We start from the raw sequence: 144179 nt of genomic DNA, 5'->3' as shown, positions 1-144179 counted from the left end.
CACTACAAAACATGACTCTAAGTCATAACTGTCTTAAAATGGTTAAACTTGAAAGATTTCGGTCTCTTTCCCATTTGCAAAATAGCAACAGCTCAATATGTGCAGTAGCATAGATTTACTAATCATTATGTTATGAAAAAAGAATAGAGTCACCATCACATAACTTAATAACTACTCAAATCAAAATTAAGGGGATGGAAGTCACACTAAATCATTGCACCACTTCTCCACTCAAATTCTGAGCACTATTCTTAGTCAAACAGAAAATTAAACCATCATGAATCACAAAATATTACCAAGTAGTTGACCTTTCAAAATATTCACATCAGTCTAGCACCACAGTTATCAGTTAATCAGAAAAATTAGTTTTCTTTGTTCCAGTATTACCACTTTAAGCTCATAATTCCTCAAAACACAAATATAAGTTTTCAGATAACTTATAGATCCGATAATGCAGCATTATATGACTTGTACCTCACTAAAATATTGCCCTTTATGGTAAGCTCTCATTGCCAGCTGCAGTGTCATGAATTGCACAATATACACATACCCAATGTTACCTAGTTCAAAACTAGATCACCAATACAGTTACACAACATTTTTTGGTACACAGTTATCTTTTTCATTACTCAATCTTGTCTGTCAGCTCCATTATTTTACTTACCTTTCCTACCTCGTTAGCTAGTGGAGGGCATTCTCAAAAAATACTCATACTGCAAAGACAGTCTCCCTAACATTAAGACTCTAACATTATTCATTGTTTTATTATTCCATTATTGCTTTATTATGTAATAAAGAAACAACTTCCCTGCTTTTCTAATCAAAAACTGAATCTACTGAAAAACACTCCAAGTAACAAAAAAATGGTTCAAATGGCTCTGAGCACTATGGGACTCAACAGCTGAGGTCATAAGTCCCCTAGAATTTAGAACTACTTAAACCTAACTAACATAAGGACATCACCCACATCCATGCCTGAGGCAGGATTCGAACCTGCAACTGTAGTGGTCGCGCGGTTCCAGACTGTAGCGCCTAGAACCGCTCAACCACCCCGGCCGGCTCCAAGTAACAGATCCTTATGCTAAGGCAAACCCATGAGCTGATTACTTCAGATGTTAGTTACAGTTTCAGATAATCTGCACCTTCTCCTCCACATAATGCTGACACCTTTCACTTTCTGTTTACCTTACCTATATGTTTGACAGAAATTGTTTAACTATGGTACCAATTTACTTTCTTCCATCCTCCTATGATTACATTACTTACAACTAACACAACATAATATGTATATATACAACACTAGAGAAACTTTTTCTAACATATCCCTATACTAAAGTATCCTACTGTACAAAATCACATGAAAGTAGAAGATTGCTTCTGATTCACTTATAAACTACAGATAGCTGCAGGAGAAGAGTTTGACTGCTTCAGGAAACATGAAAATTGAGACAGACAGCTGGGGTAAGTATTATCGCTACATAATGAATACAACACAGAATGTTGAACACCCTATATGCTTGTAGGGTTTACTTCTGTTTCAATGCACATTGTAGTAAGTTTATCCTCTCCTTTTACGGGAAAAACATTGCTACCCACACCATCATTCAACATCTCACTAGAATTAGAAATTACATTTGTCTTACTACTATCATTTACATTACCCTTACTTGTAATTACAGTACACTTATATACACATGGCTCTTCATCACTACCTGCTCTAGTGTGAGCCAAAACTGGAGTGTTATCTAGTTTAAATGGTTTGATACAGAATTAAAATCATGTCTTCCATCTCTGTTACTTGAATTTCTCCTACCATTTCTGTGCCCAGGCTGACTATCCTCCACCCAACCATTCCTTGAACTTCTACTGTAATTAGTCCTGTTCATCCTATTTACCTGAAATTCTCTCCCAGATTGATTATTGTCATCAAAATTCCTCCTACAGTCTTCCACTGAGGGCTTCACCCTCTCCACTTTATCAACATAGTTCAAGGAATCACTAATATTACCCCTAGGGGCAGGTACAAGTAATTCTCTAACCAGGCAACTTTGCTTCTAAAACACAATTATTGATTCACTACCTAGCTCTTTCTCCAAAGTAGAGTCAAATCTGTTCTCCCCAAAATTCACTCAAAATTCTCTGCTGCTTCTCTTTGGATCAATATTCATCTAAAAATGCTTCCTCAAAGCTTTGTCACAAATTATGGCTATCAGCTACCAGAGCTTCCCACTCATAAGCATCCCCTTTCAAAAAGCCTCTCGCAAATGACATTTTCTCTTTGTCATTCCACATTTCAGGCAAATCATTAAATTCCCTAATGAAATCCAGTGTATGCACTTCCCCATATGGTTCAAAATTATTAAATTTCTTACAACTAACAAATGAAGGACTGTTTGGGACATTACACACTCTATGCTTTTGATTTTGAAACTCCTCCATTTTTTCTTTACACTGTTTTTTGGAAGCCTCCACCATCCTACTATAGTCTTCACAAAGCTTCTTTCTCTCTTCTACACATTTACTACTCATTAATGTTAATTTCTCATTTGTGTTATATACTACTTCCTTTATCTTTTCATCACAATCTTTAGCTACTTCTCCAAACTTGTTATTTAATTCTGAATGATTAGAGCTGACTTCCTGAATCCCCTTTTTAATTTCTTTCTTCAGTTCATCCTTTAAGCTAACCATGCCAGTTCTAATGCTATCAGTTTTCTTCTCCACCCTGTTAATGTCTCCTTTCATACTATTTTCGACCCTACTAATGTCTTGTTTCACTCTATTATCCACTCTACTAATGTCTTCTTTTGTACACATACTATTCATAATTTGCCTTAACATCACTTCCAATTTTCCGTCTGCCATAACCTGTTTCCCTTGCTGATATTCGCTACTAGATTCCTCCCCCTTAACCTTAATGATATCATCCACTTCAATATTGTTTTCATCCATTTTGCTCAAATCATCATACAAAGTAGATGACACTTTTATCATCTCATTTACAATAGGACTTTCATCCCCATAATTCAAAGTTACATTCATGTCTAATTTATAACCACTGTCATCAACTGAACCTGGCCCCTGTTGTGCCTTGTCGCCCAGCACACTGTCTTGTTCGTTAAGGCCACTCATTATGCATCACTTAATATGAAATGGCTTTTGCTATGAAATTACCTTATTCTTATTCACTTGTCTGCTGCTGCTGTGATTGTCATCTCGATTCATCGTCTGCACAGCTGCTCCGAGTTGTAATTTTCTCGGCAAGGCATCTTGTTCATCCCAGTTGGTTGTGCTGATTGGCTGCTCCTATATTCGATAGCTGCTTGCATAGAACTGGCTCGCTGATTGGCTGCTGTCCTACTGTAGCCATGAAACCCAAGCACTGATTGGTAGTTGCAACTCCTTTAAATGACTGCACTGTAAACTGCTCTTGAGTTCATTGTTCAAAGTTCATGAGTCCTAGTTTATTGTGTCCACATAAAATAGTCCTCACCCACAAAGGCACCATATGTGACATTCATCTGCTTTATTTCTTCGTTGATTGTCCTCGGTGTTGGTGTACTGCATTGCTACAATGGCTGAAAAATGGGGGTCGAAGTTCAACACTGACTACTTCAAATAATGTAGCCAACAGGTGCACAGCATGTGTGTCGGTAGATGCAGTTGACAGCAAGTAAGTTTGAAAGAAAATATTCTATGTGTCCCTTTACCATGTAAGGCCAGGCATCACAGCGTTTCTTATAGCATTTTTTGATAGTTTCAGAAAATATGGATGTTCATACTTTAACCTGATCCAATTTCAGTTTGTATTTTGAAGAAACATCCACAATAGTTCCACAAATCAAGCAATCAGTTGGGGCACAAAATAGTCTTTCAGCTAAATGGACACTTCTCTTTCAGATGCATGTATTGCTTGTTGATTGTTGTTTACTCCATATAGCAATGCTTTTCTTATCAGCATGTGTTTTTTGACATGATGCATGTACACTCTTTCCAACACTTATGATAACATCACTTCCCTGGAGTTTACTGGCAGCATGTATGGCCTTCTGTGCTAGAGTGAGTGCCTATTGACCATCTTCGAAATTTTTTTCAAATACTACAGTATCGTCCAGCAGCAAAAATGAAATGATATTTAAATATGACATCCATTAAAATGATGCATTATAAAACATTTAACGTTTTACTACAAATAAAACAATTCTGACAAATGACCACCATTTTTAATTTGATGTTCAGGTGCTTTTCCATGGTCCAATTTTGTCTGATTTTGGATTTTTAAATGGTAATATTTTTTGTGTTGAATACCATTATAATCACTTATGAATCAAATTTGCCCAGGTGAAATCAAAATTTGTCTGTACTATATGGGTTTTATCCTCTACAGACTCCTTAAGTGCCATGGAAGTTATGCCTTGATGTCTTAACACATATTCCATTATCCCACTCCTTGTTCTTGTCGATATTTCTTAAATTTTACTCTACTTGCAAAATCTGCAGAGAGTCTCAGCTTATTAGTCCACCTAATTTTCAACACCTTTCTGTAACACTACATCTCAAATGCTTTGACTCCTGTTTCCAATTTTCCGACAGTTCATGATTCCCTTTTATAGAAAGCTGTGCTCCAGACATACATTATCAAAAATTTCCTTCTCAAACTAAGGCCAATCTTTGATACTGGTAGACTTTGTTTGGCCAGGAATGCCCTCTCTGTCTGTGTTAGTTTGCTTTTTATGTTCTCCTTGCTTCATCCATAGTGTGTTTGCTGCCAAGGTAGCAAAATTCCTTCATCTTGTCTTCATTTTGGCTCCCAGTTTTAACATTAAGTTTGAAGCTAATCTCATTTGTGCTACTCATTGTTACTTTCCTCATCAGACAGCCATTCCTCACTTTCACTGAGAACAGAAATGTAATCAGTGAATCTTATCACTGACATCCTTGCACCCATAATTTCAACCCACTCTTGAAACTTTAATTCAATTTAATCATTGCTTCTTTGATGTATACACTGAACAATAGGGTGTTTTATCCTTTCTAATCTGAGAACTTTCCTCTTAATCTCCAGTTCATAATTTCTCTTCTCCATTCTTGTAGTACCAGTAAATATACCCATACATGCTTCTTTGGATATGAAACTTACCACACTTTAAAATTATGCTTTGAGGAAAAGGAATGTGTACATTTGAAAGATACCATACACTATGTATTGTGAGAGATAAGACACAAAAATAGGTAAAATGTAGAGCCTAAGGAGAGCAACAAAAGAAATATCTGTGAAACAAAAGGCACTGAGGCAACTGATGACTGCAAAGTGAGGCATCTTACAAAAAGAGAAACAAGAAATGGTATTGACAGGGCATTTGACACAAATATATTAGATGAATTACTTATGAGTATTCACAACGTACATCTTGATAAGTCAGGAAGCATTGATTAATGGAGTGATAATGCAGTGAGAGTAAGCAATATCCCATTGTCAGGTGGCAATATTTTTTGGTAAAAAGAATAAGATATATTCTCATAATATTGATTAAAAACATTACTGGAACTTGGTGAATTTAATCTAGAGAGAGGATCAAATTTCATTTATGAAAAACGTATAATATTGTAGACAGAAAAAGATGAATCTAATAAAGTCCGTATTTTCATGAGATTTGTAAAAGTGCAACATGTAGCTTGTGACACAGTCACGTCATTATGGTTTATCATGCATGACAGCAAATCCATTATAATATAAATGTACTGTATATATAAATAATGAAAAGGTAGTGGTTTTGGACTAAAAGTAACAAAACAGAGAAAAATAGCTTTTACATAAATAGAATCCACACAAAATGACCCACCAGAGCCTGAGGACATTCCAGACATATAAAATAATTAATAAGCTCTATAATGTCATATACAGTAGTAACCAGTTGTAATAATATCTAGTGGTTTAAAATATAAGTAGAAAGAGACCAGACAGAAAACTGTGTTGCCAGTATCATAACATGACATAATTGATGTGACTTGCCGATCATGTTGTCACTGGCTCCACCACTGACGAACATCTTCAAAATCTCTGCACACTTTTTCATGTCTTACAGACTGCCGGTCTTAAGTGTAATCTTCAGAAATCAAAATTTTTTCAGGCATCTATCACGTACTTGGCGTTTCAACTCTCTTGGGATGGTATTTGTCCGCTTCAGCAAACTGTCACTGCAATCGATGCCCTTCCTTGCCCTACATCTGTTAAGGAACTGCAGGCCTTCATGGGGAAAATAGCATACTATCATAAGTTTTTACCATCTGCTGCTTCGGTGGCTCAGCTGTTGAATCACCTGTTGCATAAAAACATGCCTTTTCACTGGTCCACATCATGCAATGCGGCTTTCCAGAAATTGAAGACTATGCTGAAACAGGCCCCGTGCCTGGCTCCTTATCAACCTGGCCAACATCTTGTTCTTGCCATGGACGCCTCTCAATACGGGGTTGGTGCAGTCCTTGCGCACTGTTTTTCTGACGGTTCTGAACAACCCATTGCTTATGCCTCCAAAATGCTCACAGATACCCAACAAAAGTATTCTCAAACTGAAAAAGAAGCTTTGGCCATTATTTATGCTCTTCATAACTTTGGTGTTTTTCTCTATGGATACAAATTTCATCTTGTTACAGATCACAAACCATTTGTTTCCTTGTTTCATCCATCAACGTCACTTCCCGACAAGGCTGAACACCGCCTACAGCGTTGGGCTATTTACTTGTCTCGTTTCAATTATGAGATTCATTTCCGGCCAACGGCTCAACATGCAAATGCTGATGCACTGTCTCGCCTTCCCATGGGTCCTGATCTGGCATTCGATAGGGATGAACTTTTGTGTTTCCACCTGGATGTTGCCGAGCAGCGGGTTGTGGACGGGTTCCCCATCACTGGAGACCGGCCGGCGGCTGCTACGGGTTCTGACCCTACCCTCTCCCGGGTTTTACCCTGTATTCAAAAGGGTTGGCCAGATCATCCATCCACTAAGACTTCTGATCCGTTGCAGAACTACTACGCTTTGTGTTACCGCCTCACGGTTAGGGATGGTGTTATCCTCTTTCCACCGAAAATGCTTCGCCGCGTGTTGTGGTACCTGCATCTTTGCATGCTTTGGTCTTGCACCTCCTTCACCAAGGGCACTGGGGTGTCTCTCGCACAAAATCTCTGGTGCGCCGTCATGTGTACCGGCCCGGCATTGACTCTGAAATTGCACACATGGTCGCTGCCTGCGGCCCTTGTGCGTCACAGGCCGCCGCCCTGAAGTCGTCTTTGTCACCGTGGCCTGTGCCTGAGAAGCCCTGGGAGCATATTCATGCTGACTTCGCGGAACCTTTTTTAGGTGCTTATTGGCTTCTTGTTATTGACGCCTACTCTAACTTTCCTTTCATTGTCCGTTGCACATCGCCTACCACCGCGGCAACCACCAATGCTCTAGCTTACATTTTCTCTTTGGAAGGCCTTCCCCCTACTCTTGTTACTGATAATAGTCCGCAATTTGCCTCTTCTGATTTTGCGGATTTTTGTGCCCGTCACTGCGTCATGCATGTCATGGCCCCTCTGTTCCATCCACAGTCAAATGATGAGGCTGAACGACTGGTCCACACATTTAAGGCTCAGATGAGGAAACAAACTCCTGACTTCTTCTGCTGCTGCTGATGCACTTCTCCAATTTCTGGCTTCTTACTGTTTCACCCCCATGGGCGACCACAGCCCAGCTGAGCTCTTACATGGCCGACAGCCCCGCATACTACTTCATCTTCTACGGCCTTCTACCTCACTGCCGCAGGTGCCTTCGCTTGGCCGGTTCACCGCCGATGACCTTGTATGGGTACGGGGATATGGCAGGTGGCCAAAATGGAGTCCTGGCCGCATCTTACAACACCGTGGCCAATGCCTGTATGAAATCCAGACGGACACGGGTGTCACAGTGCGTCATTCAGACCTGCTTCGGCCTCATGTGCCGGCAACGCCTGTTCAGGATGCCACTACACCACCTTTGGCTCTACCTCACGCTTGGGATACTGGAATCTCTCATTACTCACAACACAGTCCTCTCACCATCATATCGGTGCCAGCACAAGAACTGACGCCACCAGGAGACGTGCCCATGCAGGAACCAGATGACCATCATCTGTCGGAGCAACTCTACTCGCCTCCTTCTCCTACGGATGCAGACACACCGCCCATGTCTCCTGTTATAAAAACCGGACTTGCCACAATGGGCAGATTGGTGCATGGGGCCCCAGCAGATTCGACCCCCACGTCTCCTGTCATCTCGACCCATTATCATCGGCGACACTTCCGTCCATATGGGAAGCCTCCTCCTCGAGACTTTATGGCCAGTCAAACAACACCTATGGACGTTAGCAATCTACAGGCCACCTCCATCAAGATCTGTGCAAAAACTTCAAAGGGGGGAAAAGTGTTGTGACTCGCCGATCTTTCAAAGTGCCGCCGCGCAGTTGTGCGCATCCTCAACATGCGGTGCTGTCTGCCAGCCATGCAGCAGCAGCGCCACCTAAGCAGCCAGCCAGCCAGCGGCCGCTAGACTTGGACTCAATTATGATTTGACTGTTAAAGGTACACACATCTTACTCTGTTTACTTGATCTGTGACTTTCATGTATTGCGTCTTCCTTGAAATATATTTGTTCAACTTGAAGTTATAACAATAATCGAGACCATACTGTTGAATGTATCATTTACTCAACATTGAAGTGTCATCTCATAATTTCCTAATATATGAAAACTGTGTGCTAAATTAGAACTCCAACTGGCAACTGTGTCTTTCACGAACAACACTAAAATTGACAGATGAGTGTCAATGGCCTTGCATCATAACTACTATTCTACCAGTAGATGTCTCCTACTTTCCGTACATCACATAAGTTCTCCTCCGTGACTTACTGGACTGTCACTCTTAGAAACTGCCTATGTAGCCAAGGTCACTGGGCAGCAAAGAGATGTAATGGTGTAAGGTCCCTACCCATAGAATTTTTACAAATGTCTTGGATTAAATTTCAGACCACTCCAGAATGTCTCAAGGAGTGAGTGCATGTGAAACTACTGATGGTGATCTGTCCATCAAATAAAGACATTATGAATGTGGTAGCAGTAGTTGTACTGATTTAGAAGGGGAATCATACTGACACAACACTGTGGGATGTCACCCAGTTAAAGGGTGTGAGGTAGCAGCATGTATGTTGTGGTATATGGAATGAAGAATTATACGATGAACTATAAAACAGAAAAAGAAAACAAGTAGAGTAGATTTTATAGTGACAGAGTAGTCAGTTTTTGTGTCCATAATACTGTGAGATAGATGCTGCTGTGAGTGAAATCTACTCCTTTGGAGCACAGTAAGTAATAGTATGTAATGTTGCACTATGGAGGCCACATGTTGTAATGTAAGGTAGCCTAAGACATGTAGTGAATCCTATGATACCAATAGGTATCGATATCCTCATTTACATAGGGAGGAGTTCATATAAAAATTATGTCAACTTAAATTATTGTTTCATGCTTAGATATGTATATTCTATCTTTTAGAACAATGTTGCAGTTCTAACATAAAATTTTGTAAAGTCAACTCTATTAAGTTTTGCTAAATGTGTACCTGCAACTGTCTCTGACGAAATTGTAAACTGTTCTTTGTATGGTATCTTTGCACATCTTCATTATGTACAGACTTGGTGGGAAGCTGTGATGAATGGTGGTCTAGTCATTTTATGAGACTACAGAAAACAGACATATTGTTTGTGTTATTAGTCCAATTTGTGTCATTATAATGTGTGAAGAGTTTCAGAATACAGATTTTTAAAATTTCAGTTACTTTACTTCATTTCACTATTTGAGATTTAGCAGATTTTTCACAATTCTTACATCAGTCAATTTTCTATGTACTAGACCATCCTGCAGATATTATTATGGTTCTGAAGACGATAATGAAACCAACATCAAGGCAATAACCTGAGTAAAAACTTTACATCTTAAAAAGTGGAGATGTCTTGTAATGCATATGACTTCAAAATAATGGCTAATATCTGGACTGAGCACAAGTCATTGCATATGCAGCTTTGAAGAGATATATTACAATGTGATAATGTCCTGAAATGAACTTCAGATGTTTATAGTTATTATCTTAATAACACACATATTCTTTTCCAGATTTGTTAATGTTTTGACATATTATATGGGGCAGTCAAATGAAAATTGAACACTTGCCGCAGTGGGACCATGCAATCATTCCATTCAAAAATAATCACCATACATATTAAGATATTTATCTCACAGAGGAGAAGATAATCAGTTCCTGTTTCACAGAATGCAGTTGACCGCTTAAAGGTGCACAACTGCATCTTCTCTTTCTCTTCAGTAGACTGGAAGAAACGTCCACACATGTCTTTCTTCAGGCCATAAAAGATATGAAAAGTCACACAATTAAAGATTTGGGCTGTACAGAGGATGTCTCAGTGTTTCCCAACCAAATTGCTGAAGCATAGCTGATTGGCAGTTTTGGGGGTTGAGAATTACCGTACAACAATTTGCTTCCTCTGGTTGTTGAGTTCCTCAAGTGTGAAACCACAATTAATTTGCAGCACTATGAACACACTTTGCAGAAACATCTAGGAATGCCGCTGGACATGAATCATCCTGTTGCACCATATCACCCACCCCCCACACTGCCAATCAGGTGAAGGCTACACTTCAGAGATTTGTTTGGAAACACAGTAGCATCCTACACACAGCTTGGATCTATTATCATCTGATTTCCACATTTTTTATATAAATGTGGTGCCTGTTCTTTTGGACATGTCCAAAAGAACAGACCCCATTTCGATCCAGCAGCCACTATGAATTAAGACACAAAGAAATTACTGATATTGGCAGCAAGTAGGCATTGATTTAAATCACTGAGGAAAGTTTAAAATTTGTGCTGGACCAAGATTCAAACCTGAGTCTCCTGCTTACTAGGCATATGGTCTGACTACTAAGCCATCCAGATGCAGTCATCATTACAGCTCCACAGACTACCCTAGCACACCTGAATCAAACCCAAATTATCAACTTATCCACACACTTCTAATGCAGTGCCCCCTATCCATTATCCTCACTACTTACAACATTTTGCCAATTCCTGCAAGAGTTCGGGTCTGGTGTGCATCTACACTGAAGAGATCATTGGCTTCTTTGTCTCAATTATATATATGTGGTGTCTGTTCTTTTGGACATAACTTTGGTAGTTCATGTAGCTGTGATGACCACTGTGTCCAGATGGCTAAATGGTCAGAGCATCTGCCTTAGTAAGTAGGAGACCTGGGTTCAAATCCTGGTCTGGTACAAATTTTCAACTTTCACTGTTGACTTAAATAATGCCCACTCACAATTAATGTCTGTACTTCCATTGTGGCTTATTTTGCATCTTTGGAGACATGAAGAAAGACATGTGTGGATATCATTTTCAGTCGTACAAGGAAGTGCAAGAGTGGGTGCAGTTGTGGCTCTGTCAGTGGCCGATTGCATTCTATGAACAAGTAATTGATCATCTCATCTCTCAGTGAGATAAATATGTTAATGTATGTGTTGATTATGTTTCAACAGAACCATTCCATGGTCTCATTGTGGTGAATGTTTGGTTTTCATTTTACTGTCCCTCATAATAAGGTATGGATAAACTTACCTTTCACAAACATATATACATGTACATCTACATCTACATCTATATGCATACTCCACAAGCCACCATTTCGATTATGGCAAAGGGTACCATGTACCACTACTAGTTATTTCTTTTCCTATTCCACTCACAAATGGAGTGGGGGAAAATACTATCTATATGCCTCCACATGAGCCATAATTTCTGTTATCTTATCTTTTTGGTATTTAAGCAAAATGTATGTTGGTGGCAGTAGAACCATTCTGCTGTCAGCTGAAAATGCCTATTCTCTAAATTTGCCATAGTGGACCACTAATGAATGTTCTTGAAGAGTTAAAAATATATTCACACACACAAAATTACCCTCAAGAAATTAGATTTATTCAAAATTGATTATATAGAAAATTTTATTGACATTATCTGCCCAAACATGAAATGAGTAGAAAAACAAAATCTACAAACACATCAGAGATCATGTTACCATGAAATTAAAAATAATGAATGGGAAGCCTATGTCTAAGAATAAAACAACACTGCAAAATGGTCATATTTCTCATGTACTGCAACACTATCTGGTATAACCAATTTAAAAAAAACAACAACAGTGGGATTGAATTACATATGAGCATAGAACCACATAAACAGAAATCATATAAACAACATAATATAGCTGGTGAGGACAAAGATACAACCTACAGAATACCATAGAAGCAAACAGCCTGTGGCCATATAACATCAATGCCTCAACTGTCAGTACTGCTGTCAAGTAACATCATTATGAAATAAAGGTTCGTAACTTGTCAACTTCACTAATAATGGCTCCAGAAAAAGGTTAACACATACTGTAGCTCCACCAACATCAAAGGCCATATGATGTATGTAGCAAGGCATAGTTCTGTACTGTGTTAAATTATCTGTTTCAAAAATTGAAATATTGTACCAAACTATGAGCTTTCCGCAGGTAACTTGGAGATGGTAATCATGCCAAAATAGACGTATTATTATAAAAATATAATTGAACACAACAGCATCTTGGTCTAATATCATAATATATAATGTTCTTACATTACAGGATTGTTTCTCCTATGCACATGCATTACCCCTTGCAATACCATGAGGGGGGGGGGGGGGGTATTTTATGCCCACCTTCTTGAAGTATTGTAATGTAGTTGGTTACTTTATAGTTTTAAATTTTGAAACAATATTTATTGTTTCTAATTATTTTTTTACCAGATAGCACAAACATTTAAAATTTTTCAGTTAAACGTAACCCAAGAGTTCAAAAGTAAATGTCACTTTCTCCAATGATAATCATATTCCATATTTTGTGTTGGGATAGATTACATGGAATTCTCTTTCCAAAATTCGTTGTGAAGAGAGCCTACAGAACATACCGGGAAAAGAAGAATAAATATAATGAAAAAAAAAAGGAGAAATTATTGTATCGAATTGATGACCTGGAGGCCCCACCTGGGGAATTTCAGCCACCAAGCTGCAAGTCTTTTCAGTTGACGCCACATTGGGAGACTGGTGTGTCAATGAAGATGAAATGATGATGAGGACAACATAACACCCAGTCCCCAAGTGGAGAAAATCTCCAACCCAGCCAGACATCAAACCCAGGCCCCCTGAATGCCACTCAGATGTGCTGACCACTCAGCTAAGGAGGCTGAAAGAAATATTAAATGCAGGCCTATACAAAAGAACCGGTATGCTAATCTTTCTTCCAAAGTTCTTAAGTGAATTGACCTTTAAAGATTTGTCAAAAATTGTAAACAGGTTTTCACATAAAAATTAATTCCTTTACAAAGGGAAACCCAGAAGAATTATTCAAAATTAATTCTTGTACCACTGCAAAGATAAGTGAAATTGATATTACTTTCAGTGCCATTGATAAACAGCTGAAATCATTAAAATTGAACAAATCTGCAGGGCATGATGGAAACCCTGTTAGATTATATACTGAATTTGTAGCTGAGTTAGCCTCTCTTCTAACTACAATCTATGGTAATCCCTCAAACAAAACACCTTGTCCAGTAGTTGGAAGCAAGCACACACACTTACATGAAGGATGGTAGAAGTGGTCCACAAATCTGCCAGCAAGAGTCCTTGACATAGATTTGTTGTAAGAACTTAGAACATATCCCAAACTCAAACATAACAATGAATCTGGAACATAATGGTCTCCTCCATGCCAACCAGCATGGGAAATATCAATTACGTGGAACCCAACTCACACTTCTCTAAGATGCCACACTGAAAGCTTTGGATCAGGGCAGTCAGGTACACGCAGTATCTCTTGATTTACAAAAAGCATTTAGTGCAGTTCTGCATCTACACTTACTGTTAAAAGTACAATGGAATCAGGTAGCAAGCACAATTAGTTAACGGATTGATGATTTTTTTGGTAGGGAGGATGCAGCATGTGATCTTGGCTGTAGAGTCATTGAGAGACCTATAAATGACTTTGGGTGTGCCCCAGGGAAGTGTGTTGGGACCCTTGCTGTTCATATGTTATATTAATGACTTTGCAGACAATATTAACAGTAACCTCAGACTTTTTGCAGATAATGCAGTCATCTATAATGAACTACCATCTTAAAGAATCTGCGTAAATGTTCAGTCAGATCTTGATAAGATTTCAAAGTAGTCCAAAGATTAGCAACTTGCTTTCAATGATCAGAAATATAATATTGGGCACTTCACAAAACAAAACAAAAATGTAGTATCCTATGACTGTAGTATCCCTGAGCCACAGTTGGAAAGACCTCGAGGTAACACTTTGTAGGGAAAGGAAATGGAACAGGCTTATTTGTGGGTAAAGCAGGTGGTAGACTTCAGTTTATTGGTAAAATATGAGTGAGGCTACAAAGGAGATTACTTACAAGTCACTCCTTTGATGAATCCTAGAATATTGCTCATGTATGAGGGACCTATACCAAATAGGTGTGACAGGGGATATTGAACATATACTGAGAAGGGCAGCATGATTGGTCACATGTTTATTTGACACTTGGGAGAGTGTCACAGAGATGCTGAAGAAACTGAACTAGTAGAATCTTGAAGATAGACATACACTATCCTGACAAAGCCTACTGATTTCAACAACTGGCTTTAAATGATGACTCTAGTAATATACTACAAGCCACTGAATATTGTTCCTGTAAGGATCATGAGGACAAGGCTAGGTATAATTACACCACACATAGAGACATTTAAAAAATCATTCTTTCTGGGCTTCATACATGAATGGAATGGGAAGAAACCGTAATGACTGGTACAGTGGGACACATCTTCTGCCATACACTTCACAGTGGTTTGCAGAGTATAGATGTAGATGTGGTTCAGAAACCTGTCAGTGTAATACAAGTAATAGTCAACTAGTAAATTCTTTATATTTCTCATACTTGTTAATGCATTCTTTATTAACTTTCTATGGCTGCTTGCATGTTATTGAAATTGTGTGTTCCTGAGTAATGGACATCACACTGAACCAGAGTAAGAAATTTTGATTTTTATTTACATTATTCACATTAGTAGCTTTGTCATTATGGTATCCTATTAGGTCTTTTATAAACATAACAATTACAAGTCTGAGTTATGCTTCTATTACATGACTAATTTGAAGCATATAACAGATAATTAAGTTGGATAACAATAACATATAGTTAATATTTGCTATACTTAGCTCACATCTGTCAACAATTACATGGATATCCACAATGCTATAAAAGAACGTATCCTAAGTTTTAGCTGTGTAACAAATTATTTCTAAGACATTCTATGAAAAATATAGACTTTTGTTTAGCTGTTGACTGCATGTTATATTAACACCTAACAGTGTTTCAAAATACAAGGGCAAAACTGATGCATACAAAGTCACAACAGCAGTAACAACAACAACAACACCAACACCAACAGCTCACCATAACTGACTCACGGGCTCATGCATCCAAGCATTTATAACAGGTAGCGGTTTGGGTTGCTGACTGCCATGTAGTCATCCAAAGATAGCAAGATGGTCGCCACCTGGCCATCACAATGACAAGCATGGGTGACTTCAAGGAATGGGCAATGCTAGGTCTATGGAAACAATGGAGCCAGAGAATATGCTCAAACAATAGACAACTTTATTGGCAGCTCATTCTATACAGCAAAGTTGACAAGTGTCCATAGTCAGGAAATGATAGGCAATGGAATGTGATGTCAGCTGTGTTGGCAGCAGCCAGCTGGGGTGAACTTGCAGACTAGGCAGATGTCAGTACAGCCCACTGCAGAGAAGCAGCTAGTGCTACCAGCCATCCTGGAGACAGCAAGCTGAGCTCAGCATACTCCAAGACAAAACCAGTACCTCCAGAAGCAGCTGTGCTAAACACTGTTGTGTGCCGAATGTCTCCACCGAAGTGGACACAGTTCAGGGCTTAAGAGTATCACGCTAGCTCAGTGCTGAGGGCGGAGTCAAAGTCAAGGCCAAAGTAGAAATGCAGTACAACACATCAGAAGTCCAGTTTGATATTAGAACAGGGAAGGTCTAATGTCGGATGGTGAGAAACACATCCCCAGTGCAAGCACCAGTATAAGTGTCTTTTGTTGGTCTCAAGGCCCTGATGTTCTAGTTCAGGCAACATTGTTGTGACAAAAAGTGCAGCTTGTTGTCACATCCACTTGACAAGTGCTGCCACAGGTATTGTATGTGGGACAGTTCTGGCTTGTGTAAGGTACGTTACAGAGTGCAGGGTACTGAGAAAGCAGCATTACAGTGCCTGCCTCTTGATTTATGTAACTGGTGGCCCACCTGAACTAATGCTGCAACGATTCAACCCGCCCTTCCCCCCCTCCCATGAATAATTCATTCCTCCCAATTCCAGTCTGTTGCTAAACCTGTGAACTTGCAATGATTATATGAGTCTACTGTATCTAAATTTCTATTATCCCACGCCTATTATGTACAGTTTTCTTTTTAGTCTTCTTATTTACAATCACTGCTCATGGTTTAGTGTCTTTGGATGCACCACAATCACTTCCTACATAGTGGTTGATTCATTAGTTGGGCAAGTAATGTAGTGAAAATTCAGGAGGGTGGTTAGTTCTCTGGTGATAGTGGACATGACATAGTCAAATGGTGTCCAAGATTATGAATGTTGCTGAGGATGAGATTCCTGTGTCCATGCCTCAATGGGGTACTGTTGAATATTGTGGAACAATTATTCTCCATTAATGAAACCATTCTGTGCTTCTATTAATTTATCTAGAGAATTTATTATGGCAATGTCAAGGATTTTATTGAAGAAGGTTAGATTTTTTGCTGGTAAGACCCCAAGAGGACTGTTGGGCAGGTACAGCAGAGCATATGATGCAAATGTTGTAGTCCCTGATATTACTTTCAGGAAGCTGGAGAGTCAGTCCCTAAAATGTTGCATTGAGTCCCATTCAGGATTAACCCACTGTTCCATAATTATAACTGCTCTAACCCCTTTGGATACCCTTCCTGGTAGCAAGTAGGAACAGCTACAATCATGCAATCCCTCCACATCTCTTTCCCCTAGAAATAGTTCCATTTTGCATGTACCTATGTCAGACTGAACAGTGAAAACCTCTCTAATGCTACTCTACATGCCAACTACGAGTTACTTCCCCTCTCAATGTTTCAACTAAATCTACAGTCTTAAACTGCTCATAGCCATATTCCACTCATACTGTTTTCAAAAGAAATGAATATCATATCATTTAATATTCACTGAAAACAAAAACAACCACAAAATTACTAAATTAACAAGAAATCAGAATCAATTTAAAAGAAACAAACCTTATGATAACCCCCAATAACTGCTAACATACCACAAGAATGAAATTTGTTCACACATTGTAACCTTCACATTAACATTGTACCTGATTCTTCATTTTCTCCCGGCGTATTTGTTGCTCGAACAGTCCACGGGTATACTGCTGGTTCATAGTGTGCCTGTTGGACACTATGAACTGGCAGTATACCTGTGGACTGTTCGAGCAACATTGTACCTGTCATCTGTTAATATCATTTGACTGTCAACCAGCAACCATACAGGGGTGTAGCCACACCTATGTTCCATAACTCTGGTACATTCAAAAATATGTAGATGTATAAATAAAACTGTAAGTATATGAAAAACCTTTCATAAAAAATGCACCTAATAAACCCCCTCCCCTCCCCAAAATGTTAATAGACTATCTCTTTTTGCACATATAAGGTCTACGTCTTAATGTAAACAGCAAAGTATATGCAGACTGTGTATGAGTGGCTTTATCAATCTGTTGTACTATTTTATCTTTCTCCCCCCCCTCTCCTCTCCCTCCTCCCCCCCCCACCCCACCCCCCACCCCCCGGACTGATGCCAATAATGGAAGCAAATCTTCTGGTGTGCACCCAACATGGATGACTGTTATCCACATAGGTAGCTGTAATTTTGCATATACTGGTGAAATCATCTGTACTACTTGGTACAGATACTGATAACATGTGTAGACATTTTTAGTCTTCCTGTTCAGGGTATAAAAAATTGTCAACATAGCCCACAGTTCCACATGGTATTTGGGTTATTGGCATTTAATTGCCCCATTTGCTCTTGCCATTCTCAAGCCCTCATATTTACTTTCTGCACCTGGTACCATGCCTGCCATAATAACATTTTTGCAAACTCTTGCACTAATTCACCACCCCCACCCCCCTGGGTTTCAGTAAGCCAAGTTGTGAAGGCATCCTCTGACCATCAAAATTAATTCACTGCCTGTGAATTCCTTGGTACCAGCTGTATTAGGTACAGATAAACTACACAATTGTGAAGTATAGAAATTGTTGTATAGGTGTATGGGGCAGAATATATTGTTGCCTGTGCATCATGAAAGCTGAGTAAAGTGGAAAAAAAAGCCACTCTATAACTGAGAAGGAAATTCTCCATCTGATGGACAGTGTAACATACTTTTGATATTTTTATATGGGAGGAGATACAAAGTCATAACAAATAATGTAAAATTTTGTATTTGGGGGGTTCAAGCCAGCCAGTGTGGCCGAGTTGTTCTAGGCGCTTCAGTCTGGAACTGCGCGGCCGCTACTGTCGCAAGTTCGAATCCTGCCTCGGGCATGGATGTGTGTGATGTCCTTAGGTTAGGTAGGTTTAAGTTGTTCTAAGTTCTACAGGACTGATGATCTCAGATGTTAAGTCCCATAGTCCTCAGAGCCATTTGAATCATTTGATTTGGGAATCCACAGCCTCCAGATGCTTAATAAATGTAAACATGGTCCATAGTAGGCTATAATTTGATTTTTACTTAATAGAGTGATTAGCAAATTTTGACTACTTGTCATTGTCAAGCAGTTGTAAAACCAACATGGAAAAGCACTACATTGTTTGCAGGCATCACAGTGTAACTAATACTTTACACACCTCACAGTAAGATAAAAAATTACGGCACAAATTTCTTACAACCACATGGTTGACTTAGAAATCTTAATGTGAGGTGTGTATATACATACAATGCATGCATACAATGTAGTTCTTTTCCATTTGGGTTTTACAAATGCTTGACAATGACAAGTAATCGAAATCAGCTAATCACATGATTGAATAAAAATCACATTACAGCCTACTATGGACCATGTTTACATTTGTTAAGCATCTGGAGGCTGTGGATCCCCACAAATACAAAATTGTACAATATCTGTAATGACTTTGTGTCTCCTCCCATATAAAAAATGTCAAGAGTATGTTACACCACATATCAGATGGAGAATTTTCTTCTCAATAATAGTATTGGTTTTTTTCCACTTTAATCAGCTTTTGTGATGCACAGGCAACTAGATGTTTTGCCCCATACACATCTTGTCCTCACACACACCTGAGCACATAAATTCTTGCCTTGACTGGGAGTGCAAACTCTTTCTCATAGTTTGGGAAAACCAGTAGCAGTCCAGTTGTTAACAGCTCCTTCAGATTTCAATATAAATAATGGCAAAAGTGTGTTACACCACATATGGGACTCTGCATTTTCTTATCCGTTTCAGAATGATTATTTTCCACTTTACTCAGCTGTTGTGATGGATAATTGATTGAATTGCTGTCCTGTTCATATCTTGGTTCAATACACAACCGAGCACATAATTTCTTATGTTGCATGAGAGTGCATACTGCTTCTCATAGTTTGTAAATACGAAATTGGTCCAGTTCTTAACAGTTCTTTCATTCTACTAAACATTTCTCAATACTCTGCTACCCACTGCAATGTGTCCTTTCTTTAATAGAAGATTTACTGTCTGTGCAGCTTCCTCAAGCTTCCCTAGAGAAGACAGGCAGATAAGTTAGAACATTTACAAAGGGAAATGGATAGGTTAAAGTTAGATATAGTGGGAATTAGTGAAGTTTAGTAGCAAGAGGAACAAGACTTCTGGTCAGCTGAATACAGACTTATAAATACAAAATCAAATAGGGGTAATGTAGGAGAAGGTTTAATAATGTATAAAAAATAGGAGCGCAAATAAGGTACTATGAACAGCATAGTGAATGCATTATTGAAGCCAAGACAGATATGAAGCCCACACCTACCACAGAAGTACAAATTTATATGCCAACTAGCTCTGCAGGTGATGAAGAGATTGAAGAAATGTATGATGCAATGAAAGAAATTATTCATATATTTAAGGGAGACAAAAATTTATTAGTCATGGGGGACTGGAATTCAATAGTAGGGAAAGGAAGAGAAGGAAAAGTAGTAGGTGAATTTGGAATGGGGGTAAGGAATGAAAGAGGAAACCACCTGGTAGAATTTTGCACAGAGCATAACTTAATCATAGCTAAAATTTGGTTTAAGAATCATGAAAGAAGTTTGTTTATGTAGAAGAGGCCTGGAGACACTGGAATATTTCAAATAGATTATATAATGGTAAGACAAAGATTTAGGAAGCGGATTTTAAATTGTAAAATGTTTCCAGGGCCAGATGTGGACTCTGACCACAATTTTTTGAGTATGAACTGTAGACTAAAACTGAAGAAGCAGAAAAAAGGTAGTAATTTAAGGAGATGGGACCTGGATAAACTGAAAGAACCAGAGGTTGTAGACAGTTTCAGAGAGAGCATTAAGGAATGACTGAGAAATACAGGGGAAAGAAATACAGCAGAAGAAGAATGGGTAGCTTTGAGAGACAGAACAGTGAAGGCAGCAGAGGAACAAGTAGGCAAAAAGATGAGGGATAGTAGAAATCCTTGGGTAACAGAAGAGATATTGAATTTAGTTGATGAAAGGAGAAAATATAAAAATGCAGTAAATGATGCAGGCAAAAAGGAATACAAACATCTCAAAAATGAGATTGACATGAAATGAAAAATGCCTAACCGAGGATGGCTAGAGGACAGATGTAAGGATGTATAGGCATATGTCACTAGGGGTAAGGTAGATACTGCCTACAGGAAAATTAAAGAGAACTATCTGTATGAATATCAAGAGCTCAGATGGAAAATCAGTCCTAAGCAAAGAAGGGAAAGAAGAAAGGTGGAAGGAGTATATAGAGGGTCTATACAAGGGTGATGCACCTGAGGATAATATTATGGAACTGGAAGAGGACATAGATGAAGATGAAATGTGAGGTATGATACTGCATGAAGAATTTGACAGAGCACTGAAAGACCTGTCGAAACAAGGCCCTGGGAGTAGACAACATTCCATTAGAACTACTCATAACCTTGGGAGAGCCAGCCATGACAAAACTCTTCCATCTAGTGAGCAAGATGTATGAGACAGGCAAAATACCCTCAGACTTCAGGAAGAATATAATAATTCCAATCCCAAAGAAAGTATGTGTTGACAGGTGTGAAAATTACCAAACTGTCAGTTTAACAAGTCACAGTTGCAAAATCCTAACACAAATTCTTTACCAACAAATGGAAATACTGGCAGAAGCTGACCTCAGGAAAGATCAGTTTTGATTCTGTAGAAATGTTGGAACACATGAGGCAGTACTGACCCTATCTTAGAAGATAGATTAAGAAAAGGCAAACAAATGTTTCTAGCATTTGTAGGCTTTGAGAAAGCTTTTGACAATGTTGACTGGAATATTCTCTTTCAAATTCTGAAGGTGGCAGAGGTAAAATACAGACAGCAAAATGCTATTTACAATTTGTACAGAAACCAGATGGCAGTTGTAAGGGTTGAGGGGCATGTAAGGGAAGCAGTGGTTGAGAAGAGAGTAAGACAGGGTTGTAGCCTATCCCCAATGTTGTTCAGTCTGTACACTAAGTAAAAAAAAAAAAAAAAAAAAAAAAAAAAAATGGAGTAGAAGAAATAAAAACTTTGAGGTTTACTGATGACATTGTAATTCTGTCAGACAGCAAAGGATCTGGAAGAGCAGTTGAACAGAATGAACGGTGTCTTAATAGGGGGATATAAGATTAACATCAACAAAAGCAAAACTAGGGTAATGGAATGTAGTTGAATTAAATCAGGTGACACTGAGAGAATTAGATTATGAATTGAGACACTTAAAGTAGTAAATGAGTTTTGCTATTTGGGGAACAAAATAACTGATGATGGTCAAAGTAGAGGAGATATAAAATGTAGACTGGCTATGGCAAGGAAAGCATTTCTGAAGAAGAGAAATTTGTTAACAATGTGTTTTTAGTGTCAGGAAGTCTTTTCTGAAAGTATTTGAATGGGGTGTAGCCATGTATGGAAGTGAAACATGGACAATAAATTCGACAATAGCACAACACTCACATCATTACGAAATATCGTATTCATGATCCATGGAACTAGTATTAATCTAATCTAATCTAATCTAATCTAATCTTAGACAAGAAGAGAATGGAAGCTTTTGAGATGTGGTGCTACAGAAGAATGTTGAAGATTAGATGGGTAACTGATGTAACTGATGAGAAGGTACTGAATAGAATTGGGGAGAAGAGGAATTTGTGGCTCAACCTGTCTAAAAGAAGGGATCGATTGGTAGCACATGCTCTGAGGCATCAAGGGATCACCAATTTAGTATTGGAGGGAAGTGTGGAGGGTAAAAATTGTAGAGGGAGGTCAAGAGATGAGTATACTAAGCAGATTCAGAAGGATGTAGGTTGCAGTAGTTACTCGGAGATGAAGAAGCTTGCACAGGATAGAGTAGCATGGAGAACTGCATCAAACCAGTCTCTTGACTGAATACCACAACAACAACAACAACAACAACATAAAGAAGACTGCAAATTCTTTTCCATCTGTGTCATCAGCATATCCTGTATGGATTTGAATATTCTGGGGTCCATTCACACTCCCTTGCAATTAATTACATGTCATAAGTACCACCACTCTTACAGTACCTGCTCATCATCTAATTGCTGTACGTATAGCACACTCCTGTGTATGAATCATTGTGCCTTACCAAACTCCTCATTTTCCTTTAGTGGCTCTACCATCCCAGTTAATTACCACTCCCATCCATCATATTTTTTTCCATACTTTGTGGTGCACTATCAAGCTAACTGATCCTTAGTGACTGTGCACACAGTTTAAATGGTTCTCCTTGCACTAGGGATGAATTTTGTATTCCCATTTTCATCCATCACAGTTTCTCCATTCCTTTTGGTGCAGCATCATACAGATTCATGTTTAGTGCCTGCACACACAGTTTAATTGTTCTCCCAGCTTTAGGGATGTAACTTGCACGAGTGTAGTCCTCCTAGTGGTTTTGCCTGATGGAGTTAGGTCCCATCAAGTTCTACGATGTGCTGATCAAGGTCAATTTCAGTAAAATGTTTAATCAAGAAATCTAATCCTAACACTGCACAGTAACCATCACTTATATGAGGCAAAATTTTTTGTCCCAACCTAAAAATTCAACATCATTGTACCCAGAGGATGTATAGCACTTCAATCAATGCTGCTTAACCTACATCATGGTGGGTCCAACCTTCTTTACCCCCTGAGGTACATACTTGTCACAGACACCTGTGGACCCATGTCTAATTAAAACCTATGTTCTATTCAACCCACTATGTCATCTAAGCAAAATACCATTACTGATGATGTTTTAGTTGTGGTTCTATTTACTGGGAGCACTGCTTGCCAGCTCTGGAACCCCAACTACCATTTAACAGTGGGGCACTATTCCTATCCAATGTCCCACTATCTCATGTCCCTTACTTGGTTTTTGCCTACAGTCTCATGCCCTATTCACCCACATTTCTTACACTGTGGTTGATGGCATTCTTGTCATATGTGGCCTGATCACTCACAACAATAGCACTTGACTTCAACAGAAAGAATTCCTCTTTTATTTCCAGCTTGGGTCACTACGTTCATTTCTTTCAATGCTGTTGCAGCTACTACGGCTCCACTTAATTTCTTTGGGAGTTTTGCCTGTACTTTCCTTCATAGCTTGTAAGGTAACCCTCACAAAAATACATTCAGTACCATCTGTTCTTCCTCTTACAGAAGGACCCCATTGGTGTTGGCACTCTCTGTTAACTTAGACAAGTTGACATTTAATTTCTTAATCCTGTCCACAATGTTCACAATAGACTGACCCTGCTTCTGAAAAAATTGCTTAACTTTTCCCTAAAATTCCTACAGCTGTTCTTCCTTCCATATTCTTGTAACAACCCGCCTTTAGACTATCAAACATTAGTGCATTCCATAATTCCTACCAAATGCAGTTTGTAAAACGTCTTCCTCTGACCAACATCCCAGCTTAGTGAAAATGAACCTTTTACCCACAAATGACAATGCACCCTCCTCTGCATTACGAGAAAAGTGAGCGACTAAGCTAGTGGTAATAGCTTTTAGGACAGATGCTGACAAAACGGATGATAGCTGTTCCCTCCTATCTATCCCCAATACCTCTGATTGCTTGCATAATTCTTTATTGCCTCCTTGCATCTGTACCATTTGGTTTAATAAGGTCAGAATGGCCTTTACAGTTGTAACCTCCTCTACCCCTGTTTCTGTCACTGCAAAGCCTGAGCCTACAATACAAGGATAATATACATTAGAAAAGGAACCAACACCAAAACCACAAGTCTGCAAAATACTGAACTGAATTCATTGTGTAGAAGTGTTGTTGCAGATTTATGCCTCAGGATGTTGCTTGCTTGACTCTAATAACACTTATGACACCAAAATGTAGTGGCCTGGGCTATTGACTGCTATATAGTCATTCACAGGGAGTGGGATGGTCATTTGGTTGTCTGGATATCATGTATAGGGGAACCCAGGGAAAGAAGAATTATAAAGGGTTCATGGCAATGACAAAGCCAAAGAATGCTCTCAGATGTTAAATAACTTTACTGGGAACTCTTCCTAAACAGCAAAGTTGGCCAGTGCCAATAGCTGGCAAATACTGATGTGGTGGAATGTAATGTCAGCAGTGCTAATGGCATCTGGCAGGAACTGACTTACAGAGTAGGTGGCATCAGCACAGTCCTCCCCCCCCCCCCCCCCATGGAAGGTAGTGATATTGGCCAGCAGGGATATAGGAAGCCACTCTCTACATAGCCAATTTGACCCCAACATCTTTGGAGATGATGGAGTGCTAGGTCCGGGTGTGCACTGAACAGCTCCACCAGAGTGGACCAAGATTGATGCCATGGACTGTGAGGCTAGCTGGTGCTAGCTGACCTGTAACTGCATCTATTAGCTGTTGTGGAATGAGGAGGCAGTTGGAAGGCTTGGAGACTACATTTGTGCTGAGGCTGGTGTCAAACTCAGGACTAAAGTTGAAGAGAACATGGCACTGATGGTGGTAACATCAGAATCCCAGTCTGGAATCATAAAAGGGCAGGTCTAATGTCAGCTAATGAGAGGCACACCCCCAGTGCAATTAACAGCACATGTGATCTTTGGTTATTCTTGTCCAGTCACCGTTGTTGTGATAAATATAGCCACTTGTCATGCCCACCTGACAAGTGCTACCTGAGACGTTGTATGTGGAGCAGGCTAGTGGCCTGTTGTAAGGCAGGCTGTGGAGAGCAGGATGCTGAAGAAGCAGTATTCTAGTGCCTGCCACTGGATTTTTGTAACTAGCTGCCAGCTTGTGAACTTGTGGCCTGCTTGAACCAATGCCACAACAAACATCATAACAATTAAAATTTGCATCTTGAGTGAATTAATCAGCTACTTTGACATGACTATGACTTCCAAAATTCATTAAAATCATGCCCTGAAGTGAGGGCCATTATGCCCAATATTTTGTGCACCAAACCTAGAATAATTTTTCATTGTCTCCTCGCCACGCCCTCCTCCCTCCCAATCTCTGTCATATACTGGTCAGACCCTAAACTTCTTTTGCTGTAATTTCCCTGAGCTATGACTTCTACCCGTGTGACCATCCTCTCTGAAAGACTTGCCCTATGCACCTTCCTCCTCCATCTATACCACCCCTGTAACTGGCAGAATATATGCTATCAAAGGGAGGGCCACCTGCAAAATGAAATCTCATGTACCAGCTGTTAGGTAAACAATGTTCAGCCTTTTACATTGGTACAACTACCACCAACTTATCAGTCAGGTGAATGGACATGAACAGAGGGTGTAAACTGGTAATACACAATATCCTGTTGCAGAGCATGCTCTACAATATAACATTTATGACCTCAGTTCGGTGCCTGTTTCAGCACATGGGTCTGGATTCTTTCCCAGGCACTAGAGTTTTAGAGTTCTCAAAGTGAGAAATGGCATTACAATATGTCCTTGGTTCTTGTCACCCCCTTGCCCTTAATTTGTTATTGTCTTGTATGCCAGCATTTCTTCCCATTAACTACTCATTTCTTCAGTCCCTTTTAGTTTTCTACATCTTTTATTTTCTCACCAGTCTATTTCTCCCACAACCCCACCTCTGCAATGTACAATGCACTTAACTATCTGCTCTTATTAACTTTTGCATGATGTTTTGTCAGTAATCTCTGGTTTGCTTATTACCCTATCTTCCAACTCCAATGTCTCTGGTTTTCAAATGTTGTCTGCAATCCCCAACAATATCTTTCCTTCTCATTCCATCCGGCAATATTCCCTGATCCATGGTTCTGGGTAACGTTTCCAAAATCTCCACATTTCCTAAGTCTTGCTAATTTTTTATCTTCATATTTTTTCCTTCCCTTTCACCTCTTCTGCAAGAAGAAGGAACCTCTGCCTCCAAAAGCTTTCAAATTACATTGACCTTTATATGTATGAGTTCTCCTACCACTGCTTGGTGAGTAGATTTTTTTATCCATCCAGTTCCACAAAATATGAGAACAGGTGGACTACTATAACCATGAAAACATTTAAGAATTATATCTGAAATGTATAGAATAGACAGTACTAACAATCTGTGGTTGTTAGGTTTTGATTAATGAATTAATTAATTTATGATCAAAAATGGTAAGACTTTTGTGTATTATATAATTATGCGAGCTCTGCTAATGTAACTAGCTTCACCACAGATTATGTGTGGATGGAAAAAAACAATATTATTTACATGACTGACAACATTAATTCTTGTAAATCAAATAAAAACAATTATGTTATATGGCATAAATTTTTTGAAAATGTACTAGTAAATAAGGCATATGCATAAGCATATCCAAGAATGTTAACACTTGTGTAATGAGACAAAAATTTGGATTAGAGTGTATGCTATATGTGGCATCAGTCACTTCTGTATAGTGTGTCTTGGTCTGCCACATTGCACTCCCCCCTTGCAGCCCCCCTCCCCCAACTCTCATCCCTCCTCCTCGCCCCATAAAAAATCTTGCATAAGAATTATCCTTGAGCATGAATGGGGAAATGGCACAAAGTGTAACAATTTAAAAAAAAAACATAGAAACAATTTCTTCCAAGTATTTCATAGCAAGGACTCTTGTTTGTACCAAGAGAGGTGATGAAGTGTTTAGCACACTGATCATGTAAATGATTTACAGGAAGATAATAAAATGAAAATGAAAATGATCTTGCATTCAGGAGGATGATGGTTCAAATCTGCATCTGACTCTCCAGATTTAGGTTTGCTATTATTTCCCTAAACCATTACATGCTCCTTTGAAAGATCATTACTAATTTCCTTCCTCATCCCTGAAACAAGCTGAGATTGTGTTTCTTCTGTAATGACCTTAATGTCAACAGAACATTAAACCCTAATTTTCTTTCCTTCGCCGGCCGGTGTGGCCGTGCGGTTAAAGGCGCTTCAGTCTGGAACCGTGTGACCGCTACGGTCGCAGGTTTGAATCCTGCCTCGGGCATGGGTGTGTGTGATGTCCTTAGCTTAGGTGGGTTTAAGTAGTTCTAAGTTATAGGGGACTGATGACCACAGATGTTAAGTCCCATAGTGCTCAGAGCCATTTGAACCATTTTTTTTTCTTTCCTTCCTTTTGTTGTTTGTATTTTGCAACAAGAGTGATTCCCATTCCATGCTGCACTTTAAGAAAAGGGATTAATGACTGACAGCAAGAATTAAAACTTCTAACACAATGGAGAAATTACTAAATGACCTAGCTATAATACAGAAGAAAATTATTAGTTAAGCATTAAAATAGTTTTTGACTTCATCAGAGCAAAATATATTCTGCAAAATATTACACAACATATTAAATATCGGGGCACCATTATGTAAAGTAGTCTCTTGTACTGACAATTTGTAATCATATTTTTACCACAATATTCTTGTTGTTACAAAAATAGAAGAAGACTACAAATAGTGAAATTACAGCATAATAATGATTCACCTAACAATCAATTGAAACATCACTAATGTTCACATAAAAAACTGTAAAATGTGTTTATGCCTTTCTGAAGTTTCTCATAAAAGAAATCCTCAATAAATTTTCAAGTTAATTGATAGGGCAAAAACTGTGTAAGCAGCAAGTCAAGGCTCAAGCAGGCTATAAGTACAAAAACTTGTCTAAAGGAAACTAAAATTATCATTTAACACTAAACAACTTTTCATCATGTACTGTTATTAGAACATAAGCCCATCACATATATTCCTAAGCACATAAAATATACAATATTTGTGGGTTGGGTCGTTTGGGGGAAGAGGCCAAACAGTGAGGTCATCAGTCTCATCGGATTAGGAAAGGACAAGGAAGGAAGTCGGCTGTACCCTTTCAAAGGAACAGCCTGGAGCGATTTAGGGAAATCACGGAAAACCTAAATCAGGATGGCCAGATGTGGGATTGAACCATTGTCCTCCCGAATGCGAGTCCAGTGTGCTAACCACCGAGCAGAATTTGTGCAAAAGTATGTGGTAATGTAGGTGCATAGATACTAGAAAGAAACAAATATGAAATAATGTGTCACAACACTATACATATAAATAGAAAAAGGACAAAAAATTTCTTTAGATATTTACAAAACAGTAAATTAATAAGGATTTCAGCACTACACTAATGACCACAGAACTGAAAGGAATTAAGTAGATAATACATAATCAAGAGCATATATCCTTTGTTCTTAATATTAAGTAACTTGATGCTGTCATATACAATCTGATATAAACATCTGCAGGCTATTTTAAATGGGAAGTGGTTACAAAATTACTTGCATTAGTTTGATTCCAAACAGGATTCTCCACTTTTCTTATAGCACCAGTTTTCAATTTTTTTTGTACATTCTTATATGCAATTTCCAAGTAATTATTAATTATAATTATAATGACATGTTTATACATATTTCACTTTCTTTCTTATTACTTATGTTTAAAATTATCACAGTCCCATAATCAGACTAGTTAACTTAGCACACAATTATTTGTTATGTGGTCTGCCTTTGCTTGAAACCAAGATGATACAGTACTTCAAACATAATTGCGTCTTCATTATACAGGCAATACATTTTTTCCACATTTTAATACTCTGTTACAATTTCATGATATGCTTTACTACATTTTAAGGTAACATAGTCATAACTATAACTTCATTATCCTACTTTTCATATTACATCATCACTTCTCACAAATAATCTCTAATACATCATCATCATCATCATCATCATCATCATCAACAACAACATCATCATACATTTTAAAATGCCCATGGATGGCTAAATAAATAAATAAATAAATAAATAAATAGTATCATTATAATCAATGGTACTCACTAAAAACCGTAACTCAGCTTCATCATTACCTCATTTCACAAAAACCTTCATTTCAAATGAATGTTTCACTGCAGTACATCATAATTACTTCTCACTTTATTGCTATAATTTGATAGTAGTATAAACATTCATTACATCAAAACTTCACAAAAGGTAACACTCTTTCCCACTCTGTTTCTTAAACAGCTCTAAAAAAATTTATGCTCCTACATTGACTGTCTTTAATTTACACAAACCTACTTTGTTCCTTATGCACACTAATTTATGTATGTATTTCCTTAGAATCATCACAGAGTCATATTCATATTAACTGTCTTCCTCCAACGCCTTTTTCTTCTTACTGGCACCTTTCCATCAGAACAGAGTCTGGTTTTTTGGTCAACACAAGCCATTTCTTACAATCTAATGCTTTACGTGGATTTAGGTTTCTTGATCAGAGATCTGCGTTTACATTGTTCACCAGTTTAAGTCTTCTACACTGTCCCTGGTCTTTGACAGTGAAGTAAAGGGCTGAGTTGATGACTGAATGGGGCAGCTCCCTCATGAAGTATCCATATCAATGAAGTTTACATTCTTCCATCTTCCATTGATTGTAGTCTCTCCTGCTAGTTGTTGAAATGTTAAACTGTTGGTATGGTCACACAGAGAAATGCCTAATGATCTCATTGTCATATCCATGACCTGCTCAGCACTTATAGGTACAGGTCAACACTCTGTACTATATAATACCACTGGCCTCATCATTGTACAGTATATCTTTGATTTTAGGTGGAATGGCATCTACTTATCACAAAGAACACCATGGAAGTCACTGAACTGCATCCAGATTGCTCTGATTCTTACTCTCATATCTTCATTCATGTAGCTAACACTCTTAGTCAAAAACATAGGTACTGAATGTATCTACCTTGGTGACAGGCGCTTCATTGATTTTTATAGTTCTGGGATATGGAATAGCAATAAATCATTGAATAATCATTAGTCAGTTCATGAAATCCTTTCAAGGTACTCACTCTTGCAGATACTTGAATAGAGACCAGGCCTTTGCAGATATCTGTAACATATTTGGACTTGAGCTTCAAGATCCTTCCTAATATCCACCACCCTGCTATGATTCCATTATGATCATGAAGTGCAGTGTATACAGAGCTGATTCTTCATGAATGTCAACTGTTACATGGCAGCCATCATTCTTTAAACAGTGTATCACATGCATATTACTTTCTTTATAGTCTTTACTTGTACTTGTGTTAGTGACAGTTTTGATGATTACTAAAATTGCCCTAAGATGCCAGTTCACATTACCTAGTATTAATCATTACATTGCAGAAATCATTATCAGTTCATCATAATCATCACATTTCTTGAAACTATCACACAACATAAGATCCTACATATTTTTCAGTATAGGTAATAAGTAAGGGAAAAGAATTAAGTAATCATAATCTAACATCAATCATTTTGCAAAAAAGGCAAATAACTAAATAATTTAGGTAAAAATTAGTAATATATCATTGAATAATCTTTAGTCAGTTCTTTAATATTCACAGAATACTATAAATTCTATCACCAGTAGTGTAACATATTATGTCCTATTCGACAACTCGATGATCTGCAAAATGTAATATAGACACATATCAGGAATAATGTCAACAAAGGTACCAAGTAATTTGATATTACATGAAAAATGACTGATAGGGCATTACACAGGGTGAGTGAAAGCTACATAATTTGAGGGGTGACAGTACTGGTGATTCTGAATAAAAAACTTCAAAAGATCATATGCCTCCTTCCATCTGATGTACAGCTGTTTGAAAACATAGGCATCAGCTGCATGTCCTTTATCACTAGCACTAACATGGGAATGCAACCGAAGCAAAATTAGGCTACATAGTATCATCTTCACCAACCACTTACTATGCACTTCATATGTGCATAGTGAGGTGACGAGTCCCGGAAGTGCACAAGCTATTTACCTCACAGTTCAGTACTACACTGGTTGTGCCAGTGTAATACAGTGTTTTTACATGTACTGTCAAAACTGTATGTGTTATTGTAGCAAAAATGCCTTATTGTGAAATGATCTTCTCACTCTTATTTTACATGCTTGTGCTCAAGTTAAGGACCATACAGATGAGTTCAGATCAGCAACACAACAGATGTCTGCAATGCTGCCGGGTGCATTGCAGTTCATGGTATATTTACTGAACATTTTTGTGAGAAAATGTACAAAATTAAACAGAACATTAGAGCACAATCATTCATTTACTATCACACACATTTAGCCTGTTTCCCCCTGTTTTCATTAGTTTCCTCAGAAACTATTAAGAACAGGACATATGTTCATATGATGGTTTTTGTTCACAGTTGCTAATACTATCATCCCTCACAACATGTACATTTCCTCCTGATTCACTCAGTAGATGGCAGTAGAGTGTGTGACATAATGCTTGCAAAATCTTTTAACTAATGTAAGGCCATATTAACATATGCCATTATAATGAGGCAGCCCAGGAAACACTATAGTGAAGTGATTGATGGCAAAACTGAAGCACAACCAGATACACAAGTTGTGAATACAATATATGTCTTACAAATTACCGTTAATATTGACAGTCTTAATTTCACCAGTATGTTAGCTTACTGTTGTCATTACACTTAAAAAAGGCTGACTGCTGGGTATCAAATCATCACTATTTTAAATAAAACTAATTTGTTGAAATATCTAAGAAAACTGGATTAATAGTAGTTCCTTTTATAGGACTTCCAAAATGTTTATTTCAGTAACAACATTTATATAATATCTGTTACCAAAATATGAGTCCATGAATATGATAGCATAAAGAATTGTATTGTAATTGAAACAGAAACCACAACTTTTCTATGCTGATGGTTTCAAATAGGTATTTTATTGAACTTCATGTTACAAATGTGCATCTGTCAAAATTTGGTTCACATGAAATATGATAGTATGTTATAAAGAACACAATGCTATATCTTGATTATTATATAGTTGCAAAAGTTAACTGTAAATTTGCTATCAATCACATCAATATTGCCTTACAAAAACTGTCATTGTCACCTGTTACAAACAACAGAGTGCCTGAGTGGGATTGAGTTACTGAAGCTTATTATGGCTGTTGGTTCAAATCAGTTCAGCTAACTGTTATGGCAGCATGCTATACAAGTTTGTTTATCAGAACTGGTGTATTGGTGAAAAGTTATGGGAACGAGTGGAAATTGATCAAAACTCAGAGTACATTATTTTCATTAGAGTGTGTATCCAATGTCCTACATGCATATAGAATCAATCTTATCAGAACGGCACTGAAGCAAGTTTTAGCAGTCACCCTGACTATAAAGAAAGGAACATAGCTAAGTAAGCAACTTCTAATAATTAAGTCACTACTTGTTAAATGCTTATTTAGCTATTTCAAAGTCAAATACAAGAGTTTCATGCTAGAAAACAAATCACAGAATAGAATTTTGACTTGAGATTATCATGAAATGTACACACATATTACTTAACCAGGTCAGTCAGCTAGATGCAAAATGTTTTTAGTTTAGCTACACTTCTCAAACCTAAAAGTTAGTCTCAATTTGTGTGTATCAATCTATGGGCACATGCTGAAAAGTAATGCCTCCAAATTTTTATGTAAAAACTCTAAAAGTTATTTAAATGAAATAAAATTTATTAACAATTTATATCTTTAATCTTCGTGTTTACATATTTATTTCCCCACATAGTCACTCTGATGATGAACTCTTTTCTCCAAGGAGAGACCAGTTTGTTGATACCATCATCATAGAATACTTGATTTTTTTGATGGCATTACAACCATGCCTCTGCTTGCTCTCCTTAATCACTATCAAAGTGACATTCTTGAAGGTGTTCTTTAAGTTTTGGAAACATATGGAAATCAGATAGGGCCAAATTGGGAATGTATGGAGAATGATCTATGACAGTGAAACAGATGTCACAGCACTTGTGTGTGTAAGACATTATCATGCTGAAGGAGAGAGTGCTCCATGTGTTGAGAGCTGTCCTATAAGCATTTGTATGTGGATTCTTGAGCACCTCAAAATTCCCAGTGTAAATGCCAAAACTTTCTTAAGCTCACCACAGATATATTTTGATTTTTCATTAGTCTTCACTAAAACCAAATCATCCACTACAAATAGTGTTACTTTTAATTTCTTATAGTGCCTCTGCTTTCTCTTTTCTCCACGCTTCTCCATAGCTTGCTAACAATTTCTTCGCTCTTCTGTGCTGTGGGCCTTTTGCAAGCAGGATACTCTATTAATTTGATTATATGGTTGTCAGATTACTTGTCACATAAAATTTCATGATGTGAGAAACCAACGGAGAATTGTTGTAAACAATTTCAAACATCCTTAAAACTGTTAACACACTCCATCCTGTCTGAATAGTTTTTGTTCCAATATGTTCTGCATACCCTCCCAATTTTCCTCATATATATCTGGCAGGACTGCTTCAAGGGTGATGTACCAAAATTAATATATGATTTTCCTCTTTCCCCTCTTGAAATTTTTTCCAAGTTATTGAAGTGAATCACACACTATTGTCAGAAAGAATTCTTTTGGGAGTATCCACATTCAGAAAATAATTCTTCAAATTATATTTTTACTGATTTCTTTTATAAGTGGATATAATGTTGTAAATTTTGAGAATAGATCTACCACAACAAAAATATAACAGACATCCCTTTTTGCTTTTGGTAACAGTCCAATAACGTGTACACTCACTAGGTCCATCTGTTTCTCAGATATCATGTTCTCATATGCCCCCTACATCTTTGTTTGCTGACTTTCGCTCTATGGCATCTGTCACACATTGCTAGTTTCTTTCTAACTCTTCCATTACGATTGTAGAAATATTTATTCTCCTGACTCTTCCAAATGTAGTTTTGACCCATACGATGACTGAAACATTTTGTTGTAATGACGACTGGAATGGTCGCAGGGTTGAAGTGACGGAAAGTGCGGTGGGACCCGCAGAGCGGCCCGTGAACAACAACACAACAGGAGAGGATGGACACAACCAATGAAGGACAGAATGAACAACAACAAGATCGAAACAACGGAGTCACAAGAAAACCTAACAACCACGTCCACTCGTACACAGAACAAGAAAGTGAATAAGCTGTCTAAGACGAGGCGATGTGTCCAGAGACGTACACAAGGTTAGACTAGCTGGCTGAGTGAGAGGCAGGCGCTTAAATACTCTATCAGGGCCCCGCTATTGGCCGCTGGAACCACGTGTTCCACAGTGGCACCGTCACACTAAAAGCAGGCCAGGAGGCAGGCGCCACCACAGCTTACGGTGCGATGGTGCAGAGACCTCTAGGGGTCTTCAACGTCTATGACATCTGACGGGGATAGAAATTCCATGGCGTGTGGTACCAGACATTTTTTATTAATACATGTTTTATTAATACATCAATAAATTGCTACATCAGTCATACTTTCCAATTGTTAGTGTCAGGCCTATTTCTCCTTAACAGTAGGCCCTTATTGTTCAACATTTTGTCTCCCTTATTACATAAACAACTCTTTAAAAAGTGCAGAAATGACATATTTTAACACGTGAAGCAGCTGCATAATTTATTTTTAGTTGTGTGACCAGTTTTGGTCAAAGATAATTTTCCAGTACCTGTTGTGATACATTATGAACACAGGACAATTTTCATGCAAAGAGGATGTTTCAAAATTGGCAGAGCTGTCATTTGCACTCAAGCGATTCATGTGGAAATGTTAACAGACCTGTAGCTTGGAATGGTAGTTGGAGATAGACACAAGGGACATTCCATTTTGTAAATCATTATGAAATTCAATATTCTGTGATCAAAAGTGTCAAGAGGGTGCCGGGAAACACAAATTTCAGGCATTACCTCTTACCACAGACAATGCAATGGCCGATTGCCTTCACATAACATACAAGGGCAGTGGAATTTGTGTAAAGTTGTCAGTGCTAACAGACAAGCAGCACTGTGTGAATAACCACAGAAATCAATGTGGGACATATGACAAACATAAGTGTTAAGACAGTGCAGTGAAACTTGACTTTAATGGGCCTTGGGTTGCAAATGACCAATGCGAGTGCCTTTGCTCACAGCACAACATTGCCTGCAGTGTCTCTCCTGGGCTTTGACCGTATTGAATGGACCCTAGATAACTGGAAAACTGTAACTGGTCAAATGAACCCCAGTTTCAGTCAGCAAGAGCTGATGGTAGGTTTCAAGTGTATCACAGACCCCATAAAGCTATGGATCCAAGTTTTCAACAAGGCACTGTGCAAGATGGTAGTGGCTCCGTAGTGGGTGGGCAGTATTTGCATTGAATGGACTGGGTCCTCTGGTCCAACTGAACTGACTATTGACAGGGAATAGTCATGTTCTGCTACTTGGAGACCATTTTCAGCCATTTGTGGACTTCATGTTCCCAAAGAATAATGAAATTTGTATGGATAACAATGTGCCATGTCACCAGACTACAACTGTTTGTGACTGTCTTGAAGAGCATTCTTGACAATTTGAGTGAGTGATTTGACCACCCATATTGCCCATCATGAATCCCATTGAACATTTAAGGGACATAATGAAGAGGTCAGTTCTTGCACGAAATCCTGCACTGGCAATAGTTTGACAATTATGGACAGCCATGGAGGCAGCATGTATCAATATTTCTGCACAGTGCTCCCAATGACTTGTTGAGTCCATGCCATGTACTGTTACTGGACTACACCTGGCCAAAGGGGGTCTGACATGATATTAGGAGGTATCCCATAACTTTTGTCACCTCTGTATGTATATAAAACAAATGACAAAATATATATTTATCAATAATATTTTTTGTTGTGCAAAGGTAGATGCATGGAATGTCAGTTACACAATTATCCAAAGAATATGTAACATAAAATGGCAAAGCACTGCCATTATCACTAGTATTATCTTTTTAATCACAAAAATTGTCAATATATATTTTTTTTCCAGTTGAAATTGTTCTTCCAAAATGAAATTTGGATGTTGAGCATAGTGTGAAAAAATTTCTTTCTCTTCTGTTACATCCATATATTTATCTTTCTCTGAATTACGTATTATAGCAATACCAACAAAAGCAATCTATCCAAATTTGCTTCACATTTAGAGGATCAAAAGTATGCAGCAGATAATCCTGAAGATAGGATGTAATGGAAGAGTTAGATTTTTTTGCATTATGTTAAAGATCCAAATTTAATTTTGAACCAACAGTTTGAATGGAATACATACAGGGTGTCTCTCCTAAGAGAGACAATATTAGAAGATAATACTAGTCATAATAATAATTCTTTGCCAATTTATTTGATAATGCGATATGTCATTTCTAAGATTTACAAATCTGTGCAATACAATCAATTGGAATCCAGACAAAGCCTTCAAGTTTGATAATGATTTTGGTTCCTTCTTATCTTTGCACCACCTTTTCCTCTCTGATTCCTTTAAAACACATTATCTTAAATTCCTTTTCACACTACACACTGATAAGTTCAGAATCAACTTCCACTGCTAGTCCTGACAGAGCACTGGCATATTAAGTTCCACATTCCTCTCATTTATTTAATGGTATAATAAAATTGCCGAAGAAATAATACTCCCCTGCCTAATCTGCCTAATCTGTTTGCCCTCTTGAAAGTAACTCAAAGCTTTGTGGTGAAAATAGAATGTAATTTTATGATGAACTAAGTAATTCTGAAATTTGCTGAATTCCCAAAGCATAGTTCTTTTTTTGTAACTCCATAAATTCTAATATTTTTTTGAAGTTCTAGTGGAAAAAACTACGGATTTGTGTTCCATTTTCCCATCCACATCTTCTCCTGTCATAAATGTGTCTCCACAACAATAAGAGGAGTGTCTCACTCAATACTACCTTTATCAATTATATCACAAGTTTCAATTTTATGTAAATCCTTGTCTACGGCTTCCCAATTTTTTGAATAATACAGCACTGGCTTATTGAAAACTCGTTTATATTGTTTCAATTATAATTTAAACAAGTAATTTCTTAGTTTTCCAAATTTTGCGTTGTAAATGTCATAATGTTCCCACAATAGTTCCAAATTTTTCTTTCTGTTCAAGATTTAGCTTTTCTGCCTCCAATTTTGTCTCTACCTTATTGTGCTATTATTTAATGACTAAGCCCTCTTCAGTATAATCACCTTCATCTTCAAAATATCTGCTCTTCTTTGCATAAGTCACTCTGCTGATTTGGTTATTATTGTAAACACAATTCAGAGCAATCAATTTGGCCTTTAATGAAATTTTGCTTTTGGGGCTGGTAAATACTAATTCTTTGTTCAACAAACCAAATCCCACTCTACTATTTACAATCCAGTCAATATCAATGAAGATACCTTCTCTCAAGCCCAGTATTACAACTCATGCCTATATAAATTTTATTTTCCCCATTTTAAATGAAAGGAGCACCTGATTTTTCACATGTTTACAATGTGTCCCAGTAGTTCCCCTTGTTTCAATGTGTATTATATTCATGTTAATGAATTCTAGAACAAGTTTAATTCTGTGTCTTGATTTTTCAGAAAACTCACTGATAGACTGTCAGTATCCACTAAGAGTTATATGCCTATGTACCTGTTTGAATGTAAATGTAGGCACTTCCCTGCATCCTGAATTCATTTTTATTGCCCTCTTTGTGAAACAGATCATCTTGTTTTACTAAAACCCTTATTTTACACCCCAAGTTTCTATGAGTGCTTCATTTGTTGCATGTAGTTCATTCACAGGCATATCAGATTCCCTTTTATTGTAACTGTCCTTATTGATAATGCATTTGTGTTTTCTCAAATTATTCAAACTAGTATTCATTTCAATCCACCAGTCTCGATGTATCTTATCACAAACTTCTTTTAAACAAGGTCAAATTTTATTGTTGTTGTCATGATAATTATTCCAAACCACCCTCAAATCTGCAAGTCTTACATTCTTCTCATATTCTCCCTTACACTCACTGATGATTAATGATGCGCTAATACAGACTGGCAAAATCTAATTCTCATGGATCCCTTGATCAGTAACCTCATTTCCCCAGCTACCTTCATTATTATCTAAATCACTATATTCACTGCTTTTTCTTTGACTTCAACATAAACCATCCCATCATCCATCAATTTCTTCATCATAGTTAATCTCACCACTATCATCACCATTAGTTTTATCAACAACTTCAACATCAGTCACATTAAAATTATATGGTAAAGTCCCTTTATCCCCGCAGTACATGATCACTAAACCCACCTGAGAACATAATGATCAGTGAGATCAGTTTACTCCCTTGTTACTCAGTATCTTATTTATACCACACTCATCAAAACTAGTGTCTGTCACTTCCTCCAATTCATAAATATCATTTCCTGACTGAATATATAAATTTATCAGCACCTCTGCATTCATCTCTAACTCCCCATAACATGTTCTATTGTGCATTTTGCCATCAGACAGATTAATATTCAGTGCTTTTCAAAATTCTGTGTCAAATTATAATCAGTTCATCTGGTATGCTCCTTGGTTGTTCTGCCCTTAAGATCTAGAATTTCTCCTCCTCTGAAATGTTTTCCTGTAATTATTAGCCTGATTTTGGTCATAGATTTTTCTCCAGTCAGACAGGCTACAACGGATGACCATCAGTTTCTCTGAAATTTTCCCCCGTTATCTTGTCTTCTTGTATCCTACAATCTATTATGACCTGCCTTTGATTTCAAATTCACTGGTCCCATTTCTATTGTCTCACTCCAAAGAAAAGATCTTCTTTTTCCAACTCTGTTATTTTCATTCCTGTAGTTTCCTACATCCCTACTCTCATAATTTTCTCTATTACATTTTTGAGTCCATCCCTATGCTGATAACTAATTACCCCTCCATGATTAAAATTCTGTCTCTTTTTTTTCTCTAAGGCTCAATCCAATATGTCAACATATTTTAAAACTGTTCTGTTGAGTCACCTGCTCTGTGAAATTAACCCATCCAAATTTTCTCAAATAATCTCCATTAAAGAGTTAATTTTGGTTAGCTCATCAAAGTTCCTACCTCTCACAAAAATTCCTTCATATTACCATTTTGCTCCCTACAGCTTTGGCCACCCCAAAACTCACTTTTGATTCTAGCTTGTTCTGGTTTTGACCACAATTTGTTTATAAAATTTTTTAAAATTCACTGTAGGATGTATCTGTATGGGTATTCTGATTTGCCCATGGAAGTCCCTTATCATCCATAAACATTTTTACAACTTTAATTTTATAAGTAATTTGAGAATCAAAATTGCCACATTAGAATTTTATAAAATCAACTGGGTGCAGTTTATATTCTCCAGGAAAGCTATTTATAGGTATACTAGCCCACTTGCCATCAGGGTTACTGACAAAACTATTTACAGAAGTATTTTCTCGCAACGAAACAAAGCTTCTTACCAACATCTCCCACAATTTTTAATGCATCTACATCACTAGTAACTATTCTCTCTAGGTCTACAACTTTAATACTGATTATGTAAATCAGACTATTTGTTTTAAACTCTAAAGCATCAATTTTATCTTCAAGATTCTGTTGAATAAAAGTTAATTCTGATTTAAAAATTTGATTTTACAGTTTCATGGCAGTGTGAACTATTTCAAAATTCTTTTTGGTTTTTACAATTTCATACAAAAGATTTGATCTCACCTTTACAATTTTGCACTCAACTACATTCACTTGATCATTAAGGCATTCTTACCACAACTCTACAGCATAATTTTAATTTGTTAAGTTTCTCTTTTAATTGCAAGACCTGAGCACAGTTATTTTGCAGCTCAGTTTTTTAATTCATTAGTAGTCACTTGCTGAATTTTGTTATTGATTTATTTCTGCTGCCTTACAGTTCAGTTCACTGTTGGACTCAGCAATTTTAATGATCAGTTCACTAATTGATTGTGGTATTTGGTTACATAATCCTTTTTTCACTTGACTTTTGGGTTCAGTACCTGCTGAACACTGTTACTTAGTTCATCCCTTTATTCAAGTTTTGATTTTTCTTTTGCTCAGTTCACCTATTGTACTGTATAACATTTTCATAATCTATTCGAGTATCACATTTCCTCTGGGAACTTGTGAAACATAATTAGAGCCCTGAATTGTCCCTCACCACAGTCTTTGAAATTAGCCCTTCTTTAATCATTTTGATGTGATTTTTTTAGTTCAATAATAAAAAAATATTTCACGAGTCCTAAAGTTACTGCCCAGAATCACAATAAAATGTTAAAATTGTACTTATCTGTAGTCCCACTCACTGTTGCATCGTCATTCCAGTCCACCAAATGTATTTTTACAGCAGAGGGGGGTTGGGTTGTTTGAGGGAAGAGACCAAACAGCAAGGTCATCAGTCTCATTGGATTAGGAAAGGACGGAGAAGGAAGTTGGCTGTGCCCTTTCAAAGGGACCATCGTGGCATTTGCATGGAGCAATTTAGGGAAACCACAGAAAACCTAAATCAGGATGGCCGGACACGGGATTGAACTGTTGTCCTCCCAAATGCAAGTCCAGTGTGCTAACCAGTGCGCCACCTCGCTCGGTTTTACATCAGACAGCACACAGTTAGGTCAATATAAACATCCATCTCAGGGTTCATTGCTTTGATGTTCATAAAAAATACTTTGCAATAATTTTAGTGGTATACTAATTGGCTGAAATTACAACAACTTTCATTAGAAATCATTCTCACACTTGAATAATCCCACTTATTCTTCACCACATTATAAAAATATGATAGCCTATCAATTCTTTTATAAATGACAGAATGAATGTCTGTGTTGTGTTTCTATTGTGTGACTAATTCAAATCATGTAAAGGTAATTCAAATTGCATATCAGTAACATATAATAAACACTTGGTATTGTTGGGTTGGCCTAGGTTGTATACCAAGGAGTAGGTGGGTGCTGAGACAGATAGCAGAAATAATGAGAAGCACATGTAATACATATGTAACTCTGGTTTACTTAACTTTAGTTCAGTAAGTCCAATTATATTCCATCAGTTCAGTGAGACAGGCAAATTCATCATATACAATAAAAACAGTGGCTAACCACTAAGGGTTCAAATGCACAGACAGAACTTCATGAACTGACTAGGCTGGTGTCAGTGCTGCATTTTCATAAGTTGGCTCTGTGGTGGTGCTAGCTGCGCGTGCTGCAGAGGGTGTGCCTTGGGGCCAGCTGCAGATTAGCGAGGCTGTCACATTAGTTACTAGTAACTTCTAGGTGTGGGCTATTTGGCATGGTTTTGACAGTGTAATAGTGTATGACATCACATTCCCCACCACCAAAAAACCCCTTGCCATTGTCATGTACCTTTACTGCCTGAGTTGACAGTGCTAGAGGAGTCTGGGTGAAGGTGCCCCTGAGGAGGCAGAAGCTGAAACTGCAGCCAGTGAAAAGTTTTCTCCTGCACCCTGACAGTCATCTTGCAAATGGCCAGAAAAATCGTCCATAAAACCATCCACAGGGTGCACACCTACACCTAGGGTTGGAACATTTTCTTCCATTGGTGGAGGTGCACCAGTGAGTGTAGGGTCCACAGTGGCCCACTGGAAGGCAGCACCACTTGTGGTTAGGGCTGCTGGCACTGTGGCGATGGCAATGGCTCTGCGTCAGTGCCCATCAGCTCCCCGTCCTGTGCTGGCGGCATGGGATCTAAAGGAGGTGAAGGCAGCTGAAGCTGCTGTGTCCTTCTGGGCCCCAAATCTGCAAATTAAAAACCAACAGCATGATCACACAGCACATACAAAAGAAGCTGATACTGATGACACTTCTGCAGTCTGGTGGTACCCTGTGAGACAAACAAAAAGTGGCCCAAGATTTCTGTAATACCACCTCATTCCCAGTGCCTCTCCCAATAACTCTGAAAAAGACTAAATCATTCAACTTAAACTTAGAACACTGTGGAGGATTGGCCAATGACTGCAAAGGATGCAGCAACTCATGTGGTTTCCAATGTCAGTGGCCATGCAAAAGTTCCACTGATGATTTGCCGTTGCTTGGCTGGGAATTGTAGGGTGAGAAGAAGAGCACTAAAGCCTATACCATTAATGTGGAGGGGGGGGGGGTTATAAATTGTTGATATATTCCTTGAAAGATGTTCTGACAAAGCTTTCTGCTTTAACACTAGATTGAGTGTGGAAAGATTCTGTCATCACATGGCTGATGCCATTGACATCACAAGACTGCTGAAATACTGTTGATGTGAACTGCAGCCCATTTCCCAAAACCAACACTTCTCGTAGACCCTCAACACAAAAAATAGAAATCAGAGTCTTAACAGGAATAGCTGTTGTGGTGGATTGGATAAGCACCACAAACAGAAAATTGCTAAAGGCATCTAACACAATAAGCCAATGAGAATTCCAGTAATGACCCAAAAAGTAAATATGCAGACATTTCCAAAGGACACTGGGCTTGGGCCAATCATAAAACTTCTGTTGTGGAGCAGCTGGGAGTGCTGCACTTGCCAGACATTGCGCAGTCAAATTTTCTATTTGTGTGTCCTGCTGATTGATGAGCAATGGTGTCAGGTGAACTGCTTAGTAAATACAATGCCCCAACACTCCTGATGGAGAAGGTGAAGAATTCCCTTCTGAAGCAAATGTGGCACAAACGCAAGTGATTGGTATTTTTCTGTATGTAATAGGATAACACCCTGTTGAACAAATAATGTGTACGGACGTGCAAAATAATAGCATCCCACTGGATCACAAGGCTGCTTAATTGAATGTGGCCAACTGGTGCAGAGGACTACAACAGAATTTTGAGACTGTTATCCACAACCATTGCCTGAACTGTCTGTTGGTGGTCAATGGGAAAACCGTCAGGTGTTTCAGTGTCCTGAATATTAATATAGAAGTAAGAATCCTCTGAGGCATCGAACCCTGAGTCTGTGCTGACTGATAGGTGAGAAAGAGTGTCCATATTTGAACACTTAGCTGTTGGCCTGTGCATGATTTTGTACTGATAATTTGAAAGGAGCAGAGTCCAACACCACAACATTTGCACTGTGCTTGGAGGGACTGTGCTTTGAAGAGGCGGACAATGAGGTGAGAGGCTTGGGATCCATTACTAATTGGAATATTTTCTGCCACAAAAGTATTGATGGAATCTGGCCACTCCATACACAATAGCAAGAACTTCCTTCTCAATCTGCAAATAGTAGCACTGTGTTTTGTTGAGGAGTTCAGATGCAAAGGTAATTGGCCTTTCCAATGATCCAGCTATGTGTGAGTGAACAGTGCCATTCCTATAAGTTGATATGTCAGCTGCCAGCACAACAGGCTTACCATGATCAAAATGCTGCTCCGTAAAACACTTTTTATTTTCTGAAATATGACTTGTAGTCTCTAGTCCACACAAATGGAACATTCTCTCATTGAAGATGATACAATGGAGCTGCAATCTGCACAGCATTTGGAATGAACCAAATGACCATGACTGTTAATAACATGCCCTAAATACTTAATCTCAGTCTAGAAGTAGGGGCACTTGTCTTCATTACACTTTGATGCGGCATCTGAGAGCACTTCAAATAATTTCCTGAAATTGGAAAGATGTTGGTTGGGAGTATGACCGTAAATGACTATGTCATCCAAATAATTCGAACAATAAGGAACTGTAACCTCAAATACTTAAATAACACCATGTTGATGTTCATTAAAAGAAACTTGTCATGACTGTTCATCAAAGGAAATATGCTAATAAGTATTGCGGCGATCAGCCTCGGAAAAGGAATGACCTGTTCCCAGTTTTCCTCAGGCTGTGACAAGGGAAAGGAGTCAATCACAGCCTGTGAATTTACTGCTACCTTAAAATCTGTACTAAAGCATAACTTTCCTGAAGATTTCTGTATAATTACTAAAGGTTATGCCCACTGACTAGCTACTAAGGGGGGAGTCACACTATTGTCCAGCCAAGATAATGATTCCTGTGCCACCTGATCTCTGATAGTGTGAAGGACAGGTCATGCTTGGTAATTCCATTGTTATGCATTGTCTTGTGTGTCAAAGTGAGCCTCAAAATTGTAAGCTTTGCCTAGGCCATCTTGGAAAAGTCACTAACAAGAGAACATTCCCAGTTGTCAATAAACAATCTTGATGAAAGTTGGGGGGCAGGGGGGGGGGGGGTGGAGGGGGGTGTATAGAGGGGCAAAATATTACAAAACATTTTTATGTCTGTGCTCAGTTTCACTTTTAAGGTATAAAACACACCATGAAATGTAATTTGGAATTTTAGATTTAGAAGGAATATCTTCAAAATGGTGATACACGAATTTTTTTTAATTTTTTTTTATTTTTATAACAGTTGATATGTAACTAACGTTCTTGAAAATTGTATAATCAACTTTTTGTAATAATTTGAAAATTTACAAAAAATATCCCACCACCATTAATTAATTTTGAAAAATAGAAACTTTTGTTACAACATAAATTAAAGATGCTTTCAACCACATACATCATTGTGTAATACATCTGGTTTCTGAAATACTGTTCTGGAAAATAAGCAATACACAATGTGCTGTCAGAGTATTTTCAACATACCTAATTAAAATATGTAAAATTCAAAAACATAATAATTCTTTATTTTACTCACATTTGTTTTACATTTTAAATTCTTATTTTACATTTTACATTCATGGCTTTTGTGTTTTTTTAGTTTAGAGATTAGATTGGATTAGGTTAGTACTTGTTCCATAGATCATGAATACAACACTTTGTAATGATGTGGAATGTGTCAGGTTAATAAAAGGTGTCTATACAAGATATTACATTAGAGAAAATATTACATGACACTCAATTTTTTTTTTGGAATTTGGAAATTACCCACTTACTATATCCCAAGTTCATCTAATGAGTAGAAGGAGTTGCCATTAAGAAATTCTTTTAATTTCCTTTTAAATACTATACGGCTATCTGTCAGACTTTTGATGCTATTAGGTAAGTGACCAAAGATTTTTGTGGCAGCATAATTTACCTCCTTCTGAGCCAAAGTTAGATTTAACCTTGAGTAGTGAAGATCATCCTTTCTCCTAGTGTTGTACCCATGTACACTGCTATTACTTTTGAATTTGTTCCGATTGTTAATAACAAATTTCATAAGTGAATATATATTTTGTGAGGCTACAGTGAAGATTTCTAGCTCAGTGTCTGCAGGATGATCTTGGATGAACTCCAGCAATTATTCTGATAACACACTTTTGTGCAATGAACACTCTTTTACTCAATGATGAGTTACCCCAGAATATGATGCAGAGAATGAAAATAGGCATGGTAAGCTAATTTACTCAGATGTATATTGCCAAAATTTGCAATGACCCTAATTGCATAAGTAGCTGAACTCAAAAATTTCAGCAGATCCTCAGTGTGTTTTTTTCCAGTTCAACCCCTCATCAATGCATACACCTAGAAATTTTGAATATTCTACCTTAGCTACCGATTTCTGATCAAAGTCTATATTTATCAATGAGGTCATTCCATTTACTGTGTGGAACTGTATATACTTACCATTTCACATATTTGTGTTTTGTTGACTGAAAAAGATAAGTAACTCATTAGTATGATACAATACAATTAAGATCATGATGATCTGCAAGGAAACACTTAAAAAATAACATAACTTTTTTACACCATGCACATGAAATGAATGACAATTATTTGTGTAATATACACAACAGAGGAGACAATATGATGTCATGGGTCACTCTCTAAATATCCTGATGTGTATGAAGCAAATTTTAGTACATTGGTAAGCCTTGGAAAAGAGAATTGTTTATGTGTGAGTGACTGCAGCTAGGTTGTATTGTTTCTCAAGTGAGGACTGAAATCATAATCATTCAACAGGGTTACAGCTAAAAATCTTCTCAGAAAGTTCTTCCAACATTGAAAGCCATATGTGTTCCATGGCTATACCTGTGCAACTGAGCCCTTTGGGATGACCAGGTATTTCTTGTCCTTGGCTATGTTGCTCAGAACCATTTTCTTTTTCTTTTCACATTGACCACCTTCATTTTCATAATTTTGAAAGAAACTATTGGTGAGTTTGGGCTGAGAATTCAAGAATCTCTTTTCAAAGTGATTCTTGAAATCTGATAAACAAGTAATTGAACAGGTCAAAAGATATTTGAAAAATATTTTCTCTCCCAGTGAAAGAAATATCTGTTATTGTTAAATTCTTGTGGTGGTCAATGTGAAAAAAACTATTGAGAGCATTGCACCTGAGGATGAGGAACTTGTTCATCTGGTTATCCCAAAGGACTCAATAGCACAGGTACAGTCATCGGATGTATACCACTTTCAATGAGGGAAGAACTTTGTGTGAAGACTTTCAGATCTACTTCTTTTGAATAGCTATGATGTCAATCTCCACTTGAGAAGCAACATAATCAGTTCTGTTTGCCAAGGCTTACAAACATACTGAAATAAGCCTGATACAAGTTAGGATATTTAGAAGGTCACCTGTGGCAGTTTAAAATCTTGACAAATTTTGTTTTACATTGTCTTTCACATCATGTATATTACATGAAGAAATTTCATTCATTTTAAGTGTATGGCATAAAAAAACGTTACATTTTAAGCGTTTCCTTACAGATTATCATTATTGTGATTACTTACCTTCATAATAATGAGTTACTTATTAGTTTCAGTTAACAAAATACACATATGTGAAATTCCAGAATAAATAACAGCAATAAATGTTTAGGCATTTTAATTAGCTTTGTTGAAAATACTCCAGCAACACATTGTGAACAGCTTATTTTCCAAAAACAGTATTTCAGGAACCAGTTTCATTACACAGGGATGTACATGGCTTGAAAGCTTCTTTTATTTATGTTGTAACAAAAGTTCTCATTTTTCTAAACCTACAAATGAAGGTGGGGTATTTTGCAAAAATTGTGATTATGCATTTTCCAAGAACATTAATTACATATCAACTTTTGTCCGAAAACATTTTTATATAATTACATATCAACTTTTGTACGAAAAACATTTTTTATATATCATTATTTAGTAGATATTCCCTCTAAACCTAAAATGCCAAACTGTCTTTTGGGGTGTGTTTTACTCCTAATATATTACACTAGGCTCAATAAAAAAACATTTATTGCACTATTTTGCACCTTCTACACACCCACCAACTTTTGTGAAGATCATTTATTGACACTTGGATAAGTCTCCTTGTAAGTTCCTCACACAGTTCAGCTATTTTCATATGAGCACAAAATCATGAACAAAACTGTCTTGGTAATAATACAAACAGTGATATGTATGCTGAAAATATCTAGCACAGGAACATCATGTTCACCATACCCAGAAAAAGTTACTTGTGACTTTCAGAACTCAGGCTCACCTAACAATTCATAATTGCTTGTATTCAACAGTCTCTGGTGCAACAGTGTTCATCTGCATGCATATTTTGAGACTGGTAATCTGCACAACTGGGCTTTGAAGAAATTGCATTGATATTCACTGACTGAAGCTTTTGAGAATATTCACAGGATGTCTTAGCATGCTCACCATTAACAAAATTTTAATAACTGCAATGTGATTTAAGACTCCTGCAACAATGATAGCCTGACAGGGGGGGATATTCATACAAACAGACTGAACTTTTTGGTTAAATCAGTGGTGTGAGTCTGGTGATGGATAAAAATACCCACTTAGAAGCTTATGTCCACATTTAAAACTGAGTATTGCCCACACAATCTAACATGAGCTTCAGTTTCTATTTTGGTCAATTTAAGTTCCTTGTCTACTGAAAACTAGCTTTGTTTCCCATTAGCATACCCTTTTATTATACACTTGGATTTACAGAAAAAGTCTCTGTATTTGGTATTATGTGGGCTCTACAACTTTTTAAGAGTACTGCAACCTTTGGAACTTTGTTGTGAATGCTTCACATAGATCATTAAGATATTAATAGTCTCACATATAAGGAAATTTCACTGTATTTTAGACTAATACATAAGAGAGCCAGAAATAAGACAAAAATTGAATATTTTGGGAAACTGTTAAAAAACATGAACTGCTGAGATGTTTACAATGCTTATGTACTGCCTGAGAAATACAACACATTTTAATGAAGCTTTCATCTTATATGAAAACTGATTTCACTTATGCCAATAGAGTTAAGACTGAACAAAAATGGAAACAAATAGATTACACAAGACACAAAAATATATTTCAGCAGAAAAAGGAAAATATATCTGACAGTTGATACTATAGCTCTGCAGAACAAGTTGTACTGCAAAATACTGGAAGACATAATCCAGACCTCAAAGCAAAGGACTTATGACAGAAGGAAAACCACATAAGACCACTAAATAAAGACAAATTACAATATAGTGAAGGACAAAATTATTAAAATCAGATATGTAAAAGAGTAGGTAGCATTGACAGGAAATGATTCACAGATAAAACCTGTGTGTGATGAGATGAAGTCCTTAACAGGCATTTTATGTGATGCATTGATGGGATGTGGTTGTCAGGCTCACTAAATCCTGCCCTGGAGTATCTTTACAAGTAACTTCAGTAAGAAGAATACTAATCTCATTACATCAAAAAATTAATGTCTACTATAATGTTTTTTAAACAAAACAAAAAAATCTACTTTTTCTGGTGCAATTAACTTCATCACTAACGATGTGTGAATGGAAAAAGCCATAATATTTACCTTAATGACAACATAAGATCATATAAATCACATTAAAATAATTATGTTTTTTAGAATACACTGGTTGCTCATTCTGTCCACCCTCTTTCTGTGCCCTTCTTCTCCTCTGCCCTTCTCTGTCTCTCACTTCTACATCTATATCTACATACATACTTCTCAAGTGTGTGGTGGAGGGTATGTTGCACCACTACTAGTCATTTCCCTTCCTGTTCCACTCGCAAACAGAGCAATGAAAAAACTACTGCCTGTGTAGCCCTATATGAGGCCTAATTTCTCTTATTTCATGTATGTGGTCCTTATGAAAAATGTACATTAGTGCATTAGGACCATTCTGCAGTCAACTTCAAATACCAGTTCTCTATATTTTATCAATAGCATTTCTTGAAAAGAACATCACCTTCCTTCCAGGGATTCCTATTTGAGTTTCCAAAGCATCTCCGTAATACTTATGTGTTAGTTGAACCTATTGGTAACATATCTAGGAGCCTGACACTGAATTCTTTTGATGTTCTCCTTTAATTCAACCTGGTGGGGATCCCAAACACTTGAGCAGTATTCAAGAATGGTGTGCACTAGTGTGCCATGTGAGGTCTCCTTTACAAATGAACAACAATTTCTTAAAACTCTCCCAGTAAACTGAAGTTGACCATTTGCATTCACTCTTCAATTCTTACATGTTCATTCCATGTCATATCCCTTTGCAACATAATGCCTAGAGATAAATCAACCTGACTGTGTCAAATAACACACAATTGATGCTGTATTCAAACACTGTTGTGGTTGTTGTTGTTGATGATGATGTTGATGTTGATGTCTTTAGTTTGAAGACTGATTTGATGCAGTTTTCCCTGCTACTCTGTCCTGTGTGAGCCTCTTCATCTGTGAATAACTACTTCAACCCACATCCTTATGCATCTACTTGCTGTATTCATCTCTTGGTGTTCCTCTGATTTTTACTCCCCACACTAAACTGGTGAGCCCCTGAAGTATCAGGATGTATCCTATCAATTGAATCCTTATTTTAGTCAAATTGAGCCACAGATTTCTTGTCTCCCAATTCTATTCATTACTTACTTATTACTTACATTATCTACCCATCTCATCTCCAACACACTTCTGTAGTGCCACATTTCAAAAGTTTCTATTCCATTTTTGTCTAAACTGTTTGTCATCCATGTTTCACTTCCATGCTCGAGGCAAATATCTTCAGAAAAGATTTTGTTACACTTAAATCTATATTCGGTGTTAAAAAGTTTCCCTCATTCAGAAAGGCTTTTCTTGCTGTTGCCAGTCTACATTTTACATCCTCTCTACACTGGTCATCATCAGTTATTTTGCAGCCCAAACTGCAAAAGTCATCTTCTACTTTCAGTGTCTCAGTTCCTAATCTAATTCTATTAAGATCAATTGGTTTAACTCAACTACATGCCATTTTCCTTGTTTTGCTTTTATTGATATTCATCTTATATCCTTTCAAGACGCTGTCCATTGCATTCAACTGCCCTTCCAGGTCCTTTGCTGTTTCTGACACAAACTTCAAAGCTTTTATGTCTTCTCCTTGGACTATAATTCCCACTCCAAACATTTATTTGGTTTCCTATACTGCTTGTTCAGTGTACAGATTCAGTGACTTTGGGAAAAGGCTACAATCCTGTTTCACTCCCTTCTCAACCTCTGCTTCTCTTTCATGCCCCTGGTTTCTGTACAAGTTGTAAATAGCCTTCTGTTCCCCATATTCTCCATTTCAATGAAAATATTCCAGTCAACATTATCAAACGCTTTCTGTAAGTCCACAAATGCTACAAACTTAGGTTTCCCTTTCCTTAACCTATCTTCTAAGATAAGTCATAAGCTCTGCAGTACCTTGTGTATTCCTACATTTTTCTGGAATCCAAGCTGATTGATCCTGAGGTTGGCTTCTACTACTTTTTCCATTCTTCTGTAAAGAATTTCTGTTAGTATTTTGCAAGCTTGACTTATTAAACTGATAGTTTGGTCATTTTCACACTTGTCAGCAACTGATTTCTTTGGAATTGGAATTATTATGTTCTTCTTTAAGTCTGAGGTATTTTGCGTGTCTCATACATCTTGCACATCAGATGAAAGAGTTTTGTCATGGGTGGCTCTTCCAAGGCTATCAGTGGTTCTGAGAAAATATTGACTACTCTCAGTGTCTTGTTTCAACTTACATATTCCAGAGCTCTGTCAGATTCTTCTGACAGTATCATATCTGCTATCTCATCTTCATTATATCCAGTTCCCTTTCTATAATACTGCCTTCAAGTCCATCTCTCTTGTGTAGATCTTTTACATACTCCTTCCAACTTTACACTTTCCCTTATTTGCTTTGAACTCATTCTCCATCTAAGTTCTTGATATTCATGCAACTGATTCTCTTTTCTAAAACACCTCTTCAATTTTCCTGTAGTTCATATCTATCTTTCCCCTAGTGAAATATGCTTCTAAATCATTATATTTGTCTTCTAGCCATTATTGCCTGGCCATTTTGCACTTCCTGTCATCACGTATTTTAAACGCTTGTATTTCTTATTGCGTACTTTGTTTACTGCATTTTTATACTTTCTCCTTTTATAAAATAAATTGAATATCTCTTTTGTTATCCAAAGATTTCTACTAGGCCTTGTCTTTTTCTCTATTTGATCCTCTGCTACCTTCACTATTTTATCTCTTAAAGCTACCCATTCATCTTCTACTGTATTCCTTTGCCAGTGTCCTAGTTAACCATAGCCTAATGCGCCCTCTGAAACCCTCAGCAACCTCTGGTTCTTTCAGTTCATCCAGGTTTCCTACCTTTTCCCAATTTTTTCAGTTTTAATCTACAGTCCATAACCCATATGTTGTGGTCAGAGTCCACATCTGCCCCTGGAAATGTCTTACAATTCAAAATCTGGTTCCTAAGTCTCTGCCTTACCAATATGTAATCAATTTGAAACCTTCCAGTGTCTTCAGGTCTCTTCCATACACACAACTTTCTTTTATGATTCATAAACCAAGTGTTAGCAACGATTAAATTATGATCAGTGCAAAATTCTGCCAGGCAGCTTCCTCTTTCATCCCCTTCCCTGAGTCCATACCCACTCACTATTTTTCCTTCTCTTTCTTTTCCTATTTTTGAATTTGAGTAACCCACCACAATGAAATTTTCATCTCTCTTAACAATCTGAATGATTTCATGTATCTCATTATAAATTTCTTCAAAGTCTTGATAATCTATGGAGATAATTGGCATATAAACTTGTACTGCTGTGGGCTTCCTCATTCATTATCAAATCCGCTCCTGCATCACCCCTATTTGAATTTGTAATATAATCCGGTATTCACCTGAGCAGATGAACTGTTTCTCCTGACACCGAACTTCACTAGTTCCCACTATAACTAACTGCAACTTATCCATTTCCATTTTTAAATTTTCTAACCAACCTGCCCAACTAAGGGATCTAACATCATGATCCAATCTGTGAAACACCAGTTTTGTTTCTCTTGATAATGACGTCGTCCTGAGAACGCTCCACTTGGAGATCCAAATGGGGTACTATTTTACCTCTTGAATATTTTACCTGAGAGGACACCATCATCATTTAAGCATACAGAAGAGCTGCACAACCTCAGGAATAATTATGGCTGTAGTTTTCCCTTGCTTTCAGCTGTTCACAGTACCAGCACAGCAAGGCCATTTTGGTTATGTTAAGAGGCCAGATCAGTCAATCATCCAGACTGTTGCCCCTGCAACAACTGGAAAAGCTGCTGCCCCTCTTCAGGAACACACATTTGTCTGGCCTCTCAGCAGATACCCCTGTGCTATGGTTGCACCTATCGTACAGCTATCTGTATCACTGAAGCATGCAAGCCACCCACCGACAGCAAGGTCCTTGGTTTTTCCTACTCATCTGCATGAACTTACGTTTTCCTACATTTATAGCTCACTACCATTCAACACACTAACTAGAAATTTTGTCTAAGTCATGTTGTATCCTTCTACAGTCACTCAATGATGACAACTTCCCATACACCACAACATCATCAGCAAACAGCCACAGATTGCACTGACCCTTTCTGCCAGATCATTTTCCTAAATTGAAGAATAACAGCAGTCCTATCACACCTCCCTGGGGTATTCCTGACAATACTCTTGTCTCTGATGAACACTAGCTGTTATGGACAAAATACTGTGTCCTGTTAGTTAACAAGTCTTCTAGCCAATCACAATACTGGGGGACACAATTCTCCTGATCATTCTTGACAATGACCTTGTCTGTGATGAACACTTGCCATTGAGGACAACATACTGGGTCCTGTTACTTAAGAAGTCATCGAGCCACTCACACATCTGGAAAACTATTCCATAGGCCTATACTTTGTTAACAGTCTGCAGTAGAATACTGTTTGAAACACTGTTTAGAAATCTAGAAATATGAAATCTACCTGTTAGCCCTCCATCCATAGTTTGCAGGATATCATGTAAGAAAAGCACAAGCTGAGTGTCATGCAAGTGATGCTTTCTAAAACCATGCTGATTTGTGGAGAGAAGCTTCCACCTCTCAAGGAAATTCATTATACTCTCTGTCCATCTCCCCTTCCTTCCCTCCCTTTCACTGTCCATCTCCTATTTATCTGTTCCTTCTCCCCCTCTCTTCTTTCCCCTCTCCTTCTGTCCATGTCCTCCTCCTATCTGTCTTTCTATGTTCATTTCTTCCTCCCCATCTCTTTATGTGCATCTCCTCCTCTTCCCTCTCTCTATGTGCATCTTTGCCTTCTCTCCTCTCTCTCTCTGTCAATGTCCTCCTCCCATTTCCATCTCCTCCTGCCCCCTATATTTATGTCCATCTCCTCCACATGCCACCCTCTTTGTATCCATCTCCTCTTCCCACTCCCTTTATCTGTCCATCTCCTCATCTATCATCTCTCTGTTATAATGAACCAAGATTCACTGCAACACCTTTCCAGTAACATTTACCTGATTTTCAGCTACAGATTATGAGGTTCTTGCTTCCCAAACGTTTACGATATATACTGGTGCATTTTCTGAACCGTTTACCGTCAGAAATTTGCACACAACATAATAACTTTGCATATTTCAGTGTACTAATGTTGCACTACAAAAATTAGTTATCCTATAGATTTCAATTTACATGAGTTATCAAAAACACCATGTGTTTCATATATTTGCCAGAATGTTATTCACATAATTGTTCCCAAAATTTATTTATTCAATAAACAGAAATAACTGTTATGTTTCAAAATCATATCTAAGTTTTCATAAATACATCCACATGGTAGAAAAAGTGAAGTATTTATTGTCTTACATACAAAACCGACTTGAAAATTTCAAAGAATGTATGTCATAATTATGTAAAACAATCTATGTTACTAATTTTATCCTTAGATATTTGCAAACTTCATAAGATGTAACTTTGATTAAATGATTCACTATTGAAAAACAGAAAAGTAATACAAATATTAATCTGAACCATTACTGCTTCTAGAACTTTCCAAAAGATCATGATATAATATATAGAAATACAATCTGTGCCAATTCAGTAAGTTGGTTTACAGTTATTTTTGAGTGGGCATCTAGCATGTAACTTGTCCATGAAGCACTCGTTCTTTGTCTCAGTCAGTAGTTGGCAACATGTATGTGCAAATTGTGTTGATATGTGTACTGTGTAAAACATGTTTATCATGCAAAATTTGCACTTGCAGAGAAGCCCTCTTTGGTATAACAAGACTCTTTACTGTGAAAGTTTGATGTTCTAACAAGAAACAGAAAAGTCAAAAGACCATTGTGCAGTGTCATTGTAAAAAAGTTTTTTTAGTGTGAAGTATGAAACCCAGGATTTCTATTTTATCTCTCAACAAAGAAGACAATGGATCTCATATTTGAAACTACTATACAGATGAGTAAAAAAAATTACTCAAGTTCTAATTCTTTTATAAACTTCAGTTAATGTCATCCTCTCCTATAATTTAACATGTACTGTCTGATGCTAGAAGAGTTCATATTTCAGATTCATAACTACAAGAGCAATTATTTTGTAAAAGAAGAAGGAAAGTGGAACATCATACATGAATGCTCAGTCAGGGTCAGTTAAAATATCTTAAGAAGCTAGTAGAACACTCTTTTTAAAATGAATAAAGGAAAAAAATATACATGTTTTAAAATTTATGTGAAAATTGGCTGCAGAGAACGAATGGACTGGAAGTAACTTGGAAATAACATGGGGGATTACAGTATGGTTTAAGTGTGTATTGAGAGTAATCACTGGTACTTAAAGTAAGTTAAAAACCAACAGAAGACAGTCAAGTTGAGTTTCAGAAGAAGTATCATGATAAATATCATTGAAATATCAGAATTTGGTAATTTTGCTTGAACTGTTTTGCAAGAAAATTGGGGAGTCTGGAAAAACACGAAATCAAGCAGGGGGTGGGGGTGAAGTGAGGGTGGGGGATAAAAACATTTTCATTCCTAATAAGTGAACAAATGGGAGTTCCACCAACAACTAGACACCAGATTAGTGTCAAATGCTAACAAGCACCTACAAGTACTTAAAGATAACATCAGAAAACAGTTAGAGGGAAATGGGGAACAACTGAAAACAATTAAAGGTAAAATATGGGCCAATACTAATCACATTAAACTAAACTCTTCGTGCACAGGCCATGAAGGCCCAAAGGTACAGACTGGCCATCGTGTCATCTTCAGCCCATAGGTGTCACCGGATTCGTATATGGAGGGGCATGTGGTCAGCACACCACTCTCCCTGCCGTATGTCAGTTTCCGACACCGAAGCTGCTGGTTCTCAATCAAGTAGCTCCTCAATTTGCCTCAAAAGAGCTGAGTGCACCCTGCTTGCCAAAAGTGCTTGGCAGACTGGACAGTCACCCATCCAAGCGCTAGCCTAGCCTGACAGCGCTTAACTTCGGTGATCTTACGGAAACCGGTGTTACAACTGCGTCAAGGCCATTGGCACTAATCATATTACAGAAACGAAAACCTATTTGAAGACTAGAATAAATGTGAATGATATTGGACATAGTCTTTTTGTTGAAGAAAAGCATTAAATTGAGGTAACCTATTATATTCTTCTACAACATAAGGATATAAACCATAGTGTGACACTACATGGCCTTGCTGCAATGATAACACAGGTTCCCATCAGATCACTGAAGTTAAGTGTTGTTGGACTTGGCTTGCACTTGGATGGGTGACCAATCAGTCTGCCAAGTTCTGTAGGCAAGTGGGGTGCACTCAGCCCTTGTGAGACCGGTGGAAGAGCTGCTTGACTGAGGAGCAGGAGCTCTGGTCATGTAAACTGACAACAGCCAGAGCATGCAATGTGCTGACTACATGCCCCTCTTCATCAGTATCCTGTGGTGCCTTTGGGCTGATGATGACACAGTGGTCAATTGGTACCATTGGGATTTCCAAGGCCTGTTCCAATGGAGCTTAAATTTTTAAGTGACACTAGAACTGAACAGTGCTTATGTTGACATAACTTCACCAACCATAAACCTATCTATTCTTCAAAATAGCAAAACTTCAGATTACACATACAGAAATATTACAAAGTAATAGTCGTCAAAGCAGAACTGTATATTGAAACTGTATGTAGGACAAATGATAATAGTATGTTTATGAGGAATGAGACTCACGATAATAAGACTTTGCCTGCAGTAGATTTTTGTGAGAATTTTGATTTTAATAATGATTTGACTAAATTGAAAAAGTACAAGATGGAAAAGTATGTGCAAAGACAGTGTTGCTAATAATGTAGTCATCTGCAGATTCACAGTAGGTCTAGTTAAAGAAAAGTATATGTCTTTCTTGGAAATATGTGGTGAAGGTACTGAACAGGAAAGTGTTAAAACATATAGCCATGATATTGTGTGAACCATATGAGGTCCAATCAAATGACAAAGATAGGGACACTCTTGAAGATATCCCCAGAGGGACATGAGTTCTGTTTGTGATCTGGATTTGGTGAACCCAGGGCCTCGATGCTCAATCAGTATTAACTCTGAAATTTCTTTTTGCCGTGGCACATGATTTCTTCAACTCATCTATTTAAGCTTTCAAATCATCTTACACTATCAATCTGCCACCCTCTCTTTAGTAGGTAAGAAATGATTCAGTAAAAGTGCAGAGCTAATGTGTTGTTAACCTCACAATTGTCAGAAGCGAAAAAAAAATATTTCTGACGGAAGTGGAAAAAAAATTCTGAGGTTTTGAAATAAATATTGTCTGTTACTGCCTATGTTCAAAACTTTTGGGATATGAAATACCATTTATTGCATTTTGAATTTCATGAAGTTTATGGGAAGAAAACTTCATTGTTTGTTGAAAATTTTTATACTCCTTTCAAACGAAACTTACATTTGGTCTGGTTTATTTAGACAAAACTGAGGTACATTATATTTAGGTTATCTTGAAACATGTAAAAGTAAATGGTTATGAATTTTAACTGCTGTTGGAGGACTTCTGTGCAATTTTCAGAAGAAATTTGGTTTTCACAAGATGTGAAGTCAAATTTAAAATTTTACTGTTTTTTTAATTGTGATTGCAAACAGCTGGTAAATATGGGTATTGTGATAAGATCTGAAGTACTAGTGAGACAATTTGATAGCTATAGCATTGGTAATGTTCATAGAGTTAAGTGAGGACTACATAAACATATTTTGTTTATGCGCTTTTGTGACAGAATACTGTATGTGGGTTTGGGGAATGAGTAAAGTGACTCTGTTCTATCTATTGTGGTAATTTCATTTGTAGTTATGTTTATAATTTTATGGCATAGTTTCTATGGGTATGATTTATTTATTGTAAATGAATTTCAGTGGGTAACTTTATTATAATGACATAATATGGGCATGTTACTACGATGATCTATTTGAAACATTAAAAGTGATGTTAAATTTGCTGCAAATTTTTCCAACTTTGTTTCTAACCTTGTGTTATGGTGGGAGGAAAGTCTAGTAGAGAAAGAGGCTGGTTAGACCATAAGAGTAAACAAATTATGGAAATTAAAAGCTATGTGAATACTGTGAGATATTTGAAGCTTAAGTCACTATTAGATTAGATTAACTTTCATTCCAATTGATCTATAGTGAGGAGGTCCTCCAGGATGTAGAGCATGTCAGAAAAACAATAATACATGACAGATATTTACAACTAAAACAAATAAGCTAATGTACCTTCCACAGGTCCCAAGTGGAATGATCGTCCTTTTTTTAACTTTTATACTTGAAGTACATTGGTAATGTTCATAGAGTTAAGTGAGGACTACATAAACATATTTTGTTTATGTGCTTTTGTGACAGAATACTGTATGTGGGTTTGGGGAATGAGTAAAGTGACTCTGTTCTATCTATTGTGGTAATTTCATTTGTAGTTATGTTTATAATTTTATGGCATAGTTTCTATGGCTATGATTTATTTATGGTAAATGAATTTCAGTGGGTAACTTTATTATAATGACATAATATGGGCATGTTACTACGATGATCTATTTGAAACATTAAAAGTGATGTTATAATTGACAATAAATAAATATCATAGGCACTCTGGCACATGTGGTACCCCACCAAAGCTGCTGTGTGAGCACATGTGACAGAGCCTGGGAAGAAGGCAGCAGATGTCCAAGTATGTAACTACAAAAAACACATAGCACATTAATCATATATAGAGTTATGCTATTCCATGTGTCTACTTTACCTGTGGGGGACACCCAACATCAGAGTTAGGGTTCTGAAGCGAATCCATAAATATTACATCCAGTATATCATGCAGATTTGGATTCACTTACATTTGGTGTGGATGGGAATCCACCAACTTCACATCCATAATACTATATCTAGATGGATTCACCCACATTTGGCTTGAGAGTGAATCCATCTGCATCACATATGGAATAGTATAAGGAAGTGGATTCACCTATGCTGTTCCTGAAGAGAAGGAAATGGTCACTCCATTGTAAGAGAAGCAGTCATGTGGAATAGTGTAATTGTATATATAGTTAATGTCATGTTTCTTTCCTGTGTAGGAATTTAGACATATGCAAACTGCTGCCTTGCCTCTGAGAGACAGTCATACAGCAGTCCTGGCAAGGTACCATACATGAGTGCCACAGCACCTAAGATATTCAATTCAAGCAGGTGCATGACTGTCAGCAATGCCATTCTGAGCCTTTGTGATCTGCTATGGAAAGATTTTGTCATAGAAAACTATGCGTTGATGTGAAAGTAATGTGATGTGGTTGCTGTTGCTGTGGGAGCAGGTACACAACTTGCTTTTGGAAAGCTATCCATACTGTATCATGCTTGAGGATGGAGAGTAAATTCGCCAACTGCATTTCCCCCATTTAGTAATTCAAGCATGCACTGTGTGCATGATATTTGAATGGCTTTTTTCTGTAACAATAGTTTTAGTTACTGCAGTGTGATCTGACTAAGTTAACTCTACAGTATAGGAAATTCAGGTACTGCAAATTTTTTAAAATAAAATAAACTTTTTTTGGCACTGCAGCTAATATTAAAAGATATATTTAATCATTGAGGACAGATGGACAGTAAAGAAGATGTCCACCTTGTTTTTTTACTAATGTCCACTAGCAGTATTCTCCCTTGTGTATGGTATGAAGTGGAACAAGAGCAGTGTGGTGGTCACTGCAGCACATGGGTCAGGTGACACCTCACACAAACACATCATTTGGAGCATATATAAATATGATAAGGTCCTAATGTACAGGTGTGGGATTAAGTCTTTGTACAATTGTCAATATTTATTTTATAAATTTGCGGTTTGTGATAAATGAAAGAATAAACTTGAAGATGAGCACCATACGTTTGACATTCCTTATGTATCACCGGCATCTGATGCCATTCTTTTTAATGTATCCCCACAAAAGGTAATATGAAGCCATTCAACATGTGCAATTTTGTCATATGGCTGTTATATAAATAAATTGTTGATAGTGTACAGTAACCAGCCACATACTGGTTTCAGGTTACTTTATTCAAAAGTGCCATTAATGATTTTAAATATTTTACGATACATCATCAGATGGGTTTTTCATGCTTTCATCAATACATATTACACATTGGCTTAGCTGGTATATTAGCAGACATTTACATCAACCATGTAGAACAAAAATACTTCTCAACTAATCACAAACAAAATAATATACTACAAAAGGCATATTGATGATACAATCCTGATTTTTGATGGTACAAACATTGAAACTGATACATTGGCAACAGAACTCAGCAAAATGCATAAAAATATTAAATTCACATTTGAGCTTGAAACAAATAAGAGCATAAATTTTCTTGATCTAAAAAACTGTAATGTTGACCATAAACATCAATCAGTTTATCATCTACAGGGAACCCACCATCACAGACATCACCTTTGGCAACTCCTCATGTCATCCCAGCCAACACAAAATGGCATACTTCAGAGTCATGATATCCAAATGCAGAAAGTTTCTATGAATCACACAGATCAACAAAATGAAATCAGTATAATTAAAACAGTTGCCCACAATAATATCTATGACCACATAATAATATACAAACTCCACAACAAAATAAAAACAAATGCCACAGCTCCAGAGAACAGCAGTTCACACAGCATTCAATCAAAAACAAATCAGCCTTCTGTAGAAGCCGAACCTAAATATACTGTTATACTATTCACAGACCCAATAGCATACCAAATTGCAAACTTATTTGAAAAGGAGAATATTAATATTAGCTTCTCTACTAACAATAAATTACTGGAAAAAGTGATCCATTCTGTAAATCTTTCCAAGGATTCCTACAGTAAATTAAGAATATACAAGCTCCAATGTGATTCATGCAGAAAATTCTACATTGGCCAGACAGGCAGAAGTTTGCAGGATAGGTACAAAGAGCACCTTCATGCCTTAAGGCTTGGAAATGTGAATAAATCTACATTTGCAGCCCACATTGCAGAGGAAATCCATTCAGTGATAACAATGAAAGCAATATGAAAACATTACATTTAGCAGAAAAATGAGCCACTATGAATAGATGTTGACATGCTAAAGAAACTGGTACACCTGCCTAATATCGTTTAGGTGCCCCACGAACATGTAGAAGTGCTGCAACACAACATGGCATGGACTCAACTAATGTCTGAAATAGTGGTGGAGGGAACTGATACCATGAATCCTGCAGAGCTGTCCATAAATCCATAAGAGTACGAAGGCGTGGAGATCTCTTCTGAACAGCATGTTGTAAGGTATCCCAGATATGCTCAATAATGTTCAAGTCTGGGGAGTTTGGTGGCGTTGGAAGTGTTTAAACTCAGAAAAGTGTTCCTGGAGCCATTCTGTAGCAATTCTGGGCGTTTGCGATGTCACATTGTCCTGCTAGAATTGCCCAAGTCAATCGGAATGCACAATGGACATGGATGGATGCAGGTGATCAGGCAGGATGCTTATGTACATATCATCTGTCAGAATCATATCTAGAGGTATCAGGGGTCCCACATCACTCCAACTGCACATGCCACACACCATTACAGAGCCGCCAGCAGCCTGAGTAGTCTTCCGTTGACACGCAGGGTCCATAGATTCATTACATTGTCTCCATACCTGTACACATCCATCCACTTGATTCAATTTAAAAGGAGACTCGTCCGAACAGGCAACACATTTCCAGTCATCAACAGTCCAATGCTGGTGTTGACAGGTCAATGCGATGGTAAAGCTTTGCGTTGTACAGTCATGAAGCATACACTAGTGTATCTTTGGTACTGAAAGCCCATACTGATATTTTATGTTTCGTTGAATGGTTGATATTTGTTGATGGCCCAGCATTGAAATCTGCAGCAATTTGCGGAAGGGTTGCACTTCTGGAACGTTGAATGATTCTTTTCAGTTGTTGATGGTCCCGTTCTTGCAGGATCTTTCTCCGGCCACAGCGATGTTGGAGATTTTATGCTTTACCTGATTCCTGATATTTACGGTACACTTGTGATATGGTTGTATGGCAAAATACCCAATTTATCGCTACCTCGGAGATGCTGTGTCCCATCGCTGATGTGCCGACTATTAACACCACGTTCAAACTCACTGAAATCTTGATAACCTGCAATTTTAGCAGCAGTAACCTATCTACGATTCTTGATATGGCCAGCCAGTGCAAATGTGCTGGTAGTATTTGAGCGGTTGTGAGATATTTCGGTCTTATCAGTGACATTACAGCACAATTTTTCTTATTATCATATTACTTTAGTGTACTCTAGCGGGCATGTTCTTTAAGCTCAAGGTAAAACAACGGGCCATTCAGGTACCAGCAAACGCGGAAGTATACATGTGCAATGTTTTCTTCGGGTTTATTCTTAACAACGTATAAAGTCAACGCAGTGCAGTAAGTATTCGATTCGAGCACATACGTGTAACCAAGCATTAGGACTGTTTGTTTGGTTTGCAGGGTTTCCGTTGAAGTGAACTAAAATCATGCATAAAAAAAGTCGACTTAGTGGTGCGTTTAAGCGAAAGCAACGTCATGAAAAAGAAGTGAGTAAACAAAACTTGACAAATGTTTTACTCAAACTTTTACAAGTACTTTTGGCGCAAACATTTGTGTTGACTGTGACTCAGATAGTGTGGTATCTGTTGAGAAGCCCACTGAAAACGATCCGACAGTATCTGCAGTTAGAAACACCGGCCACGACGACGCCACCGATCATGTCTACGACATCTGAATGGCATACGAAACAGGGAAAGAAATGTCAACCTACACGATCTTCGAGAAGGTAAATAAAACTTCATATGACATGGGAAACTTCACAAACCAGACACTGAGTGATAAAGAAAAACGTCTAATTCTTGATATGGTGCCGTTACAGCTCTCGCGACTATTTCCCAAAGATCCCCACCAGAACAACAGGTGTTTTTCAACGTCGTATTATGTTTCATTTTCTAAGTATGGATCAGTTAATGGTTTTTGTTGTGTTATTCCAAAATTCTTGGTGCTGTTTTCTTAGAAAAGGAATAATGTACGGTGTACGGGTAACTGGGACTGGAAGCACTTTTCAGAAAGAATTAAAGAACACAGGTTCTTGAGTGGCCATATGGAAGCATGTGCTGTGTACGAAGTTTGGAAAAAAAATGACACTGTTGACAAGAAAGTAGAAAATGATATTCGTAAAGAAGAGTTACTTTGGAAAATGGTTCTTACAAGGTTATTCGATATCATACTTACTCTATCAAAAAGTTCATCGGCTTTGAGATGACATCGAGAGAACTTAAGTCAGAAGGAAGGATACTACGCAATTTTCTGTCCATTGCAGTGCTTGTCTCCCGGCGTGATCACATTTTGCGGCAAATTTTGGCTATGCCCAAAGTTCACCGTTTTCACTTCAAAGAATTATTTTAAAAAATGATTTCTGGTTATTTTTTCGACTTGTCACATTTTAAAACATTTTCAAAACCACACCTTTTTGTTTTTAGAATCTGTAAGGTATGTGAGTCCAAAAATTCAAAATGAAATGACTGTGTGCTTAAGAAACAAACTTGAAAATAAGCTGCTAGAACAAATTAGAGCATCACTGTTTTTCGCTATCATAATGAACATAATACTGGATATATCGAAGGTAGATCAGCTAAGCATTGTTCTGAGATATGCAGTAATAACCAGATCAGAAAATGGAGAACCAATCGATATAGATGTAAAATAATTATTTCTAGGTTTTAATGCAGTCATCAAACATGGTGCAGCAGTTTTAATCAAGCAGATGACTAAATTATTTTTTATTGACAAAATTAATGATTTAAAAAAGGCTGTGGGCAAGGTTATGATGGAGCCAGTATGAAGAGTGATGTTTATAATTGTGTACAAAAACAGATTAAGAATATTTTGAAAAACTGGACTTCTGCCGGATGTTCGAGTCGTTCTTTCACGATATTTCGAGAGTGTAACTCGCTGTCTTCTTCAGGTGCTACCAGAGAATGGTCCTTGGGCTTCGCATGGCAAATTCGCGAAACTTCATGCTCTGATACGTTGTAGGATGGGCGGATCACGCCTTTCTTCGTACTTTTCCCTGGGGGTGTATTATGTGGTCTCTCATTTGGGATCTTCATCTTATTTGCATGGCTGCTCAGAGGTCTTCTTTGCTCGCGTTGCGGCGTTCCCTTATACCAGCAACTGGTCTGGCCATCTTGTGGTCTGGCGCCAGTGCAGTTGGTTTCCCAAGTCGCAGATGAGGGCGTTCTCCCACGCCCAGGCGGCCGCGTAAAAACGTTGCGCTGCTTGCCGCAATCGGTGTTTTAGCAGCGGGATTCCTGCCATTTTGTGGAGTTTTCCGGTGCTGAAGTCTCGTGGCAGGTGAAGCGCTAAACTAAACTCCTTGTTTTGGACCGTCTGCAGCTTTGCAATTGACGAGTCGGCCGTGTTGACCCACATCACAGCAGTGTACTCTAACACTTGCCTGATTAGTGTCAGGTACAGAGTAATGCCGCAGTGTGGGGGCAGGGTCGTTGCTGGGTTGAGTAAGGGGTATATAGTAAGCACAGTCTACCAGGCGCTTTACCCCTTACTTCCCTGGGGTCCTTGGCTGAATCGAGTCTGGTATTTATGCCTGTAAGGTGCTGGGCGTTCCCTAGTCGGTCTGCGCATGGCAGACGCATTTGAGTGTGGTATGTCACAGCATGCGGACATGCTGGCCCCATCAGTTGCTCCACCGATGACGACTCGGCAAAGGTGGAAGGAAAACGATCTGTTGATGACAATAGCAAGGGACGCGGACATGGCAATGGATTATTATACAGGCGCGTTGGTCTAAGACGACGCTGCTCACCAATCAACTGTGTCAACAGCACAGTTTCGACGGAACGAAGCGACCCTGGGCCTGGACAACACCATGTGGCGGCCACCGATGAAAGTTTCATTCATCTGCTGAAGAAGAAGTAGGCGAAGAAGCAGGCCAAGGTTCAAGCACCGGTCGTGCCTGTCAGCAACCGCTATGACGTCATACAGATGGTGGGGCGGCGCAAACGGATACTGCGGCACCACAGCAGCACAACAGCAGCAACAGCAGCACAAGATTCCACCAATAGTGATGCAATACCCAGTCACTTATCGAAAGCTATACGATTGGCTGACAAAAAAATTAAATCAGTGCTTTAAACAGGCTTGAGGAGATAAGCTGAAACTAACTGTGATGGCTGCTGATGATTACGTGAAGGTTATGGACATGATGGGAGCAGGGGACATACCTTGCTACACGTTTCCCATCGTTCAACCACCATCTCTGAAGTGGTAATTTAAGGTGGCGTCGACTCTTTACTGAACAACACCCTGAAGAGTGAACTGCAGTCACTTGGATTTGCGGCAACTGTTGTGGACTTTTCATCGAATGCCTAGCATGCAGCAAAAATCAGGACTTCGTGCGGTGGTCTTACCAGACCCACCTGAGAATCGAGACATCTTTAAAATCAGCAGAATCTTTGCATTGGCTGTTTCTGTCGAGAAGCTTCAGAAATCCAGAGGCGTGGCTCAATGTTTCTGCTGCCAAGGATTTAATCATGTGACCCGCCTCTGCACTATGTCATTTTTGTGTGTGAAGTGTGGAGGACCACATGACAGTCACCAATATCCTCTACCCAAAGAAGGACCTACTCTGTGGAGGCAGTCTCCCAGCAAGTTACCGTACATGTCAGAAACACAAAGATGCCAGCCGACACCAAAGAGGATTACCTCTTCTCAATACCAAAACAAGACGAGCTGGGAATCCTGTCATCAGAAGCATACCTGCCAGCAAACGATTCACTGATGCACCTTCGCCGGCGTGAGCTCCATTGATGCAACGAGGTGTGGTTTATGTCCATCAACCTATTTTCATCGCCAAACTGTTGGGGTCTGACAGAGTACGTGCTCTGTGGACTAGAGTTTTGAGCACTCTGTTCTTCAGTGCCGGATGGTGGCAACTGTTGGCTTGCAGGTATAAGCCAGTGTGTGTGTGTCTGCGCTACATATTGTGCCCAAAAGTGCCATCAGCCTTCCTCTTGACTAATACCTCCAGGAATGGGAGTTGTCCATCCTTCTCTAGTTCCATTGTGAATGTTATATTTGGGTGGCGTGAATTTTGATGTTCCTGAAAAGCATTTAGTTTCTCTCTGCCATGGGTCCAAATGACAAAGGTATCATCCACATATCTAAAAAGCGCATGGGTTGATATGTTGCCAATGTAAGTGCCTCCTCTTCAAATCTTTCCGTGAACAGGTTGGCAATCACTGGTGATAGAGGCTGCCCATTGCCACTCCTTCCTTTTGCTCATAAAATTGACCGCCATATAGGAAGTATGTCAAGGTTAATATATGCCTGAATAAGTCGAAGAGAGCTCCATTGAACTTATCTCCAATAAGATCGAGTGTCATTCAGTGGTACTTGGGTGAAGTGAGACACCACATATAAACAGACTATTATGTCAGAGTCCACAATGTGTAGTTGCCTCAGCCATTGTAGGAAGTCCTCCGAATTCTGAATGTGGTGCACACATTTGCCCCACATGTGATGTCAGCATCTTCTTTAAGTATTTGGCAGTAGGATAGGTGGCAGTGTCGATATTGTTGACATAAGGTCGAAGAGGAACCCCATTCTTGTGAACTTTCGGGAGTCAATACAACCTAGGTGGTACTGGCGCTTTGTGGGGTGTCATACATCGGCCAGACCACTAGGACTGTGGGCATCAGGTGTAAAGAATACCAGAGGCACACAGACTCAGATAAGAAACCAAAGATAGCAGAAAACTGTCTAAGCTTGGTCACTTGATGAACTACAATGGCAGATGGGATCATGGGAGCTGGGTCTGGCTCGTGTGGACCGCGAACGGGACACTGACACGTCGCAGACCAGCAAGAAATAGAAGTGGAGACCAAGGGGATAGCCAGGATACAGAGCACCAGACACTACAGATGACGACCGCGACACTAGAGTGCGGACGAGGGCGCGAACGGCAGAGGGAACACTAGCAACCAGAGAGGACCATGGGAGCCGCGTCTGGCGGGCGCGGACATCGGAGCGAACACCCGATGCGGCGCGGACCGACTAGGGAGCGCCCAGCACCTTACAGTACCGGACTCGATCCTCCCAAGAACCCTTCTCGGGTAGCACCTGAAGAAGACAGTGATTTGCACCACGGAAATTTCGTGTGAGATCGACGCGAACATCTGGCAGAAGTCCTGGTTTTCAAAATGTCAACAGATCGCTGGGAAAGCTTGAAGAATCACATCAGAAGACTCTATGGGGAAGAGATGTACCGCAACATCAAGACACTGGACATGCTTCATGAAAGGAAAGGGAGAATACTGAGTTCTCTCAGTTTTCTGCTGAGTTGCCGAGAGGGAGAGTTAGTTCCAGTATTTTCCAGGATCAAACACCATGTGAATTCCAGAATGGCGAACAAGATCAAACAATGAGCTAGACTCGCACTGGTAAGGAAGAGAGTGCATGAAACGCACCATCGACTAGATGTGACGCCCGGTGAGTTGCTGTATATCCATGTTTCCACAGCAGCTTCCCTGACCAAACAAGAATGGGACCAGGTCGATGGCGCCTCCTGGTCTCAAGCAGAATGCATCAGGAAGAAGTCAACGGCGTGCCAACTAGCCAAGTTTGAGCACCTCAACTACAAGGAGCATCAGAATGAGGACATGTGTATGGTGATCAACATGAGTGACAAGCAGCTCGACGAGGCAACCTTAAAAGTACTCAGAAAAGGTCTCAACTTTGCAGTGACACCCAGGAACGTGCCTGTCACAGCTTTCATCAGTGCAGTTGGGCAAGCGAACAACACGCCACCATCCAGTATGGCTGAAGAGATCTGTAGAGAGATGTACAGGGCGCTCACCAAAACCAAGCCACAACATCTCAAGCGATGAAAGGTTGGCACTCAGGCAACTCTGTGAGGATGACAGCATTGTTGTGATGACAGCACACAAGGGGAACTCCACACTCATGCTAAAGAAGACAGATTATGACAGAAAAGTGCAACAACTTCTGGAGGATCCTACATACAAGCCAATAGGAAGTCAGCCCATGGACAAAGTGGACAGAAAGACCAGGCCTCTGCAGAAGTAGACAGACCTGCCTGAACAAGTCATCAAACTGCTGCGTTCCAAAGCGCTGGTACCACCTAGGCTTTATGGAATCCCGAAAGTTCACAAGAATGGGGTTCCTCTTCGAGCTATTGTCAACAATATCGACGCTGCCACCAATCCTACTCTGAGGCAACTACACATTGTGTACTCTGACATAATGGTCAGTTTTGATGTGGTGTCTCACTTCACCCATGTACCACTGAATGACTCACTCGATCTTATTGGAGAGGAGTTCAATGGAGCTCTCCTCGACTTATTCAGGCGTATATTAACCTCGACACACTTCCTATATGGTGGTCAATTTTGTGAGCAAACGGAAGGAGTGGCAATGGGCCGCCTCTATCACCAGTGATTGCCAACCTATTCATGGAAAGATTTGAAGAGGAGGCACTTACATTGGCAACATATCAACCCACGTGCTGTTTTAGATATGTGGATGATACCTTTGTCATTTGGACCCATGGCAGAGAGAAACTAAATGCTTTTCAGGAACATCAAAATTCACGCCACCCAAATATAACATTCACAATGGAACTAGAGAAGGATGGACAACTCCCATTCCTGGAGGTATTAGTCAAGAGGAAGGCTGATGGCACATTTGGGCACAATGTGTAGCGCAAACAGCACACACTGGCTTATACCTGCAAGCCAACAGCTGCCACCATCCGGCACTGAAGAACAGAGTGCTCAAAACTCTAGTCCACAGAGCACGTACTCTGTCAGACCCCAACAGTTTGGCGATGAAAATAGAACACTTACAGTTCGTGTTCAGTAAGAATGGATTCTCATCTAGAGACATCCAGAAGGCACTTTGACCTTCTACTCAACCACAGGATCTAGTAGAAGAACCAGAAGATGCGATGAGGGTGGCATACTTGCCATATGCCGGACTGATCTCTGCTAAGATCAACAGAATTCTCATGAAACATTACTTCAAGAGCGTATTTTGTCCACCCACTGAGATTGGGACAATATTGGGGGATGTATAGGATGGGGTCATGGAAGCCAGGCATTTACAACATACCATGCGAGTGTGGGATGTCATACATCGGACAGACCACCAGGACTGTAGACATCAGGTATAAAGAACACCACAGGCAGAGCAGACTCAGACAGGCAACCAAATTAACCATAGCAGAACACTGTCTAGAGCTTGTTCACTCGATGAACTACAATGACACCAAGATTGTCACACTGACCCCTAGATATTGGGACAATGTCATAAAAGAGTCCATCAAGATCAAGATAACGGAGAATTTCGTCACCTGTGACACTGGATACCAGCTCAGCATGGCCTGGGATTTGAGGCTTGAACTTCTGAAAGCTCAATGCAAAACACAGCGAGATTTCACAAGAAACAGGCGTGGGTCCGATAAAACAGCCACGAGACAGAGCACCAGACACTACAGATTTGTTCTGACACTCCCGATATGACAACTGCTACCCTAGAGGACGTCCAAGTCCTGCGCGGACAACGGTCGGAACACCAGTGACCAGAGGGGTCCATGGTAGTCGGGTCTGGCGTGCGTGCACGCAATCGATGCGGCGCGGACCAGTTACGCAGTGCCTAGCAAGAAATAGAAGTTGAGACCAAGGAAATAGCCAGGATACAGAGCACCAAACACTGCAGATGACGACCGCGTCCCCAGAGAGCAGCCGAGCCGGTCGCGGACGGCAGTCGGAACACCAGCGACCAGAGAGGACCATGGGAGCCGCGTCATGCGGGCGGGAACCGCTGAGGGAACACCCGATGCCGCACGGACCAACTAGGGAACGCCCAGCACCTTACAGGCATAAATACTAGACTCGATCCGCCCAAGGACCATTCTCGGGTAGCGTCTGAAGAAGACAGAGTTACGCCATCGAAATATTGTGCGAGAACGACGCGAACATCCGGCAGAAGTCCCGTTTTTCAAAATGTCAACAGATCGCTGGGAAAGCCTGAAGAATTACATCAGATTAAGAATATTCGGCCAAATGCGAAGTATGTACATTGCGCCAGTCATAATTTGAATTTAGTGATAAATGATGTCATTAGCATTTGTGTGGATGTACGAATTTTTTTCGCAACAATGCGAATCTTGTGTAATTTTTTCGGGAATAACATTAAGCGTTGGGATCTACTGTCGAAGTTCACTGGCGAATGAGAAGCCACTCGAAAAAAATTTAATCCAATTACATGGTCTAGTGAAGTTAATATGACATGTACAATAAAACATCCTTTGATAAAAGAAATGCGTTATCAGAAAAAGTACTGAAGAGTTTCAGTAAAGATGATTGTAAAGAAGGAGAATGTATTAAAACAGAAATGCTAAATTTCGAGTTCGTATTACTTTGCGAATTCATGCTATTGAATGACATCAGTTATGCATCAAAAATTTAACAAATCGTGATATCGATTTGGACAAGGGAAGTAGAGCTTCAGCGGAAGTTTGGAAAAATTGATGTTTTATAGAAATGATTTCGAATCATTCAAGTGCAAAGCCAGTGAAACTGCAAAAACAAATGGCATAGATCCCAGTTTTCATCAAAAACGGGAAGAGAAATTAAAAAAAAAAACATTTTGATAAACTAGCTTCTGACCACCCATTTCGAAACAGGAAAGAAATATTTAATGTTGTTGTTGTTGTTCTTGTTGCAGTCGTTGTCGTCGTCGTCGTCGTCTTCAGTCCTGAGACTGGTTTGATGCAGCTCTCCATGCTACTCTAGCCTGTGCAAGGTTCTTCATCTCCCAGTACTTACTGCAACCTACATCCTTCTGAATCTGCTTAGTGTATTCATCTCTTGGTCTCCGTCTACGATTTTTACCCTCCACGCTGCCCTCCAATACTAAATTTGTGATCCCTTGATGCCACAGAACATGTCCTACCAACCGGTCCCTTCTTCTTGGCAAGTTGTGCCCTAAACTCCTCTTCTCCCCAATTCTATTCAATACCTCCTCATTAATTATGTGATCTACCCATGTAATCTTCAGTTTTCTTCTGTAGCACCACATTTCGAAAGCTTCTATTCTCTTCTTGTCCAAACTATTTATCGTCCATGTTTCACTTCCATACATGGCTACACTCTATACAAATACTTTCAGAAACGACTTCCCGACAAATCTATACTCGATGTTAACAAATTTCTCTTCTTCAGAAACGCTTTCCTTGCCATTGCCAGTCTACAATTTAATGTTACTATTTTGAAAAATGGACTAGACACAGTAATAGCTGAGTTAAATATACGTTTTATCACCTTGTTCAATCTAAACTGACTCCAACATGGGCTGTTCACCAATTATGTAAGGAAATTGTAACTAAATATGCAGTGAAGCTTACTGACAATTAGCGATCGGAAAACGTAGCTGCGAACGAAATCAGGCTGATCGGCATGGCGCAATGAGTTCACAGTTCACTAGTTCAGCAAGAGTGAGTTGCCATCATTGACAATAGCCTGTCTCCCCGCACCTCTGTGTCATCGCGTAGGCGCAAGTTCTGACTTGACTGTTCCCAGTGTGCTTTGTGGCAAACAGCCATGTTTTAATGGCTGAGTAAGGTCTGTTTCACACACTGGTGACGGTCACTGGTAATTGTGGTGAAGACTCCTGGATCACCGGTGTTGGACACTGCAGATATTGCCAGCTGATTAGTTAGTGAAATGGACTCGAGCGAGGAGGAACTTTTGTTAATACTTGTAACGTGCGGTTTTAGGCGCTACAGTCTGGAGCCGAGCGACCGCTACGGCCGCAGGTTCGAATTGTGCCTCGGGCATGGATGTGTGTGATGTCCTAAGGTTGGTTAGGTTTAATTAGTTCTAAGTTCTAGGGGACTGATGACCTCAGAAGTTAAGTCGCATAGTGCTCAGAGCCAATACTTGTAAGCAGGAGGAGGAGGAGAGTGAAGACAACCGTTCATTACACGTACATCCACTGCTACGTGATTTGCTGGAGAAAGGATTGTTTTCTACTCTTTATGTCGACCTGAGACAAGATGAGAAGCAGTTTTTTTCAGTATTTTCGAATGTCGGAAACTTCGTTTGATGAACTGCTAGGACAAGTGAAAAGAAGCAAAGGAAAAACTTGTTGTCACATTAAGGGGAGTCGGAAGGCAAGTGGGCTTCAAAAATTCGATTTTTAAATTTTAGCATATTTGAAATGCCAGGTCTTTCCTGCGTGAAACAGTTTTTGTTTTATATAAATACGACAACTTTTTCGTGAGATATGATGGTTTTCATGACGCTTTCTGCAATCTGGCATTTAAATGCCATGCCCTCGTTTTTGCGCCATGCAGGTATAATGCACAGCATTCTTTTACTCCTTGTATATTATTTCATGCTTTTATTGTTTTATCGCTCCAATGTTCCCTACCCTATATCTACAACAGTCTAACATAACAGTCGCGACACTTCGCCTCGATTTTGTTGCCTACCGCGCCAGCAGCGCCCCAAGCGGCCAGTAAGACCTTATGACAAAAGACCCAGTTTAACTGTATAATAATATTAGGTTTTGTTCGCTACATTTCGAACAAAACCAGTTCATGAACGCAGACAATAATGAACTCGTGTGGAATGCAGTACCCACACTGTTTGACATCCCAAATAAGCCACCTCAACTGACGAAGAGGAAACTGCCACAAAGATTCGACAATCCATCTAAAGCTGTGAAACAGTCCTATGACAGAAGCAGCCAGTTCATCTCTCGATGTATCAGTGCCAGATTCGTGTGAATCGTCAACACAGGCCTGCTTTGACGATGAAGTGGTTATTAAATGCAGTTATTCGTGTCTTACAAAAGCGTAATGTTTGGTATGTATTTCATTCACTTCTGTTGTTAGTCACTTATTTTCCTTGCTTCCTTCGTGTGATGACATTATTTTGTTAGGACCTTGTTCACCGACAGATTTTTTGAAAATTATTCAAATATTTGGTATTGCATGAAATGTAATGTAATCAGCTCATAATGTTTTCAACATATTTCACCCACTATTTTGCAGTTGCTTGTCCCACTTAGAATAATATAAAGATGAAGGTCGTACTTGTGGCAACAGGCGACCATGACAAACACAGTAGGCCTACAGAATGATAAATGAACAGTTGATCGCTTTTGCATGTAGAGGTACATGTCTGTGCTTCTTACGTGTGAATCTGTGTGTTTATATTCTTTTTATATCAACGAGGTAAGCTGCAATTCTCTCCAACGTCACAAGTGTTTCTTCACGAATGTGTTGTAGCTTGCCACTCGATTCATGGTTTTTGTCACTACTTGTGTTTATTTTAGAATCATTTTTAGACACATATATGCCTTCTGATACTACACAAACCCTTGGAGGCAAGAAAATAACTCAAATATTTCGTAAATTACGTAGGAAGTGGATGCAAAACAGGCATTATCCTTACGACGCCTCTGATGTTCACCTTACTCGCCGCTTGGAGCGCTAGTGTCGCTCCATCTGTCGAACGGTAACAACTTTTACAGCAGTGAGTGTCGCGACTGTTGTGTTAGATTGTTATATCTACCATCGATACTCGTTTTTCCGATCGTTTTTGTTATTGTTTTCGAGCAATAATGGTTGTACTTAGTGATTTTTGTTGTGAGTGAAATACGTGTTGATTTGTATTTTTTTTGGTTCTGCGTGTTTTCATAAAAATGCCGCAAATAAAGAAATTCTCGCCTAAATTAAAATTCAGAGGAAATAAATACGTAACGGTAAATGGGGTTAGTGGGTGAAAGGACACAAGAATGTTAGGCATAAAGAAAATCAGCACATCAAGAAAGAAACTTCAGTGTCTTCAAGGCATATCCTCCCAGTCACCTTGTGGCGAGATGGACACCTTATCATACTGTGTGATTTCATTTCCAAAAATACTGTGTGCAGAATATATGGTGGTGACGTTTCTTTGGGTGAGAATCAGCATCTTCGTAAAGTGATTGTGTCAAACCTGACATTGACTCGTATAAAATGTGGTGTAGTTGCTACAACAATGACATCAAAAATAGCAAATAATAATTTATATGAAAACAACATAAGGATAGTTTATGGTCTCGGATCAGTTGGTAAAGGGATGGAGCCAGGAAAAGTCTTATGCGCATTACTTGACATTCCAAATCCTCTTGCAAAATTTATGACTTACAATAATATTACTGGTATTGCTTTTGCTGATGTTTGTAACATCTCAGTGAAGGAATCAGCTGAAGAAGCACTCAAGGAAAGTGATGACAGTGAAAGTGGTGATATTTGTGCATGTTTTGATGGCAGCTGGCAGAAACGTGGACGCACTTCACTAAATGGTGTCGTGGCAGCTACATTATTTGATACCGGCAAGGTAATTGATGTATACATTCCAAATAAGTACTGTAAAACTTGTGGCAGTGGAACTGAGAAAGAGCATGAACATAACTGTTAGATGAATTATACTGTTCCAAGTGGTGGAATGAAAGTAGCAGGAGTTCTCAGGATTTTTAATCGTTCAGTGGCAAACAGAGGTGTCAGATACACACAGTATTTAGGGGATGGTGACAGCAAAGCTTGTGACTGGGTGTTTGCAGAAAAACCCTATGGTTCTAATGTCACAATTTCTAAATTAAAGTGCATTGGGCATGTCCAGAAGAGAATGAGGTCAAGGTTGAGAAGATTATTGAAAGAAAAATAAAAAAAATAGTATCGGAAGATGGTAAGGAGATAGGTGGTAAAGGTCGGCTGACAAATCTTGAAATAGATAGATTACAGAATTATTATGGCTTGGCCATAAGAATAAACGTAGGGAATTTAGAAAACATGAGAAAAGCTGTATGGGCTATCTTTTTCCATAAGCTTTTCACAAATGAAAATCCAGTGCACGGTCTTTGCCCTAATGATCCTGACACTTGGTGCACGTACAGGAGAAGATGGGTCAATGGAGGCACCCGATCCAACCCATCGGCTTTGTCCTGTGATGTAAGGGTGTTGTGTGTGATGTCATGACAGTGCGGAGTTTAGTCTATAAGTGTGTTGTGTTTGTAGACGTCATCTTGTTGCAGTTGGTGGTGTCGTCTAGTGGTGTGTGCATGTATGATCCGCATGTTATGTGGTATATTGGGTTCATTTGGGTGTCGATGCTTGAAGTGTGCGTTTATCGGTTGCGACTGTTGTAGAAGAACGGAAATTAGTTGCAGTGAGTTAAGAATTAAGTTTCCGTTGTGTTTATGATATTGCGGTGTCGTTTGATGTTATTCGTTTGCTGTTTGTCTTGCAGTAATTCTTCTAATTCAATTTGTAGCTTCTTTTGTTAGGTATGGATATGACTTCTAAGTTTAATTGTGCACGTCTGCAGGCTGAAATGGTGGACGACATGTTGTCCGTCATGAAGTTTCTGCAACGTTTTGGGCTTGTGGCGGAGATAGTGAAATGCGGCGCATGAAAGTGGAATATGCGAATTGGTGGTTTGTTTTGGTTGTGTTTTTCTTTGAGTGTGTGTGTGTGTGTGTGTGTGTGTGTGTGTGTGTGTGTGTAAGTGACCGATTCCAATTTGTCATCATAGGTATGTTTGTTTTGGTATCGTGGGATGTTATTTACCTATATAGGTGAAGGGAAGTGTGATTCCAATTTTTCTTGTTTTAGATGTTGGTTTTGTGGTATCGACAGTTGCGGTTGAGCTGTGAAGGTGAAGGGAAGTGGCCGATATTGTAAGTCTAGCGGAATTTGGGAATTTTGTGGCGTTTTCATGTCGTCATTTTGTATGGTTTGGGATCATATTGTGTGTATGTGTTTATATTTACTTTGTGCCCACCCAAATACCCCCAATTTCCAAGTGCTGGTCCCGTTAGTTTGATTATATTTTTAAAGGGAGGTGTTTGTTCTCATGTTTATGTAATGACGTCATAGGCGCCATATTGGAGACGTTGAGAATGGTCGCTTCCGGCATATTGGTGACATCATGGGTCAAAGGAGATGGGTGGAATCGGACACTTCTGTATTCCCGATATGAGCACGAACATTCTTTACCTGCTTCAGTAATGAATGAAATTAAAACCATATTTACAGACCTTTGTAAAGATACCTTGATGAAGTATTGTCTTCATTGGAAAACCCAAAATTTAAATGAATGTGTAAATTCTGTCATTTGGAACCAGTTACTGAAAACTGTATTTGATCAGCTTACAAACCTCAAATTTGGGGTTTATGATGCTATTTTATGCTTCAATGATGGTTTAATTAGAAAACTTGATGTTTTGGAATTATTGGGCATTAAATCTAGTGGAAATACTGCAAAATCCTTGGTGCAAATAGATAAGAGAAAATCTGCAAAGGAAATATTGCTAATCATCATACTCAGTACTAGAGATAGTGCTCTTACAGTCAGTTGTTAAGAATCGCATCCAATCGAAGGAGATTTACTTCTTCCTACCAGTTGCTGCACAAACATACCTTTTTTCGGTCTTTTGTCTTAATTACTTTCTGGTGTAACTGGCCTGTAAGCTCTTCCATTTCCTTTGTAGGGTTGTCCCTGCAACAAATAAAAAGGTTCAGAAACTTCTTCCATGAGTTTTACTTTTGCGGTTGTGTCTGTTAAAGTCTGCTCAAATAATGAAGTAGTTTTTTATCTACGCCATATTCACGAAGTGTATTGAACAGACTGGTGCTATGAATGGAGTCGTATGCTTTCTAGAAATCTATGAAGCCGACTACTGTGCAGTTCGACTGACGGTGTTGCAGTATCATCTTCTGGTTCCAGATTGTTGTGCGCAGGATCGATGTGGGCGGAAGCCTGCCTGATATTCACTGATCATATGTTCCGTCTGTCCTAATCTGCTGAGAATAGCTCAACAGTATTATGATGAAAAAAATGCATTATTGCAGTAGCTACATATGCGTAAATAATTGGTTAAGAATAGTATTTTAACTACGAGGGTCACTCCAAAAGAAATGTACACTTTCTTTAAAATCCACCTGATATTCTACATGTTTGAAAGTTTTAGGGTGTAGATGCATCCTTTAGGAACAATATTTTCATTTCTCCACATAATTTCCACCCCTCTCAACTGCCTTACGCCATCTTGGAAACAGCGCCTGTATACCCGCACAGTAAAATTCTGGACCAACCTGTTGAAGCCACTGTTTGGCAGCGTGCACAAGGGAGTCCTCATCTTCAAAACCTTGTTCGATGAAGAGAGTCTTTCAGTTTCCCAAAGAGATGATCGTCACATGGAGCCAGGTCAGGACTGTAAGGCGGATGTTTCAGTGTTGTCCATCCGAGTTTTGTGATCGCTTATATGGCTTTTTGACTGACATGTGGCCGTGCATTGTCGTGCAACAGCAAAACATCCTGCTTTTTCCGATGTGGTCGAATGCGACTCAGTCTAGCTTGAACTTTCTTCAGTGTTGTCACATATGCATCAGAATTTATGGTGGTTCCACTTGGCATGACGTCCACAAACAAGAGTCCTTCGGAACTGAAAAACACCATAGCCATAACTTTTCCAGCAGAAGGTGTGGTTTTGAATTATTTTTTCCTTGGTTGAATTTGCATGATGCCACTCCATTGATTGCCTCTTCATCTCTGGTGAAAAATGATGGAGCCATGTTTCATCACCTGTCACAATTCTTCCAATGAATTCATCTCCACCATTCTTGTACTGTTCCAAAAGTTCGCTGCATACCGTTTTTCTTGTTTCTTTGTGAGCCACTGTCAACATCCTGGGAACCCACCTGGCACAAACCTTTTTTAACGCCAACACTTTCAGTATTCTGCAAACACTTCCTTCCCCTATCCCTACGCAGCGTGACAATTTGTTCACTGTGATGCATCTGTCAGCAGTCACCAATTCGTTAACATTCTGCACATTGTCTGGAGTGTGTGCAGTATGAGGCCTGCCGCTGCGAGGACAATCCTCAATATTGCCGTACCCGCTTTCATCTCGTAACCTGCTTGCCCACCGACTAACTGTGCTGCGATTGTCAGCAGCATCTTCATACACCTTTTTCAACCTCTTGTGGATGTTTCCCACTTCTCGTTTTCACAGCACAGAAATTCTATGACAGCACGTTGCTTCTGACGAACGTCAAGAGTAGCAGCCATCTTGAAGACATGTTGTGATGGCGCCACTCACGGGAGCACAGGTTGAACTAAGTTTGAAGACAAGCGGGAAGGATGTACTTGCACACTGTAAAACTTTCACACATGCAGAATGAAAACTTTTTTACAGAAAAGTGTGCACTTCTTTTGGAGTGACCCTCGTATATTTTTCAGACCACAAGGCAGAGAACTTTAAGAGGATAAGACGCACCCTTAATTTTGTTATGAAAATTTGGAAACAAGTATTTTTCGATTTTCTTTTCATTCGTCATGTATGGGTGAGTTCATGGTTTCACGCTCATATATTTTGTCCCTTATTATCGCATTAATACTTCATAATGGTACGCTTGTTACTGGTAAAAGAAAACTGGGGTGAGGGATGAAAATTTGCTTGAAGGTTACTACCCTCCTAGCCTCGTACATGGGTAGCAACTAAATTTATCTAATTTTTTATGGCCCAAAAAATAAGGTATTAAATTCACACCCACTCTTCGCTCGACTTCCTGACAATAATACGACCCCAGCTTGGGTCACACTGGTATATAATGCAAGTGAATAGCTTCAGATGTTGAAAATGTGAAGGGATAAAGATCAGAGTTTAATGTCCAGTAGACAGAGGTCAGAGGCGGAGCACAAGCTCTGATTATTGTAAGCATGGAGAAGAAAATCGCCGGTGCCCTTTCAAAGAAGCCTTCCCAGCATTAGCCTGGGTTAATTTAGGGAAATCATGGACAACCTAAATCTGGATGATTGGATGTGGATCCAAATCAGTCGTCCTCTCAAATGGGACTTAAGAGGTTATCGCCGTGAAAGACACGAGTATGCCTGGTAATTGTGTGACACAGCATTATCAGCACATTACAGAGTTTGATACGGGCATCATTGTGGGTCTCCATGAGACCATCTACTATGATCTTGCAATATCCAGACTTATTGGGCATTCCTATGTGACAATGGCCTGATGACGGACTGCAAGGGAAAGTAAGGGCAGGAGTACTTGTCAATTCTCCAGTCGATCACATCTGATCACCACAAGGAAAGATCGCCCTATTGTGCACCAAGACCATCTTAACTCCTTCACATGTGCACTTGGAATCCAAGAACACGCAATGGACTCCCTGTAACATCCTGTATTATCTTGCACCACTGGACGGCAGTTAGCAGCAGCCAGAGTAGGGAATTAGAGCCCCGTGCATAAGCTGCCGTTAACACCACGACAGAAACAGATGTTTTGAAGTGGTGTGTTGACCATGAAGCTTGAACTAATGAATAGGTCCCATTGTGTTCTGTGTAATGAATTGAGATTCTGCACTGCCCCAAATGACCATAGTATGCGAGTGTGGCGGCAGCCTGAGGAGGTCCCATTTTCCAGGTGTTGGAGCGACATGGCAGTGGGCAGTGCTACTCCTGGAGTCATGGTGTGGAGAAACATCACATACACCTTCAGGTCACAGTCAGTACTGAGTGAGGGAACTGACAGCACAACAATAGAGTGTTGACACCCTGAGTCCTCATGCGACAGTACCAGAGTACAGTTTTTCCATGTGTGTGTATGAAATGTCTGCGTAATGTTGAGGTACTCCTATGGTCAGCAAGATCCCCAATAGGAGATACATGAAACTAGTTTGGACGTCAACCGTGTCACACTGCCATTATGGAGGATATAAAGTAGCTGCTATATCCGTTGAGAGTCAACTGGCCTCAGGAGAGAGTGCAAAGGATGCTTGAAACCCTTCCCAAGCAAATCGCTGCATGTATCAAGGCCAGAGGGGCCTTAATGCCATACTGATAAGTGGGCTCATATTGACAAATTCTTTATATATTTGACTATCTTGTCAATGGAATAGTATCACATACCTTCCCAAGTTTTGGAGTTTCAATTCATTTCCTCCTCTCGTCCTCGATGTTTCACTTATTTTATCAGGCAGTATTTGCTTCACGTTGAATGGGAGGACTATAAAAGGCAGGTATGAATGTGAGCCTGTCTTCGATAAGGTACCCGCTATTGAACATCAGAGAGAGAGATACATGAAACAGTTGTTGACCAACTTTCATATTCTTGTGTCCGAGAGTCATAACATGAGAGTAATGCACATGCTCAAAGTTTAAAGATGACTTAATGAAGTGGTCCATTGTAGCACAGAATGCTGACCAGTTATTTGGAGATAATATTATGATCATCCACTACATAACAGCAGCCTGTACATGAAAGAATTGATGGAGTTCGCGAATTCTTGATGGGAAAGGCCACGAAAGGAGTATAATGTGTCGTGGGTCAGAACTCATACACAGTCCCAGACTCCTTATGCATAGAAAACTTATGCCTTCCAGTTCTTCCATCTGTACACTGGACTAAATGAGGTCAAAACATAGCACATAGTTGTAATTTGTTGTAATACGAAGAGCGAGAAATTCTCTTATAAAGGGAGAAATACACTGATGTGCAAAAGAAACACATAGGCATGCGTATTCAAATGTGGAGATATGTAAACAGGCAGAATACGGCGCTGCCGTCGGCAACGCCTACGTAATATAAGTGTCTGGCGCAATTGTTAGACCGGTTACTGCTGCTGCAATGACAGGTTATCAAGATTTAAGTGAGTTTGTACGTGGTGTTTTAGTCGGCGCACGAGCGATGAGATACCATCTCCAATGAAGTGGGGATTTTCCTCTACGACAGTTTCACGAGTGTATCATGAATATCACGAATCCGGCGAAACATCAAATCTCCGACAGTGCTGTGGCCGAAAAAAAAATATTAATAATAAAATCCTGCAAGAATGGGACCAACGACGACTGAAGGGAACATTCAGAGTGACAGAAGTGCAGCCCTTCTGCAAATTGCTGTAGATTTCAATGCTGGGCCATCAACAAACGTCAACGCGCAAACCATCCGACGAAACACCATCGATATGTGCTTTCGGAGCTAGATGCCCACTGGTGTACCCTTTATGATTGTAGATCACGAAGCTCTACGCCTCACCTGGGCTCATAAACACAGACTTTGGGCTGTTGATGACTGGAAACATGTTTCCTAGTCGGACGTGTCTCGTTTCAAATCGTATCGAGCGGATGGGCGTGTATGGGTTTTGAGACAACCTCATGAATCCATGGATCCTGCGTGTCAGCAGGGGATTGTTCAAGCTTGTGGAGGCTCTAATATGAGGGCGTGTGCAGTTAGAGTGTTATGGGACCACTGATACGTCTAGACACGAGTGACAGGTTACATGTACTTAAGCGTCCTTTCTGATCACCTGCATCCATTCATGTCCATTTTGCATTCCGACGGACTTGGGCAATTCCAGCAGAACAGTGCTACACTGCAGCACCAGAATCACTGCAAGTTTAAAAACTTCCGGTGGCCACCAAACTCCCCAGACATGAACATACTGTGCGTATCTGGGAGGACCTGCAACGTGCTGTTCAGAAGAGATCTCCACCCCCCTTGTACTCTTACGGATTTATGGACAGCCCTGCAGGATTCATGGTGTCGGTTCCCTCCACAACTACTTCAGACATTAGTAGAGTCCATGCCACGTCGTGTTGCGGCACTTCTGCGTGCCCGAGGGGGCCCTACATGATATTAGGCAGATGTACAAGTTTCTTTGGCTCTTCAGTGTATATAGGAATATATCCCTGATCGATATTTGTAAGTAGTTTTAGATTTCAGGAGCTTACTTAGAAAATTTATAAGAAAGATATTGCGTGACAAAGATTTCATTTCAGATCTCATCTGTGTATATTTTGTATGAGTACTTGTCTTTTTATGTCATAGAATGAACGCTTAAGAGTTCGACAGATGAGAAGGTCCATACTATTCCATCTTGCCAAGAACCATTCGTGATAGAGGACGTGGAGGTAGCACTAACCAAAGATGTGGAGTATACGCGCGTGCGTGCGTGTACACACACACACACACACACACACACACACACACACATGTCAGTGTCTTAACTTTTCAGGAAATAAAAGCCATTAAAAGATGCCAAACCAATGTCTGGAGATTTATACGAATGAACCATTGACTTAACTATGGGGGGGGGGGGGGGGGGGGATAAAGAACAGGAGCGCAAGAAAATTCTGAACACAGTTCTGTTCGAGCGTTGGGAATAAGTCGAGATAGTGCTGTTTAATTTCCTGTCAAAGGTCACTATTCGTACTGACGGAAAGTCACTGAGTAAAACTGAAGTGATGTCTGGTGTTCCCAGGGGAAATGTACGTCCTGGTCTACAGCAAGTTCATTTTGATGGTTTTAGAGTTTCAGCAAAAACATCGGATGCATACCGTCATTACAAGCAGATCTTGGGACTGATGGTTAGCTGTTAATAGGCAGATGTCTTGGTATGCCTTTGAGACCTAAGCTGTCCATTTTAACATCGGAAATGTCCCTCACTGGGTGACTGCTGTGGCAGAGCGGACCAAATGCAATGAAGATAGAATTGCGAAACAGTTTACGCGAACTTCCATCTCCCAAATGGGATCTAATGGCCAGAAGCACATGAAAAGGAAAGGTGAAAATTTTGATCGTAACGTGTTTCTGGAGGAATCTGGTGGGTGGAGTGACAAGAGCTTAAGAGACAATCTTCAGATTGTTTGGAGCTGATGCTGTGATTTATCATGTAGTAAAGTCATCAGAAGATCAAAAACAAGTGCAAAATGATTAAGACAAGATATCTGTATTGTGCGAAAAATGGCAAGTGCTAGGTCACCAACTTGATTTTGAAAGGAATCCGTTAAATTTCCGTTACACGATGCATCAGGCAAATCTAAAGGCTGACAATTCAAATACATGCCTAGAAATTAGAATTACGAACAACTTAAATTGAAATGATCATGATGATGTCGCAAGGAAAGCAAATCTAATACTACATTTTATTGGTTGACCACTTAGAAGATGCAACTGGTTTACTAAAGAGAGAGCCCACACTACCCTTGTTCAGCGTCTACTGGAGCACTGCTATGCTACATGGGATCCTTACCAGAAAGTAAAGAAGGAGAACAGAGTTTATTAGTATGGTGAAATAGGGCGGAGCATCACGGATATGACAAGATAGTTGGAATGAAAATCGTTAAAACAAGGGCGTTTTTAGTTGTGTGATCTGTTCACGAAATTTCAATCTCCAACGTTCTCCTCCGAAAGCTGAAGTCCTTTGCTTACACCCACGTACATAGGCAGAAACATCGTTAATACCAGATTCAGCGTTATGTGAAGTGGTATTCCAAACACGCATTTGTCAGTAAAAAGCCAGAAACATGTCCACATGGACGCCGTTTGTCATGCTGAGTTGTTTAGTAAGTATTTTCCAGATAAATATGCTATATACTGGGTGATCAGTCAGTATGAATTTGAAAACGGAATAAATCACGGAATAATATAGATAGAGAGGTACAAATTGACATGCGAGGAATGACGGAGTTTTATTAGAACCAAAAAATACCGAAGTTCAAAAATGTCCGACACATGGCGCTTCATCTGATCATAATAGCAATAATTAGCATGAAGTAAGACTAAGCAAAGATCATGTTCTTTACAGGAAATGCTCAATATGTCCATCATTCCTCAACAATAGCTGTAGTCGAGGAATGTTGTGAACAGCACTGTAAAGCACGTCCGGAGTTATGGTGAGGCATTGGCGTCGGATGTTTTCTGTCGGCATCCCAAGAGATGTCGGTTGATCACGATACACTTGCGACTTCAGGTAACCCCAAAGCCAATAATCGCACGGACTGAGGTCTGGGGACCTGGGAGGCCAAGCATGACGAAAATGGCGGCTGAGCACACGATCATCACCAAACGACGCGCGCAAGAGATCTTTCACACGTCTAGCAATATGGGGTGGAGCGCCATCCTGCATCAACATCTTACGTTCCAGCAGGTGTTTACCAGCGAGGCTGGGGATGATGCGATTCTGTAACATATCGCCGTACCTCTCACCCGTCACGGTAGCAGTTACAAAACCAGAATCACGCATTTCCTCGAAGAAAAAAAAAGGCCCGATAACGGTAGATGTAAATCCAACCCCTACCGTGACTTTCTCGTCGTGCAATAGAGTTTCCACGACAGTTTTAGGATTTTCTGTAGCCCAAATTCTGCAGTTGTGGACGTTGACAGACCCTCTGAGCGTGAAATGAGCTTCGTCGGTCCACAACGTTATTCAACCAATCGTCATCTTCCGCCATCTTCTGAAACGCCCACACCGCAAATGCCCTCTGCTTCACTAAATCGCCAGGTAACAGTTCATGATGCCGATGGATTTTGTACGGATAGCATCAGAGGGCAAACCAAACAGTAGTGTATGGAATGCCGGTGCGACGTGCGACTGCACGAGCGCTGACTTCCCGTGCATAGACGACCCCGCTACAGTATCCATTTCTTCCTGAACTGTCTCCGCAGCATTACGCCTTGTGCTCGGTCGGTCACTACGGGCTCTATCGTCTAAACAAGCCTTGGCTTCGAACTTCGAAATCATTCTCGCTACAGCTGCATTTGTTGACGGACCTTTACCCGTTCGAATCCCCTTCATATGGCGATAGGATCGTAACGCTGAACTAGCAAATTCCCCATTCTGATAATACAGCTTCACTGAAAGCGCCTTTTCAGGTAACGTCAACATGCTGCGACTACTGGCGCATCTGATCCTCCTCTCATTACAGCTCCTTTTATAGGAGTACACGATTGTCATGCGCAGTCACTGACGTTTTGCTGTCCAGCGCCATCTGTCGGACATTTTCTGAACTGTTTTTTGTTCTAATAAAACCCCATGTCATTCCAAGCATTTTTACCTCTATCCACATTATTCCGTTATTTATTAAGTTTTCAAATTTATACTGACTTATCACCCGATACGTAACTTCTATATTTTTAATGATTTTCTTTTCATCTTTTATTGAATGTTTTTTTACATCTGCTATATTTTGTTGTCTAGCTGTAAGATTCAGATTTAGTTATTTTCATTTGAAATTTTTTACGTTTTAACATTATTTTAGCTATACAGCAATGAGGTGGTGTAGAAATGTTGGGGTAAAATACGCTGAGTGCACTCGTTTTGCGCACCAAGCACGCAGGATGTAACAAAATACTTTTTGGACAAATCTGAATGCTCCGTTGTAATGCATATAAACGACAGAAATTATTTGAAGTATCTGATATCGTTTCAACAGTATTCATTCGGAAACGAACTTTTTTCCAAGGGGGTGCTTTCACTCTTCATATCTTAATTATCTTACACTACATTGCAACATATTCAAAGCCGATCAAAATTTAAGTATATTGCTTGGGTAGCTTTATTTATCAGCATTTTCTTGCCCCTATTCTTTGCCCCCATAGTGTCATTTGTGTATTTCTCCAAGCAGTGGTTTGGTGTTAACTCGTCGCTTGCACTAGTTACCACTTAATTGACAGAATTCATACAGAAACGTTGTGATCGGCATTTTCTCGTTTCGTTTCCAAGTGTCCTAGGGACAGGTTCCTGTAAACTTCCTCTGCATTATCTTAAGTGCATTTAGTCTACTCTACCGCAGTCGTCCTCCAAAGACGGATATTCCCTGTGTTCAAGTGGACAGTTTCAGGCTCAAAGGCATACTAAGAATTCTGCCTAGTAACTTCTAACAGTACCACGGAGGTCTGCTTGTAGTACCTATATGGTCAGCCCGTCAGCCTCTGGTAATATTTATTTAGATCCTGTAAATTCGTTTCCGGAACAAGAGTTTCACACTTTCGACAACATACTTTTTAAAAATTTTATAAAAATGCGATACTGCATTAGTTACAAACTTACGAAGGATTTTTACATGTATTTTATACTTGCTAATTTGTATAATTAATGGATAAATTACTCATTTTTAAGCATTAAGTACTGGGAGACGGTGAAAGAAGTTTCTGCAGCGTGTAGGAAGTAATTTTAAAAACGTAGCTCAAAGAAATGTGTGTACAATTTCAGTGTTTTACCTGTACGACATTTCTTAGAAAGTTTTAATGATTGGTACTATTGTCATTGAGAACTGAGTGAAGTTTTCTTTCCGTGAGACATCAACATGCGTAACTGTAATACACAAATTTTGCTATTTATAGTGTTTGGTGCTGCTTGTGTATTTTATCTGCTTTTTATTTATCAGGAAAGTTTAGTCTGGTGTACATTTATCCACAGTATGCTGCATCTCGGTAATTAATACACAGAAGCGAAGTATATGGGCTCAACTGTTTCAATAATAGTCTCATTTAATTCGCACTAGACACGTCATTTGGCCAGTTTTTGTATTACAGATGTGATGAGTCAGGAATTTTGATTCTACAGACATCTGTTGCGTTGCAATGACAAGCTCATTAACGCTATGAACAAGAACTTTCAATCTCTTAACGTATAGTTTTAACAATGCAAAATGCTTTGGGAATATTTTGCTTTATTCTCAGACCAATGCGTATTCTTTTTCTCAGTAATGCATTGTGTGGTTTTTGTTAGGTTGATTATACTAATTTCCAGTGTTTTCATCTATGTACATGCCTTCCACAGACTACCTTCGAGAAATTTATGCACACGCTAGCATATTTGTCTGTCTATAGCCTGGTGCTCAGATCATCTTACTTATTTAAATCTTAGGGCATACACTAGCCCCATACTAACGAATTATCGTTAATACTGGAGACGAATATGCATTTCATTCTGCGGCAGGTGAATTCCACATACTGTACCTGTATGTTTCCAACTTCAATATAAAATAGTATTTATGTACAATGCAGGTCTGCCGCTTCTTTCAGTTTAACAATTTCAGTGCTAAGCCGTATCTATAGGAACCTACGAGTCAATGGTGTGGAGGGACTGGATAAAATATGGGAAAACAAAAAATAGAACATTACACTGCCTAATATGGTGCAGGAAGCCTGCTGGCTCTGGAAACAGCTTCCTGTTTCAAAATGGATGAATACAGATCCTTCATGGTTTTAAAGACAATTTTCTCCCATTCTTCCTGTGAAGTAGTTCAGCTAAAGGTTATGGAGATGGATAACGATCACACACACGCGTGTCTTGATAGTAGATCAGAGTGGCTCAGTATTTAGATATAGTGATTGGTGCCTGTTTTAACTTACCGGATTTTTCTGATTTCCTTGTATGCGGTATAAATCTTCAATACAGTGAATCTTTAAACATCGACCTCTTCGAGTCCCCTGGTTATGAAAGCACCTATTGAATAACAACAATTTGCCCACATTCGAATTCACGTAGCTCTGCTAAAATACACCATATTACACAGAACACTTCCACACGACTGGCTCTTTCAACATATTGGAACACCGTACTGTGCCGCTTGTTATAAAATACGGCAGCGCAATCTAGCATCTTCCCTTGTGTTCAAGCATCCATTTCTCACTGTCTCCATATTTTCACCCAATCTGAAGCGTAGAAATACAGCAGTGAAACTTACCTATGAAGAATTGCGTTGCCTCTTATCTCGAGAGTTCGTAAACTAGCTGCGTATCATCAATAGTTGAATTTTGAAGATATATGTTGTAAATTACAATCCTTTGGCTAGTAACAAAGTCAAGTAGTTAAAATTGAACACTAACTTTGGATCACCATATATTTCAGATTCTCAACAGGGAACATTCTACAGATAATTTCTTTATCAATAGCCTTAGCAGTGTAAGACAAATGCTATTTTATGAAAGTAGGGGCCTGTGTTCAGAGTCTCTAGTTGGTCTGACTGGTGCTTTAGGGACGCTTGGTCTGAAGAGACAACTGGACATGGCGCCAGCTGCAATGCCTCCTGCGAGTGGTCCCATCCAGTACACCTGAAAAAATTAGTTTCATCATTAGTGTCAATAGTACGTGTGCGCACACACACACACACACACACACACACACACACACACACACACACACACACTTCTACCAAAATAGAAACAATATCTGTGGGCATAATGAGGCATTCATAGTTAAGCTGTGTGCACTATGTGCCCCCTTTTCTGATCACAGAATGATTTTTGTATCAGAAGTTTCAGCAGAAGACCGTCACCGATGTCTTATACAACAGTTACCAAACAATCCAAGTATGCAATGTACAGGAATAACATGGCGTAAGCTACTCCACATAGGAATTACGAGAAGGAAAGTGACTATTTCCTGGAACTTTGAAATATCTGCACAGTCGGAAATGGACAATTTATTAATACTTACTACATAGTTTAAGTACATATTACAGCAAAATCTATATGCGCAGTTTACAAACTATTTTGAAGTAATCTTTGGAACAAGTAAAGTTTCTATGATCTAGGTCAGAAAAGATGAGAAAATTAACAAAAACTCTTGGTTTAAGACAAATGGCATTTTATTTTTTAGAATCTGAAGTGAGGAAATAAGAATGACAGTACAGCACGGCTAATTTCAGGTAGATCTTCAACAGTCAGCTAAGTATAATGTTTAACATGTTAATGTATGCGTTGACTATAGGTTTGATTAGGCAACATCTACGTTGGGTAAAGATAATAGCGGAATATTCTGCAGTTTGTTATTTTTGCCTATTAGAGCTGACCCTCAGTCGACTTTTAGCATTATCACAACCAATACTTACCCAGTGATTGTGCCACACACCAGTCACCATTGCAGGCCCAAGTGAGCGAGCCGGATTCATGCTAGCACCTGTGTACTGCATCTGCAAACAAAACGGTAGAAACATTACTCAAATTCTGTTTAACTAAATGTTAAGCTCTTCCTGACCAAAGATTTGGAATGCTTTGAGTGGATTAAAGGGACTCAACTACAAGGCCATCAATCCCTGCAACACATCAGGCTGGGAAGAGTCCTCAGAGAGGAAGGTGACAGACAAATCCTGAGAAACCCAACTGTTACAGAAAATCAATAAAGCCAAAATAAAAGAAGCAGAAATGGAGGAGTAAGAGGGTGAAGGTGAGAGCTGTACTGGCAGTTCGCGACCCTCTGCACAAGTTATGGGAGATGCACCCTCTGCATCAGAGCAGATTTTTCTCATCCTTTATCACCACAAGATAACTAGCAACAGCAGCAAGTTGATAAACTCTTAGGAAACAAAGAGGCAGCAAATCAGCATTAGATTTAAAATAATTAAAAACGTAGGAAGGGCAGGAGCTGGGCCACACCATTGAACAATGACAGCCATGGGGACCCTGCATCAGCAATCAGTAGGGCAGTCCTATCTCTCTAGCAGCTGACATCAGCAATGTACCCTACCTACCACAGTAGAATCCACCGTCACAGGTAAAACAAATCCATCAGCTTCTTTGGCATCATCCACTAGCACAAAACAATGTGTCAAGTTTAAGGTTTTGCCATAAGGTGGGCAAAATAGGGCCATCTGATGGGGTACAGGCAACCATCAGATGAGCACCACAGCAACAGTGGGGTAGATCCTGACAACGTATGTGGCAATGTCTCTGCCAATTGTGGCCTATGTGAAGTCTACTCAACTTTGTTGCATGCACATTGTCAGGTTCCTTTTAGTGCTTTTATTATTAAGAGAAACCAGGGTATACCAATTTTGCTTTACAAGCCTCTAAGAAAGAGTCGATTGAATGTCCAATTCCAGTATACCCTTCTCCAAAAATCGGCGTGATGGTAGCCAACATGGCAAAGACAGCATGTTCGTTCTCTGGAATCCCAGCGAGACCTGGAGGGCCAAAAAAGACTTCTACGGCGCAAAAACTGCTGTATGTCGCATAAAAAGTAAAACGCAGTCAACAGACCATGTATCATTCACTAAAACGGCCAATAATTCAGACAGCAAATTACAACTCAAGTGGTTAAAAAAGGGCATTCAATCAGTACACTGAACTGTCAAAGGTTGATGAGCACATAATTGTGGGGATCACAAATGGCGATGGCTAAAACGACAGTGGCCAATATGCAACCTAGCTAAAATGTTTAGGAAGCATGAGAGCTGAGAGGTGGTCAGCCAAGCCACTGGGAGAGGTTTAATTGCTCAGAGCTTGCCCCTGTGAAGGGAAGACCACTGGTGATAGAGTGACACCACCTGCTGAAGATGGCAACACACAGACTAGAAGGAATAGAGGAACCAGTAGGCCAAGATAGGACTGCAGCCTTGGCAGTAGCATCAGCAGCTTTGTTTGCCATCTGATTGAAGTGAGCAGGGACCTACAAACATCAAGAGTAAACAAGTGCAAGCTTTCTTGGACATGTTACATTAAGGGATTGATTGTGTGCAGCACAGAGGCTCTGAAGGGCCGAGTGTTGGAGCAAATAAGTGGAAAGCCTGTGTCATCAAATGAACTGCATGGCCTGACACAGCAAAGAGCCCCATGTAAATACTGAGCAGTGTTTCAGAAGCCAATACCGAAAATCGTCTGTGCCAATGAAGGTATACCTGACACCAGTCAGTCAGTGTCCTCAGTAGTATTGGGACAACCAATGGGTGGCGCCACCCAAAACTGCAGCCGTGACGTTACCCAACCACTAGACGTTTTCTGGCCCAAAATACCGATATTCAAGATGGCGGGATAGTGCAACGCCCCCAGTAAAGTTTCGACAGCTCTGCCTTAGCCAGTAAGCATGGTACCACCCCACAAGGGGTTATGGGCATTAAACTGCCTAAACCTTTCCTAATGCTGGGAGATTTTATCGATCAGTGCAGCTAATACATTCAGGAGTACTGCACCATCTGGATGAAGATATACATTGCAGATCTTTGGGAAAAGTCCGTCAATGTACTAAAACTAAGGATACGAGCAGCTGCTCGAGCGTCATCAGCTAAAAGACAACACGAGTCAATAAAATGGGGACAGGACAATAAAATATGGCGCACCATCAATGGATGACCACAGGGGCACTGCAGGGCGTGGTCACAGGACAACAGGTAACGGTGGCTAAATCGGCTATGCCCAATCTGCAACCTGGCCAAAATGACCACCTCTCGCCGGGAAGGGAGTGAGGAGGTCGTCCAAGCCGTTGGGATCAGTTTGATGGCCCTAAGCTTCCTTTCATGGAGAGGACCAAGCCTCGTGCCACAATGATGAAACGTGCCAACAAAGAACCCCACTAACATCAGTTGATGGGACACGGAAGCCGTCCAAGGCAGGACGACATGAGCCTTGGCCGCAGCATCAACAGCTTCGTTTGTATTCACGCCCAACGTGGCTAGGAATCAACACACACAAAAAAACACACACACACACACACACACACACACACACACACACACACACACACACACACACACACACACACACAAAAAACACACACACACACACACACACACACACAAAAAACACACACACACACAAAAAACACACACACACACACACACAAAAAACACACACACACACACAAAAAAAACACACACACACACACACACAAAAAACACACACACACACAAAAAACACACACACACACAAAAAACACACACACACAAAAAACACACACACACAAAAAACACACACACAAAAAACACACACAAAAAACACGAGCCCCGGTAGCAGCTAGTGACTGAAGGGGCTGTTGAATTCGTTGCACGAGAGGGTGGTCCGAATATGGGTCATGGAGACTGAATGGCGCTGAAAGAATCAGAGCAGATGGCATAGGGAGAACGTCGATGGCGGCGGATATAGTGAACAGCCTGATAGAGAGCAGAAAGCTCAGCTGTAAAGCTTGAACAATGGTCAAGGAGCCGGTATTGAAAGGTATCATCCCCAACGACAAAGGCACATCCGACGCCAGCAGCAGTGTGAGCCATATGTGTAAATAAATCAATTAGCGAGCCTCGAAGGAAGTTCGACAAACCTCTAGTGGTATAACGAATCCGTGGTCCTCTCCTTTGGGAGCGAGTGGAGTTCAAGGTGAACACGAACCTGAACCTGGAGCCAAGGTGGCGTTGGGCTCTCACCCACTCGAAAAGTGGTAGAGAGGGTAAAATCAAGTTGATGAAGCAGGCGACGAAAGCGAACTCCAGGAGATAACAGGGCAGAGACATACAGTCCGTATTGGCGGTCGCGAGAGTCGTCAAAGAAGGAGAAATATGACAGATGGTCGGGCAATGACTTCAGTCGGCAGGCGTACCGACAAAGCAACATACCGCGCCAGTAGTTTAGCAGTAATTCGGCAGCTTCGGCATACATATTCAACAGGGCTGGTGTAGAATGCTCCAGTCGCCAGACATAACCCTCGCGATGGTGGATAGAGTGTAGACTGCGTAAGATGGACGGCCGAGCAGAAGACTAGACAAAACTCCCATAATCCAGCTTTGATCAGACAATGGAACGATATAAGCGAAGCAGGACCATTCGATTTGCTCCCCATGACGTACCGCTGAGAACACTGACATTTAGGGAACAGGTACAACGAGCAGCCAAGTAAGACATGTGGAGACTAGCAAAGTCTCCTGTAAAATGTAGGACCTAAAAATTTTGTTGTTTGAGGTTTAAGGGACCAAACAGCAAGGTCATCAGTCCCTTGTTTCAAATATGCGCCATTCCGCTAATGGGACAACTCAGTAAAGTCAGAACACTAAAACGGAAAAAGGGAAAAAACGTAAAAAGGCAGTCATGTTGTCATTGGTAAAAAAATGAGGGAAGTCGGCAAGTGAACGAACCCAACACTATGCGGAAGCAGCATAGGCAAGACCACCTGTGACTTAAAAGGTACAACTGCTATAATGTAGAAAGTACGTATGGGAATAGAAAGACTAACCAAGCTTTAAAAGAAAGGGTAAAAACAGAGTAAAAGGAAAAGAAAAGAGGATTTCAGTCAGGGAGGTGAATCAGGAATCTCCCAACACTGCTTACAGTGGGAGACACCCAAACACTCATCGCCCTGCCCCAACACCAGAGAGAGATTAAAAACCTTAAAACTAAGAATAAAAACCACTTTCCCGGAGGAAACCGAGAACAAGAGAGACCATCCGGGAATCGTCAGCCAACATCAAAGGTAAAGTGTGGGGGAGCATGTACTTAGCACGCAGAGCCAAAAGAAGGGGGCATTCAACCAAAATGTGGGCTACCGACTGGAAGGCTCCACAACCACATAGTGGGGACGGCTCCTCACGCAAAAGAAAGCCTTGGGTCAACCGAGTACGGCCAATGCGGAGAAGACACAGTGTGGTCGAGTCCTTTCGGGAGATGTGAAAGGAAGAACGCCACGGGCCTGGTGTCACCTTAATTGCACGAAGTTTATTAGACAGGGGAGTAGCCTCCCAAGAATTGGCCCATGACTGTGCGAAGTGGGATTTGATGTGAAGCCGTAAATCCGCTGCAGGAGGGGTTACAGAAAACGGGGGGTAAGTAACTGCTCCCCCAGCCAAACGATCAGTGAGCTCATTACCCGGGATACCCACACGGCCAGGGACCCAAAGGAAGTCAGTGGAACAAGCAGCACGGTGAATATCAGCGAGATGGTCATGGATGGCAGAGACCAAGGGATGGCGCGAAAAACACCGGTCAATAGCAAGAAGGCCACTCATCGAGTCCGTGCATAACAAAACGCGGTTGTGTTGGGACTGTTTAATAAAGGTAAGGGCCTGGGGGATTGCCCTCAATTCTGCAGTAAACACCGCACATGTAGGTGGCAGCAGATGACTTTCCGTTCCAACAGATGACGTGAAGGCATACCCAACACGATCAGCAGATTTAGAGCCATCAGTGTAAAAAACAACAGCATTCCGAAACTCCCATAAAATTTGGCGGAAAAAGGAACGGAACACCACCGGGGGGATGTAATCCTTCGGACCGCGGCGGAGATCCATCCGAAGTCGAGGCCGAGGAACTAACCAAGGAGGGGTAGAGGGGAGGAAGCAAGGTAGGTAGGACAAAGAAGGAGGCTGAAAATCACGGCAAGGAGATGCAAGGTGGAGCCCAACTGGTAAACCCGCCCGTGGGCGGAAAGGGGGGGGGGATCCCAGCTTCAACCACGAGACTATCAACAGGGCTAGTAGGGAAGGCACCAGTGGCCTAACAGATACCATGATGGTGGACTGGATCCAGCACGTGCAGTGTGGAAGGAGCAGCTGAACCATAAACTTGACAACCACAGTCCAAGCGAGACAGAACTAGAGCACGATAATGACGGATTTTTTTTTTGGTTGGGTTTAAGGGCGCTCAACTGCTGAGGTCATTAGCGCCTAGTCACTGTTGTTAGAGCACATGGAATCTGTTAAAATTCAAGGGGATGGGGGGACACCAGAAGGACCTGACAAAGATGCAGATAAAATAAGTAAAAAGGTTAAATGTCTTTGGACAAGCCAGTTAAAGTTATAAAACGCAGAATACGAGCAACTGCTCGAGCGTCATCAGCTAAAACATCCGGTAAAGTAGATGGCAGGGACAGGACAAAACGAAATTGACTAAAACGGGGACACGACAATAAAACATGGCGCACTGTTAATGCCTGACCACAAGGGCACTGCGGGGCTGGGTCACCGGAGAGCAGGTAGCGGTGGCTAAACCGGCAATGCCCAATCCGCAACCTGGTCAGAAGGACCTCCTCGCGCCGAGATGGTCGGGAGGATGTTGTCCAAGCAGTTGGGAGCGGTTTTACTGCCCGGAGCTTGTTTCCTTGGAGGGATGACCAAGCATCCCACCACAACGACACAAGCCTCTTACATACATCCCCACAAACGTCAGATGACGGGACACAGTGGGAGGCTGGCCGAGGCAGGAAGACTGCAGCCTTGGCTGCAGCATCCGCAGCCTCATTCCCAGGCACTCCTACATGTCCGGGAACCCACAGAAAGCTGACAGAACCACCATTATCAGCGAAAGAATGGAGGGACTGCTGTATCTGTTGAATCAAGGGATGGACCGGATAGGGAGCTCCAAGGCTCTGAATAGCACTGAGTCAGCAGAGTATGTACGATGAATGGCGGTGGCGGCGGGCATACTGAACGGCCTGATGGAGAGCAAAAAGCTCGGCCGTAAAGCTCGAACATAGGTTGAGAAGCCGGTATTTAAAGGTGGCGGCCCCGACGACAAAGGCACAGCCGACACCATCGTCAGTTTTGGAGCCATCGGTGTAAATAAACGTGTGACCGGCAAGTCGAGCACGAAGTTCGACAAACTGTGAGCAGTACACTGCAGCCAGACTACCCTCTTTCGGGAGTGAGCTGAGGTCGAGATAAATATGAACCGGAGCCTGGAGCCAAGGTGGTGTCGGGCTCTCACCCTCTCTGAAGGTGGTAGGGAGGGCAAAATCCAATTGTCGAAGCAGGCGACGGAAGCGGACTCCGGGGGGCAGCAGGGCAGACACATACAACCCGTACTGACGGTCGAGAGAATCGGCGAAGAAGGACTTGTAAGAGGGGTGTTCGGGCATAGACAACAGCCGGCAGGCATACCGACAAAGCAGTACGTCGCGCCGGTAGGTCAATGGTAATTCGGCAGCTTCAGCATAAAGACTCTCGACAGGACTAGTGTAGAAGGCTCCGGTCGCAAGACGTATCCCCCGATGGTGGATGGAATTGAGCCGGCGTAAGAGGGATGGCCGAGCGGACGAGTAGACGAAGCTCCCATAATCCAGCTTCGACCGGACTATGGACCGATACAAGCGAAGCAGGAGAGTGCGATCCGCTCCCCAAGATGAACCGCTAAGAACTCTTAGGAATTAAGGGAACGTGTACAACGGGCCGCCAAACGAGAGACATGTGGAGACCAACACAGTTTCCTGTCCAACGTGAGCCCTAGAAACTTAGTTGTGTCCACGAATGGGAGAACAACAGGACCGAGATGTAAGGATGGCGGAAGGAATGCTTTATATCGCCAAAAGTTGATACAAACCGTCTTCTCTTCAGAGAACCGGGAGCCATTTGCCACGCTCCATGAGTAGAGGCTGTCTAGACAATGCTGAAGGCAGCGCTCCAGGAGGTATGTTCGCTGGGCACTGCAGTAGATCGCGAAGTCATCGACAAAGAGAGAGCCTGAGACATTAGTTGGAATGAAATCCATAATTGGATTGATCGCGATGGCAAAAAGGGCTACGCTCAAGACGGAGCCCTGAGGCACTCCGTTCTCCTGGAGGAAGACGTCGGACAATACGGAACCCACACGTACCCTAAACTTCCGATCCGTTAAAAAGGAATTAATAAAAAGGGGCAGGCGACCGCGTAGGCCCCACCTGTGCATAGTGCGGAGGATACCTCCTCTCCAACAGGTATCATAAGCCTTCTCCAAGTCGAAGAACACGGCTACCGTTTGGCGCCTTCGCAAAAAGTTGTTCATGATGAATGTCGACAAGGTCACAAGGTGGTCAACAACGGAGCGGTGGCGACGAAAGCCGCATTGGACATTGGTAAGTAGCCGTCGAGATTCAAGAATCCAGACTAACCAAGCATTAACCATGCGCTCCATCACCTTACAGACACAGCTGGTAAGAGAAATGGGGCGGTAACTAGAAGGAAGGTGTCTATCCTTCCCGGGTTTGGGTATAGGAACAACAACGGCGTCACGCCAACGCCTGGGGACTTGACCGTCGGTCCAGACGCGATTGTAGGTACGAAGAAGGAAGCTTTTGCCCGCCGGAGAAAGGTGTGCCAGCATCTTAACGTGAATGGCATCTGGCCCCGGAGCAGAGGATCGGGACAGTGCAAGCGCACGTTCGAGTTCCCGCATAGTAAAGGGGGCATTACAAGCTTCTTGATTCAGCGAGTGGAAGGAAGGTCGCCGAGCCTCTTCTGCCTCTTTCCTGGGAAGGAAGGCAGGGTGGTAATGGGCGGAGCTTGAAACCTCCGCGAAAAAGCGGCCAAAGGCGTTGGAGACAGCCACAGGATCAACAAGGACCTCATTACCTGAGGTCAGGCCAGGTACTGAGGAGTGGGCCTTAATGCCCGACAGCCGGCGCAGGCTACCCAAAACGACGGAAGAGGGAGTAAAAGTGTTAAAGGAGCTGGTGAAAGAGGCCCAACAAGCTTTTTTGCTGTCTTTGATGATTCTACGGCATTGCGCTCGGAGTTGTTTGTATTCAATACAATTCACCGATGTAGGACGGCGGCGAAAGGTGCGTAAAGCACGTCGTCGAGCACGGGTAGCGTCCCTACAAGCCTCGTTCCACCAGGGGACGGAAACGCGACGTGAAGAAGAAGAAGAAGAAGAAGAAGTAGTACGAGGAATGGAACGTTCGGCAGCATTGATAATAACAGCCGTGAGGTATTCGACCTGACTGTCACAACTGGGAAAATCGTGGTCTGGAAAGGTCGCCAGGGAGGAGTAAAGTCCCCAGTCAGCTTTCAGTATGTTCCAGCTCGAAGGACGTGGGGATGGGGTGTGGTGCAAGAGACGAACGACACAGGGGAAGTGGTTGCTCGAATAGGTGTCAGAAAGGACATACCACTCAAACCGACGGGCAAGAGTGGTAGAACAGATCGAGAGGTCCAAGTGGGAGTAGGTTTGAGTGGAGTCCGAGAGGAAAGTCGGGGCGCCGGTATTGAGGCAGACAAGATTGAGATGGTTGAAGACATCCGCCAAGAGTGAGCCTCTTTGACAGGATGCAGGAGAGCCCCAAAGGGGATGATGGGCATTGAAGTCGCCGAACAATAAGAACGGCGGGGGAAGCTGAACGATCAGGTGCATCATGTCAGCCCGACTAACGGCAGATGACGGTGGAGTGTAGATGGTACAAACTGAAAAAGCAAAAGCAGAAAGAGTAATGCGGACAGCTATTGCTTGGAGTGGGGTGGTCAATGGGATGGGATGGTAATAGACATCGTCCCGAACGAGCAACATGACCCCACCATGAGCTGGGATACCGTCCACAGGGGTGAGGTCATACCACTCCGAGGTATAGTGGGTAAAGGCAATACGGTCAGTTGGGCGCAACTTGGTTTCCTGGAGACCAAGGACGAGCGGACAGTGCAGGCGGAGGAGCAGTTGTAATTCCTCCCGATTAGATCGAATACCTCATGTTCCAATGTAACAAGGCCATCGCTAGTCAAAAAAGAGGGGGAACGAGACGGGGGAAGAGCTGGTCACCTCGACGGCCGCGGAGGGCCAGGTTTCGAGGGAACAACGCTACAACCGGCGGGAGACGGATCCGGTTCCATCGAGTCGTCGCCAGCTGCAGCCGCTGTCCCTGGTTGTGTAGGAGGGGCAGCATCATTTGCCGACCAGAGGCCAGCTGAGCGCCTGGCAGCAGAGCGTCCCGGCGAAACTGAGGACGGCCGGGAGCAGCGACTCACGGATGGAGCGTCAGATGAAACGCGCCGGGGTGGAGAGGGGAAGAGAGACTACTTCTTGGAGGCCTTCTTGGAAGTCCAAGGAGGCACAGGGATGGTGGGCTGGACGCGAAGGAGGTCCACACGCGCGGGGTCCGTTTTGGAACTGCGGACCTCTGAAGCTGGGGTCCGGAACGTTTCCCCGATGGACGCCTGAGAAGAGGATCGCTTCTCAGGTGGCGGGGGGAGAGGAGGAGAAGGGTGGCCCCTGGGGCAGAGGGCGCGGGGGCCACGGGGGAGGAGGATTTGGAAGGGAGGGACTTGGGAGGCGGAGGCAGAGCCCCCTGATTGGCGGAGGAGGTGGAGGGGGGACAGGATAGGGGTGAGGATACCGCGGAAGGAGGGGACACAACTGAGGCAAACGAAGTGGTCAATGGCACGGGATGGAGGCGGTCATACTTCTTCCGGGCCTCAGAATGAGAGAGCCAATCCAAAGTTTTGAGTTCTTGTATCTTCTCCTTTTGGTATATGGGGCAGACTGAGGATCTAGGCGAGTGGATGCCAGGACAATTAATGCCCCGAGGTGGTGGGGTGCATGTATGTTCCTCACGAAGAGGACGTCCACAATCGCCACAACGGGGCTCAGCCTCACACCGTGACGACATGTGCCCAAAGCGCAAACACCGAAAACAGCAAATAGGAGGCAGGATGTAAGGTCGCATGTCGCACCCATAGCACTTCACCCTGACCTTCTCCGGGAGAACGTCCCCCTCGAGGGCGAGGATAAAGGCCCCGGTGTCGATGCGATGGTCTTTGGGGCCGTGCTGGACTCGCCGGACGAAATGCACGCCTCGGCGCTCCAGGTTGTCCCTGAGCTCCTCATCAGATTGTAGCAGGAGGTCACGATGAAAAGTAACCCCCTGCGTCCTATTTAGTGCCAGATGCGGGACAATGGACACACTGATGCCCCCCTGGCGGTCGCACGCCTGGAGCGCCGCCGACTGTGTGGCGGAGGTGGACTTGATAAGAACGGACCCTGAACGCATCTTGCTGAGAGCCTCGATTTCCCCGAAGATGTCCTCAATGTGCTGAACAAAGAACATGGGCTTGGACGTGGCGAACGTCCCCCCATCGGTTCGAGAACAGGCCAAATAGCGGCGGTAGTACTTCGCCCCAAGCCGGCGGGCCTGTCCCTCCTCCCAGGGAGTGGCCAAGGGGAAAAGGGCAGGAGAACCATAACTAAAAACGGTACCTTTTCTTTTGAAAGACTCGGCCGCAGAGCGACCTGATACGTGTTGACGTTTTGTTGTGGCGCAACAAGACAGCTACGCCACACTGAAGTAGCCGAAAGGCACGCGTAATCTCACGTAGGCTAGATAGAGGTCTGAAACAGGATACGTAACGAATGGTAGCAAGGAAAGTACGTAGCTGCTATAATACTTAACTTTTAATGCATGATTTGGTTACAGCATTCCTTGATGATACAAGTGAGACTATCTTAAAATGGTTAATGGCGCCTTGCTAGGTCGTAGCCATTGACTTAGCTGAAGGCTATTCTAACTGTCTCTCGGCAAATGAGAGAAAGGTTTCGTCAGTGTAGTCGCTAGCAAAGTCGTCGTACAACTGGGGCGAGTGCTAGTCCGTATCTCGAGACCTGCCTTGTGGTGGCGCTCGGTCTGCGATCACACAGTGGCGACACGCTGGTCCGACATGTACTGAATGGACCGCGGCCGATTTAAGCTACCACCTAGCAAGTGTGGTGGCTGGCGGTGACACCACACGTTTCATCTGCGAAACGTCCGCCCCGATACCACCTACTCCGACCAGGGGCTCTCCCCACGAGCGCCACCCAGCCTCAGCAAGGGCCACCTGGCAGGATGACCGTTGCTGGGAGTCCTGATGCCCCAAGGAGACGGGCATCTACTCCTTGGCTGACGTGGGGAGGGTGCAGCTCAGGTATCGGCAGTACGATCCCTGTGTTGTCAGGGGGCTACAACCTAGAGGGTACATGACGACCCCACCACAACGGGCTGGCTACCGTGCTGGATTTCTGGTGCCATGGAAAGTCCATCATGATCGCTTGTGCAGATGGGGACGCACTATGGGCGTAACTTGTACAACCCATCAGGCGTTTAGGCCCAATTTGAGGAATAGTGGGTATGGTTACAACGCCGGTACAATGCTGAGTGCCAAGGTCTTAGTGCACTTAGGACCAGTGGTACCCCATGTAAGGTGTCCTTCCCCAAAAGGCTCGTACTTCTGTAGAACTTTGAAAAATGGAGATCAAACCCCAAGGGGGACCATCACATGGAAGGCCGAAACAGTTGAAACTCCTTTTAGTCCCCTCTTACGACAGGCAGGAATACCTCGGGCCGATTCTTACCCCGGGCCCACAGGGGGGGGGGGGGGGGGGGGGGCTGTCAAGGCTGTGGCCCCATGGTACCCAAGCACAAACTCACCAAGTAGTTTTCAGCCCCATGGCTGACCAGGTAACTATGTCCAGCCTAACAGGTCAAGAGATCTGAGATTATCATAACCAATGGGTTGTGAGGATACAACTGGTTAGTAGCCTGACGGTTACTCAGTCCATGCTGACCTGACTTCTCACCAGTGCAGGAACGAGTAAACTGCATCCATTTGGCAGTAAGTAGTTAACTGCACACTGCCTGTGTGTAGGCGAAAGTGGTTGATTTTTTTTTGTGATTTTAGGGCGCACAACTTCAACAGTCATTAGCGCCCAGACTACGTTAGGAATGCACCGCGAGGCACAAGTTTAAGACAGCAACTAAAAGGTAAAACACGATAAAATATCTACAGGCATAGGATTAAAAAAACAGCATAATCAAATGTCTGTAGACAGGTTGGTCAATTTGATGAAATGAAGAATGCGAGCAGCTGCTCCTGGGTCATCTGCTAAAATGGCATCGAGAGTACATGGCAGGCCAAGATCAAGACTCAGTATAGTAAAATCCAGACAGGACGATAAAATGTGGCGGACCGTCAGCAAGTGCCCACATGGGCAGAACGGCGCCGGCGCAGCCGTCAGCAGATGGCGATGGCTGAACCGGCAGTGTCCAATTCGTTACCGGGCCAAAACTACCTCCTCTCGCCGAGAGGGGCGTGAGGACGACGTCCAAGCCGCGGGAAGAGGTTTCAAGGCCCAAAGCTTGTTGTCCGTAAGTGCAGCCCAATTGGTATGCCACAGCTATAAAATGCGCCGACAAATGACCCTGCTACAATCTGATGAAGGGACACAACAAGAAGCTGTCCGAGGCTGGAGGACCGCAGCCTTGGCCGCGGCACCTGCAGCTTCGTTCCCAGGGATACCGACATGGCCAGGAACCCACATAAAGCTAACCGGAGAACCGTCGTCCACCAGCTGCTGAAGAGAGCGTTGGATCCGGTGCATGAAAGGGTGAACCGGATACGGATCACTGAGGCTCTGGATGGCGCTCAGGGAATCGGAGCAGATGACATAAGCAGAATGACTGTGGCGGCAGATGTAAAGAACAGCCTGGTAGAGGGCAAAGAGCTCAGCTGTGAAGACCGAACAATGGCCATGGAGCTGGTATTTGAAACTTTGTGCCCAAACAATAAAAGAACAACCGACCCCGTCATTGGTCTTAGAGCCATCTGTATAAATGAAGGTCATATTAATGAACTTCGAACGAAGTTCGACAAAACGGGAGCGGTATACCGAACTGGGGGTAACCACCTTTGGGAGCGAGCTGAGGTCAAGGTGAACATGAACCTGAGCCTGAAGGCAAGGTGGTGTGTGGCTCTCGCCCACTCTAAAGGTTGCAGGGAGTGAAAAATCAAGGTGTTTAAGGAGGCGACGAAAGCGAACTCCAGGGGGTAGCAGGGCAGAGACATACAACCCGTATTGACGATCGAGGGAGTCGTCAGAAAATGAACGATAAGACGGGTCGTCGGGCATTGACAGTAGCCGACAGGCATACCGACAAAGCAGTAAATCGCGCCAGTAGGGCAGTGGCAATTCACCGGCTTCAGCATGAAGACTCTCGACGGAACTAGTATAAAATGCTCCGATCATAAGATGTAAACCCCGATGTTGTATGGAGTTGAGGCGGCGTAAGATGGACGGCCGTGCAGAGGATTATACGAAGCTCCCATAATCCAGCTTTGAGCGGACGATCGACCGATATAGGCGAAGTAGGACGGTTCGATCCGCTCCCCACGACATACCACTGAGAACACGGAGGACATTTAGTGAATGGGTACAATGGGCAGCCAAATAAGACATGTGGAGACCAGCTAAGTTTCCTGTCAAATGCAAGACCTAAAAATTTTGTTGTCTCCACGAATGGGAGAGCAACGGGACCGAGTCGTAAGGACGGTGGGAGAAACTCTTTGTAGCGCCAGAAGTTAATACAGAACATCTTCTCGGCAGAAAAACGGAAGCCATTGGCAACACTCCAGCAGTAAAGACGGTCAAGAGAACGCTGAAGACAGCGCTCCAGGAAACATGCACGCTGTGCGCTGCAATAGATAGTAAAATCGTCCACGAAAAGGGAGCCTGATACATCAGCTGGGAGGCAATCCATTAGTGGATTGATCGCTATGGCGAAGAGAGCGACGCTCAAAACTGAGCCCTGTGGCACCCCATTCTCCTGGCGAAAGGTGTCTGACAGGACAGAACCCACACGTACCCTGAACTGTCGATCCATTAAAAAGAAACGAATAAAAAGAGGGAGGCGACCGCTAAGGCCCCATGTATGCATGGTGCAGAGAATGCCCGCCCTCCAACAGGTGTCATAAGCCGTCTCCCAATCAAAGAACATAACCGCGGTCGGGCACTTCCGCAAGAAGTTATTCATAATGAAGGTCGACAAGGTAACCAGATGGTCAACAGCAGAGCGGCGCCTACGAAATCCACATTGTACATTAGTAAGTAGGCGCCGAGATTCGAGCAGCCAAACCAAACGAGAGTTAACCATTCGCTCCATCACCTTACAGACACAGCTGGTAAGCGAGATGGGTCGATAACTGGAAGGCAAGTGCTTGTCCTTCCCAGGCTTAGGAATCGGTACAACAATAGACTCGCGCCAGCATGCGGGAACATGTCCCTCAATCCAGATGCGATTATAAGTACGAAGAAGGAAACCTTTACCCGCAGGAGAAAGGTTCTTCAGCATCTGACGATGAATAGAATCAGGCCCTGGAGCGGAGGACCGTGACTGGGCAAGTTCATTTTAGAGTTCCCGCATGGTGAAAGGGGCATTATAACTTTCACGATTCGAGTAGCGGAAGTCAGGTGGCCTAGCCGCCTCTGCCTGTTTTCGGGGGAGGAAGGCAGGGCGGTAATGAGCGGAGCTCGAAACCTCTGCGAAAAAGCGGCCGAAGGCATTGGAGAAATCCTCAGGGGCCACAAGGACGTCATTCGCGACCGTCAAGCCAGAAACTGGTGAGTGGATCTTAGTGCCAGATAGACGGCGCAGGCTACCCCAGATAACAGAAGGAGTAAAACTATTGAAGGTGCTTGTGAAAGCAGCCCAGCTGGCTTTCTTGCTTTCTTTAATAATAGGACGGCACTGCGTACGTAATCGTTTGTAAGTGATACAATTCGCCACTGTAGGGTGGCGTTTAAAGGTGCGTAAAGCACGTCGACGAGCACGTAAAGCGTCTCTACATGCTGCGGTCCACCAGGGGACTGGTACGCGACGTGGAGAAGAAGTGGTGTGGGGGATGTAATATTCAGCAGCAGTGAGAATGACTTCCGTGAGGTGTGCGACCTGACAATCGCAGCTTGTGAAGGTTTGATCCTGAAAGGTCGCCCTGGAAGAGAAGAGCCCCCAGTCGGCTTTGGAGATGTTCCAACTAGCTGAGCACAGAGAGGGGGTATGATGCAGGAGATGGATGACACACGGGAAGTGGTCGCTCGAATATGTATCAGAAAGGGCATACCACTCAAACCGGCGTGCAAGTTGGGTAGTACATATAGAGAGGTCTAAATGGGAATAGGTGTGAGATGTGTCCGAAAGAAAAGTAGGGGCGCCAGTATTGAGGCAGACAAGATTGAGCTGGTTGAAAACGTGTGCTAACAGGGAGCCCCTCGGGCAGGATGCTGGAGAGCCCCAAAGGGGATGGTGGGCATTGAAGTCTCCAGTCAACAAAAATGGTGCAGGTAGCTGAGCAATAAGTTGAATCATGTCTGCCCTGGTAACAGCAGACGACGATGGAGTGTAAACGGTACAAATAGAAAATGTAAAAGTGGGGAGAGTAATTCGGACGGCAACTGCCTGCAGGCCGGCGTGCAATTTGATGGGATCGTAGTAAATATCATCCCGGACGAGCAACATAACCCCTCCATGAGCCGGAAGACCTACCACAGGGGGTAGGTCAAAACGCACAGAGGTGTAGTGTGCCAAGGCAATGTGATCGCATGGGCTTAGCTTAGTTTCCTGGAGGGCTACGACGAGCAGACGGTGCAAGCGGGGCAGCAACTTCAAGTCCTCTCGGTTGGAGCGAATGCTGCGAATATTCCAGTGAATAAGTGCCATCGTGAGAAGGAAAGTAAGATGAAAGAATGGGTCACCTCGAAGGACGCTGAGGGCCTGGCTTCGAGCGAGTACTGCCGCCGCTATCAGTAGGCGGACAGTCATCGTCCATTGGTTCTATAGGTTCATCGGACATCTCGTTAAGATGGCCGGGAGGAGCAGCTTCCTTCGCCGGTGGACAGCCAGATGTTCGGCCGCCAGCAGTGCGGCCAGGCGAAACGGATGACGGCCTGGGGCGGCAACCGCTGGGTGGCGCAGGAGAAGAAATGCGCCGTGGAGGAGAAGGAGAACTGTGCTTCCTATGAGCCTTCTTGGAAGGTCTTTTAGTGGAAGTACTGGTAGACGGCTGGGAGTGCGAGGTACGTAGGAAGTCTGCACGGGACGGTTCCTTCTTTAAGGCCTGTGCATCTGATTTCTGGGTCTTCGTCTTGGCAGAAGCTGATGAAGGTGCTTGTGTTGGAGGCGTGACGGAAGGAAGAGGAGACGTCGACCGCGCGATCTTAGCACTGGCCGAACGGACGACCGTGGTGCCGAAGGTCAGATCGCATGTCTGCGTCGCCACCTCCCTGGTAGTCCGAGGACAGTACTGTACTGTACTTTCCCGCTGGGAACAGTGTGGACTTCCTTCTAGCAAATAGCTTGCGAGCAGCCGAGGTGAACACTTTCTCTTTGACCCGAATTTCTTGGATACAGCGTTCTTCCTTGTAGATGGGACAGTCGCGGGAGGACGCTGCATGGTCACCAAGACAGTTCACACAACGAGTAGACGGAGGTGGACAGTCACCATCATGGGCATCCCTGCCCCAAGTGACACATTTAGCCGCATTGGAACAAGACTGGCGAGTGTGATTAAAACGCTGACACTGGTAGCAGCGCATAGGTGTCGGGACATAGGGGCGAACAGAAATAACCTCGTAGCCCGCTTTGATACTCGACGGCAGCTGAACACTATCGAAGGTCAAGAAGTGTCCGAGTCGGTACAAGGTCATTGTTGACCTTTTTATGACCCTATGGACAGCCGTCACGCCCTGCTTAGCGAGGAACGACTGAATCTCCTCGTCAGTCAATCCGTCAAGTGATCGAGTATATACCACACCACGGGACGACTTCAAAGTGCGGTGAGCCTCCACCCGGACTGGGAACGTGTACAGGAGTGTGGTCTGAAGCAATTTTTGTGCCTGAAAGGCGCTCTCAGTTTCTAGTAACATGGTACCATTACGCAACCTGGTACACGGCTTGACAGATCCGGCTATGGCATCTACGCCCTTCTGGATAACGAAAGGGTTGACAGAGGAAAAATCCTTGTCTTCAGATCGAGAAACTACGAGGAACTGTGGGGCAGGCGGTAGTACTTATGTCACTGGTGGCTGGTCAAGTTTCGTTTATGGGCAGAAGTCGAGAGAGAAGAAGAGAAATCCATTGCGAAGGAATCCCCCATGATTGCCAGCATCTCCGATGGCGCGCTCCTTCCTTGTGGGGACCCTCTCAGAGGGCACTCCCGCCATAGGTGAATGCTTACACCTCAGGCCACCTCCCGAGAAACAGACGGAGGGACCAATCGGCATGGTCAGAAGGTATCAGCTCAGGCAATCACCCCTCCCAGGGCCTGGCCTTTACCAGGGGGTATGTGCGTGCCTTACTTGTCTACCCAGGGCGGGGAATTACGCGTTACCCTGTCACCGGCTACACGTGCGAACGCGTGGGTCGGCCTTCAGGCGCGCACATGGAGGAAGGAAGAAGAGGAAAAAGAAGAGAAAGGACAGACTGTCTCAAATGCGGAGACAGGAGGAGAAGGCAAGGAGGAGGAGGAGGAGGAGGAGGAGGAGGAGGAGGAGAAGAAGAAGAAGAAGGCAAGGAGGAGGAGGAGGAGAAGAAGGCAAGGAGAAGAAGAAGAAGGCAAGGAGAAGAAGAAGAAGGCAAGGAGAAGAAGAAGAAGGCAAGGAGAAGAAGAAGAAGGCAAGGAGAAGAAGAAGGAGGCAAGGAGAAGAAGAAGGAGGCAAGGAGAAGAAGAAGGAGGCAAGGAGAAGAAGAAGAAGGCAAGGAGAAGAAGAAGAAGGCAAGGAGAAGAAGAAGAAGGCAAGGAGAAGAAGAAGAAGGCAAGGAGAAGAAGAAGAAGGCAAGGAGAAGAAGAAGAAGGCAAGGAGAAGAAGAAGAAGGCAAGGAGAAGAAGAAGAAGGCAAGGAGAAGAAGAAGAAGGCAAGGAGAAGAAGAAGAAGGCAAGGAGAAGAAGAAGAAGGCAAGGAGAAGAAGAAGAAGGCAAGGAGAAGAAGAAGAAGGCAAGGAGAAGAAGAGGAAGGCAAGGAGAAGAAGAGGAAGGCAAGGAGAAGAAGAGGAAGGCAAGGAGAAGAAGAGGAAGGCAAGGAGAAGAAGAGGAAGGCAAGGAGAAGAAGAGGAAGGCAAGGAGAAGAAGAGGAAGGCAAGGAGAAGAAGAGGAAGGCAAGGAGAAGAAGAGGAAGGCAAGGAGAAGAAGAGGAAGGCAAGGAGAAGAAGAGGAAGGCAAGGAGAAGAAGAGGAAGGCAAGGAGAAGAAGAGGAAGGCAAGGAGAAGAAGAGGAAGGCAAGGAGAAGAAGAGGAAGGCAAGGGAAAGAGGAAGGCAAGGGAAAGAGGAAGGCAAGGGAAAGAGGAAGGCAAGGGAAAGAGGAAGGCAAGGGAAAGAGGAAGGCAAGGGAAAGAGGAAGGCAAGGGAAAGAGGAAGGAAGACAGTGAGATGGAGAAGAGCAAAGAAGGGAACCAACCAAGGGAAGGAAGAAACGAGAAGTGAAAAAGCAAAATGACCACAAATAGAGGTCGTGGAACCGTCCATCTCCGGATGCAGGCGCTAACTACCCCCTTGAGGGGGCGGGACTCCTTTTAGTCGCCTCTTACGACAGGCAGGAATACCTCGGGCCTATTCTAATCCCCGGACCTGCAGGGGGGGCTGGTTGATCTGTTGACTGTAGAAGACAGTGCGTATCACTTCTTAACCGAGAAATGCATGAAGGATAGCCAGGAACAGACACAGGAGAACCACTGGGTCACTATTTCAGTCCCAAGGATAGGTCGAGAAATCTGATGACCGAGTACACACCATTGAGAGCTTCCTGACAAGAGGCAGTAGTGAATTTGGAGTTCATAGCAGGGACACTATGAACTACAATTTTGACTCCAATGCTGGATGTCCGTTGCATTAGTGGATCTCCCCTTATCACACACCTCACAGACGAAATTGTCAGTAGAGCGCCCTTGACGGAAACTGGTCTGATAACCAAAATATCGACCATCTAGTTACTGATACAAACATATACTCGAGTAACTTGCAGGTAACATTAGCGAGACTAAGTTATAGCTGTCATTCTCAATGTGGTGTTTCAGTACCACGATGCTCTCGCTCTCACCACGAAGACGAGCTCTCACCCTCGCTCCAAATATAGTTGAATATGGCAAGGACACGACGCTGGCAGTCACCAGCAGGCGTTTGAGTTTTTGGCTGTGCATGCAATCTGCCCCTCAAGCTATGTTAGAAAAAGTGCTGGCACGTTGAGGAATTCCCACACATACAGGCACAATACAGTCAGTGTAAATGCAATGAGGTGCTCCATCAATTGATGTCTCACAGCATTGGCGAGCTCATCTGATCTGAAATGGCGACAGTAATTTCTGAAGTCTACCAAGATTACTGTCATCCGACAGCCGATAGAATGGACGTGATTCTGGACAGCTGCATCGAGTCAGTGTGTCAGGGTGCTAAAGGCGGTGGCAGCGGCAAAGTAATTCCAGTTACAATTCCTAACTGACTATCTCTGTATGTCCAGATGATTGGTGCTGTCTGACAACTTTCGGTAAAGACCACTATCACGTGTCATGTTGGGCTCTCCAACAGAGGGGAGAAGACCACGGCTACAAATGGTAAGAGCTATGGCGAAGAGCATCCACTTCTCATTATCCTGTGCCACGCTACCTCAACAGCTTCATGGAACGTTTGTTTATTGCTACTGGCTTTGCTCCATTACGGCTATTTAGTAAGTACGAAGAGTATACATACCGCGAACAGGTGGCATGTCGTGATGGATAAGCCAATGGCAAATCCAGCACTGCCCCTGGCAGACCTGGCGCCAAACACCGTCATCACCAAGAAGAATGTTATGAAAGCCTCCACGAAGACCGCCTGCGTCAGCGTCAAATGTGGGCTGACTGCCGTCACACCTAATGTCGACTCGGACTCCTCTGGTGTCAGCGCCTGGAATAAACAACAGACTGAACATTTAGCCCTTCAGTAACTATTGTACAGCTCAATGACTACTATCACTCGTCTCAACGACGAAGACTTTTCTATTCCGCAGTGGGGCAAAGGTGAATTCCTGTTCAAGTTGGAAAAAGGCATTTATCAATCTGCTGCCCCTCTAATGTGAGAAGATGCCTGAAACTGCACGCTATTTCGAAACTAATCAATTAACAAGCAATGGTGAATGTGCTAACTTGCTTTATCCCCATACAAACTCGAATCATTAACAATTTATATGTTCGGGCAGAACGTGAGTGAATCACATTCTAATTTAAATGTTAGTCAAACTGAACTGTACTTACCGAGAACATTAAGAGGGACAGGAAGGACGAAGTGAACTGGCCTTTATTATGGAACACCCATTGCCTCAATGTCAAAAACTTTACTGAAAGTTATGTAGCTGTTCCGACCGAAACAGAAGGTATCTGAAAGCGTTCTTTCAAAATTTTCCTGGAATGGACCGATTTGGGCTAAATGAAGTTCTCAGAAACCAAAGCGGTATAATCGCGGCACAGAGCAGTGAGTACTGCACAATTAGGCCTGCTTCACACGCAATGATTTCTTCCGTGGGACGAACTGCTCTGTGCTGGGGTTATTGACAGTTTGGCATCGGCAACAGTTGTCGGTTGGCTAAGAGCTGTTAAGGTAAGCCGAACGGAATCTAAGTTTTCAAGAGAGCAGAGCATCAAAGTAGAACGGGCACTTTATTCACAAATTTATTGTAAATATGTGATAGCGTTTACGTCCACTACGTTTTAGACCACACATTACGACGTATGAAATGTAACCTCCATCTTCGTGAAGGTTTTTAAACTTTTAAAGATGTTAATATGCATCACCGTTCATATTAGGAGAAAGCGTTAGTACCACGCGCTATCTTGTGTCTGTGGTGCTTAGTATCGGCTGCACAACTGTTGGCTGTTGCTGCTGTTCATAGGCGCATGTTGCTACAGTATTAGTTTAACCGGACTAGAATGGACAATCCTTTACCTACATTGTGCAATCTGTATCTAAGAATATCAGTAACTTGGGTTCCATCAGGTTACTCAAAAATAATCTTCCAGGTCTGTCTGAAGAATTAACGAGAAACAAGAACTAGTTACATGTTTCAATGAGCTGAATTGCCTGAGACGTGTACTAACTTTACGATTAAATACGATAGGTATTATATTTTGACGAAAATAGAACTTTTGCTTTTAGGCGATGTGTATTGAATGTGAAAAATATTGCGAAACTATACGTACACACAAACCAGTGAGTTTACGGCGTTTATGAGAGTGGTTATGCCCGTGTCTGGAGCCACAGATCAAATTCGCCAAGAGCTGTACACAGTTCACCGCCGCCTTCAGTTCATTAGTGATGGGCCCCAGTACCTGCTTGTCACAGTGTGCACGAACATTGTCAAATTAACTAAATCATGCCGACCTCTTATTTCTCCTACCTGGCGCCTTTTGAAGACTTTTCCTTCTCTCTGTAGAAGATGTCGGTGGGTCGCGGATTCTTCATGTTATACTTTAACTCTTGTAATCGAGGGAAGTTGCTACTTTTCTGTAAGGAGCGCTCAAACTGTTTCAGAAGGAATGCATTATTTCTTGCTGTGCCTGCCATACAATGCAGTATGTGATGCTTTAGTCGAAAGACAACTTTTTGCCATTGACAGTCCATTTTATATTCTCACTACATCTTATTTCACTGGCCGAACAGCAAAACTTTTCTAGAAAGGTATTTTCATTCTGAAGCAGAGTGTACACTGAAACTTCTTGGTGGATTAAAATTGTGCCGAACCGAGAACCTCACTCGGGACTTTGCGTTTTGCGGGGAAGGGCTCTACCGGTTGAACTACCCAGGCACGACTCTGGACCTGTCCTAGCAGTATTACTTTCACAAGTATCTTGTCTTTTAACTTCTAAACTTCACAGCTCTCCTGCTAATCTTTCAAGACCAGCACTCGTCCGGAAATATCGCCAGGCTGTTTCTAAGCCATGTCTCCGCAATATCCTTCCCTTCAGGAGTGCTGGGCTTGCAAGGTTCGCAGGAGAGCTGCTGTGAATTTTGGAAGGTAGGAGACGAGGTACTGGTGGAAGTAAAGCCGTGAGGACGGGTCATGCGTCGCGCCTGGGTACCTCAGTCGTACTTTCCCACAAAAAGAAAGTTCCTGAGAGTATCGATCCAGCACACAGTTTCCATCTGCCAGGAAGTTTCAAAACTAATCTACTTTTAGACTTTAGTTTCCTAATGTAAATTCCTCAGACTCGCTAGATTTAATTCGACAACATTCCACTACCAATATTTTGGTTTTACTCATGTTTTTGTTACATCCTTTCAAGACACTCTCCATTCCGTTTAACTGCTCTTCCTACTCTTTTGTTTTTGACAATTAGTGTCACTGGGAAGCCTCAGTTTTTATTTCTCGAAACTTGGTAATGCCGTGTCCAAATTTTTCTATGCTTCCCTGTTTGATTACTGTACAGATTAATAATGCGGACAGGCTACAACCTTGTCTCACTCTTCTACCACTGCTTCCCTTTCACGTCTCAACTCGTATTCTGTCTGGTTTCTGTAGAAACTATATACAACTTAACACTTCCTGTATTTTACCCCAACCACCCACCACCTTCAGAATTCCAAAGAGTACTCCAGTAGATATTGTCAAGAGCTTTCTCAAAATCTACAAAAGCTAAAAAACTTACGTTTGTCTTTCACCGACCTGCCTTCAAAGCGTAGTTGTTGAGTCAGTATTACTTCGAGAGTTCCTACAATTCTCCGGAATCCATATTGATCTTCCCCGAGGTCTGTATCTACCAGTTCTTACGATTCATCTGCAAATAATGTGCAATTTGCAGATACGACGTACTAAATTGATAGCGCGGCAATATTCACACGCGTCTGCACCTGCTTTCTTTGGAATTTTAATTCTAACAATCTTTAAGTTTGACGGTATTTCGCCTGCCTTACCTTTTGCATACCAGGGATATTAGTTCCGTTATGCCTAATTCTCCCAACGATATCAGTTGTGACGGAATGTCTTACTCCAAGGGCTTTGTTTTGGCTTAGGTCTTTCAGTGTTGTCTTCAATTATTTTCGTAATATTCTCCCATATATTTCTCTTATGTTTCCAACGAGTTTATTTCCTTTATATGGATCCTATATGTATTTCCACCTTTCGTATGTCCCTTTTTTGCACAGTACTGATTATCAGATCTTTATATTCATACAACTCTCTTCTCTAAAGGTCGATGGGGTGGTTGGTTTAAAAACGGGGGAAAGGGACCGAACTGTGAAGTCATTGGTCCCTTGCTGCCAACAGAACAATTACCCAAGGGAAAGAAGAAAGACTTACAGCACAGTAACAGGAGAAAGGAAGAACCAGAAGAATGACAGGACAACAAACTACAATGGACGAAACAGCACAAGACAACCAGAGACGCAAGAAACAAGAAGAGACTAAAATAAAGAAAGATTACCATGGCTGGTCGACCATGAGAATAAAAAAGGAGAAGCCAGCCACTCGGCAGCACATTAAAACACCCAAAAACCATAGGGTTGAGGACAGAGGGACAATGGACATGCACTAAAACTCAGATTAATAAAACCCACCCTCACGGATAAAACCTGAAATTAAAACTTCTGTTGAGACATTGTCGCCCAACACCGAAGGTAGTGTGCTGGAAAGTTAGAAGTCCCCGAAGAGCGGATAAAAGTGGCCAGTCCAGCAAGAGGTGGACGACTGTCATTTAGGAGCCACGCCACAGCGACACTGCGGTGGGTCCTCGCAATGGAGGCGGTAACCATGTGTGACACGTATGGCCAATGCGGAGTCCACAAAGGTCAACTGATTCCCTGCGAGAAGGCCGCGAGGGAGACTTCCAAGTATCTGCAGTCTCCTTAATGACATGCAGCTTCTTGTGCATACTGTTATGCCACTCAATCTTCCAAAGCCGGAAACACTTGCGGCGTAAGACAGAACGCAGGTCAGTTTCAGAGATGTCCATCTCCAGGAGCGGTTTCCACGTAGCTTGTTTGGTCAGCCGGTCAACAAGTTCGTTGCCTGGAATTCCGACGTGTCCTGGAGTCCACACGCCACTGAACGACTGGATCATTCCAGGGCAGTGAGGGGTTCCTGGATGTTCGCTACCAATGGATGGCGAGGGTAGCACTGGTCGATAGCTTGCAAGCTGCTCACGGGGTCACAACAAAGAAACGACTCACCAGAACAGGAATGGATGTACCGAGGTGCACAAGATATGGCCACAAGATCTGCAGTGAATACATTGCAGCAAGCAGGCAAAGAATGCTTTTCAATATGTCCTCTCTGGACATAGGAGAAACCAACATTACCATCAGCCATCGAGTCGTCTGTGTAAACTTCAGAGCCCCAGAACGCCAAGAATCGAAGGAAAGTGACAGCAGAGGGGTAGGGTTAACAGTCCTTAGGGTCTTGCAAAAGGTCCAGACGAAGCTTTTGCCGAGTTTTGTTTTGTTTAGGGCGCTCAACTACTAAGGACATTAGCGCCCAGTCACAAACGTTAGTGCACTAATAGCGTGGAAAAACGCAAGGGGGCAACACCAGAAAGGACTTACAAAGAAGCAGATAAAATAAGATCTCTCTGGACAAGTTCGTCAATGTAATAAAACTAAGGATACGAGCAGCTGCTCGAGCGTCATCTGCTGACAGTTCCTGTAAGGTAGACAGCAGACAGGACAACACGAGAGCTAATACAATGGGGACAGGACAATAAAACTGCGCACCGTCAATGGGTGACCACAGGGGCACTGCAGGGCAGGGTCACCGAACAACAGGTAGCGGTGGCTAAATCGCCAATGCGCAATCCACAACCTGTCCAAAATGACCACCTCTCGCCGGGAAGGACGTGAGGAGGTCGCCCAAGCCGTCGGGAGCGGTTTGCTGGGCCTAAGCTTATTTTCATGCCATAATGATGAAACGCACCGACAAAGAACCCCACTAACATCAGTTGATGGGACACAAAAGGCAGTTGTCCGAGGCAGGAGGACAGCAGCCTTGGCCGCAGCATCAGCAGCTTCGTTCCCAGGCACACCAACGCGGCCAGGAATAAAACAAAGACATGAGCACTGGTATCAGCTAGCGACTGAAGGGACCGTTAAATTCGTTGCACGAGAGGGTTGTCCGAATATGGGTCTCAGACTGAATGGCGCTCAAAGAATCAGAGCAGATGGCATAAGGAGAACGTCGATGGTGGCGGATATTGTGAACAGCCTGATAGAGAGCAGAAAGCTCAGCTGTAAAGCTTGAACACTGGTCAAGTGGCCAGTATTGAAAGGTATCATTCCCAACGACAAAGGCACATCCGACGCCAGCAGCAGTCTTTTTTTTGTGGTTTTAGGGCGCACAACTTCAATGGTCATTAGCGCCCTGACTACTCTAAGAATGCACCGCGAGGCACAAGTTGACCACAACAACTAAAAGGGAAAACACGACAAAAGACAGACTGACAGGCATAGGATTAAAAAACAGCATCATCAAATGTCCTTAGCGACGTTTGTCAAATTGATAAAAAGAAGAACACGAGCAGCTGCTCGTGGGTCATCCGCTAAAATGGCATCGAAAGTATTTGGCAGGTTAAGATCGAGGCGCAGTGTGTTAAGATCTGGACAGGACATTAAAATGTGTCTAACCGTCAGCAAGTGCCCACATGGGCAGAACGGCGCCGGCGCAGCCGTCAGCAGATGGCGATGGCTGAACCGGCAGTGTCCAATTCTTAACCGGGCTAAAACGACCTCCTCCCGCCGAGAAGGGCGTGAGGAGGACGTCCAAGCCACGGGAAGAGGTTTTAAGGCCCGAAGCTTGTTGTCGGTAAGTGCAGCCCAATCGGCATGCCACAGCGATAAGATGCGCCGACAAATGACCCTGCTAAAATCGGACGAAGGGACACAACAAGAAGCTGTCCGAGGCTGGAAGACCGCAGCCTTGGCTGCGGCATCTGCAGCTTCGTTCCCAGGGATACCGACATGGCCAGGAACCCACATAAAGCTAACTGGAGAACCGACGTCCACCAGCTGCTGAAGAGAGCGTTGGATCCAGTGTACGAAAGGGTGAACCCTGTACGGATCACTGAGGCTCTGGATGGCGCTCAGGGAATCTGAGCAGATGACATAAGCAGAATGTCGGTGGCGGCAGATGTAAAGAACAGCCTGGTAGAGGGCAAAGAGCTCAGCTGTGAAGACCGAACAATGGCCATGGAGCCGGTATCTGAAACTTTGTGCCCCGACAATAAAGGAACACCCGACCCCGTCATTGGTCTTAGAGCCATCTGTATAAATGAAAGTCATGTTGATGAACTTCGAACGAAGTTCCAAAAAACGGGAGTGGTAGACCGAACCGGGGGTGACCTCTTTTGGGAGCGAGCTGAGGTCAAGGTGATCGCGGACCTGAGCCTGGAGCCAAGGTGGCGTGCGGCTCTCGCCCACTCGAAAGGTTGCAGGGAGTGAAAAATTAAGGTGTTGAAGGAGGCGACGAAAGCGAACTCCAGGGGGTAACAGCGCAGAGACATACAGCCAGTATTGGCGGTCGAGAGAGTCGTCAAAGAAGGAGAAATATGACAGATGGTCGGGCAATGACTTCAGTCGGCAGGCGTACCGACAAATCAACATATCGCGCCGGTAGTTTAGCAGTAATTCGGCAGCTTCGGTATACATACTCAACAGGGCTGGTTTAGAATGCTCCAGTCGTCAGACGTAACCCCTGATGGTAGATAAAGTTTAGACGGCGTAAGACGGTCGGGCAGAAGACTAGACAAAGCTCCCATAATCCAGCTTTGATCAGACAATGGACCGATATAAGGGAAGCAGGGCGATTCGATCTGCTCCCCATGACATACCGCTAAGAACATGGACATTTAGGGAACAGGTACAACGAGCAGCCAAGTAAGACATGTGGAGACCAGCAAAGTTTCCTGTAAAATGTAAGACAAAAATTTTGTCTCCACGATTGGGAGAGCAACAGGACCGAGATGTAAGGATGGTGGAAGAAACTAACGCCGGAAGTTCATACAGACCCTTTTCTCACCAGAGAAACAAACCGTTAGGGACACTCCAGCGTTGTCTAGACCATCTTTATTCCTGAAGACAGCGCTCCAGGAGACATGTTCCCTGAGCGCTGCAGTAGATCGTAAAGTCGTCCACGAAAAGGGAGCCTTAAACGTCAGCTGCAAGGCAATCCATTATTGGATTGATAGCTATGGCAGAAAGGGCCACGCTCAAAAACGGAGCCCTGGGCACCCCATTCTCCTGGCGAAAGGCATCTGATAAAACAGAACCCACATGCACCCTGAACATTCTATCCATTAAAAATGCATTAATAAAAAAGCGGGAGGCGACCGCGAAGGCCCTAAGTGTGCATAGTGCCGAGAATGCCCGCCCTCCAACAGGTGTCTTAAGCCTTCTCCAAATCGAAGAACACAGCCCCCGTCTGGCGCTTACGCAAAAATTTGTTCATTATGAAGGTCGACAAGGTAACTAAGTTGACAGCAGAGCGGCGTCAACGAAAGCCACATTGGACATTGGTAAGGAGGCGTCGAGATTCAAGGAGCCAAACCAATCGAGAATTTACCATGCGCTCCATCACCTTGCAGACGCAGTGGTAAGGGAGGTGGGGCGATAACTGGAAGGATGGTGTTTGTCCTTTCCTGGTTTGGGTATGGGAACAATTGCTTCACGCCAGCGTGTGGGGACATGACCTTCAGTCCACATGCGATTATAGGCGCGAAGAAGAAAGCCTTTACCTGCAGGAGAAAGGTTCTTCAGCATCTGAATATGGAGGCTATCGGGCTCCGGAGCAGAGGATCGTTACTGGGCGAGTGCACTTTCGAGTTCCCACACGGTGAAGGTGGCATTGTAACATTCACGATTCAAAGACTGGATAGAAGGTGGCGGTGCCTCCTCTGTTTTCGGGGGAGAAAGGCAGGGTGGTAATGGGCAGAGCTCGAAACCTCCGCGAAAAAGCGGTCGAAGGCATTTGAGACATCAGGATCCACAAGGACTTCATTCGCGACAGTCAGGTCAGAAATCGGGGAGTGGACCTTGGTGCCAGATAGCTGGCGCAGGCCACCCCAGACAACCAAAGGAGGAGTAAAACTGTTGAATGAGCTGGTGAACGCCACCCAGCAAGCCTTTTTGCTTTCTTTGATAATACGACGACATTGTGCACGGAGTAGTTTGTAAAATATAGTTCGCCATCGTAGGGTGGCGTTGGAAGGCGCGTGAAGCACGTCGCCGAGCACGAATAGCGTCGCTGCATGCTGTAGTCCACCAGGGGACTGGGGCTCGACGTGGAGAAGAGGGCGTACGAGGGATGGAATATTCAGCAGCAGTGAAAATAACGTCCGTGCGGTATGCTACCTGACTATCGCAGCTGGAGAAGTTTTGATCATGGAAGGTCGCCAGGGAGCTGAAAAGCCCTCAGTCGGCTTTGGAGAGGTTCCAGCTCGTGGAACGTGGAGAAGGGTTGTGTTGCAGGAGATGGATTACGCAGGGGATATGGTCGCTCGAGTATGTGTCAGACAGAGCATACCACTCGAACCGACATGCAAGTTGGATAGTGGATATTGAGAAGTCCAAGTGGGACTAAATACGCGTTGCGTCCGAAAGGTAGGTGCACCGGTATTTAAGCAGACTAGATTGATGTGGTTGAAAAGGTCTGCGAAGAGGGAGCCTCTCAGACAAGATGCTTGAGAGCCCCAAAGGGTATGGTGGGCGTTAAAGTCTCCAAAAAAAAAAAAATGGTGTAGGAAGCTGAGCAATCAGTTTTATCATGTATGCCCTAGTAAAGGCAGACTATGGAGTGTCATCATTACAAATGGAAAATGTGGAAGTGGGGAGAGTAATTCGGACGGCAAGTGCCTGAAGATCTGTATGCAATGTGATTGGATCGTAGTAGACATCATCCCAAACCAGCAACATGACCCCTCCATGAGCTGGAATACCTGCCACAGGTGGTAGGTCAAAATGCACGGAGATAGTGCGCCAGGTCAATACAATCGCATGGGTGTAACTTCGTTTCTTAGAGACCTACAACAAGCGGGCAGTGCATTCGAAGGAGCAATTTTAGTTCCTCTAGGTTGGACCTAATGCCACGAACATTCCATTAAGTGCCATTATGAAAACGAAAAAAAGAAGAAACAAGAAAGGGTCACCTCGATGGCCGCTGAGCGCCTGTCTTCGAGTGAGCACTGCTGCTGCAATCGGTAGGTGGTGAGTCATGGTCCATCAACTCAACAGTTGCGTCTGCCACCTTCCTGAGCCGGTCAGGAGGGGCAGCTTCCTCCACCAGTGAAAGGCCAGATGATCGGCTACAAGCAGTGCGGCCTGACGAAACTGAAGATGGTCGGGGACGGCAACTGCTGGGTGGTGCAGGAGAAGAAACGCGCCTCTGCGGAGATGGAGAACACTTTTCTATGAGCCTTCTTTGAAGAATTACGTTTTGTCGAAAGAACAGTTGATGGCTGTGAAGTTTGTGTACGCAAGATATCTTCACGTGTCGGTTCTTTTTTGAAGGTCCGAGCATCTGATTTAGGGGTACTCGTCTTAGCAGTAGCAGATGATGTTTGAGCCTTAGGGTTGGTGGGAGGAAGAGGAGACGTTGATGGGGCGATCTTAGCACTGGCCGATCTGACGACCGAATCGCTAAATGTTAGATTACATGTCTGTGTAGCTATCTCACTGGTAGGCCGAGAAGAAGCGAGAACGGTACTGTATGTACCTGTCAGAAGCACAGTGGGTTTTCTGCTATTTAATAACTTGCGAGCAGCCGAGGTCGACATCTCTTTCGCTCTAATTTCCTGTATACGTTTCTCATCTTTGTAGACGGGGCAGTCGCGAGAGGAGGCAGCATGATACAGTTGATGCAAGAAGGGGACAGGTGGACAGCCACCCTCATGGGTGTGCCTGCCACAGGAGTTAGATGTCTTTGGACAAGCCAGTCAAAGTAATGAAACGGGGACACAATAAAACATGGTGCACTGTTAATGCATGACCACAAGGGCACTGCGGGGCTGGGTCACCGGAGAGCAGGTAGCGGTGGCTAAACCGGCAATGCCCAATCCGCAACCTGGTCAGAAGGACCTCTTCTCGCCGAGATGGTCGGGAGGAGGCTGTCCAAGCAGTTGGGAACGGTTTTACTGCCTGGAGCTTGTTTCCTTGAAGTGGTGACCAAGTATCCCACCACAAAGACACAAGCCTCCTACAAACAACCCCACTAATGTCAGATGACAGCACACAATGGGAGGATGGCCGAGGCAGGAGGACTGCTGCCTTGGCTGCAGCATCAGCAGCCTCATTCCCAGGCACTCCTACATGCCCGGGAACCCACAGAAAGCTGACAGGAGAGCCATCAGCAGCAGAAGAATGGAGGGACTGCTGGATCCGTTGCACCAAGGGATGGACTGGATATGGAGCTCCAAGGCTCTGTAGAGCACTGAGTGAATCAGAGCAGAGTACATACAATGAATGGCGATGGCAGCGGGCATACTGAATGGCCTGATGGAGAGCAAAAAGCTCGGCCATAAAGCTGGAACACTGGTCTAGGAGCCGGTATTCAAAGGTGCTGGGCCCGACGACAAAGGCACAGCAGACCCCATCGTCAGTTTTGGAGCCATCAGTGTAAATAAAGGTGTGACTGGCAAGTCGCGCACGAAGTTCGACAAACCGTGAGCAATACACTGCCGCCGGAGTACCCTCCTTCGGGAGCGAGCTGAGGTAGCGATAAATATGAACCGGAGCCTGGAGCCACGGTGGTGTCGGGCTCTCACCCTCTCTGGAAGTGGAGGGAGGGCAAAGTCCAATTGTCGAAGCAGGCGACGAAAGCGGACTCCAGGGGGCAGCAGGGCAGACACATACAACCCATACTGACGGTCGAGAGAATCGGCGAAGAAGGACTGATAGCAGGGGTGGTCGGGCATTGACAACAGCCAGCAGGCATACCGACAAAGCAGTACGTCGCGCCAGTAGGTCAATGGTAATTCGGCAGCTTCAGCATAAAGACTCTCGACGGGACTAGTGTAGAAAGCTCCGGTCGCAAGACGTAACCCCCAATGGTGGATGGAGTTGAGCCGGCGTAAGAGGGATGGCCGAGCGGACGAGTAGACGAAGCTCCCATAATCCAGCTTCGACCGGACTATGGACCGATACAAGCGAAGCAGGACAGTGTGATCCGCTCCCCAAGATGAACCGCTAAGAACTGAGGACATTAAGGGAACGTGTACAACGGACCGCCAAATAAGAGACATGTGGAGACCAACACAATTTCCTGTCCAACGTGAGCCCTAGAAACTTAGTTGTTTCCACGAATGGGAGAACAACGGGACCGAGATGTAAGGATGGCGGAAGGAACGCTATGTATCGCCAAAAGTTGATGCAAACCGTCTTCTCTTCAGAGAACCGGAAGCCATTTGCCGCACTCCATGAGTATGGGCTGTCTAGACAACGCTGAAAGCAGTGCTCCAGGAGGCATGTTCGCTGGGCACTGCAGTAGATCGCGAAGTCATCGACAAAGAGAGAGCCTGAGACATTAGGTGGAATGCAATCCATAATTGGATTGCTCGCTATGGCAAAAAAGGCTACGCTCAAGACGGAGCCCTGAGGCACTCTGTTCTCCTGGAGGAAGACGTTGGACAAGGCGGAACGCACACGTACCCTAAACTTTCGGTCTGTTAAAAAGGAATCAATATAAAGGGGCAGTTGACCGCGTAGGCCCCACGTGTGCATAGCGCGGAGGATACCTCCTCTCCAACAGGTATCATAAGCCTTCTCCAAATCGAAGAACACGGCTACCGTTTGGCGCTTTCGCAAAAAGTTGTTCATGGTCAATCTCGACAAGGTCACAAGGTCGTCAACAGCGGAGCGGTGGCGACGAAACCTGCATTGAACATTGGTAAGTAGCCATCGACATTCAAGAATCCAAACTAACCGAGTTTTAACTATGCGCTCCATCACCTTACAGACACAGCTTGTAAAAGAAATGGGGCGGTAACTGGAAGGAAGGTGTCTATCCTTCCCGGGTTTGGGTATAGGAACAACGACAGCGTCACGTCAACGCATGGGGACTTGACCTTCGGTCCAGACGCGATTGTAGATACGAAGAAGGAAGCTTTTGCCTTCCGGAGAAAGGTGGGCCAGCAGCTGAACGTGAATGGCATCTGGCCCCGGAGCAGAGGACCGGGACAGTGCAAGTGCATATTCGAGTTCCCGCATAGTAAAGGGGGCCATTATAAGTTTCCAGATTCAGCGAGTGGAAGGAAGGTCGGCGAGCCTCCTCTGCCTCTTTCCTGGGAAGGAAGGCAGGGTGGTAATGGGCGGAGCTTGAAACCTCCGCGAAAAAGTGGCCGAAGGCGTTGGAGACATCCACAGGATCAACAAGGACCTCAGTACCTGAGGTCAGGCCAGGTACCGAGGAGTGGACCTTAATGCCCAACAGCCGGCGCAGGCCACCCCAGACGACAGAAGAGGGAGTAAAACTGTTAAAGGAGCTGGTGTAAGAGGCCCAACAAGCTTTTTTGCTGTCTTTGATGACTACGGCATTGCACTCTGAGTCGTTTGTATCTAATACAATTCGCCAACGTAGGATTGCGGCGAAAGGTGCGTGAAGCACGTCGTCGAGCACGGATAGCGTCTCTACAAGTCTCATTCCTCCAGGGGACGGAAACGCGACGTGAAGAAGAGGTAGTACGAGGAATGGAACGTTCGGCAGCATTTATGATAACAGCCGTGAGGTATTCGACCTGACTGTCACAACTGAGAAAATCGTGGTCCGGAAAGGTCGCCAGGGAGGAGTAAAGTCCCCAGTCAGCTTGCGGTATGGTCCAGCTCTAAGGACGTGGGGATGGGGTGTGGTGTAGGAGACGAACGACACAGGGGAAGTGGTCGCTCGAATAGGTGTCAGAAAGGACATACCACTGGAACCGACGGGCAAGAGTGGTAGAACAGATCGAGAGGTCCAAGTGGGAGTAGGTATGAGTAGAGTCCGAGAGGAAAGTAGGGGCCAGTATTGAGGCAGACAAGATTGAGATGGTTGAAGACATCCGCCAAGAGGGAGCCTCTCTGACAGAACGCTCGAGAGCCCCAAAGGGGATGATGGGCATTGAAGTCACCAAACAATAAAAACGGCGGAGGAAGCTGAGCGATCAGGTGCATCATGTCAGCCCGACTAACAGCAGATGACGGAGTGTAGACGGTACCAACGGCAAAAGTAAAGGCAGGAAGAGTAATACGGGCAGCTATTGCTTCGAGTGGGGTGGTCAATGGGATGGGATGGTAATAGACATCGTCCCGAATAAGCAACATGACCCCACCATGAGCTGGAATACCGTCCACAGGGGTGAGGTCAGACTGCTCTGAGGTATAATGGGTAAAAGCAATATGGTCAGTTGGGCGCAACTTTGTCTCCTGGAGACAAAGGACGAGCGGACAGTGCAGGCGGAGGAGCAGTTGTAATTCCTCCCGATTAGATTGAATACCTATTATATTCCAATGTAACAAAGCCATCGCTAGTCAGAAAAAAGGGGGAACGAAACGGGTGAAGAGCTGGTCACCTCGACGGCCGCAGGGGGCCAGGTTTCGAGGGAACAATGCTGTAACTGGCAGGAGGCGGATCCTGTTCCATCGAGTCGTCGCCAGCTGCGGCCACTTTCCCGGGTTGCGTAGGAGGGGCAGCATCATTCACCAACGAGAGGCCAGCTGAGCGCCTGGCAGCAGAGCGTCCCGGCGAAACTGAGGACGGCCGGGAGCAGCGACTCACGGATGGAGCGTCAGACGAAACGCGCTGGGGTGGAGAGGGGGATAGAGACTTCTTCTTGGGGGCCTTCTTGGAAGTCCGAGGAGGCACAGGGGTGGTGGGCTGGACCCGAAGAAGGTCCTCACGCACGGGGTCCGTTTTGGAACGCCGGACCTCGGAAGCTGGGGTCGGAACGTTGCCCCGATGGACGCCTGAGAAGAGGATCGCTTTCAGGTGGTGGATGGGGAGGAGGAAGGGTGGCCCCTGGGGCAGGGGCCGCGAGGGAGGAGGATTTGGAAGGGAGGGATTTGGGAGGCGGAGGCATAGACCACGGATGGGGAGAGGAGGTGGAGGGGGGACGGGATAGGGGTGAGGATACTGTTGAAGGAGTGGACACGACTGAGGCAAACGAAGTTGTCAACGTCACGGGATGGAGGTCGTCATACTTTTTCCTGGCCTCAGAATAAGAGAGGCGATGAAATGTTTTTAATTCTTTGATCTTCTTCTCCATCTGATACGCAGGGCAGTCTAAAGATCTAGGCGAGTGGATGCCAGGACAATTGACGCACTGAGGTGGTGGGGTGCATGTACGGTCCTCACGAAGAGGACGTCCACAATCGCCAGAAAGGGGCTCAGCCTCACACCGTGACGACATGTGCCCAAAGTGCAAACACCGAAAGCAGCGCATAGGAGGCGGGACGTAAGGTCGCACGTCGCACCGGTAGCACATCACCTTTCCTTCTCCGGGAGAACGTCCCCCTCGAAGGCGAGGATAAAGGCCCCGGTGTCGATGCAACCGTCTTTGGGGACTTGCTGGATGAAATGCACGCCTCGGAGCTCCAGGTTGGCCTTGAGCTCCTCATCAGATTGCAGCAGGAGGTCCCGATGAAAAATAACCCCCTGCGTCCTATTCAGTGCCAGATGCGGGACAATGGACACTGGGATGTCCCCTAGTCAGTCGCACGCCTGGAGCGTGGGAGAGGTGGTCTTTGTAAGAACGGACCCCGAACTCATTTTACTGAGGGCCTCGATTTCCCCGAAGATGGCCTCGATGTGCTGGACAAAGAACATGGGCTTGGACGTGGCGAACGGCCCCCCATCAGTCCGAGAACAGACTAAATAGCGGGGGAAGTACTTCGCCCCAAGTCGGCGGGCCTGTCCTACCTCCCAGGGAGTGGCCAAGGGGGAAGGGGCAGGAGAACCAGAACCAGAGACAGTACCTTTCTTTTTAAAAGACTCTGCCACAGAGCGACCCGATACATGTTGACATTTCATCTGCGGAACGTCCGCCCCGATACCACCCACTCCAACCAGGGGCTCTCCCCACGGGCGCCACCCAGCCTCAGAAAGGGCCACCTGGCAGGATGACCGTTGCCGGGAGTCCTGATGCCCCAAGGAGATGGGCATCTACTCCTTGGCCGACGTGGGGAGGGTGCAGCTTAGGTATCGGCAGTACGATCCCTGTGTTGTCAGGGGGCTACAACCTAGAGGGTACATGACGACCCCACCACAACGGGCTGGCTACCGTGCTGGATTTCGGGTGCCATGCAAAGTCAATCATGATTGTAGGTGCAGATGGGGACGCACTATGGGCGTAACTTGTGCAACCCATCAGGCGTTTAGGCCCAATTTGAGAAATAGTGGGTGTGGTTACAACGCCGTTACGATGCTGAGTGCCAAGGTCTTAGTGCACTGAGGACCAATGAGATACCACGTAAGGCGTCCTTCCCCAAAAGACTTACTTCTGTAGAATTTGGAAAAATGGAGGTCAAACCCCAAGGGGGACCATCACATGGAAGGCCGAAACAGTTGAAACTCCTTTTAGTCCCCTCTTACGACAGGTAAGAATACCTCGGGCCCATTCTTACCCCAGACCCACAGGGGAGGGGGGGTGTATTGTTATCTGATGTGCGTCCGCAATATCGAGGTGTGACGCTGGACGTACAGCAGGAAGACAAGGCTGAACTTCCAGCACTTTAAGCACGGCATGAGGCGAGGGGTATGGGGCTTGACGTCACAGTGGTAGACCATCCCCTTTACCTTCTCAGGCAATGTATCACCGTCGAATGCCAAGATGAAGGCACCGTTGCTCTGACCCCAATGAATGCGCCAGACAAAATGAACACCTGGCCACTAAAGTGCAAAAGAAGGTCGTTGTGAAATATAATACCCTGGACCATATTTCAACTCTTGTGAGGCGTGATAGTAGCTGAAACATCCCCTAACTTGTCACAAGCGAGTATGCCCAGCGGTGTGCACAGGGTGCTCATTTTATCAAAACTGACCCAGAGCGCATTTTGGACAAGCCCTCCACCTCCCCTGACTTTTCCTGTAAGTGCTCTATGAAGAACTGAGGCTTCACAGACAAAAGATTCCTCATCAGCTCTTTTACATACTAGGTAGTGGGACGAATAAGCTTTGCTGCCATTCTTAGCCTTTTGTTCCTCCCATGTTGTGGCCATAGAGGTTAAAGATTTGGGGTCATACGTGTTTGCATTAAATTGAGCCCAGGAACACTGACTGCTGGTGGCTGGCCACCAGCCAGAGAAGATATGAGAAGATGTGCCACACTTCATTGCGTGTCATCCACCCTGATGCCACCAATTCCGACTAAGGGTCCTCACACGAGCCCACCCAGCCATATCAAGGTCCACGTGGCAGGATGACCATTCCCGTGAGTGCTGATGCCCTGGGGAGATACGCTTCTACTCCTTGGCATACATGGGGAGTTAACGGCGCAGGCATCAGCAGAGCGAACCCTGTGTTGTCAAGGGGCTACAACAAACAGGGTACATGGCAACCCCACCATAAACTGGCTACTGTGCTGGATATCAGGTGCGAAGAAGCCCCTGGTGGTCGTCGGCGCAGAAAGCGACAGCATAGTGGATGGCAGAAACTGCTCCCAGGAATGTATCCTCGCCAAAGAGACGGAGAGTGAGTGGGACTGAAAGTGACGAAGAGAAAGCGGGCTAAAGATCTCTGCACGATGGCCACGATGCACCATGTAAGGTGCCCCTTCTCCAATTGGCTCTCTTCGGGAAAATTTTGAAAAATGGATGTCAAACCCTACAGGGGGCCATCACCTAAAGGCTGAAAGGTGTGAGACGCCTTTTAGTCTCCTCTTGCGACAGGCAAGAATACCTCACAGGCCTATTCTAATCCCGAGCCTGCAATTGGTTCTCTAAAGGTCTTTTTCCTATAGACGGTATCTATCCAAGTAGTCGTTATGCTTCTGTATCACTACATGTCTTCTAGCCACTCCCGTTTAGCCATTTTGCACTTGTAAATTTTTTTTAGATGTGTTTCCTTTCGCCTGCTTCATTTGCTGCATTTTATATTGTCTCCTTTCGTCAGTTCAGTATTTCTGATATCCGTGGCTGTCTACGAGGCCTTATATTTTTACGTGTTTTATCCTCTGCTGTCTTTACTATTTCATCTCAAAACAATCAGTTTCTACTATATTCCTTCGCCACGTTTTAGTTACTCGTTGCTTAATACTCCTCTACCTCCACCTCTAGTTGTTCCATGTTACCCAGATTCCTCTCTGTAGTTTCATACCTTCAGTTTTAATATATGGTTTATAAACAAATTTTTGTCAGAGTCCAACAATGCCCCAGGAAATCTCACAGTTCAAAATCTGGTATACAGATCTACCATGTAATCAAATTTACCCTGGTGTCCAGGTCTTTACCACTTATGCAACCCTCTTTCGCAACTCCAACGAAGTTTTTTTGTCATGGATTTAGGGCGCAAAACTGCTACAGTCATTAGCGCCCGGTCTGACTTAGGAAAAGGTAAACGAAACGGGAAACCAGCAGCAATGGGAACTCAAAAAATTGGAGAAACTAAAAGAAGGAAAGCTTTAAAAAAACCACTATAGAAGAGGGTTCGTTGCCACCAAAAAGAGCTTCAAATGACTGACGTCATCTCACTGGCACTAATAAACTCGAGAACGCGATCGGCTGAGCGCGTGTCATCTGCTAAAATGGAAGATATATCAGGCGACAGCTGTAGACGGGCGCGTAACGGAGTAAAATAGGGGCACTCAAAAGGTGTCTTACCGTCCACAGCTGAGAGCAGTGGGGACAGAGTGGGGGAGGATCGCCGCTTAAAAGATGTCGATGGCTAAAACGACAGTGCCCTATCCGGAGTCGAGTTAAAATTACCTCCTCCCGACGACGCGTTCGGGAGGAAGAGGTCCAAGCACAGGGAAGAGCTTTCACGTCCCGCAATTTATTATTGGGAAGTGTCGACCAATGTGCGTGCCATAAAAGAGCAACACAACGACAAAACACTCCGTAGATCGGTGAAGGGAATCATGCGAATAGCTGGCTAAAGAAGAGAGACTGCAGCCTTGGCCGCTATATCGGCCGCCTCATTTCCACAGATACCATCGTGTCCTGGGAGCCAGAGGAACGCCACAGAGACGCCCCCTAAGTGGAGCAAGTGGAGGCAGTCCTGAATCCGGTGGACCAGAGGGTGAACAGGGTAGAGAGCTTGGAGACTGAGGAGAGCTGAGAGAATCTGAACAGATAACATACTGTATCCGCTGACGGCGACGGATGTATTGGACAGCCTGGAGAACAGCGTAAAGCTCCGCAGTATAAACCGAACACTGATCGGGAAGCTGAAATCGATTTGAGGTGTCGCCAACAATATAGGCACTCCCTACACCTAACGATGTTTCCGAGGCATCAGTGTAAATAAATGTGGCTTCCTTCATTTGTGCACATAGAGCAGCAAATGCCTGACGATAAACAAGTGAAGAGGTACCATCCTTGGGAAACAAAGGTCACAGAGTGGGCAGGTCCAGGGACGGAGCCAAGGCAGCGCTGTACCCCAAGTTTTCAAGATGGTTTTAGGAAAGCAGAAGGAAAGAGAATGGAGCAGTTGACGGAAGCGGACTCCCAATGGTAGTAGGGAAGAAGGGCGGCCTGCATACCCTAAATCCAAGGAGGCGTCGAAAAAATGTCATGGGCCGGATTAGCAGGCATGGAAGACAGATGGCTAACATAACGACTCAGGAGGACAGCTCGACGATTGGACAGCGGAGGTTCAGCAGTCTCAGCATTAAGGCTTTCCACAGGGCTGATGTAAAAAGCTCCAGACACTAAACGTAATCCACGGTGGTGGATAGAGTCGAGACGCCGAAGAATAGACGGCCGAGCAGAGGAGTAAACTATGCTTCCATAGTCCAATTTCGAGCGCACTAAGGCGCAATAGAGGCGGAGGAGGACCACTCGGTCCGCTCCACAGGAGGTACGATTCAGGACACGGAGGGTGTTGAGGGATCGCAGACACCGAGCCGAAAGATATGAAACGTGGGACGACCAGTACAGTTTTCTGTCAAACATAAGACCCAAGAATTTAGCGACGACCGAAAACGGAAGGTTGACAGGTTATAGATGTAAGGAAGGTGCAACAAACTCCGTACAACGTCAAAAATTAACACAAACGGTCTTACTGGAAGAAAAGCGGAAGCCTGTTGCGATGCTCCAAGAGTGGAGGCGACCGAGACATCCTTGAAGACGGCGTTCAAGGAGGCTGGTTCGTTGAGAGCTGTCGTAGACCGCAAAATCGTCCACAAAGAGGGAGCCCGAGACATCGGGAAGGAGACGGTCCATAATAGGATTTTTGGCAACGGCAAACAGTACAACACTTAGCACAGAGCCCTGGGGTACGCCGTTTTCTTGGGAGAAAGAACGGGAGAGTATTGTTCACTCAAACTCTAAATGTGCGCTCTGCCAGAAATTCGTGAAGAAGGTAACGCGAAGGAGGTAACGCAGATTATGGTTGATAAATGCAGTGACATTTGGATGTGGATACCATCCGGTCCTGGGGCGGAGGAGCGAGAAGAGTGCATGTTGGAGTTCCCGCATGGAGAAAACAGTATTATAGCTTTTGAGAGGAGAAAGTAAGAGGTTGCACTTCCGCTGCACGTTTCTTCGGGAGAAACGCGGGCGGGTAATTTGAAGCTCTCGAAATCTCAGCAAAGTGTTGACCCAATGAGTTAGAAATTGCGACAGGGTCCACTAACGTATCATGCGCTACAGTGAGCCCAGAGGCCGGGGAGAAACTAGGCGCGCCAGATATCCGTCGAATCAGACTCCAAACTTCCGAGGTGGGAGTGAAGGTGTTAAATAAGCTAGTGAAGAAGTCCCAGCTTGCCTTCTTGCTATCGCGGATGACGCGACGGCATCGCGCACGGAACTGCTTATAGCGGATACAGTTGGCCAAAGTAGGAGGGTGGCGGAAAACGCGAAGAGCACGTCGCCGCTCACGTATTGAGTCACGGCATGCCTCGTTCCACCAAGGAACTGGGTGGGCGCCGAGGCAATTCGGAGGTGCGAGGTATTTAACGTTCCGCAGCTGAAAGAATAACGTCTGTAATATGAGTGACCTCATCGTCGACGCTAGGAAAGTGACGGTCATCGAACGTCGCTAGAGACGAAAAAAGTGTCGTATCGGCTTGGGCAAACTACCAGTGTTGCGGGCGCATATATGGTAGGTGTGGCTGCAATCTAAGGACACATGGAAAGTGGTCACTCGACTATCAGCAAAGGCGAACCATTCGAAGCGCCGAGCTAGCGGAACAGTACCGACCGAAATGTCCAAATTAGAGAAATTTGTCGTGGAGGCAGACAAAAATGTAGGGTCCCCAGTGTTGAGGCAAAGAAGATCCACTTGGTGGAAGACTTCTATCAACAGTGAGCCACACGGACAAGTATGTGGAGATCCCCAAATTGGGTGGTGGGCATTGAAGTCCCCAACCAGCAAATAGGGGGTGGAAGCTGACAAAGAAGATGGAGATCAGTTAGTGCCATTGGTGTGGACAATGGAATGTATACAGTACAAAGAGAGAAGGTGTATCCAGAAAGGGAAAGACGGACAGCGACAGCTTGGAATTAAGTGTTTAAGGGGATTAGGTGATGGAGAGTATCATGGAGAAGAATCATGAGTCCATGTGCTGGATTGCCTTCAACAGAGGGGGAGATCAAATCGGACGGACTGAAAATGGGGAGAACAAGCGGTCGTGGGGACGCAGCTTGGTTTCCTGAAGACAGAAGGTGACCGGCGAGTAGGATCCTTAGAGGATCGACAATTCATACCGATTGGCTCGAATGCCGCGTATATTCCAATGTATAATGGACATAGGGTGGACAGAAAATGGAAGAATGTGACCAAAGTGCCCTCAACTCAACGACAGCTCAGAGCTTGCGACTGACAGCGTGGAACGGCAGTCAGCCGAAGGTAGAAGATCCTGATCCATAGGCTGTTCAGGAGCAGCTCCTGCCACCAGCGATCGGCCGGTTGATTGGCCGCCAGCAGTGCGCCTTGGCGACACAGAAGACGGCCGAGGGCGACCACCACCAGCTGCTGCTGTAGGCGAGACACGCCGTGCGGAGGAGGAGAGGAACTGGGTTTCTTATTAGCCTTCTTGGATACAGGATGTTTAAATGAAGGAGGAACCGATGGTTGTGAAGTTGGGGTACGTAAAAAATCTTCACGAGTATGCTCTGTTTTGGAAGTCTTCGTGCCTGACTTTTGGGCTCGAGATTTAGCAGAACCCGATGAAGGGTGAGCCATAGAGTGGGCAGGCGAAAGTGGGGACGTTGAACTGGCGATCTTTGCGCTGGCCGATCTGACGACTGTGGCACTAAAGGTGAAATCGCAAGTCTGCGTGGCCGCCTCCTTTGTTGGCCGAGGAGAGACAAGGACAGTGCTGTGTTTACCTGTGAGGCTCAGTGGGCTTTCGACTGGCGAATAATTTTCGAGCAGCAAAGGTCGACACCTTTTCCTTCACTCTGATTTCCTGAATGAGCTTTTCGTCTTTAAAAATGGGGCAATCTCGAGAGGAAGCAGCGTGGTCACCCATACAGTTGATGCAACGAGGGGATGGAGGTGGACAAGCACCCTCATTGGCATCCTTGCGACACGTAACACATTTGGCCGGATTGGAACAGGACTGGCTGGTGTGATTGAACAGCTGACACCGATAGCAACGCGTAGGGTTTGGGACGTAAGGGCGAACGGAAATTAGCTCATGGCCTGCTTTGATTTTCGATGGGAGTTGAACTTTGTCAAATGTCAAGAAGACAGTGCGGGTTGGAATGATGTTCGTGTCAACCCTTTTCATAACTATGAACAGCCGTTACGCCCTGGTCAGACAGGTAGTGCTGAATTTCGTCGTCAGACAACCCATCGAGGGAGCGTGTATAAACGACTCCACACAAGGAATTTAATGTGTGGTGCGCTTCAACCCGGACAGGGAAGGTGTGGAGCAGTTAAGTACGCAGCAATTTTTGTGCCTGGAGGGCACTGACTGTTTCTAACAAGGTGCCATTCCGTAATCTGGAACAAGACTTTACAGGACTTGCAATTGCGTCGACACCTTTCTGAATAATGAAAGGGTTGACCGTGGAGAAATCGTGACCGTCAGACCGAGAAACAAGGAACTGTGGCAACGATGGAAGAACTGTCTGTGGCTGAGACTCAGTGAACTTACACTTGTGAGCTGACATAGTGGAAGGCGAGGAAACCATTGCGGAAGAATCCCGCATGATTACCGGCGTCTCCGATGGCGCGCTCCTCCCTTGTGGGGACCCTCTCTGAGGGCACTCCCACCTTAGGTGATTGTTCACACCTCAAGTCACACCTCCCGACACCACTAACTTCTATTTGATTTGTAAATTTTTAACCTTCCTGCCCGAATACGTCTTTTAGCATTTCACATTCTGACAATGAGTTTTTCCTGGTGACGTCCTCCTGGGTAGTCCACATCCAGAGATCCGGATGGGGGAGAGGGTGACTTACTTCCGAAGAAGATGCCGTCATGTAACCGTACTAACGTTGTAGTTTCCTGTTGCATTCAGCTGTTTGCAGTACCAGCACAGCAAAGCATGTTTGGTCTGAGAGCGTTCTGTTACGAATGCACCTACAGTACGGCAGTATCACTGCGACAGCAAGCCAAAACACTGTCAAATCCACTGTTCCTGTGACACGTAACATTGCCCATGTAGGTGGCCACTCATCTCCGGCCGGCATTTGACAGTATTTATGCAATGAAGCACTTTGAATTAAGTGATCTTTAATACAGAACATGCTAGTGGCCGTATCTTTTTCACCCTGTCTAAACAGAACAGTCCATGAACCTGCTGTATGCCGCTGCACACTAGCAGTACTCAGTTCTGTGTGTGGCTTTCTAGATTGAGGTGGTAATGGAAGTTACGAAAGCTCACCAGCTAGAGAACAAATTGTCAAGCTCTTAGTTCAGGCATACAAGCAGCTTGAATTAAATTTGTCGACTAAGCTGTAATCCCCTTTCAACAGGTATACAGTATGTTCGGCTACATAGTCATTGTGCAGGTAATGTTTAATGTTGCATAACTACGAAACATGCAGTAAATTAACCTTACAGATTCCGCCCTGCGTTGTGCACAGTAGCGGGCCATTACTGTTTACATACTTGGCGCTACCGAGAGGTTAAGATCCTATTTGCTCACTTACAACGAGACCCGTAACTGCTGCCTAACGCAAGCTCATCCGTTCACGTCCCACGTTCGAACAACTCAGTTCGAAACACTTCGTTCAGCTCATTGTTGACGCCCCGAAATGCTTCGTGTGCCTTTTACGATGTTGACATGGAAATGAATAATGAGTATTACGTATGGTCTTAATATTTGTAATTGCTAAGTTGGTTCATGGCAGATGTGAAAAGAGGTTAATGAAAGTTGACCATACCTCATTTCATTACTTTCGCCATACCAGGTACCAGTAACTATTTTAATTACTACGCAAGTTACAGAAGTTAACCCAATGACTTCCAGAGTTAGTAAAGTCGGTAAGTTCTGCCTGACTAGCGCGTGCATGGCAAGAGGAAAGTGCATTGTGCACATACCCACCAGTAGTAGCCGAGTCCTTTTAACGATCGACCTCCTAAGTATGCCAATGTCGATAGTTCGCGTTTTATCGTCGCTGCCACTTGTAATGCCTATAGGCGGCTGCTGCTGCTGCTGCTGTGTGGATAATGCAGAGCTACAGGCAGGCACGGGAATCTGCCATACGGCATCCAGACTCTGCAGTGGCAAGGCAGCCACGGCGACATTCTGTTGCAGGCAGCTGGTCCCAGATACGGCATGATTGTGCTAGCTTCAGCCAGTTTTACGCTAACCTTGTTCTGTAAGGTTTATTAACTTCAATTTTATCTAGGAACATATCAGAACTCACCTGTAAATACTTTAGCTCGGCATTGCGTCAAACGCTTTCGCTAAACCGTATCCTGGCGTGAGCTTCGTTGCAGTGGAACTACATTTACAGCCATGTCAGGAAGTGTTCACTGAATAGCCAAGCAATGAAAAGGTATGGGAGCCTCCATGCACACGACTGTGTTAAGCTATGAAAAACAAGCTTCTAGGAACTGTAGTTGCCGAAGCAGCTATTTGCATGAAGGACCTAAGCCTTGGCACATTGCGCAATTCCTTAACGGTTGTCGAGAACTATGTTCTTCGCAAGGTACTAATATCTTTGATATTATTATAGTAGTCCTGCAATACATTGTCGTCCACTATAAGGAAAGTAATTTTGATTATAGGGAACAGATATATTCAAACAAATTACGTGAATACAGCCGAGTCACCTGTCGTGCTCGCATGTCATACTATACGTAATAGCATTTTGAGAAGAGCAGGTCCAGACTACCTGCAGTAAGTTTAATACTCTTTACAATAACTCGTTTTTACTGCCCCCATCAAGTAACCTGCTAATACAACATCGTTGAGATTATCTACACAGGGTGATTGTGCATTTGAATAATTACACACTGGTACTTAACGTCTAGTTTAATTTGACATCCATTCTGTCACTAATTCGTAGTGATTGCGCGACATGTAATTATCAACTAATAATACGTTTTGACCTATGTTAATTTAATCTGAACGGCTTTCTCAGCATTATCCCAGTAACCGACATCGCACGTCATTAACTATTCCTTAGGATGACCAGTACCAAGGGAATGCTCTGAAAGATTTGCTCAGCTGTGTGTACGGTGCTATGCTTAACACATTGTCCCATTGGTCAAACCAATGTATGACAAGCCCTAACATCACGGGATATTCTAGAGCTTATTTACTCAAACCTGCATCATCTTTAACAGGTCCTGAGAGTACCCTAATCTTAGACGAAAAGCATATTTTACATGTCTCCCCATAATAAGACCAATACTATTTTAAATTCTACCTTCTAAAGACGAGAACTGTATTATTTGCCATTTCATTTTCGTCACTCATCCGATCCGCGGTTTGCCAACAGATCTATGGGCGCCTTATCTGTCGCTAACCATTCTGAAGAAAGGTTAGTTTGAAATTAGCGAACTCAGGTGACCGACTCACATCGTCCGAGATGTATGAATGTCTTGCACAAGGCCGCACGTACGGAGACAGAGCTCTCGTGAAAGGTAAGTAATTTAGGTTGTAATTAATTGTAGTTGAACACAAATACGTTCATTAGTGTGCTCTTCAAGCTTGCCAGTAAAGATTTGTGTATTCTTCCAGTGATCGAAAAAAGTTTGTTTTGGTTACATTCGACTGTTTAGGCCTAATTTTTGAACGTGCATATTTAGCGTTATACCACAAATTGAAGTGCATTTGCTAATAGTTTACTTACATATTAGTTTCCAAAACATTTAGTGTCCTTTTACATCTGCATTTAATATATTATCGTCATCACTTAGATAAGAGATTTACTAATTTCCAAACTACCATGGATACTAAGTGTGTGAGCTGCAGTAGGAAAGTTAGTTCAGGAGTTTTGTGCAGCTGTTGTGACAGGTGGTTTCATTGGTGAAATTTTAGTGGCGTGGGAATTGCGCAAGCAAACTAGACTCTCCAATTCTTTTGCAGAGGTTTGCTCAAGAGATAGGATTATAGCTGAACAGAAGGAGCAAATAAGAGCCCTTCAGGCTGATTTGGACAGAGCGAGGGAGGAACTGAAGAGATTAAGGGGGAGGAGGGTAAACAGCGGTAGGAAGCGGTAGCTGGGAACAGGGGCTGAAGAGAGAACAGTGAGTTTCCCAATTGGCACAACCAATAGATTTGTCTTGCTACCACAGTTAAGGAAGAGGCTCCAGTATTAGATGTTAAGATGCAACAGAATCTCATTAGGAAACCAACTGTTTCAAGAGAAGTAGTAAGAGGCAAGTTCTGTTGCTAGGTAGCAGCCATGGAAGGTGTGGGCCAGATTTTGCAAGAAAAATTAGGTGACAGGTACCAGGTCACAAACATTCAATCCAAGTGCATGTCTTAGCCAGGTGGTAGATGATACAGGTTCCTTGTGCAAGGGTTTCTCAAAGCAGGATCATGTGATGGTGGGTGGAGTGGGAAACAACATTGATAGTGACCAGGGCTACAGTATTGAGTGTGACCTTGAGGAAACAGCCTCTGCACGACCCCCACCAATGTTGGGCTGGTGCCTGCTTTCGTGTGGCATGATCAGCACCAGTTTAACAGCTCTGTCAGCAGGGTAAATATGGAGTTTGATCAGTTGCATAGGGTGGCCACTGTCAGACATTGGACTGGTTCCTGTAGATGCTATTGATAGTGGAGGGGGGGGGGATTTCGTAAGGCATGGCTTATACCTCAATAGGGAAGGGAAGGGTAAACTGGCAGGGTTGTTAGCGAAATCCATAAGGGGACACTAGTACTCATGGATGTATCTTTTTTAGACTAATATCAGTGTCCAATGGGAAGTTCAGGCAGGCAGGTACTGACGAGGTCCAGAACTCCCAAGACTCTCACAACAGTAAAGTAAATAATAATGTTACTATATTTACCACAATATTGCCGGATTAAAGAAAAAGATTCTCAAAGTAAAAAATAATGTTACCATTTTTCACCAAATTATTCCAGAATTGAATAAAGTAGCTGAACTCCTGGTTTGTTTAGGTGACATTGAATCTGATAATGTAGTAGATATACTATGCCTGTATGAGAATCACGTTGTGTCTGATACGGAAAAGGTAAATATCAGTGGTTATAAACTAGCTACACATATGAGTAGAGAGAATAAGGTGAGAGGAAGAGTTGCCATATACGTCAAAAGTTATCACTGTGTAAAAAGCTTAGATACAAAAAATTTGTCTAGAGCAACATACAGAAGCATGTGCCTCTCAACTTAAACTGAAGGAGGGCTCTTATTTTAACAGTATATAAAGGTCCCCTTCAGGAAACTCATTTACTTCTGGAAAACTTTGATACCTTGTTGTGCTTTCTGTCAAATAGGGGCAAGCAAATTATTTGTGAGGACTTCAATGTTGATTCACTGAAAGAATGCAATAGGAAGAATGACCTGGAAGTCTTGCTCAGTTTTCAATTTGACATCCGTCAGTTATTTTCCTACTCGGGTAGTAAAGGACAGCAGCACATTGATAACACTTATAGAGCAAGGTAAGTTTAAAAACAGATCTTTGTGCTGTTGAGAATGGCCTTTCTGATCATGGTGCCCAACTAGTTACAGTTTATGACAGATCCATTCAGTAATGGAAAACTACCCTCCACAGTTGTGCGTTCAGTTAATAACTCAATTAGAAATGTCAGGGAAAATCTTCTGCGATTTGACTAGGATGAAGAGTACAAGGAACCTGATGCTAATTTAAAATATAACTTATTTCATGATACTCTTAAGAGAACCTGAAAACTGTTTCCCCAAGAAAATAGTTAAATCTAATTATAAGAAACCATGCAAAAAACCTTGGCTTACTAAAGGAATAAAAATATCTTAACCTCAAAAGGGAACTGTCTACTCTTGTTCTTAACGACCCAGAAACAGCCAAATATTAAAACTACTGTGCTACATTAAGAAAGGTTATTAAGAAGTCCAGAAACATGTGCATCATGTCAGATTAATACCTGATAAAAATCAAAACAATTTGAAATATTATTACAAAGGAGTCAGGGCAACCAAGAGTACAGGATGACGGCATTACCATCGAAGCGAATAGAAACTTAACAAGCCAGAAGTCGAAAACATTTTGAATAATCATTTTTTAAATGTTGTAGAGAAAATAGTATCTAAATTTTCATTAGAAGAAGCAAGGCAGTTAATGGAAGAGGCCCTACCCACACCATTTGATATAACTGAAATTCCACCCACCTCTCCACCTCAAATTAGGAAGACGATAAACTCAAGAATAAAAGCTCACATGGAATTGATTGAATTTCCAGCACTGTAGTAAAAGTTTGTTCCCAAGAGGTAATTGGGTTTCTTAGCCACATACATAATAGCTCTCTGAAGGGTATTTTCCCAGATAGACTGAAGTATGTCATTGGTGAAACACTGCATAGAAAGGGGGATACATTGATGTCAACTACCGCCCAACCTCCCTTCTGACTGCTTTCTCCAAAATTCTTGAGAAGTAATGTATTTTACAATACCTTCACACCTTTGTAAGAAATAAAGTTTTAACGAAATGTCAGTTTGGTTTCCAGAAAGGTTTTTCAACGGAAAATGCTGTGTATACTTTCACTAATGAAATACTAAAAGCTCTGCGTAACCAGAAGTCACCCGTTGGGATTTTTGTGATCTCTCAAAAGCTTTTGATTGTGTAAATCATAGAATACTTTTAGATAAGCTGAAGTACTGTGAGCTGAATGGGACAGTGCTTAAATGGTTTACATCAGACCTAACTGGAAGAGTGCAGAAAGTTTAAATACGCAGTTCACATAAGAGCCAAAAAACTTGTGATTTCTCAGACTGGGGAACAACGAAGAATGGGGGAGGGGGGGGGGGGGAGACACACAAGGTTCGGTCTTGGGGCCTCTGCTGTCTTAATATATTAATGACTTGCCTTTCTGTATTCACGAAGATAGAAAGCTGGTACTTTTTGCCAATGATAGAAGTATAGCTGTCACACCCAACAGACAAGAATTAACTAATGAAATTGTGAGCGATGTTTTTTCAGAAAATCATTAAGTTGTTCTCTGCAAATAGGCTCTCAAACTTTGACAAAACATATACAGTTGTACACAGTAAATGGAATGACACCATTAACAAATATAGAAACTTCCTGGCAGATTAAAACTGCGTGCCAGACCGAGACTCGAACTCGGGACCTTTGCCTTTCACGGGCAAGCGCTCTAACAACTGAGCTGTAAATATAGACTTCGGTCAGAAATAGGTAGCTAAGGTAGAATATTCACAATTTCTAAGTGTATGCATTGATGAGGGGTTGAACTGGGAAAAACACACTGAAGATCTGCTGAAACGTTTGATTCCAGATACTTACGCTATTAAAAGTCATTGCAAATTTTTGGCGATATACATCTCAGTAAATTAGCTTACCACGCCTATTTTCATTCTCTGCTTTCGTATGGCGTCATTCTGGGGTAACTGAGTAAAAGTGTTCATTGCACAAAAGCGTTTAATTAGAATAATTGCTGGAGCTCATCCAAGATCATCCTGCAGACACTTATTTAAAGAGCTAGGGATATATATATATATATATGAAATTTGTTATTAACAGATCGAACGAACTCTAAAGTAATAGCAGTGTACATGGCTACAACACTAGGAGAAAGGATAATCTTCACTACTCAAGGTTAAATCTAACTTTGGCTCAAAGGGGTAAATTACGCTGCCACAGAAGTTTCTGGTCACTTACCTAATAGCATCAAAAGTGACAGCCATATAGCATTTAAAAGGAAATTAAAAAATTTCTGAATGGCAACTCCTACTCAGATGACATTTGGATATAGTAAGTGGGTAATTTCCCCATCCTCCACCCCAAAAAAATATTAAGTGTCATGTAATATCTTGTGTAATTTAATATCATGTATAGACAGCTTTCATTAACCTGACACGTTCCACACCATTACGAAGTGTGGTATTCATGATCTATGGAAGTACTAATTAAACTAATAAAACTTTATGTTAATATCCCGACAGCTGTTTTCTTACCTTGAGGACAACAGCAGCAGCTATTGCGCCAGCACACTGGGCCGCTATGTACATCACGGCCCTCAGGAGGAAAACGTGGCCGGCTGACAACAGGCCCACCGTTACTGCTGGGTTTACGTGCGCGCCGCTCACATGGCCCAGGCACTGAAACACCATATACCATCCATCGCTCGCTGATACCTTATTTTGTAATTTTCTGATGGTATTAACGTACGCGAGGATGCAAGGCATCTGAGTTTGTGCTGTTCTTTGTACAAAATTTTCCAAGTCATTTCATCTGCCTCGTGTCACAAACATGTGAATAATGAAATAGTCTGTTTACCTTTATTTCAGTATCTGCATAATTAGAATATATGTTAACAGCAGTACTAGCTCTACTGTGAGCAGACTTGTTGCACGAGCCCCTGTACAAAATGCTTCAGGCGACTTCAAATATCAAGCATTTGTTAGATAATGCTAACTACCCATTACAAATGCCTCACGACGAGCGTTGTGTCAGCTTGTTTTGAAGAGCTCTACGTGCCATTAGAACAGGATGGTCACCCTAAATTTGAACTTTAAAAATGACTAATCAAGTGGTGACCTTATCTCGTTATGTTAAATGGATTGAACTAATGTGTAAACTCAGTCCTTCCATATGAGAAATCCTGAACCGAAAGAATACACTTTACTATGAAACAAAATCAATGAAACTACTAATGCACACCCCCCTGTAACTATTTGCGTGCGAAACGGTTGGTTGGACACTTGTTTGCTTGTTACGGGACTGAACAGCGTGTTCGTCAGTCCATAGGCCTAGAAAGTTCATCCTGAGTTGGTGACCGCCACAAATTTGAAAAGATTATTGAAGGTAGGAGCTTTAAACCATGCATTGAAGGTAAGACTGACGTCAGAGCTAAGAATTTCCAGAGGGTATATTGATCGGACCTATACATAAGACAGAACGGACAAAAGGTCGCATTTCATCCCTCACTAACCCTATTAAATGTTAAGAAAACTGCATAGTAAAGAATCTTATCTATGTGATGCTTAATAGTGAAAGTGAGAAGGCTAAAATGTAATGGACATAAGGTGGACAATCAATAACAAAAAGGCGAAAAATCAAGTCAGCAGGTGGGTGGGGCCAGGCGAATGTCGCCCACGCCCCTGCATGCGACAGAAGTCAGCTCCGATCCGTTATCAAAGTGGTGACAAGAGGAACAACACCCACTATTAATTTGAGAGCTATCGCTGACACGAAAAAATGGGGTGTAGCGGAAGGAGGGCTGACCACATCTAAGAGCAAGTGGATGACAGGCGACTGGTAAAGGCAATACAGTTTAGGGTCACCCCCACCTATCATGTGACCAGTTCCAACCAACCCTCACCTACCCAGAATGGCGTTTAAAACTGTGACAAAAACCACTGTCAAAACAGAACTAGTTCCACTCAATGAGTTGTCCAACATTAGAGGTAAAGTGTTCAGAAGACCAGTCTTAGCATGGATAGGCAGGAGGAGGAACCATTCCACCAGGACATGAGCTACTGTCTGCAAAGACGGTGGATTGCTTCTTTGAGGCACGTATGAAGTGTTGTGCCGCAGTGGTCTCTTTGACATTGAGTTTATTAGAGGGGCAATAACCAACCAGATGTTCATATGTGAATAAGCTGGATCGTCAAAGTGAATGTTGACCGAGTGTTCACTTCTGTAACTGAATAGTCTGATGCCGATGTGAAACCATGTCCAGACGTGTGATAGCATGGCTAACCCTCATTACAGATGTCTGAGGCCATAGGCTGGCCAGACTGGTTAAACAGGCGAGGCGTAGAACTGTGGCGGTCCTAACGTCAGAAAAAAATGGTTCAAATGGCTCTGAGCACTATGGGACTTAACAGCTGTTGTCATCAGTCCCCTAGAACTTAGAACTACTTAAACCTAACTAACCAAAGGACATCACACACATCCATGCCCGAGGCAGGATTCGAACCTGCGACCGTAGCAGTCGCGCGGTTCCGGACTGGGTGCCTAGTAACGTCAGACTAATGCCGGTCAGCAGACAAGTATTTTTTTTTTTTTTTTTTGTTTGTGGTTTTAGGGCGCAAAACTTCTATGGTCATTAGCGCCCAGCCCGTGACGTAGAAAACAGGAAAAAAACGAAATTTAAAATCAGCAGCAATGGAAACAAAGTCAGAAAATTTGAGAAACTAAAGGCAGAAGGAATGCTTAAAAGTCCACTATAGAAAGGGGTTGGTTGTCCCCCAAAAAAAAACTTCAAATGACTGACGTCATTTCACTGTCTCTAATAAACTGTAGAACGCGGTCAGCTGAGCGCGTGTCATCTGCTAAAATCGACGATAGATCAGGCGATAGCTGTAGACGGGAGCGTAACGGATTAAAATAGGGGCATTCAATTAAAAGGTGTCTGACCGTCCACAGCTGAGAGCAGTGGGGACAGAGTGGGGGAGCAGACAAGTATGTGTGAGCATAAAGCGCAACTAACACTCCTAATGATGAGCCTCCACAGCTAACGACCCACTCATGTGCCAATGTTGACACCACATCTGCAACTGCGACTGAAATGGACATGACCATCCGCACTGGATGTTGGCGCAATGGTAGAGCATTATATGGTCTGATCAATCCAGATACCTTTATCATGCTGATACGAGGGCACGAATCCATCGTCTTCTGGGGGGAACAGCTCTTTCACTCCTGTACTGTGGGATGGAAACAAGCTGGCAGCAGCTCTATTATGCTCTGGGGAACATTCACGTGGGCATCCATGGGTCCAGTGGAGTTCGTGCAAGACACCATGACAGCTGAGCAGCCGTGTACACTGGTTGCAGCCCACGTACATCCGTTCATGATGATCATGTTTCCCGATGGCAGTGCAGTTTTAGCGGAATAATGCGCCATATCACAAAGGCAGGATTGTGATTGAGTGGTTCACAGAACAGTGGTGAGCTCTAATGTGCTGACGCCCTCCCCAGCTCGCCAGATCTGAACCCACTAACCCATATTATGTTATTTAATGTGCCCCGCTTCCCTATAATTCACGGGAATGGTATGTGCACAGATGTGGTGCCAACTTCCTCCAGCGATTTGCTAGGGCCTCACTGCTATGCCACGAAGCGGCACTGCCGTTATTTGTACCAAATGTGGACATACTATTAGGTAGATCGTCAATGTTCTGGCTGATCAGTGTAAGTAGCAGTAGCACCCTGATACTCTTGCAAAACAATTGGACACTGAATGGTCATGGGAGTAACTATATGATCTTGAACCAGATTAATTCGTTATCTGGGTAGTGTACTGAACAGGATATGCGGAACAGCAGGTTATGTGAAGCTCCTGGCAGAAGTTAGAGGTGCATTTCAGCTGGTGATTCTGCTGGAGGGTGTCAGCGAGGCGATGCACCGTTTACACAAAAAAAAGTTGGCGTGTGAGGAAACTGATGGATGATCGCTTACATGATCAATACTTTGTACCCTCTGACGAAGTAAGAACCTAACTTCGGCTGGGATACTACAGGAATGGTACAGCAATTCTCAACAAGGTGGAGCCGAGCCATAAATTATCAACCATAGAATCCAGCAAGACTATGGCCCTGTATGTATGGAAGAGTGATTTACAACTAAAGATGTTGACAAGTAAATGGGGTCAAGCTTCTGCATGAAGCTAGTTTTTAGTAGCCACATGTTGCATAAAAGTAAACCTTTAAGGTGGTCACTTCCCAGAATAGGACTGCAACCACATCCTTGTTCTGAGTCAGAAAGCAGGCGTCAGCATGGGCTATGGTGTGACGAGAAATGCACCACACTTTCACAGGAGATATTTGTAAACCATGGAAAGGTTATTGTATGTTTAAAGGGACTTTCTACTGAGTCAGCCCATTTCATGACACGCAAAAAGGTAGAAAGCAACTACACAGGCAAGTCAGAGTTAGAAATGGTCGTGACAGTAAAGCCGACAGGTAAAGGTAAAAGCAACCCAGACAGAATCGGGCACAAGAGCGTCTAAAGGCACAACAATGTGAGGGGGAGTAACTTTCTTGCGAATTTAAATTGGACTCCTTAGAACCACATAGCTCATGCTAAACCTTTTTAGATAAATTCAAAGAACCTGTATTCACGAAAGACTGCTGTCACCATCGTGCATATCAAGGAAACAGTAAATTTTTGTTAAAAACGGCACCAAGTGGCAAAGTTTCTTTTTCTATTTTTAGGCGCTGCATCCGAATATGTTTGCCAAAAAATTTCGTGATGCAACACTGAAAAATGCAAAAGGTACTGTAACAACAACGACGCTGTGCTATTGTACAGTTAAGTAAATTTTTTACCATCTGATTTTTCGATAAACTAGTGTAATTGATGTTCTGATTTCATTTCTTTTTGTTTCATGTCATTGTGTTAAAACTGTAAACAAGTTTGAATGTGAATATTAATGTTTATGTCAAATGTCAAGCAGTATTTGAATAGAATTGAAATGTAACAAATGTTGAAACTGTTGCAAGATGTTTAAAATCTTAACTGTGCGTCTGGTCCATACGCAGGCAATGTGTTAGGATATGTTTAATGTAAAACCTCGGGTGAATACGCTGTCTGTAAGGGAGCGGTGAAAGGTGGATGGCAGGCGAGCGCGGGAAAATGCACGCGGGCACTGCACGGCACAACGGGCTCAGCAGTGATAGTTGGAGTTTGGCATTGGTCTGAGCAACACCTTCTGGAGCGAGGAGGCTCTCCAGGAAGACGTAGTTTCACTGAGCCTCGGGTATGCTGTTCCAACGCCCACACAGCATGGCAAAATTCCATAGGCACTAAATGGAAAAGTATTGCGACGTTAAGAAGAATTGAAGTGCCGATACGTCAAGAGCCATACCTGTGGTTGTACGTGTGCTCTGTGCCTCGCCATCTCCCCGCTCGCCAACCGCC

General features: G+C 42.7%; 1 protein-coding gene across 1 annotated transcript; it reads right to left on the bottom strand.

Annotated features, from left to right (window-relative positions):
* Positions 1 to 29597: 29597 nt before the first annotated feature.
* LOC126470957 (aquaporin AQPAe.a-like) lies at positions 29598 to 139424 on the bottom strand. Its single transcript, XM_050099007.1, has 7 exons — positions 139269 to 139424; positions 109337 to 109531; positions 89249 to 89329; positions 88354 to 88469; positions 77035 to 77113; positions 40233 to 40365; positions 29598 to 29695 (listed from the first exon to the last, which is right to left on the bottom strand). The coding sequence occupies exons 1-7, from the start codon at positions 139422 to 139424 to the stop codon at positions 29598 to 29600; spliced, it is 858 nt and encodes a 285-aa protein (XP_049954964.1).
* Between the last annotated feature and the right edge of the window lie 4755 nt (positions 139425 to 144179).

This window comes from Schistocerca serialis, chromosome 3, assembly GCF_023864345.2.
Source record: "Schistocerca serialis cubense isolate TAMUIC-IGC-003099 chromosome 3, iqSchSeri2.2, whole genome shotgun sequence".
NCBI classification, from domain to species: domain Eukaryota; kingdom Metazoa; phylum Arthropoda; class Insecta; order Orthoptera; family Acrididae; genus Schistocerca; species Schistocerca serialis.
Note: the sequence above shows the minus strand (reverse complement) of the source record. Positions and strands in the feature narration are given on the sequence as shown.

Coding starts and splice junctions, on each gene's coding strand:
- LOC126470957 (XM_050099007.1), bottom strand. CDS start 139,424: ATGGTGTTTCAGTGCCTGGGCCATGTGAGCGGCGCGCACGTAAACCCA. Junction 77,114..88,353: donor ACTAGAGACTCTGAACACAG/GCCCCTACTTTC, acceptor TATTTGTTGCAG/GGACAACCCTACAAAGGAAA. Junction 40,366..77,034: donor AGACAAAAGACCGAAAAAAG/GTATGTTTGTGC, acceptor TTTATTCAACAG/AATCTTGAAGATAAAATTGA.